The sequence below is a fragment of the Arachis hypogaea genome, chromosome 8, assembly GCF_003086295.3.
Source record: "Arachis hypogaea cultivar Tifrunner chromosome 8, arahy.Tifrunner.gnm2.J5K5, whole genome shotgun sequence".
NCBI classification, from domain to species: Eukaryota; Viridiplantae; Streptophyta; class Magnoliopsida; order Fabales; family Fabaceae; genus Arachis; species Arachis hypogaea.
Window position 1 is genome coordinate 8,032,691 of NC_092043.1, and position 140,218 is coordinate 8,172,908.

Sequence of the window (140,218 nt, forward strand, 5' to 3'; positions counted from 1 at the left end):
CTGTTTTTTATGGCAACTTCATACCACTACATTGCAAAAATTGATAACATTCAACATTATCATATTAGCCAACTTGAAAATAACACTGGCAAAAACTGATATTTAACATATCTATTGCATTCAAGTCAATTTCAATTCTACAATCAGGAACAATTTCACATGGTTTATTTTCTTACAACTAAGCCATAACCAATACACAAAACCACAATAAAAAACACAAGCAAACTTAAAACACAGTTCCATATTTTTAAATTCCTAACATCAACTTCCAAATCCCTAATTGTCCATCTTAAATTCATTTTCCAATGGTCAACATCTCTTGCAGAATCAACTCTACCAACAATGGTTTCATCCTCTTCATCTGCCCATACGAAAAGCCCGCACCATTTCTTTCCTGCGGTCTGCAACGAAACCAAGAAAATTTTTTTACATAAAATACAGTTAATAACGAGGTTCCAATAAGCTCCCAGGATTCAGCAACTCACATTGTAGTTTGGGCAACCAAAAAAAGGTCGCTTAGGATTGGCGTCCGTACCAGACCAACGAAGAACAGGGCGCATCCCGCATCCACACCATTGAGGAAGCTTCCCTGCTCTGATGCGATTGGTGGTCCTCGCCCAAGTTCCATGTGAACGTGACCTATTTGAGCTCCCTGAACCTTGACTGCTGCTCCCAATCATCCCTATGAAGACGATGATGAATTATCAGTTTAGGGGTTTTGAGCCATTGTTTAAGGATTTATTTCAATCGTAGGGGCCAAATTGAGGCATAAAATTCTATCTCCGGGTCATGTAACTGTTAGCAATCCCACTCAGCACTTAATAGGCCACGTGTAGTTCACTGTGTCATAACAATGTGCCACATCAGCTTTCCGGTGACGGAGATGACAGCAGGGGCAAGCCGGAGCCACAATTACAAAATTAGGGGTTCTAATTGAGGCTAATGAAATTTTAGGGGTCATTTTGAGTCTCGAGCCAAATTTCGGGGGCCAAATTGAGATTTAACTCGATGAAATGAAAGAAAAAGAAAGAAAGGGAAGGAATGGCGCCAACCTTGCGAATGGAATCCAGGGAATGAAAGTGGCGGGATTAGAACAGAACTAGAAATGCTGGGATTATAGCCTAGATGCTGCCAGTACATTCAACAGAACGATCCACTCCTCCATTGGTCATTTCTGCAATTATCTATTGAGCAATATTAACATCTTAGTCTTTTTTCCCTGAAAATATAAATAATTATGCAGAAAAACTTAGAATGAACCTTTTGTATAGGTTTGTTATAATCTTTTGGGTTCACAAATTCATTAACCCCAAACTTCTTAGCTATCAACAATAGTAAATGAGAAAATACCATCAATAAGTGAATACAATTTGTAGATTTAGGAATTTTCTCACATTAATACAGGCAGAGAATATTAATCAAGATTCAAGAGCACTTAAATATATAAAGATGAATATAAAATCTGAAAACTTCAATTCAATAGCAAAGTCAATACATTAAAATTGATATCGGCTCAAGCCAGGGAAACTTATTATCTTGCAATACAAAGGTACTCTTCAGCAAGTAGCAAACGAATATATACCATGACCATCCATTCTAATCTAAAGCCATATAACAAACACACCACCAAATGAATACATCTCTAATCTGAACTCACTCTATGGTTTGTTTTCAAGTTGTCTATTTGCTTCTTAAAGAGCTCAGTCCAAAAATCCTTACAGATGAACTTTATGGCTTTCAGATGATCACTGAATCGTGGTCGCTCCATGCTGTACCTGATTAGTCACCAGAGTATGTTTAAACACACCAACACTTTCCTCCAATTCATTAAAATTTCATGATCAAACCATTATAAATAGTCATTAAGTAAAACTATATAGAGAAGCAGAATCATGAATCATAGTTAAAAGACTTAATTTATTGGTGCATCTTAATTTGCAAGTTAACTTTCTAGATCGGTCCAACTTGTAAAATCCCTACAATACCCGTATTCCCTTTTTTTTCCAAACCAAACCCTAATCCTCTTCTAACACACTCACTCACCTCTTACTGCCGTACACACCCTCACTCCCCTCACACCCTCTTCCTCAAAGCACACACCCACGAGCTGAGGAAAGAAAGAAAAGAAAGATGGAGATCAAGAGAGTAAGGGAGAGGAGGAGAGAAGGAAGAAGAGGAGGGAGAGGGCTACCGCATCGGCACCGTGCCTCACCGTCGTCCAACTTGCCGTCGCGCCGCCACCGCACCCGTCTCGCCCAGCCGCATTCAGCTCGCTGTCGCCCCACCTTGCCGTCGTCGTTGCCAACGATGGACGAGAGAGAGAGGCGAACGCGAGGAGAGAGAGGGAAGTTGTTCGCGCGTGCTGGAGGATCGCCACCGTCGTCCTCATCGCGACCTGTCACCATCGCTGGAGCCAGCCACCTTCGTCGCCATTTCTCGCCATTTGTTCCTCCGCCGAAGCCTGGATCGTCGTCGTCTGGGTTGCGTGGAGGAAGGAGGAGCCGCTGGGTGTCGCCGCGCCTTGTCTGCGTCGCCGCTGAGCTTAACCGCCGCCATGCCAAGTTGTTGTCGCCATTGTTGAGAGAGAAGAGAGAGAGATTGAAGAGAGAGAAACAGGATGTGCGAGAGGAGCTGGTGAATAGAGGGTTGTTTCGTCACCGCTGTTGCGTCGCCGTTCGGGTGAACCTTGGTTGCTACTGGAGCTGTTGGTGCCGCTGGTGGAGCTGTACCGTTCCTGTCACTAATCCAAACTATGGCCAGCTCCACTTTGTTACTGCCCCAGTCCAAATTTTGTGCTCATTTGTTTCATTCTACTTCAATCCTCTTCACCTTGGATTCTGGCACTCCGAGTTCAGTATCTTCGATTTTTTGGGACCAAGTTGTGAGTAGACTTTACATTTATAATTATTTAATTTTGCATCTATAATTATTTTGACGTATATCTATTATGATCTTTGAATTATATTCACTATATTTGCGTTGAACAATTTTAAATTGATTAGAATAATTTATTTCTTAGAATTGAATAATTCGTGTTTGTGAAATTTATACTTTAGGAACTATACATGAGACATATAGTTTTGATGAAGTTTTATATTATTCCAAAATATTTAATTTTACTTGAATATCTGTTATTGAAGTATCGAAGTATTTGTTGGTATTTTTATACTTTAAAATTGTAAAATATGTTTGAAATTTTTTATTGAGAAAAAATATGATTGGAAAAGATTCTGATGAGAAAGTATAATATGATTTGATTTGATTCGATACCTTATATATTTGAAAGATCAAAGATTTGTTGTATTTGAAATTATATGTTTTGAATTGGTTTGGGAGGCTCTTATTAGAAAACCGTAGTTAACGGCGGTTATGACGTTAACTTAGATGCATCTAACTCAGATTCCAGCTAACAAGGGTGTTGCTAGCCTAACGTGTAGGCCACACGTTAGATCTGTTATTCTGTTAGGACACACGAGAGGAAAGGGCTACCCATTGAGGTGGAGCCGCCCAAGTGTGGACTTTTGATTTGATTTCTGTATGAGAACTCCCTTATTGATTCACTTATTATTATCAACTATTATTTTCTAATTAAAAATTACTTTGATGTTTATATGGTCTCATGTCGATTATAAATGTATTGACTAGTCACTGAGTTGCAAAACTCACCATGTTTTTCTAAAAATATTTTTCAAGAATAAATATTTGATCATGTGAACCTTTCTGTTCAAGAGTAATGATGTGCAAAGGCTACCTATTCTTTGTTGAGTTCTTAGACGTCATCTGTTCCATATGTCACAGGCAGGATCCAACCATTCTTAATTATTTTTATTTTTGTTAAAAATATATAACTATTTATTTTGGAACTTGTAAAATATTTGAAATTTTCTTATTCAGCTTATAAAATGAGTTTGTTAGGCTTGTTAGGGAATTATTTTCCCTGAGCGCCAGTCATGGCTCATTTTGAACCGTGACACAACTAGTATTAATGAATTTGGCGACAGATCTACATCCAGAATCAAAACACCTTATTCTTGATTGTATAATAAGGCTAGCACCTTATTTAAATAAAATAAATAATCAAAACACCTTATTCTTGTAGCAAAACAACACAAAATATCAACAATTTAGTCAAGTAGTTTCCAAACAAAATCAGCAGCAATGTTCAGCAATTCAGATTAACAATCTAAACATTTCTCAACTATTCAGAATCAAAACCTAATCTAATCAAAACCTAAAAATCCACTAATCAGAAAATAAATCTAACTAAACTAATTACTAAATCAAACTAACTAAACAAAATTAATTGAACTTAATACAAATTAAAAAAATTTTGAAACCAAAACCTGAAAGCATTGACCGGAAGAGATGATGGCTGCAGCGCTGAAAAGATATGTGAGCCAGAATTGAGGGGGGATAAAAGGAGAGAGAACAAGGGGCGGCGGTGGTGGGGATAGATGCTGCTACAGGTGGCGCCGGCGTGCTGGAGCTCACCCGAGACGAAGAGAACATGAGCTTGAGCTTGATTTGATCTGCGAACGAGAAAGAATGAGAGAGACAGGGGTTGTGTTCTACTGGTTTAGTGTTTAAAAGAGAGGAGAAGAATGAGAAGGTAGTTGCGGCGGTTAGGGTGGCCGACGGTGGCGCTGTGAGTGAAGAAAGGAGAAGAAGAAGCTCGTGCGACGGAGAGAAGAAGCAGCTCGTTGAAGGAGAGAGGATCAAGCTCGTTTGATTTGTGATTTTTGTGTGTGAAAGGAGCTCGATAGGGGGTGCAGGGTTGGTGCTTTTAGCAATAAAAATCGACGGTATATTTATCGATTTTAATTTTAAAAAAAAGGCAACGTCTTTAGTGTCTATTTTATACATTAAATCCACTCCATTTATTTGATTTTCAAAAGCAATCTGGACCATTTAAATTTATCGACGGAAAGCTTGTTGATATTTTAAATATAAAAATAGACGCTATGTTCGTCAATTTTAAAATAAAAGTATTTTCGACCCCATTTCGTCGACAATATAACGATAGTTAAAAGGGATTTAATGCATCATCAAAAAATCGACGATTAGACTGTCGGTTTTATTATTTTATTTTTAATTTTTTTAAATATCGAAAGCAAACCGACGAAAAATATCGACAGGAGAGATAGACGTTGATTTTTTGTGTCGATAAATACGCTTTTTCTTGTAGGGAGTGAGATGCATAAATCAATGGTTTCACCCATACCAAGAGAATCAGTCAGGTATCTATTTCACTCGAAGCATGTTGCGCGGCGGGATCAGTAGCGTGTTGTGCGACGGCAGAAGCGTGTTGCAATGGCAATGATAAGCGAATGAGAGATACAACAGAAGAAGAGGTTGAGAGAATGACAATGATTGAAGAGGAGGAAAAATCCTAGAAGAAGAGGTTGAGAGAATGACAATGATTGAAGAGGAGAAAAAATCCTAACAGACCAAATGCTTCTTTTCTCTGAATCTGAAATTAAAAGGAAAATGGAAAAAAATTTAAAAAGCAAAAATTAGATGGGTTAATTTCTAATATTAATTTTTTCAAAAAAAAGATGAGGATATATTTTGTAATTATTTTATTGATGATTAATCATACAAGTAAGAGTAAAAAATTCATGGCTAATTTTTATAAGTATTTTAACTTTCTAAAACTATAATCACCTACATATAATTTTTTGATAGTTGACATACAGCTATCTTAACTTCATATGAAAATAACTGCACGTAAATTTTTTATTTTTTAAATTTACCAAATTAAAAAAAGTACTTAAAAATTTAAGGTCAGTTTAATTTATATTTTTATTTTCAGTGTTTTTTAGTTTTTGAATTTTATAAAAAAAATAAAAAACACGATATAAAAATAAAAAATAAAATTTTATTTTTTTTATTTTTTTTACAAAATTAAAAAATAAAAATATTAAAAATAAAAAAATGAACCAAATTCACCCAATTATTTTTAAAAAGTATAAACACTTCTCTAAAAAAAACTATACGAACCCGTGGTGCCCACGCATTACCTGAAATCACCCGATATATTCCATGGTTTCTTAAATACATTTAAAATGTTAAAATTAAATACTACCTGCTTCAAGTCATCCTAATGAGCTCACTAAATTTATTATTTTAGTTTACAACTAAAAAGACAGCGACGTTCCAGTGAAGCCCTTCCCCAGAATATCATCCGCCTGAACAACATTTTTAATTGATTGGAATCCACTCTAACATATTGAGCCAGACTATAATGTTTGGGAGATGAAAGCCAAACAAATCTAAATTTATCCTATTTAGTATATATTAATTATTGTTAAATTAATAAATAATAAATAAAATAAATTTGAGCTATTTTTTTATCTTTATAATATTATTGTCTTTATTTCTAGACTTTTCTTATATTCATCATTTAAATTCTTTTGCATTTATTATTAATTTGTATTTATTATTTTAGAGTTAAGTATGATTTTGGTCTCCTAACGTAGAAGTTGAAAATTTATTTTATCCTCGACTTTTTTTTTTTGCTACAAAATGGTCTCGAAAATTTCAATTTGTTTTAAGATCGTCATTTTTATCAAATTTTTAATTTTTATTCTAAAAATACTTTTAACTAAAAAAACAAAAACAAAAACAAAAACAACGTTTGAATAAGGAAAAATGGGAAAGGGAGAAAGGGGGAAGGGATTCGCGGGGGAGGGGGTAAGGGGAAAGGATCTCGCCGCTGCTCCTTTGGACTCGGCGGAAGTGCTCGATGGTGGTGGGTTCTGGTTTGAGGCAAGAACAGAGAAAGGCTTCGGTGGTGAGCCGAGGGAGGAGAAGAGCTCATGCTATGACGGTGGCGCTAGGGTAGTGCGAAGAGAGAAGAAGAAAAGGGTTGCGGTGCTTTGATGGCAGATCGGCCCTTTGATGGATGTGATGGCGGTTTCGGGTGGCTTGCCGGCATCTGCTTCTGCTTCCATTCTTCTTTTGCTTCGACTTCCATTCTACTTTTGCTTCTATTATGTTATTGATTTTTTATTATTGTTGTTTCTGGTTGCTTCTGCTTCTAATTGATTATATTGTTTCATTGTTGTTGTTGTTCTGCTCCTGCTTTTGTTTTTGTTTGATTCCATTGTTGATACATTGGTGATTCATTGTTATTGTTGTTGTTGTTGCCCTGCTCTTGTTTCTACTTGATTACATTGTTGATTCATTGTTCATGTTACTTCTAGTTCTGTTTCTGCTTGTGCTTGTGCTTCTGCTTCTGCTGGTGTTTCTGCTGGTTGGTGCTTGTGCTTGATTTTGGAGAAGAAGAAGAAGGGACATTTTGGTCCGAATGACGGTTTTGAAACAAATTGAAATCTACGAGACCATTTTGTAACAAAAAAAAGCCAAAGACAAAATAAATTTTCCACATCTACATTAGAAATGAAAATCATACTTAACCTATTATTTTATTTATCACTTTGAACACATCTTAACTATGATGTCTATACATCTATTCACTATTCAGCTGCATGGATATAAATAATATTTCACATTTACATAATATCCACCACAGTTACCTCATCATATTTGATGGCAAAACAAAAGTTGCTTTCTGTGGTGCACCCCACTAATAGGTTCAATCATGCACCCATTTGCATTAAGGGAGGTGCATCCTACGGCTGAAACGCCACCACCCAAGTGCAGGTGCACCGAAGACAACACCCCCAAAGTAATAATACCGAAAGAAGCTAAGGTTAACCCAAACCCCAAAACCCAATTAACTCCAAACATGAACTTTCCCATAATCCTCCTCCTTCTTTTCTTCTTCTCCTTGAAGCCTCCTCAAAAACACGTTATTGTGTCATCAACCACACAAGACACATGCTTGGATGCTGTTTGCAATCTAAGGGAGCCAGTAATTCGATTCCCTTTCCAAATAGAACCAAACTCATCATCATCATCATGTGGGTACCCAGGTTTCACAGTAACATGCAACAACCGTGGCCAAACACTCCTCAACCTACCTCATTCAGGAGGAGAGTTCAGCATCAAAGGGATAGACTACGACACTCAACAAGTGTGGGTAAACGACCCTGACAATTGCCTTCCAAAACGCATACTCTCTCTCAACCTCTCTTCATCCCCATTCGAAGCCGTTTACAACCAAGAATTCACGTTCTTCAACTGTTCCATGAACTTGGAGTATCTCAAGCATAGGTACAACCCCATAGCTTGTCTCAGTGATCCAAAGCACATGCTTTTTGCAACGTCTTCGTCAACCGTTGTTGTTTACTTGTCGTCGATTTGTAACGTGGTTAAGAGGGTGAAAGTGCCGGTTGGGGTGCCGTTTTACGAACATGTTGTGTCGTCTAACCTCAGCGATGATTTGAGGTTATCGTGGGAATGGCCAGAGTGTGGGAGGTGTGAGTCACACGGTGGAAGATGTGGCTTTGAGAGCAACACCACTTCGCATGTTGTGTGTTTCAACGATTTCCCTTCAAAAGGTACCACACTGCCACACACACTCCACTAACTATTATGTTTGGTTTGAGTTTTTTTTTTTCTCCTTTCCAATTTTAGAATTTTATAAAAAAATTAAATCAATAACATTGTTACGTAAAAAAATATGGATTTTGTTAGACAATAACTTTTTGTAACGTGAATAATGAGTTTTAAAATTATCTCAATAAAGTAAAAAAATACTTCATTTTTAAATTATCTTCTAAACCTCAATATTAGAATAGTCATTTGCACATCTAATGTATTGAACATTCAGTCATTTTAAACTGTGCATGAGTAAATCGAATCAAAAGAAATAACCATCTAATTAAAAATAATGAATATAATCATCTGCATACATATTCAATTGAACATTCGACATATCTATTATTCACATTGTTTAGTATTTTCATTGTCTATCTATACTTCTCCAAAAAATATATACTAAATTAGACATCCGTATAATGTATGTATTAATTTATAAAATATATATTAAAAATAAATTATATAATATATATTTACATATAAATCATAATCATTAATTTAATGGTTGATTTTCTAATGTTAATATAGTATTTTTGTGAAATCAAATAGGCCCTTAGAATCCAACTCATTTCATGCAAGCTTCAACATTTTTATGCATTTATTGCCTATGCTTAATTACAATTTGATTTTCCTAGGTAAATTTTGAACTCCTTTCCTCTTCTAGGAGATCTATAATCTAATTCGAGAAAATATTAGTATTTGTGTTTAAATAATTCATGGTTGGAAAAAAACTTGTGGTGGTGGGTGATTGGGTTAGTGGTCACGTCAAAGGGGTTAGAATAGAAGTATAATTTCTTTTTTCTTTGTAATGTCCATGTTATGAAAATATTATTATTGTGGTCATTATCAACATTAAACAATGGAGACGTGGACATGTAAACAAAAACAGATTAAATAATGCAAATAGAACGGTTCCACTCAGCTTATAAAATGTAAAAGGATAATAATATCTATAAAATGAAACATAAAGTATAATTAAACATGAATATTTACAAAATTTGCCACGGATTTTTCTCTCGTATTTATATATTTATTTTTTTGACAGGGTTTTCTCGTTGTGCACGATATGCAATAGCTATAGGCTTAGGAGTACCAGCATTATTGTGCTTCATTGGGATACTGAGTTGCCTGTGCAGCAAGCTCAAAATCTTAGCACACCGTTGGGTCTGGGACCGTCAAACTGTACCAGATTTCGAGCCCCTTATTAGCCCACAACCAACTATCATTTTGGGCCTAGATGGGCCAACTATTGAGTCGTACCCAAAAATGGTTGTGGGGGAGAGCCCAAATATTCTTCCGAAGCCCAATGACAACACATGCCCAATATGCTTGTCGGAGTACAAGCCCAAAGAGACAGTGAAAAGAATACCTGAATGTCTTCATTGCTTTCACGCTCAATGTATTGATGAGTGGCTTCCATTGAATGCTTCTTGCCCAATTTGCCGAACTTCTCCCAACAAGTTACCTGCAGCAGCTTAATCCATCATTAGACTCTCATACTTAATAGTTAATACTAGTTTACCAGTAATTAATACTTCTACCACTTCAATTCTTTGTCTCTCTCTACTCCCTAGTTTTTTTTCTTCAAATTTGTAGCATGTGTAATACTTTCTTTTTTGCTTTAAATAAAATGTTGAAACTAACCAACCCCTGAACTACCTAAACTATTCTAGTGTTTGTAATCAGCTGGAGATTGGAGAGCAAATTAGTATGAACAGATTTTAGAACAGTTTGAAAAATTTTTACATGTACACAAAAGATTAGTCACTAATCAGTTACGATGTATCTACATTGATTTAAATATTTTATATTGAGTTACATATTTTTTCAAGTAAATAATTAATTATCGAAATAATTAAACCTAATATAAATATATAATAGAACACACATTTGCAGATCTTACTGCATGCAGGGGCCACGTGCAACGCGAGCCCAATATTACCATTTACTAATTATTTATATTTAATATTTATAATTGATTATCTTTCATTTACATTTTCTGAAACAAAGCAGAATGCAAGAGATCGATCGCATTAATGACTGTGTAGAAGATCACTGATCCGCACTCATAAATCATAATTGAGGCATTCCGAATTCCGCACTAACACGATGGCCGTGTAAGTTAATCCACCACTTCTTCCCAACTTACCAACTAAACTTGGCTTAATTAAGTTTGTTTATTCACTAATGACAGGGTTGCATCTGCACCTGGGAAGGTGTTAATCACCGGTGGTTACCTGATTTTGGAGAGACCCAACGCAGGTCTCGTGCTTAGTACGAATGCTCGCTTTTACACCATCGTTAAGCCTCTTCACAACGAAATCCAACCTGATAGCTGGGCTTGGGTGCGTTTTAATTCCTTAATTTTAATTAAATTACTTAATTAAGTTAATTAATTAACTAATTAATTGGTTCTTTCTTCGTTCAGGCTTGGGCAGACGTCAGATTAACGTCTCCGCAGCTCGGCAGAGAAGGACACTACAAGCTCGCGCTCAAGAATCTCACTGTCCAAAGTGTTTCTTCCTCAAGGCACGTTTTTTATTTTTTATTTTTGTTTCGCATTATTATATTTGTTTGATTAGTGGCTTCAGTGGAATAAGTAGTTAGGTGCTTAATTTGTTTTGTTTTTTCCAGTGAAGGGGGAAATCCTTTTGTGGAATATGCAGTTCAGTATTCTGTGGCTGCTGCTTATGCAACATTGGATAACAATAAAAAGGAAGTGTTGCACGAGCTTCTCTTACAAGGTAGTAACCAGTGCTGATTTTGTTAACTCTTTCAGTCAACTACTTCAGATTTCAATTTTTGTAACTGAATTGGTCTTGTAGGACTTGACATCACCATTTTGGGTTGCAATGATTTCTATTCATATAGAAATGAGGTAATTTACCCCTACCCAATTTTGTTTGTACGTAATTTCTACCATTAGATGTGTTTAACACTTGATTTAAGGATTGAATGATGTGTGCTAGCTTAGTGTACAAAGCAGAATGATCATGAGTGAAGTTTTGATGTTGCAAAACTTGTGCAGATTGAGAGACGTGGACTCCCTTTGACACCGGAGTCATTGGCGAGTATTCCTCCTTTTGCATCCATAACGTTCAATACTGATGATGGTAATGGTGGAGATTGCAAGCCTGAAGTAGCTAAGACTGGTTTGGGCTCATCTGCTGCTATGACAACTGCTGTAGTTGGTGCTTTACTTCATTACCTTGGTGTCATAAAGCTTTCCTCTTCTAAAGATCAACAGGATAGGAAGGATTACACAGATATTGATTTGTTGCATAAAATAGCTCAAACTGCTCATTGTATTGCCCAAGGAAAAGTTGGCAGTGGGTTTGATGTCAGTTCAGCTGTGTATGGCAGTCAACGTTATGTGCGGTTTTCACCGGAAGTGATTTCGTCCGTACAGGTATTCAGCACTTACCCTTTTAATGTGTCTTGTGTTTTAGGCAAAAAATGCTTTAATTATGTTGATTTCTGTTGCACACTTTTGTGTATATATATATATATATATATATATATATGCATTTCAACTGGTCATGCTGGTATTGTGAATATTTATCGACTAAATATGTAACTGGTATGAATGACTCTCCTGATTTGTTTGGCCTAAATATACTCAATTACAAGAACATTAGTTTTCCTTGATGTACAACAAAACTTGAGCTCTCTAATTCTTGCTACTAGCTCCATCATTTTAGTTTGCCATTCCAGTTGCTAAACATGTTAGGATCTTCTAATGGTTATCTCTTACAGTGACTAGACATTGTTTTGCTGACATTGCAGGTTGCAGCACAAGCATTGCCTGCACCAGAAGTTATCAGTGACATTCTGAATGGAAACTGGGACCATGAGAGGACTGAGTTCTCTTTACCACCTTTGATGACTCTGGTAAGCAATTTAAATCCCTTATACCCCCACATTTTCCTTTTATTTCAGGTTGAATGACTTTCTTATCAGAAGAATATGAAGTCTATTGGTTAATATTCTGACTATATATCGTTTTTTAGTTACTAGGAGAACCAGGAACTGGTGGTTCATCTACGCCATCAATGGTTGGTGCTGTAAAAAAATGGCAAAAGTCTGACCCTCAGAAATCCCTGGACACATGGAGAAGACTGTCAGAGGCGAATTCGCAGTTAGAAATTCAACTGAACTTTTTGAGTAAATTAGCAAAGGAACAATGGGATGCATATAAATCTGTGATTGATAGCTGCAGCAAGCTCAGATCAGAAAAGGTATTTCTTTCAAATCATTTGTGGTTGTTTAATTAATGGAAGTGACATCAAATTAGAATTTTTACTCCTGTGGATGTAGAGTAAACTGATTGATAATGCTCACTGTTAAATAACTAAAACATTTTGGCCTTATGGGTATGCCTTGCATTATATTAAATTTCTACATTCCTGTTTATTAGTTATTTTAATGAGATAGGACATCTTTACTATTAGACTTATACAATTAAGTTGACTTTTGATGGGTTTGAAAGAGATTATATATCCAACTTTACTGTTTGCTGATTTTCAGTTTCAAGTGGTGTGACTGAATTTCTAATGCACATATGTGATATCATGTTCTTGAGGCTACACTTCGGGCTCTCATGTTCTTGCTTTTCTTCTTGTGTTGATGTTGAAAATGCAATTCTCTCAGTGGATAGAGCAAGCTTCTGAACCCAACAAGGAAGCAGTTATTAAAGCATTGCTAGGTGCAAAAGAAGCTATGCTTGGGATTAGATATCATATGCGCCTAATGGGTGAGGCTGCAGGTGTTCCTGTAAGTTCCTTTCATTGATTTGGCACTTATTATTAGGCTTCTTCTGTTTGAATGATGTTGATTATAAATTATATCTGCTGGTAGAATATCACTACTCTTTCCTTGCAATTCATGCAGATTGAACCAGAATCACAAACAAAACTTTTAGATGCTACACTGAACTTGGAAGGAGTGTTGTTGGCTGGAGTTCCAGGAGCAGGAGGATTTGATGCTGTCTTTGCTGTTACTTTGGGAGATTCAAGCAGCAGTGTGACAAAAACATGGAGCTCACTCAATGTACTTGCCCTTCTGGTTAAAGAAGATCCTTGTGGCGTTTCTTTAGAAAGTGCCGACCCTAGAACAAATGAAATCACTTCAGCTGTATCTTCAATTCATATTGAATAATTTCATTTCCATCAATTAAATATTGTAAGTCACCATAAAATTATATCGTGTAATGTGTCTTATAGACTAGGCTTAGTTTCTTTTCAATTTCAGGCTGGGGAAAAAAAATTTAGTGGACGATTTAAAATAATAAGGCTGTGTGTATTATTTTTCTTTTGGTTTCAGTGTGCGCCACCAATTTGTCTGTATTACTGAGTAGGAAATATTTTAAGCTTAAAATTTTCTACAGCCAGAGTAAAATAAAAAGGATTATGAAGTCTCCGATTCATTGCTTATTAGAATGTTTCTATGTTTCTATATTGCTGGTTGAGAGCATATGTTAAATAACACTTTGTTCCTCGCTTTATTTGCAGATGAAATGGTTATTACATCTCCCAAGATACAGATTCCCGTTGGTACCCAGAGGCCAGAGGCCAGAGGATTTGTTTCATTTGATAAATTTACCTAAACCGTAAATTGAGTTATCATTTTTGACAAGTGTTATGTGATGTAGTTGGCATTATTAAATTTTATGTAAAACGTAACTTGGCACATTAGTGTTTGTTATATTTTAAGGGAGCCATGAAAAGCTTAAAAAGTATAGTATTTATTTACCATAAGTACTATGACAAAGGCTTTTCATTCCTGACAATTCAGAAGATATTATATTTGATAAATAACGATTCACCATTGTGTAATAGAACTATACAATTAAGTACGCAAACAATGCTCATTAATATACACACCCTAAACGTCTTGTAGGAGCTCAGCAAAGGTAAGAAGAAGAGTAACGGGAGCAGCTTTGCAAAGATGAAGCAGCCATCTAAAGTTCTATCTCGGAACTCATCAAAGAGAATAAAGTGACTGTAAAAAAATCCCTCACCATCAACTCATTCTGATAATTTAGTTGTCGTGAGTGTGGTACTTCTTTCATACTTGAGCTAGCATCTGATTCACACTGATTTTGGTGTTTTCTGCAAGGAACTGGACTCATGTTGGAAATGGCCGAGACCAAAACTGAGAATTGTGCTATCCACCCAGATTAGGATATTCATTGTCTATCCTAAAACTGACACACTCTGCCAGAGCTTTTGCATTCAGCTCCCTAGCATATCTCCAGACATAGTTCAGACCTACAAGAAGCTCAGTGATTGCTTCTTCTGTCTTCTCTTGATCCGCAAAGTAAAGGGTTTGTACGAGAAGCACGTTTGTCCGGGAAACAAAGCTCTGCTGTTCGAAACTTCTCTCGGACTGCCATCTTATCATATTATGAGCAAGTGGTGCCAGCCACTCCAATATGCTTGTCATTGCTTCATTCCATTCTTCAGCAAGACTTGTGTCATAGACCAATGATGACGCCGACATAATAGACTTGGTATACGGCTTTAACTTCGCTCTAAGTGCAGTTCTAACACGACCAGGGAGCATGCTGTATAGGTCATCTCTTGCATCAGGACCAATCAGGTTGGAAGAAGCTGCTAGCTTCTCAATCACAATGATAACATTTGCATAGTGCAACGCCAACGCAGCAGCACCAAGAGTTTCGGGTGGAGGCTTTAGTAGCTTGCATAAGGATTTGAAGACTGATTGACCATGATGAAATAGTCTTCCATGGAGAATATTTGAATGAGCCTCTTTGGGATTATTGGTTCCATAAAGAACACTCTTTGTGCTTGAGTGGCATTCGGAAACTGAACTGTCTGAAGCCATGCATCCTTTGAAAGGTCCTACTTGAGTCAGTCGACTTGGTCGTGAGTGACTTTCCTTCCCAGTTAAATCCGCCGACTGTCCATAAAACTTCCAAATCTTGCTCTTTTTAGTTTTTCCAGAAACTGGGGCTGATTGATTCAGATTCCTTCCAAGAGGACCTGAATAAAAATTAACACTTGGATGCTTTGCTGAAATTGGTCCTGATTTTGTTGACGAGTCACCAAGAGGACCGGAACGGAAAATGCTGGTTTTGTTTGTTCCACCAATTGGACCTGATCTACCAATAGGACCTGATCTAGCAGTAAGAGCATGGAGATTAAGGGGCCCTGAAGAAAATCTTGGAATGCTGTTCCGCGATGGGTTGCCTGTAGATTGCAACAATGTAGAAACTGATTGACTTCTATAAATAAAATCTGAATTCAAGACACCTGAATTGTTGGTTCCATCAGCTTCTACCGCCTCTTGAATTCCAAACACCTGGTTGATCCGATGGAATATCGTGAACAAGGATCTTGCTAAAAGATTTATGGTGTAGTCATATGTCCTGTTCCATAAAGAAACCTCCCGTAACTCCTTTAACTCCTGCCTCTTCCACCCAACCTTCTTTTGAAACTCGATTAAAGTTATGGCATCTGACTCACCGCTCGCCTTCATTCTTGCAAGAGTTTGCTCAAGATCAGCAAGCACTTCCATTTCTTGATACAAACTTGCATTAGCTGATATGAACTTCTCCATCCTTTTGATCTTTTTTTCCATCTTCTTGAAAGAGAATTCCCACCCATATGGATCGAAACTCATAACGATGAAGTCATAAAAGGCATTCTCAAAACCTTTAAGTCTCGGATCACTGCATTTCTTACCAAGTCTGGACACAGATTCAGCCACATGTGCCATGTTCTCGAGTATCTCTGCACAGATCAAACGTTCAATGAAATGATCATCCTCAGAAACTAGCTTTCTTATGCCAACCGAATTTGTGATCTCCTCTCTCAACTTAGCAATCTGTTTATCACTCAAAGTCTGCCATAGATTAACCAGCTTGGACATCAAGCTTGCCACTTCAAATGCTAATACTTCAACCACAACCTTCTCAGCATTAGCATCATGCTTCCGAGGAACCTTCCAGAGAGTGCGAAACCATGATTCTGCAACCATTGTTTACGAAAGAATGGTAAAACAATGCACTCTTATGAAAAATCCTTCGTCATAGCTCTGTATTACATGGAAAATAAAATACAAAATGAAGATTGTTAAAATAGGCATTAAATATGCAATACATTTATCAGATAAATTTCAACGAGTATCAAATAATTTCATATTCTCAGTGCAAAAATCTCAAGAAAAAGAATACTAAAGAAGCACTTGCCTGCTACTCCAAGTGTTTTAGTGGGAAATAGTTTCACAATATTATTTGTATTATTGAAAGACTTGCATGTTTCAGGTACAAAACTAGATGATCTATTAAATCAAAAGCATGTGTTTCCTAGTCTTTACCATTCTATTTCTATCTTTGCTTCCCCTTTTTTTATGTGGTTCATATTTATTCCCCATGTTATGCAAATAATGGATAGATGAAAAGAACAAAATATTTGAAGTTTGAAATGCATATATCACAGGGATTGATGAAGTGACAATTTATCAATTAGAATTTTTGTTTTAGGAATTAAACAGGATACAATGCACCAAAAGTTTTTTACTATGTGACATCAAATCTAAAGAAAGCTTAACTTTATAAATTAAAAAAATAAGGGAAAAAAAAGAAAAAGAGACAAAAGTTTCATGTTTAACTGAATTTGTCAAAGAATATAATTCCAACAGATGTATTAATTCCTTGAATCAAATCTTCAAAATCAAACAAGCATAAGCTGGGTCCAGTGCCTCTGAAAAAACTACATATGAAAAGTAAAAAAATAATGTTTATATTCCCCCTCCTTCTTACTCTCTTTGGGGCTTATCCTAGCTCCTCTAATTTTCTGATGGATTGAAATGCTTAGTTGAGAAGCTAGACAAAAAGAGAATATGAATTTTCTTTTATGGTACACATTGCTGAAGAATATATACTGAGGAGAAAGAAAGCTACATGACATAAAAACCTAAATCTGGATCCTATTCTCTACTTACTCATTCAATAAATCAAGAATCAATATCAAATTTCAAAGTTGAAAGAGACTCCAATTTTTTCCCTTTCCTTCTCTTGGGGTCAGCTTAAAACTTTAAAAATAGTTTCATATCAATTCACACAACTAAAAGGAAAACGACATTTTAAACCAAATCAATCCTGAGCAAAACCCAGATTCCAAAATTATTTATTTCCTTGAAAAACACACAAATTTACAATCTTTTTGGCAAAATGGCCACACTTAATATCACTTCACCAGCTTGTTTGCTTATTATATGGAGGAAAAAAAATGTTTTTGCAATCAAAACTCAAATCCTAGCAGCATAAAGTGATTGTATTTAGAAAAATGGCACACAAAAAATACAATCAATAAAATCAAAGGAGGAGCATGATGAAGTGAATAGAGTTGCATACAGGGAGGCCCAAGGAAACTCACCAATCACAGAAGGCAGAACTATCCCAAGAATCTTTGAGCTGGGAACAACACAATGGAGCAAGAAGATGGAGAGAGAGAGAGAGAGAGAGAGAGAGAGAGAGAGAGAGGTTAGATGGGAAGCTGCAGTGTAAGGAAATAAGGTGCACATGGAATGGAAACAAAGCATGAATTGGACAGACACATATGCAGAGAAAGCGAGTGAAAAACTAAGGACATCCTAAATAAATGTAACATAATTTTTAATTTTTTAACAAATTTTCATACCTCATTCTAAATAATATTGATATAAATATTTAATTTATATGTACTTTCTTGTGTAAAACAATTTAGACAGATTTTAATTATGAATTATTATAGCAGTATAAATATTTAACTCAAACATCTATTATAATTTATAATTGTAAAACAATTAAATTAAATAATAGTGTATAAATATGATTAAATAAGGGTGTTTTTATATAACTATTAGTAAACTCTTAATATAACAATAAATGTATCAACTCTTGTTTTTAAGTTGTTAACTTATTATTACTATATGTGGAAAACTTGGAAACCAATCCTGATTTGGATCCCCTAAGGATTTTAGTTAGTGAATACTAGAACTAGAAGATGGTCAATTGTTGTTGAAATTTGTCCTTTTAAGAACTAGGGAGTAAGAGTTGTTAGAATTGTAACTATTTTATGTTAATTATTTCTGAAGTTTTCAGTTCAATAGTGAATGGAATATCGGACTACTAAAGAAAATGAGTGTGTTTTCTTTTTTATTTTTTTCTGTTTCGGGTTATATGGTTGGTCTTTAATTTTTCATATTTTAACACATCTTTCTATGTGAAGGCTATGCAGCTTTAAATAAGAAAAATACAAACTGTATTATAGGATTTATAGGTACGTCAACCTAACATTTCCGTTGTATTTTCTAAAATCACTTTAATTATGCTGTTGCATTGATTCATCATTATATACATATTTATTTATGAAATTGTATAATTAAAAAGGAAGATGTTTAGCGTATGCATTTCAAGTTGTATAATTTAAAGCCATTTAATTCACATAAGGCTTTTGAAAGTTATTGTATTAAAAAAAATGACAAAAAGATGACATAGTTTCTTTTTTTTTCTTTTATGGAAACTGACATGTATTTTTTCCCCCTAAAATAATACACTAATGTAACGAAAAAATAAAAATTTAATTATTATATTGGTTTTTATAATTTTATCAAAATTAAATTTTTATATATATATATATTTAATTATTTTCTTATACTATTTTTAATTTTATAATTAAGTTATTTTTATGTTAAAAATATTAAAATTAATAGAATATTTCTTTCAAAATATATGCGTTTAAAAATCTAATTAGATTTTTTATTATGAATATTTTAAATTTGTGAATAAATATTCAATTAATTTTAATATTTTTTTATATTAAAAAAATTAATTATAAAATTAAAAATAATATAAAAATTTAATTTAAGAAAAATATAAAAATTTAATTATAAATTTAATAAAGCTACATAAAGAAACAAAATAATTAAATAATAAAAAAACAGTACTCTAATATAGTTCCGAAACATATCACCTGTCTATAACTTTCTATAGTAGCACATCATTTTCTTTTTCAGACTAACTTAGTGTTCTGGTAATCTTTCAAACGCCAAATTCAGAGTTTACTCTAAAAAAAGGTTTTCAACAAATATATTGCTAACGAGAATTCTTATTTTCTTATACTCATTTGTTTCCTTATTTATTATTATTTTTTAATAGGTTGGCCCTTCCACTAAAACAATTTACATCGGTTAATAAGTTGAATTTGATTATGAAGACGGTTCATAAGGCAAAATTATTCATCCCATTATTACATAATAAAGAAATTAAATACTTCTACTAAAATATGTTTTTAAGTTTTATCATTGACCTGCCTCGTTGAGTGAATTTGTATTTCTTGAGTTGGAAATATTTTTCATGGAATTAAGAAGAAATCCTTGATATATATACATATAAAAGAAAACAGATACTTGGAAGTGAGCTGGTTCCGCCTTTGTAAGAAACTTAGTTTTTAAGATTTTCATCCAACTATGATTTCAGAGAACACAATTTCCCTTCCTATTTGTCATTTTTTCCCCTTTCTTTTCTTTTTAGTGATATAATTTTCCTCCCCATTTTCATGGCTTTACCTATATGGCTTTATGATTTTTTATCCTTCGGAAAACATAAATAAGTAAGCAATGTTATCTATCATATTATATTTAGAATTTTAGTATATGTTTTAATTAAAAAAATTATTATAAAACAATGCATAAAATTTAATTTTAAAATTAATAATAAAAAATTATTTTTAAAAATATATAAAATATAATTTTTAATAAAATAATTATATATTTATTAAAATAAAAAATTTAATTTAAGATACATGTTAGCTAAATCTAATATATTACTCATATATTGTCAACATAAATGCGGTTGCAAAATTTAAATTATTTTTCTAATTATTTTTTAACTTTAAATAAAAACTTAAAATTTTTATTTTAAATATTTTTAAAAATAATATATATTTAACATTTTATTCTTTTAAATATTAAAAAAATAAATTAAAACTCTAAATCATCATTCTAATGATTTAACCAAAAAGGAGATCGGATTTGGTTGGAAGATTTTCTTCAATTTAAGGACACATTCACCGAAAAGCCTTAAAGGATATCACACAACAAATGACATGAATTTTAAGGGCAGCAATTTGGTTCCTCAGCAATGGAGAGAGTCCCATCACAATCATTAATGCCAACCACGCGCAATTGCCCTCATTTACCAATATACCCTTTGGTCTGCATTATTAACTCTGATCTAAAAACATTACAATAAAAATCTTCCAAAACGATTATACCCCACTACCCTCTAACACGGGCTTGGGAAGAAGAAAAAGGTTGAGTGATTGATTGTGAAATTGTTATTAATAAGTGTACTAAAATATTAACAAAGTTGAATGGATCAATTGACCTAATAATTAGTTTATTAATTCATTTAAATAAGTATAGGATTTAAATTTTGTCTCGTGCATCTAATAATTTATTGGTCAATAACAAATTTTTAAATAGAATTTCGATTTGCGACATCTTGATCAGTTGGACTGAAAAATACCGTGAAAAACAAAAAAATATACTAAAATATTTATTTTAAAATTATTTAAGATATAAAATTTTAGAAATAAATGTATCTTTTAACAATGTTTTTATGTTAATCCACTTATTAACTACGTTGTGTTTTTTTAAGTCTTCAACTAGCAAATTGGGTTGTTAGAGTAACATTGATCTATTTATTTTTATTGACTCAAGAATCAACCAGGAGTTTGGATATGTTGGTTGATTTCTCACCCATGCTAAATACCTATGTGTTTATGACACATTTCTTATTCTTTAGTCTTTTTTATTTTATAATTTTTTTTAACCAATGTTTGTAATGATTAGCGTACAGCTGTTTGATGACAAGAATTTCATTAGCTTTGACTAAATTAGGTGGGTGTTAAAGCAGTCTTGGCATTTGCTTTGGCAATTTCCTTTACCCAAGTAAATAATAAATAAAAAGAATAAACAAATTACATTGTGCAATTACTAACATAGTAATGAAAATTATATTTATACAGAGGTAAACATTTATCTAAAGAGTCTCCATGAGCTTATGCCATAAATAAGAGTCAAATTATTTTATAATCTATAAACATGATTCTTTTTCGTTCACTGTCTAATTCATTCAAACTCGTGCCTCATATTTCTAACACTTTTGGAGTCTGACACAATGGGGACAGAAAAACCCAACAAAAAGCTAACAAGCACAATATGCAAATTAACGATAAACTAAACCCCGGCATGATGATTACATAGTAAACAATGTTAGTAATGGAAACCTAACTGCAATTTCTACTTTAGCCAATACATAGTATGAATACTAAAAAACAAAGAAAGGCAAATAGGGTAAACCCCCCAGACCATAGGATTAGTCAAAGTGCCTCTGGAAAACGTAAATCAGGAGGGCCAGGGCCCAATATCCCTTTTTGTTCGCTAATCATGCCCAGCCCAAGAGTAGGAGGAGGAGGTGGTGGTGGAGGTGGTGGTGGTGGTGGTGGAGGTGGTGGCTCCATCTGTGCATTTATTTCATCATCTCTCCAACTTGTTCCCTGTAAAATAAAGGATGACTACCACTCTCCCTCCAAAGTATATTATTATTACAAATAAGAAAATGGATGCCAAATAATAATAATTTTTTAATTGCAAAATGAAATGAGTAATTTAATTAGAAGTCACATCTATGCAAATGAGAAGAAATTTCTTGTATGTCATTCTGAAAACGAAATAAGGTCAGTAGTTGCTTTCGGTGTGGAAAGTATTGGGATCATACATGAACATAGAATGTAGTTTAATAGCCTATGGGTCACAGCTTCAGTTGATTATTATTTATTTTATAATTTAGGTTGATGAAGTAATTACTTCTTAACTAATTTATCGCTCTTGGGAGGAGCTATGCCACTTATTATTACCGACTTTAAGACTTTATGCTTTCTTTAATTATGTATTTATGTTGAAGTCAAAATAGTGTGACACCCACCAGGCCACTGGAACTTTATTTTACGTTTTCATTTTTGACATTTTATTATAGTTTGATTTATATAAATTTTTTGAAAGTTTAATTAATTTTTTCATGTTTCTTTAAGTTATGTTCCCACTTTCCAGCATGTACGACACGCCACAAAACATGCAGAAGAGGATTCATTAAAAGCAAAGGAATAATTCATGCACTTTTTTAAAAATATCGGTGTTAAAAAAAGAGTGAATACCCCACTCGACCCTGACAATTATCTCGAAAGGACAACGAGACAAAAAAAAAACACATTTGGGACTGATTAGCCTCTGTGCCAAAAAAAAACATTGACTTTTTTTTGCACAGGGACTAATCAGTCCCACAAAAGTAAAGCTAGGGGCTGGGTTAGGTATTTTTTTTGTCAAGGACCTCGTTGTCTTTTGAAGTAATTGTCAGGAACAGTTTTGGATTTTTCTCTTAAAAAGATGGAAACTTTTTACTGATACAAAAAAGGTTTTAAACTATGACCACAAAACATGTTCATCATAGGCTTTTTCCTTTAACCAGAAACCCTTTTAAAAAGTGGGGTATGAACGAGTTAGAATAAGGGGCCCCAAAAAAAAAAAAGAATAATATCTAAAGTCAGTTCTCAAGAAATTTTTAACAAAACATTTTAATCCTCTATGACTTTTAATCACCAAATCAGTCTCCAATCTTTTATTTTGTTATACAAATCAATCTTTACATCAAATTTTGGTAAAAAGTTAAACAATTCAGTCCCTATCATTATTTCATTATTTTATAAAGACATATCAGTTCCTAAAAACTTCTAAAATTCTCAAATTAGTCCCTCAGTATAAACGAAAAACCTAATGTGAAGGCTGATTTGTCAAACGTAATAAAGTTTGAGACTAATTTGATAATTAAAATTTGTAAAGTGTCCGACTAAATATTTCCAGGGACTAATTTAGGGTATTACTCAAAATAATAAACAAAACCTGTGTGACATATGCTGAAAAATAATATTAAAAACTATTGATAATTACCTCATCAAGATTATAAATTGGTTCTTGGATTAATGGACTGGCAATTGGAGGTGCAATATCTGGATCAGGCTTTTGAAATATAAATGTTGTATAGAGACCTGCATTTGAATGGAAACTCAGTTCTCCATTTAACTACAGGTGAAAGTGACCAAGACACTTTGTACTAGATAATTCATGGTCAAGAGAAACAATTAATGCATTACCTAGAGCATCGTATGATCGAGGAAGAAGTCTTCCCCTAGGATCCAATAGGTTTGGAACAAAGTTCATTAGCAACCCTGCCAATTGTGCTCTTTGAGCAATTAGAAAAATGAAGAAGGAAGTTAAATAAACAAAACAGTCTTAACTACAAAATTGCAAATAACACACTATGTATACTACAGTTGAAGGATTTGGAAAAATCATTATTCCTACATACAAGAATGCAAAACCAACCTGTTGTCATCATAAAACTCGGTTAGGTTTTGTATTTCCACATACGCAAGACCAGCTTCTCTGGCCAACCTGAGTTTCATAAGAACACAAGTCGAATCAGTCTAAAAGTGGAAATTGATTATATGAATGTAACAAGTACAAAAAATACTGAAGTCAATGCTGTTCCTTCATGAAAACAGGCTTGGTAGTTAGTATTAGAGATTGACATCAATATGGTGCATTGGCAGCAATCAATGCAACAACTCACAGAGTATCAATGTTAGGTTATTAAGTAAGATGAAACCTGATGAAGCTTGGAAAATGAACCAAGCAATGGGTTTCAGCAGAGGCATCACTGGCAAATTTCAGCTGGTATTTCTTCCCAAATAAGGGAAACCTGGAAAGATCGGACAGGTTACATGGCGAAAGAGAAGAATTGGTAACATAAAGTTGAACAATTGTGGAGATATATACTTTTCTTCTTCAACCTCAAAAGTGATCATGTAATTCTCTGTCCGAATGCAATTGGGAACAATATTTGGCTTCATGCTGCTGCCTTTGTTGTGATATGCTTCAACATTCTTCTGGTACTTGGCCCTATATGGCTACAATGTTACCAGAATCCAGCATATTTTGGTATAAAGACCTCATGCAGACTTCAATCAACGCTCAGAAATGTCATGCATGGATGGAAGTATGGAAGCACCATAAGAAAATAGACGGAAGCAACTACAAGTAGAAGAAAACACAAATGTCTCATAAATAAGATCATTCATTGTCTAAATCTGGACCTCTTCTGTACACTTCTCCTGGACACTAGATGATTCTTCTCCTTTTCTATTGGGCAGAGGGTTTTCATCATATGTATAAAGGCATAATAACATTAGAAGGAAGCAGACATTTGAAAAATATATCCAAAGAATCCTGGCAGACTGTAAAGGGGCACACCCAGAAGTTGTTCATTAGTAAAACTAGTAATCTAAAGTCTAAACCATAGCTAAATCTGGAAATTAAGGTTGAAACTACTTGGAGCATTTATAAAGGCATAATAAAGAAGAAAGAAGGCTGAGATATCTAGGACATAATTGTCGCAACCAAAGACACGGTTTATAGACCTACTATTTATTGTCACTGATAAACAGGTACTCCAATGATGCTACTAGGAAAATCAGGCCAAACAATCTAGGCGCAATTGCGCAAACATTAAACCAAAGACAAGGAAATATTAGTGTTCTCAGTAACAATCTAAGAGCAGATATGTCGGTGAAAACTTCATAGGTGTTTTGGCTTCACTTAATAACTACTTAACACATCAAATCACCAATCCAGTTCTCATATTGTGTGAATTTCATTTGTACAGCAGACCAAATAAAAAAATACAAAACAAGAAAGAGAGCACATGCAATTACATTCAAGAATATTAGACCTTTGACAAATAAGTCTCATACCATATGGTAGATGAGTCAGGAGTAATACCAAGAAAATAACCCCCTGGCTTCAGTAGAGATGACACATTATGCAGGAGCCTCCGTGCTTTCTCTTCAGTTTCAAAACACAGCTGCATTAGAGATATTAATCAGAAGTGGAGCAGCAACTAAATTTTAGTGGAATAACTAAAATAGAAATAGTGTAAGGACAAATGTTAGAAAATAAGATATCATCCATCAAGATCCAATCAGCAACTATAACTCACATGTACATTTTTTTTTTGGAGAGAGAGAGAGAGAGAGAGAGAGAGAGAGATTATAATGCTTCAAACCATCATTTGGGAGTGAATATCAAACCTGCAAATGCTGCAAACAGCAGACAAAATCAGCCACAATGGTCTTCTCCAAATGCACTTCTAAATTCTCCTGTTAGAAAAGAAAATGCACAATATAAGATCAAAAAGACTAATGGATTTGGTTCATTTTTACTCCAACTTAAGGTGGTAAAATAAAGTATGAAACAACCTCAGGAAAAAGGCGTCGAAAAGCACATATCTCACACAATACAGATCTTAGCAACAATTAGCTTTTATTTGTCCTTTTAAATTCTGCCTAGTTTACACCCTTTAGAATCACAGTTGCCTCAGTGCACTCAACCACACTAGTTCAATTTTTTCCTTTGGCAATTTATCCCTGTGCTCTTCGCATAAAAGTTTGTAGTTTTGAACTCATATATCATACATACTAAAACAAAGTTCCATTCTGCTTATACATTGACAACATTATCCTATAGAACCACAAAATTACCCCTAAAAGGGAAATAGGAATACGCAACACAAAAAATCTACTCTATGCAACAAAACAAAGATGAAAATCAAATTCAACGAAGAAGGTAAGAATACATGTTCCCCCTGGCTTCTCAGCTGAAAAAGGTTACTACAAAATTACTATGAGAAAGGAATAAACAGTGACAATTCCGTGTGCCCTAAATTCATGTACCATGTAAACAGCTCAAATGAAAGCTATGCTAAATAAGCGAGAATAAGAAACATACAAACATAACTGTGTAGAAGAAGAAGAAAGAAAGCTCACTGTGCAAGGGTCAAGGTCAAAGAACTCGGCAGTGAAGGATTTGCGGTGAGAGTCCCAGGCTTCCCGCAAATTGTCGAGAGAAGAGGAAGAGGCATCGATTCCAATGTAGTGGCCAATTTGTGCCTCCATCCATTTCTCAGAGTCGCCGCCTCCGCCGCAGTACAAGTCACAGACCTTCAACGAAGAGAGCGAGTGAGTGATGAGAGAAAGAGAATGATGAGAGAGCGAGTGAGAGAATGCTAACCGTGGCGTAGGGGTGAGCGAAGATCTTGATAAGAGCCATCTTCGCAAAATCGTAGAGGCGTTGCAGCGTCGACTCGCTCCTCGAAGACGTCATTCTTCATCCAACATGCAAAAGGAACCACCACTCTCTCCCCCACCAGTCCACCACCCTCCACCGCCAAGCACTTTCCGGTTACCGGTGTGTTTTGTGGTTTGTAGTCAAACACCTTCAAATACATTTACTTATTGTTTAGCGAATATAGGTAAATAGGTAATATTGAATCAGGTATTAACGTAATTTCAAATATTTTATTATTTTAATCTATAAAAAAATTATTAATAAACATTTTAATACCAATAAAAATTAGAACGAAAAAACGAGATTCAAACTTGCATGCAAATAAGGTGGTAGATATTATGGTAAAAATGGTCATAAAATTACAACTTTTACATATGGAGTTTCTTTTATTCTAAGGAGAAATTTAAGAATAATCTTAAATGAGATTGTCTTTCTATGTAAGCAGTTTCTTGTTCAGTTTATTTTGTTTTTTTGTTTAATTTGTTTCGGTAAAAAAAAAAACTTGCACAATAAAAAATTCACTTTAAAAGTTTACCTCATGTTTTGACTTGACATCACCGTCGTAGTGAGACGTCCACGAAGCATATTATTTCCCAGAACAAAGCTAACAAAACTTCGAAATTTGATTGGCAACGAAGGAGGAGAAACCAGATGAGCTCGCACAAAGAAGAAACCTTAGTGGAAGCAGCGCTTCGAGTTCTGAACACTGCCGACCCTTTCGAGAAGGCTCGACTCGGCGACTCCGTCGCTTCACGGTGGCTCCACGGTGCCATCGCTCTTCCCTACCACCCTTCTCGAAACCTACCCGTCCCTGATCGCCCCGCAAGGCTATCCAATGTAAGGGTTCTCTCGTTCTTCTGTTTTTGGGGTCCCACTGCCATGTGTTTGATGAAATGCCTCACTCGTATTACGTCGCTGATTTTGTTTCTTTTGTTTGATTATTGTTGGCAGGTGAAGTTGGTGGCGCCGAGTCTGATGCCGAAGCTTGGCAAAGCCGGCAGCTTGCAGAGCAGGATAGCCATTGTGCATAGTCTTGCTCACACTGAAAGCTGGGCCATTGACCTCTCTTGGGTATTTTTCTCTAACTTCTTCCATTGCTTTACCTTTCTTTCATTTTAGAGTTTAATCTTGTTAACTTTCTATGTGGCAGAATATATATGTTCACGGTAGATAATATAAGTTATAAACTTCGTGACACTCAGTTTATGAATATTTTATATTTTACTAAAATGTGTTTCACCCTCCTTCCAAAGCATTTGTTATTGTGTTTTCTGGAAGACATTTGCTTTGAGTTTGCATGCAGCTGCGAAGAGAGATTGGTAAATATATATATATATATATATATATATATATATATATATATATATATGATTTTTTGCAGGATATAATAGCTCGATTTGGCAAACAAGAAGCTATGCCTAGAGAATTCTTCACAGATTTTGTGAAGGTCGCACAAGATGAAGGGCGACACTTCACCCTTCTTGCTGCAAGGCTTGAGGAGCTAGGTTCTTATTATGGAGCATTGCCAGCTCATGATGGCCTTTGGGATTCTGCTACTGCTACTTCCAAGGATTTACTATCACGATTAGCAGTTGAACATTGTGTCCATGAGGTGTGTCTCACATTGAGCTGTGGCTTTTTATGGATATGTTTTATATTTGATGCTTGGATTTGTCATTCTAGAAACCAAGATTGAGTCAATAGGTTGCTTATGAATAATTTTGTTGGCAGGGGAGTGATGGAGTGCATGAGGAATCATCAGATTTATTTTATTTTATTGTATTTTTATTTTATTTTTCTAATTTTAGCAGCTCTGAATATATATATATATATATATTTTAATTAAGTTGGCATTTCAAATAGTTTGTTAATGCCTATAGTGATATGTAGGTTTGTCCTACTTCCTTTATTTATATCTCCCTCTCCCTTTCTATCTAAAATATAGTACCTTTGTGAGTTTGAACACAGGCCAGAGGACTTGATGTGCTGCCTACAACAATATCTCGTTTCCGCAATGGTGGGGATGACACTACAGCAGAGCTACTAGAAAGAGTAGTTTACCCAGAAGAGATTACACATTGTGCTGCTGGAGTGAAGTGGTTCAAGTATCTATGCCAGAGGTCCAGAAAGCTGGCCCCAGACACAGAAGAGCAAGAAGTTTGTTCATTACAAAATGAAATGACCACAGAGGAGAATGAAGTGATTCCAAAGTTTCATGAAATAGTGAGGACATATTTCAGAGGACCTTTAAAACCACCTTTTAATGAGACAGCAAGAAAAGCTGCTGGATTTGGTCCAGAATGGTATGAACCGCTTGCTGTTAAAGAGGCCAACCAATCATTGTAACCATTTTCTTACTGTTTATATTTGGCACGTAACTATAAATCTATAACACATAAGGTCATTTATGTGCTTTTCTTTTTCTATTTTTTTTATTTTTTTTTAATTTTTATGTTGTGTTTTGAATTTGGGCTGATTGTGCCTTCTCTTTAACTTAAGTTTTTAATCCATAAAATTAGTTCGTGTGCTTCGCGATTGTGGAGTAGCTTCAAGAGTTTGGGTTAAACTCATACATCCATCATCTCCAGGATTTTTTCAGAGCTTCCCTCAATCTCTGGATAAGGTGGAATCTTTCATCTAATCTGGAAGCCCAAAAACAAGAATGCTGGCAATCCATCTTCGTCACAACCTGTTGGTGGCTGTGAAAATGGAGAAATCAAGAAATTTTTAACCCGCCTGGAAAAAGGCCTCTAGACCCAGCAAGTTTCATAAGAGAATATATAGAAAAGATGAAAGAAGCATTTCAGAATAGGGGAGGGAGGACTCTTACCCGAAACAAGAAAATGGAGGCACATATCACCTAGATCCCACCTCCGACTGGTTGGATTAAAGTCAATACAGATGGGGCAGCGATGGAAGGTGAAGGAGAAGCTGGCCGTGGAGGGGTGTGCAGAGACGAATTGGGCCAATGAGTAGCTGGTTTTCAAATGAATATCGGAAGATGCTCAGCATTCCAAGCTGAACTGTGGGGAGCTTTCCAGGGACTTCGAATTGCCTGGACTTTGGGGTTTAGAAAAGTGATTTTAGAAATGGATTCCCAATCAGCTTTGGAGGTACTTCACAAAGGAGAAGGGAGGAAAGAGCATCCTAATCCTTTGATCAGAAGTATTGAGGAGTTAATGAGAAGAGTTTGGCAGTTATGATGTACCCACACATATAGAGAAGGAAATAGAACTGCTGACTGGATGTGTAAACAGAATTTGAAGGCTGGCTTGGGATACAGTTTTGTTGATCAACCAGTTAGAGGATTAACTCAAATCTTGTATGATGATGCTAGAGGGTATCGTTTCCCCGCAGAGTAGTTGTGTAATTGTTTTTGTTTTTCCTTTTTAGCCCCGTATAAGTACCAAAAAAATAAAATTAAAGGTCAAAGGATAAGTAAAATGTCATATCGAAATAAGAGTCAAATCTTAAAGTGGTCCATGAATTTGCTATTAAATTTTGAGTTCATCCTTGAACTTAAAATCATCTCAAATTTATCTTTGAACTTAACACCAGTCATCTTTAAAGCACTTTCTGCATCGTTTCATCATTTGTCTCATATTTTTGTCGTCCTTTGTATTTAATAAAAAAGACCCTAATGGCCGTTGAGGCCCCCTCTTCAACCCTATTCTCTCACACTCACATCACTAACCCTATTCTCACACGAACATATTTGCATATGAGCTTAAAAGACATTAAGACAAGGATGCTTAATGGGACATACCTAGAACGAGTCCAAGTTATGTAGATGTCATGTACAAAAGAGTGATAATGTGTGATTAGATTAATTAAAGTAGTTTCTAGGAAATTTCTGCAGCTGGGAGGTCTCATCACTCGCATTACAAAGTCTGGTCAAAACATGTGTGGCGACTTGAGACTGAAAGTCAACACCTCCATGGAGCACATACGTTTCCGGAGACTTGATTGCAAGTCCTTGTGAATAAGTGGTGCTGCCATGTGAAGCAAGTGAATTCTTGTTATATGTGTTTTTAAATCTATATCTGTAGTCTCTTGTGATTGATGTGTATACCAAATTAAAGAAAATGTTATCCCTTTGTTCATTTTTGGTACCCCTTCTACTGCTGCTGGGGATCTCCTCATACGTTTTCAATAATATTTATGACTCCCGGTGGGATAGCGAGGTGGCAATTGATGCAAATAAAACAATGTGTTCATCCGGGTGGTGTGGGAGGCATGACATAAGGTACCCGTTCAGGCTGAATAATAGTAGTCCAAGCCACTGTGGTGAGCACAGGTACACCCTCTCTTGCGAGAATGATAACCAACTCTTTCTCTATCTCAAATCAATCAAGTTCCAAGTGCAGTCAATTAACTATAACAACTACACAATTCGACTAGTTGACGTCAATGTTCCCCTGCATACCCATAATCACTCTTCTCTCCCTAGTTATTCTTTGACCTCCTCCAACTTCACCAGAGATGATCCATATCAATATTGGTTCTATACACAGCATTTTAACGATGTTATTACATTAACAAAGCAGATGGTATATTTGATGAGGTACCCACCATATGGAGTAGAATCTTCTACTGCTGTTGCAAATTGCATGAATGGATCCTATGCACTTGGGAGTACATTCTATGTCAGTGATCTTGACAAGCGTCTCCAGGATTTGGCGTTCAGAGACTCATGTCATATAGATTGGATGTATTTGACTTCATGGCCTACTGAAATCAAGCAGATCAACATTTCATGCACAGACATCCATCGTTTGCTGCTCTACGGGTTTGAACTTTCTTGGATGAAAGGATATTGCTATAATGACACAGACTTTGCCATTCTCGGTGATCATAACAACATCGTTTGTTATAACAATCATTACGAAAGATCTCCATTTGATAATTGTAAGTGTGTACCTTACTAATTTAACTCGATATTACTTATTCTTATATGAGATTTGTTATTGTTTTCTTGTATCTTCTCTTTATGAAGGTACCTTTTAATTTAATCAATGTTTTAAAATTTGTTTTCAATTTTTTATAAAAAAAAAAATTGAACTAATTTTAGTTAATAAGACACCTGCCAATTTCACAATAACAGATTATCTGAATACTCATATTCTATAATCTTATAAAGTATCATAATAATTTCCTTTTTGTATAAGTTCTGTTTTGTGTTGTTGTTCAACATTGCCTTGTCTAATTTTCTTCTTCTACATTTCTAAGAAAATAAAAGACTTCCTATTCCTTAATGTACTAAACAGTTCACAAGTATGTTGATATAACGATGAAACGAAAGTGTAACTTTTGTTTTCGTATGTATTGTTTATTTATTGAAAAAGTAAACTAAAAAATATGAGAACAATGTGTTCCTTTTAAACTTAGTTTCTTAAACTAAATTATCCTTTTGACTCATAGCTAGATAATTTTAACTAACACGTGATAAGGTAGGTGTTTTTCATTAGAAAAATAATTAGCCATTAAATTAGTGTTATTATGTAATTGTATATATTCACACAACTTTTTTAACTAAACAATCACCTACTAAATTAAGTATATAGTAGTATACTAAAAATTTTGTATAAAATACCAAATTTATATATTTATATAATAGTTAATTGATGATTTTTTTTTATGTACATTTACCATGATTGTTTATCTTTACCCTTTTTATTTCTTGCAGATGTAGTTTCATGGATTGTTATATGTCTAGTGAATGGAACGAGTAAGCCTTGTCTTTCCCTTTACGGCTTGAACCTACATACTTATTTTGTTTTATTTTATGCATAGCTCTATGATGACATCGTGGAATTTATGAAGGGAACGCCATTAGAATTTAGCAGTAAAAATGAGAAACACTACCATAGTTTTAAAGGCTTACCTTTCTTAAAATAGCATATTAAGTTTAAAATTTTGCCATTCAAATCTAAAGATGTTAAACTGAGCGGTTTTATGATTTCTCAAACTATTTTTCCATCTTCTTTACAGTTTTATTTTTACTTGGCAAATTTGGACTTGGAGCTTTGTTCATCGTTATCTTCTGCATATGTAAATGGAGACGAAGACATTTATCCATATATGACAGTATTGAAGATTTTCTGCGAAGTGACAATAACATCATGCCAATTAGATACTCCTACAAAGAAATCAAGAACATAACTGGAAAGTTCAAGACTAAACTAGGAAATGGAGGCTATGGCTCTGTTTTCCAAGGAAAACTTCGAAGCGGTCGTCTTGTAGCTGTTAAGGTATTGAATAAGGCCAAATCCAATGGCCAGGAGTTCATCAATGAAGTTGCTACTATTGGAAGAATTCACCATGTTAATGTGGTGCAACTCATTGGTTTCTGTGTGGAGGGATCAAAGCGTTGTTTGGTGTATGAGTTAATGCAAAATGGCTCTTTAGAAAAATACATATTTTCACCTCAAGACAGTGCTTCCTTAAGTTGTGAAAAACTCTATACCATTTCCCTTGGAGTGGCACGTGGTATTGAATACTTGCATAATGGCTGTGATATGAAAATTCTGCACTTTGACATCAAGCCTCACAACATTCTTTTGGATGAAAACTTCAATCCAAAAGTCTCTGACTTTGGACTTGCAAGGCTATCTCCCACTGATAAAAGCATTGTGTCTATGACTGCAGCAAGAGGAACCATAGGGTACATGGCTCCTGAGCTCTTCTACAGAAATGTTGGCGCAATCTCGTACAAAGCTGATGTCTATAGCTTTGGGATGTTGTTAATGGAAATGGCTAGTAGAAGGAAGAATTTGAATGCACAGACTGAAAATTCTTGTCAGATATATTTTCCCTTTTGGGTTTATGATGAATTGCAGGATGGAAGGGAAATAACAATAGAAAATGACACAGCTGAAGAGATGAAGTTGGCAAAGAAAATGATGATTGTGGCATTGTGGTGTATACAGACAAAGCCTAATGATCGACCTTCAATGAAGAAAGTTGTGGAGATCTTGGAACAAGATGAAGACTTATTGGAAATGCCTCCTAAGCCTTACTTCTATCCACTTGATGAACCTGCAGACGAAGTCGGAGAAGAAAACAGTTCAAGGCTATCCTCTGTTATCTCATCAGTTACTGGTTCCAAAGAATAGAACTCTGCTATTTGGACTCTGATCTGATATAAATTTGCAAGATCTGCATCTAGCTTTTTTCCTTGGCTATGTCATATATGTGTGTATTTCTGAGGTATATGATAGAATTAATTGATTTGATTACTATATGTTGAATATGATAGAATCAATTGTTCAAGAGGTTTGTGTTTGTCTCATATTTGGTAACAAAAATGCACATTCTACTTATTAGAGATCAAGTATAAAATTAAATATTAAGATTCCCAATTTCTTCCAATATGTATTTTCTTTTGGATTCAATGCTACTAGGATTGGGATTTTTATTTTTTGCTAGCTAGGCTACCAGTAGAGTTAGTAGAAGAGGTAGTTTACAAAGAAGAAATTACAATTTTTGTTGTTGGATTAAAGTGGTTCAAGTATCTATTTCAAAGTTTCATGCAATAGCGAGAACATATGTCAGAGGACGTCTAAGACCACCTTTTAAGTACTTCCATATTGTTTCATCAAACTAGGATCAATTTTAAAGTACCAAACTCAATTTTATACAATTCAGTGTCTAACCCAAATAAATTTTAATACTTGAATGTACCAAAACAGAAAAGTAGCCAACCATAATAACAGACATATCTCTTGATGTAATATGTTTGTTTTTCAGCTCTTAGCCAGATCATCAATTATGGGTTATTTGGCAGGTAACTATAAATCTATAACACATGATGTCATTTATGTGCATTTTTTTTATTGCTTTTTATTCATATATTGTATTTTGAATTTGCTGCGATTCTGCCTTCTCTTTAACTAGTTTTTAATCCATAAAATTAAGAATGTTGCATTTTTATTTTGATTTCCTCCAAAATATGTTCTAAAAGCTAAAAGGTCAAAGGATAAGTAAAATACTAAAATGTCAGTATCAGAATGACAAACATATTTGCGTATGAGCTTGAAAGATAAGAATGCTTAATGGGACATACCTAGAATGAGTCCAAGTTATGTATATGTCATGTACAAAAGAGTGTGATATATATTGTGATTAGATTAATTAAAGTAGTTTCTAGGAAATTTCTGCAGCTGGAAGGTCTCATCAGTCACATTAAAAAATATGGTCAAAACAACATATGAATGATGACTTGTGAATGGAGTTGTGAGACAGTGATGGTCAACTCCTCTATGGAGCACATACGTTTCCCAGAGACTTCGTTGTAAGTCCTTGTGAATAAGTGGTGCTGCGCTGCAAAGCAAGTGAATTCTTGTTATATATGTTTCTAAATCTATATCTGTAGTCTCTTGTTATTGATGTCTAGACCCAATTAAATAAAATAAAATGTTATCCCTTTGTTCATTTTTGGTACCCCTTCTGCTGCTGCTGGGGATCTCCTTATACGTTTCCATTATTTATGACAACCGGTGGAATACCAAGGTGGCAACCGATTCAGACAAAAGAATGTGTTTATCTGGGTGGTGTGGGAGGCATGACATAAGGTATCCTTTCAGGCTGAATAATAGTAGTCCAAGCCACTGTGGTGAGCACAGGTACACCCTCTCCTGCGAGAATGATAACCAACTCTTTCTCTATCTCAAATCAATCAAGTTCCAAGTGCAATCAATTAACTACAACAACTACACAATTCGACTAGTAGATGCCAATGTTGCCCTACATAGCCATGATCACTCATACCTCCTTCCTTATTCTTTAGCCTCCTACAACTTCACCCGTGCCAAAAATGAACCATATGATTGGTTCTATAAACAGCATAATGATGTTATTATATTGACAAAGCAGATGTTATATTTGAAGTGCCCACCATATGGAGTAAAATCTTCTGCTACTGCTGCTGCAACAACCTGCATGAATGGATCTTATGCGCTTGGGAGTACATTCTATGTCAGTGATATTGACAAACCTCTCCAGGATTTGGCATTCGGAGACTTGTGTCAGGTAGAGTGGATGTATCTGACTTCATGGCCTACTGAAATCAAACACACAAATATTTCATGCGCAGACAACCATCATATGTTGCTCTACGGGTTTGAACTTTCTTGGTTGAAAGCATATTGCAAGAATGATGATCCAGGATATGCCATGCTCAGTGATCATAAAGTCATTTGTTATAAGCCTCCACTTATGCCGAAAATTTGTAAGTGTGTATCTATGAATTTAACTCGATATTTACCTATTCATATATGGGTTTGATGGTTTTAGTGGCTAAGAGAAGGGGAATTGAATCTTAGCCCCTTTTTTGCTTGCTTACACTTGCTGGACTTAGAGGAGACTTTTCTCTTTTTAGCTCGTCCCTAGCCACGAGACTTTTTCATTTAGTCTCGTCACTTGGCACGAGACATTTTTGGATTTTGTTCCTGTGCAGTAGAAACAGAAATGGAGTAGGAGAGAAGGAAGATTACACCCAGATATATCCTGGTTCAGCTGCTAAGTGCAGTGCAGCCTACATCCAGTCTCCATCACAACAATGATGGAATTTCACTATAATCAACTTTGATTACATACACCAATTCTCCCTAGGAACTACCCTTCCTATCTGGGACAAGTCCAGAATTCTAAACCCAATCCTGAACTTGACTTGGTCACTGCCAAGCTTTCAACTGTAAAGTGCTAACCCAACTTACAAGGGGATTCCCACAGAATTATGAAACACAACACAGATGTACAAAGGAACGCTAAGGACATCTATGGCTTTTTCTTTTAATTTTGCACTCTCTGCCTTTTTCCGCTCTATGGCTTTTTCATACAAACCTCACTGTTTGCCTTTTTCCATGAGACTCAAGACATAACAAAATTAAACAGAATACATTGAAGGAGAAGAGAAAATTGTTAGCTCAAGTAGCTCTGAGAACTCTGTGCCTTGCACTCTCAAATTTTCTCCTTGCTTCAAATAGTGATTGTTCACTCTTTTTATAGAAGAGGTAAGCCTCCACACTTAAAGCCAACACCCAAGCCTAACTTCTTTTCCTTCAAGAAACAGATCCGGTTCGGCCACACAGAGAGAGAAGAGATAACCATGCAAAACCCAACATACAATTACCTCTAGTCCTTCCTTGGTCATCACTCTTCATTAATCCGAGTACTCCATCCTTAGCTTCCTCTCCAAGATGGATTTCTGGCCCTTGATGCTTCATGATGATGATGACTTCATCTGCTTCAATCTCTGCCTCTTCCATCACTTCGCCACTCTAGCTACTTCCTGTGGTGGTTGAGCAGAATCAAAGACAAGCCATGCCTCCAAGAATCTCCTCCTTGCTGGCCGAATCTTCTTCTTCCTTTTTGAGCATGAAGAGCTCGAGATTACCTCACCAAATCTAACCATTCTTGGTGAAAATCTCAGCCACTACATACTTTATGTTTTCTTTTTCCTAACGCCATCATCATAATGGCCTCTTCTTTGCAATTAGCTTCTCTGTGATTTGTACTGATAGCTTGCTTTATCCCTCCTTTCCTGCTAGACAAGACCGAAAGAGAGAGAGGAGAGAGAACAGAGAAAACCTTGCAATGTAATTAAAGAAGAAAATGAAAATGAGTTAGGTTTATATTACTCATGCCTAGCCTCTGCTTCCTTCTTCAAATTACTTGCTTCTACTATCTTCTTCTCTGACAGTGAGGTGACCGTATGCAAAGATAAAGAAGAGAGAGTAGAAAGTAGAAAAGCAATGGAAGTAATGTGTGATATAAGATTATAATCAATTAAAATCAAATTCCCATGCTTTTGCCTTGTAACGTGCCCTACTCAATAAATGCCATCAAATCAGATTTTCTCTTTCCATATTTCAAGGCATTCATTAAATCCATTTAATTCAAAATTTGAATTCTAACCATGAAAGAAATTGGTGTCTGTGGGAAGCATTCATCTTTTGCTTTCTCTTTATTTTCAATTTTAGACCTAACCCTTGTTGGTCTTGCAAGAATTTTAATTGGACTTGCTTTTTAAATTTTTGGTCCAATTATCATTTTAATAAATCAGCCATTTATATTAATATTTTGTACAAAGGCTAATTATTTTTATCAATTAAATTGGACTTCATGCATTCTTTTGTGTCCATTGATAAAATCTGCATATAACAAAATTATTAATTAATAAGTATGGATTAAAAATTAAATAATAATTTTGTAATTAATTGTTTTAATAATGTTTGATCATTATCAAATTAATTTGGAGTTTTCAAACTCACAAGGTTTCATTATCGAAACCTTACGCCTTCTTAAGGTACCTGTACTTTAATTTAGTCAACGGTTTACGACTTTTTTTTCAATTTTCAATTTTTTATTTTTTTATTTTAGAAGCAATTAATTTTAGTTAATAAGGCGTCTGCCAATTTCTCAATAACACATTATGTGAATACTGGTATTCTATAATCTTATAAAATATCACAAGAATTCCCTCTTTCTTTAATCTTAATAATTTATAGAAAACTTAAGAATTTAGGTGTCATTAGCTTATACAATACTAATTTAATCTTTTCCCTGTTTGTTTTTTGCAGTCCTAGTTCCACTGATTGTTGGGTGTCTGGTGTATGGAACGAGTAAGCCTTGTCTTTCCTTTTGCGCTATGTACTTATTTTTTTCGGCATTGAAATCTAGGCATAGGTCTATGATGCCCTTATGGAGTTTACTAAGGAACACTACCATAGTTTAAAATTGGGTAAACAATGTAGGAAATAGTAATATTATGATGATGATGATGACATCATGGAATTTATGAAGGGAACACCATTAAAATTTAGCAGTAAAAATGAGAAACAACAACAATGAAACATAGCATAAATAAGTTTAAAAATTTTGTCATTCAACTCTAAAGTTGTTAAACTGAATAATTTTATGATTTCTCAACTATTTTCCCATCTTCTTTACAGTTTTATTTTTTCTTGGCAAATTTGGACTTGGAGTTCTATTCATCGTTATTTTCTGCATATGTAAATGGAGACGAAGACATTTATCCATATACGATAGTATTGAAGATTTTCTGCGAAGTGACAACAACATCATGCCAATTAGATACTCCTACAAAGAAATCAAGAACATAACTGGAAAGTTCAAGACTAAACTGGGAAATGGAGGCTATGGCTCTGTCTTCCAAGGAAAACTTCGAAGCGGTCGTCTTGTAGCTGTTAAGGTATTGAATAAGGCCAAATCCAATGGCCAGGAGTTCATAAATGAAGTTGCTACTATTGGAAGAATTCATCATGTTAATGTGGTGCAACTCATTGGTTTCTGTGTGGAGGGATCAAAGCGTTGTTTGGTGTATGAGTTAATGCAAAATGGCTCCTTAGAAAAATACATATTTTCACCTCAAGAGAGTGCTTCAAATTCCTTAAGTTGTGAAAAACTGTACAATATTTCTCTTGGAGTGGCACGTGGTATTGAGTATCTGCATAATGGTTGTGACATTAAAATTTTGCACTTTGACATTAAGCCTCATAACATTCTTTTGGATGAGAAATTCAATCCAAAAGTCTCTGATTTTGGACTTGCAAGGCTTTATCCCACTGATAAAAGCATTGTGTCTCTGACCGCAGCAAGAGGAACCATAGGGTACATGGCTCCTGAGCTCTTCTATAAAAACGTTGGCACAATCTCATACAAAGCAGATGTTTATAGCTTTGGGATGTTGTTGATGGAAATGGCTAGTAGAAGGAAGAATTTGAATGCTTTGACTGAAAATTCCAGCCAAATTTATTTTCCTTTCTGGGTTTATGATCAATTACAAGATGGAAGGGAAATAACAATAGAAAATGACACAGATGAAGAGATGAAGTTGGCAAAGAAAATGATGATTGTGGCATTGTGGTGTATACAAACAAAGCCGACTGATCGTCCTTCGATGAAGAGAGTTGTGGAGATGCTAGAACAAGATGAAGACTTACTAGAAATGCCTTCTAAGCCTTACTTCTATCCACTTGATGAACCTGAAGGCGAAGTTGGAAAAGATAGCAGTTCAAGGGTATCCTCTGATATGTCATCAGTTAGTGGTTCCAAAGAATAGAAGTGTTCTGTTTGGACTCTGATCTGATATAAATTTGCAAGATCTGCATCTAGCTTTTTTCCTTGGCTATGTCATATATATGTGTATTTCTGAGGTATATGATAGAGTCAATTGATTTGATTAATATATGTTGAATATGATAGAATCAATTGTTCAAGAGCTTTGTGTTTGTCTCAGATTCTTGTAACAAAAACACTCATTCTACTTACTAGAGATCAAGCACAAAATTCAATATTAAGATTCCCAGTTCCAATAAATGTATTTTCCTTTGGATTCAATGCTTCTAGATTAGGATTTTCTTTTTGGTTTTTGCTAGCTAGGCTACCAGCGGAGTTAGTAGAAGTGGTAGTTTACACAGAAGAAATTACAATTTTTGTTGTTGGATTAAAGTGGTTCAAGTATCCATTTCAAAGTTTCATGCAATTTCGATAACAAATTTCGGAGAACTTCTAAAACCCCTTTTTAATGAGGTAGCAAGAAAAGTTGCTGGATTTGGTTCAGAATGATAAGAAAACATGTCTTCATAAGAATTAAGATGGTGACTTGCTGCTAGTTTTGCTTTAACAAATATTCTATTGGAAAAATTACAAAAAGCACTGCTCGTGAACATATATATATATATATATATATAATCCCATTATTGAATAAAAAGAATTACAAATTTTATAGAGGAATATAACCCTCTAATATTTGCTAAGGGGAATACACAATTTTTTTAGAATTACTAACTGATGATACATCAGAGAATAGCATTGAAGTGCTAAAATCTCCAACATCTTGTGCAGGTATATCATGTGAATATATGTAAGGCTTAGGAGATATTTCCAATTCTTCATCATCTTGTTCAAGCATCTCCACAACTCTCTTCATTGAAGGACGATCACTAGGCTTTGTTTGTATACACCATAATGCCACAATCATCATCTTTTTGGCCAACTTCATCTCCTCATCTGTGTCATTTTCAATTACAATTTCACTTCCATCATGTAACTGATTATAAACCCAGAAAGGGAAATAAAGTTGGCTAGAATTTTTAGCCGATGTATTCAGATTCTTTTTCCTACTTGCCATCTCCATTAACAACATTCCAAAACTATAGACATCAGCTTTATCGGAAATTGTTCCAATGTTTCTGTAGAAAAGCTCAGGAGCCATGTATCCTATAGTTCCTCTTGCTGCAGTCAAAGACACTTTGCTATCACTAGTGGGACATAGCTTTGCAAGTCCGAAATCAGAGACTTTCGGATTGAAATTCTCATCAAGAAGAATGTTTTGAGGCTTGATATCAAAATGCAGAATCTTCATGTCACAACCATTATGCATGAACTCGATGCCACGTGCCACTCCAAGAGAAATTTTGTACAATTTTTCACAAGTTAAGAAAACACCTTTTTCATGTGAAAATATGTACTTTTCTAGAGACCCATTTTCCATTAACTCATATATAAGAGCACGTGTTAGTCCTTCCACACAGAAACCAATGAGTTGCACTACATTGACATGGTAAATTCTACCAATAGTAGCAACTTCACTGATAAATTCTTCTTCATTAGATCTGGTGTTAGTGTTATTCAAAACTTTGACAGCTACAAGACGACCACTTGGAAGTTTTCCTTGAAAGACAGAGCCATAGCCTCCATTTCCCAGTTTTGTTTTGAATCCTTTGGTTATGTTCTTGATGTCTTTATAAGAGTATCTAAATGGCAAGATTTCATTGTTATTTCGCAGAAAATCTTCAATGGTGTAATACGTGCCTAAATTCTTCTGTCGCCATTCGCAGAAGATGACGAATGCAATTCCAAGCATGAATTTGCCAACCAAGAAAACTAGAAATTAAAGGAAATGCAACAAGAGAAAACCAATCATAAGGAATTTAATTGTATTTGGAATTTAATTGACTGAGATGAAATAAAAGAAAAACTGGTTACATTTTAGATTTTAAAATCAAATCTAACAATAGGCTACACTCATTATAACTTTTTTGGTACGTATTAAACTTAAAATTAAGTAAGTTCGACACTAGTCATTTTGTCAAGATTGGAGGATAAGACACTTGAGAAAAAAAATTTTCATTTTCAAGGTTAGCTTCTTCTCTGTTCATGCATTTAGTATGAGTTGATTCTAGTATTTCAATGCACTCACAAATCCAAAGTTAAACAAACAATTAAAGATACATAAAAGAGAAAGACAAGGACTTACATATTATATAGTATATCCAGTCTCCAATTACTTCAACTGCAAGAAACATACAAGCAAGAAGAAAATTGTTAAATAATAACAGTAATGTATGCACACACATATGCGCATCCTATGGTATATATCCTAAAATTGATGTAATCATAGTAAGAGCATATATTGTGGTTGAAATTATACTAAGAGAAAGGTAAAAACTCGCATGCAATTATCTCCGTGTGAAATTGATAATTGAATATCGTTACATGACAATTTAGTCCAACACGCTAAATCATCTAACGATTTTTAACTATCTAAGTTCACTTAAAAATATCTGCATCTGAGTCTCTGCCTAAGAGCAAACCTAAAGGAGTGGGTGAGTGTTGACTTAAACAACGAAGGTTGTTATTTTGATCATCCAAGACAGCATGTTGGCAAAAACACAAGGCCCAGGGAATTTCAAACCCGTAAAGCAGCATTGTACGGAGATCTACGCAAGAGATGTTTCCACCGTCGATTTCACCCGGCCACGAACTTGGATACATCCACTCTACGCGACACGTGTCTTGCAGTCCCAACTCTTGCAAAGTCTTGTTACCATCATAGACATGGAAGCTGCTGCTTCCAGGCGCGTAAGAACCGTTGATGCAAGTTGCAGCAGGGTCATCAACTTCGGATCTCACCGCGTTTGGACACGTCACGTATAGAATCTGCTTGTGATGGTGTTGATATGATTTGTAAGAGTTGAAATTATAGGAGGCCAGAAAATAAGAAGAGTTGTTAATAATGGTGGAATCTACTAATCGGAGTGTGGAGTTGTTGTAATTAATAGACTGAACATAGAATTTTCGTGATTTGAAGTAAAGAAAGAGTTGGTTATGATTGTCGCAAGAGAGCGTGTTGTTGAAGGTGGGATCACCGCAGTTAGGTGGAGTGTTAGTTAGTGTGAATGGATAGCTTATGTTATGCGTTCCGCACCACTGACTGGAACACGTAACAGAATCCGTTACTCTGCTGTAACCGTTTCCACAAGATAGGAGTAAGGCCAACACCCACACCCACACCACCATGACAGGTTTCATTTCTTCCTTGGTTACAATAAACAATAGAGTAAGTGGAAGTGATGAAGATTGTTATGTAAGTTTCCCCACATATACTTATATATTACGCTAATTATTATTTCAAATAATGAAAAAATGTGCGAAACTGACTTTGAAAGTAGCCAGTCAAACATATAAAACATATGGACCACGGCGGCACTTGTAACAGTGAATGTATATCACGTTCTTCTTTAGTTTCTTTATCATGGAATCTCTCGTTCCCCGAAATAGACATTGCAACTTGCAGCACCATTGTCGAACTTTGAAGGATAGTGCGAGTTTGCTACATATCACCAATAAAATTATTATATATACAAAAAAAATAATTATCATATCAGTCATTTTATTTATTTATCTATTTATAATTTATTACTTAATTTTTAATATTATATATATATGTGTGAGTGAGAGAAACTGAGAAGAATCACGATTTAACGTGTAGTGGAGTCAACATCATGGTCATGAATCTTATTGGTTTTCTATGAATATGTACTATCCGACTGTCAAATTCATAAGTCAAAGTCAGCCACAGTCAGCTTCTTTATTTATTTAATTTTGATCATATACCAACTTCTTTATAACTTAGATCATGATGTTCTAAGAGAATTATTACAGAACTTCATTCTGAGAAGCTTCTTAATACAATTTTTCCACATTTTATAGCCATGACTAACGAATTTTGGACCCAAAAAGGCAAAACCAAACAAGAAAACGGAATCATAAATATTCTCACTCGGTCACACCTTTAATATTATATTGTTTATCACTTTATCCACGAAAATTCCGAATCAATCTTCAAACCTTTTTGAGCGACTCTTTTTATAGTTTGATTCTATCTTTTTTATTTGAAAAAAGTTTTACTCTCCTTTTTTGAAAAATATTAAAATAGTACTTCTCTTATTTTTATTTATAAAATATATATTTTTTTCTTTTATTTATTAGTGTATCTAAATTTTTAACTTGTGAAATAATTGAGTTCTCAATAAATTTATAAAAAGAATGATCAAACTTATTACTAAAAAAAAGTTTGAGAACAATAACTAATAAATATTATTATTTTTTATTAGTATTTGATCAGTAATAATTTATATATATATATATATATTTTATACATAAAAAATATATAATTTATATTTATATTTATTAGAATTTGTACAAATAAATTAATACAGTTTTTATTCATATTTTTTAAAATTTATACATATAAATTAATAAATTTTATTTATTAAAAATAATTTAATATTTATTCTGATTAAATAATAACAAAAAATATTATAAATTACTGACCTATATCCATGAGTTTTTAAGAGGTTAATATATATGTCTTATAATGTAAAAATTTTGGAACTAACAGCTAATCAACAAAAATTAGAGACTCATTCAGAGAAAAATTTGGGTGGGGACCAAATTATTGAAGTTTTATTCTTTATTAGTTTATTTTTAAATAGAAGCATGAAGAATTCTTTTTTTTTTTGTGTAATTAATCTCCTTTAACATTCTTTTGATTAATCTCACACGGTCACACCTATTATTTTTACAATATTATTTGTTCACACCCTGATTGTTAAACTATTTTAACAATTGAAAAAACCACCATCCTAGATTAATTAGTTATTACCATGCTATGACTGAGGCCTAGTTTGGGTAAATAACTTAAATAAGTTTTTTTGGAAAAGGAGTTTAAAGTATAAGAACTTTTATTAATAGTAGCTTATAAATAAGTTATTTTGTGTTTGGATTTTTAACTATAGAAGTACTTATTTTAAAGTTGTAGCGTTTGGATAAATAATTCAAAAAATACAATTTTTTTGACATAAGAGAATGGATATTAAATTTTTTTAAATTGTTTAGACTCATAATTTAAACCAGTCTCTTTCAAGAATTTTATTTTTAAATTTACCCAACCAACTTTGTTAAAATGTGTTCCAGGTCTATTTCGAGCCACCATCTCTTCTTTACATATTTTCATGAATATAACAGTATTTCGTTCATTTCAATCAGTTTTAAATTTTCTTCCGGACTTGCCACTTTCATGAATTTGTTGGGGAAGAACATAAAAAAAAAGAAAATTATAAAACTAATTATAAAAATAATAGCAAGTTGTATAAAAATAAAATCACATATAAAAAAATAAAATTAAAATCACATATAAAAAAATAAAATTAAAACTGAGATTTCATAGCATACAAAATATTCAATACAAATTTAATAATAAAAATAGAATAATAAAATGATAAAAAAAAAAAATACCTGCTGGTTCAGATGGAACAGAAGATGGTGGTGAAGGGTCAATACTTCCAGCAGATGAATCATTACGTGAAAATGGTGGTGGAAGGCCAACATTTCCAGTAGATGGAACATTACGTGTGAGAATGATGGTGGAATACCAGTGCTTCTAGAAGATGGAACCTTGCCTGAAAATAGTGGTGGAGGGCCAGTATTTCCAGCAGAAACAGGAAACATTTTTACACAGAATCAAGAACGAAAGTAAATTTTTTTGTTTTGAAATTAATTTTTTTTCATGGAAGTGATAAAATGACTTATCAAAAAGGAAAAAGTCATCTATTTTTACTTCTTTCAAAAGTTATGAATTAACTTTTCGAGAAGTTAATAATAAAGTAATTTCTGTGCGTTCCCAAACGGACTCCGAGTGAGAAATGGTCTTCATTTTATTAGTTTCTTGACCTCGACCTGAGTGACAATAATGTTTGCAGAAAAACAAAAGAAAACAAAAAATATGACCTTTTAACGCACATCTGTGAAAACATAATACAGTATTTGGGTTGCATATCAAACCCCAAATATGGTTTTTGAAAAATGATGAATAATTAACATTAGAAATAAATTTATTTTCCTCGTAAATAAAGTATTCTGAATATCCTTTTGGTTATTATTTTGCTGTTGAAAATAATTGTTAATGGGATAAAAAAATAAAAAAAATTATGGACCTAAAAAATATCTTTTTATTTATTAATTATTTTTAAATATAATAATATAAAAATATTTATTTATTTATTATATAAAAATATCTTTTTTTAAATAAAAAAATATAAATTATAATTTTTAAAATTTTTTTATTTTTCTAATATTTTTAATTTTTACATTTTACATTATAATGATGCAAAGGTAAGAATGCTTAACGGGGGGTTAATGTTCAAATTCGTCCCTCAAAGATTACGCGATCTTTATTTTCGTCCTCAAATGATTTTTTTTAATCTAATTAGTCCATAAAAGATAAATTGTTAGTCAAATTAGTCCTTCCGTCAATTGGATAATGACATGTCACGTTAAGTGTCATGTAACATGATGACGCGACACGCCACGTGGCAGGTCAGTGACATGTGGCATGCCATGTAGCACTTGACATGTAAAAAAATTTTTATTAGTCAAAATAGTCCTTGAAAGTCTAGAGCAAATCATTTTCTTCCCTCAAATTTTAAAAATTAGTCAAATTAGTCCTTATATAATTTTTTTATAATATTAAATTTATAATATTTTTTTATACTACTAATTTTAATATTATTTTTTAAACCTTAATAAACAAAATTCTCTTTACATAAAATAATAAAAATAATTAAATTTTTATAAAATTATTTTGTCATTTGTATTTTAAAATTTTACATTTTTAAATTATAATTTTTTATGTGAATTTTTTTATTTAAATGAGTTTATCAAATTATAGTTGATTATATATTTAAAAATTTAATATTTTAAATTTTACTAAATAATATAGTAATTATTTTAAATTTTAAATTATAATTTTTATTATTATTTAATTTATATAATAAAACTCAATAATTGAAAACTGGTTTATGGAATCACTTTTTGAATCTTAATATTCCAATATAATTTTTTAAATATTTCATTTAAAACAAAAATAATTTTATTTTAATACGAAACATATCTATTTAAATAATGTATTAGTGCGGAGTAGTTTATATTATGCATAGGTATAATGTTTTCTATTTCATTTTATCTCATTGATTTGTGAAATTAAAAGAAAAATTATATAATCTATCTCAAACATATGAAACACACAAAAATTTATTATTATGATCTTTGCACGTATTACGCTTAAGAAGCAATTTGTTTATAATAATAATAATAATAATAATAATAATAATAATAATAATAATTAAGCAACAAATGTTCAATATTTTGTAAAGTTTGGAATTGAAGCAAAATTTGTGGATCTTCTTGAATTTTGATTCTAAATATCACTACCATTACATCCTATAGGTAAGTAATACCGTAATGAAAAAAAAAGATGTAGTAAAAAAAAATAGTGGTATAAATTTGTTTAGGTTAACATACATAAATTTTGATTTTGAGCATATAACTTTGTTTAGGTTAATAAATACATACATTTCAATTTTGAATATATATATATATATATATATATATATATATATATATATATATATATATATATATATATATATATTCCAGCAAAATGCAATAATGTAAGAAAAAGGTTTTAGAATAGAAAAGAATAAGAGAGATTTTGAGAAGAATTAAAGGAAAGAGATAATTTTAATGAAAAAATTTTTTTAAAAAAAAAGATACAATTATTAATGTTTTGTTTGTCAATTACATTTCTATTAAAATTAGTAGTATCAAAAAATATTTCAAATATAATATTATGAAGAAAAATAAAAAAATTATATAAGGACTAGTTTGACTAATTTTTAAAATTTGAGGGATGAAAATGACTTACGTCTGAACTTTTAATGACTATTTTGACTAATAAAAAACTTTTTTATATGTCAAATGACTGCACGTGTCACTGACCTGCCATGTGGCGTGTCACGTCATTATGTCATGTGCCACTTAACGTGACACGTCATCATCCAATTAATGAAAGAACTAATTTGACTAATAATTTATCTTTCAAAAACTAATTTGATTAAAAAAATTATTTGAGAACGAAAATAAATATTGTGTAATTTTTAGAGACGAATTTAAATATTAACCCGCTTTAAGACATACCTTAATACCTAAATGAGTGTGAGTATTACTTGGGTATCTTGATGTGTATGTCAGTATGCGTGTGTATGTGATTCTCAAAAGAGTGATAACGTTGGGTGAACAAATTAATGGTGATGACTAGCGAATGGTCTTGTGTGATAGTGATAGTCAACCCCTCTTGTTATATGTGTTTATTTATTGGGTTACACTAGTGTAAAGATTCACTCTATACAGATTTTGTATAGATATATTTTATAATTAAAATTAGTGATATGTGTCCTTTTTTTCTATTAGACTAAATTCTAATGCAAATGCGAAGACTGTAATTATAGTAGTACAAATATTTGCAGATTATTAAATATTAACTACTAACTCCTTTTAAAAATAGTTGAGGCAGTTAAAATCGTTACTAGTTACACTTCTTTTTTCGTAATACAACGATTATGACTCTGTTTGGACTATCGACTCAAGTTTATTTTCTTTAATTTTTTTTTCCTAATGTAATAATGTACTAGTAGATAAAATAATTTATAGCTAATTAATGGCGGTAAAATAATATGTATATATAATTATTATAAAATATTTTTATTTTAGTAAACCAATTATTTTTTCATTTAGCTAGTATGTTGTTTAAAAAACGAAAAGATAATTTAAATAGTAATTTTAAAGGGAGTCACTCATATTAAGTTATAAAAAATAATTTTTTTAAAAGATAACTTATATCTACTAATTATCTATAGACACATAGCATAGTAATTAAATTTGATTTAATATAGTCCATTTTTTACCAAAATCAACAACCTGGGCTAGTTTATATAAACTGGACCGGATGATTCTTAATTTTTTTTAATTTGAAAACCCTGTTCCCTTCTTCTATTGTCTTTCTCTCATAGTCTCACTAAGCTCGAGCTCGTTCATCTCTCTCACAGGAATTTGGCTCATTAGCTCTAGCACTCGAGTGCTCTCCCGCTCTCGTCTTCGACCTCTTTCACTGCCTCCAGTCTCGCACTCAAGCTCGTCAACACTTTCTGGGTCTTCAGTTACCACCGTCTCGAACTCAATCGCGCTCGTCGTCGCCGGCGACAGAAGTAGTAGATCCCAAGACTGGTCGTTGTCGTCACTCCCTATCTCATCACCAAGAAATGACGAAGTTATGCTTATATGTGCTTCATGCAGGATTGTAATTTTTAAATCTCCAGCCGAAGGAGAGAATGGATCCTTGAATGGACTTAAGCAAAATTTAGCTCCGTTCCTTATTCACACAGACCAGTAAATGCGTGAGAGCGAGAAAATTCTATGATCGAATATTTCTTGTTGTATATATTTCATCACTGAAAAAAATGTCAGCATCGCAATCCCTCAGAGGTCCTTCACGGTGCGGTCGAGTGCTCGGTCCATCACTCGACAAGATCATAAAGAACGCTGAGTGGCCCAAGCATTCTCACCTTGTCGCAGCCTGCAAATCAACCCTTGACAAGCTCGAATCAGTGTCCGAGTCTGAATCCGAATCGCCCACTTCAGGCACCAACCAATCCCAATCTCCTCTTTCAGGTCTCCCCTCCACAGATGCCGAATATGTCCTTCAACCTCTCATTCTTGCGCTTGACTCTGCCTTCCCCAAGGTTGTGGACCTTGCTCTTGAATGCACCTTTAAGTTGTTCTTTCTCGCCCTCCTCCATGGTGAGATTGATAGTTCAACTGCTTCACAGTCCGGCATGGTCTTCAACATTATTGATGCCATCTGCAAGTTCGGCAACCTTGGTGAGGAGGCCATTGAGCTTGGGGTGCTCAGAGTCTTGCTTTCGGCCGTTCGATCCCCTTGCACTTTGATCTGGGCCGGTTGCCTAATTCAGATTGTGAGAACTTGCTATAACGTGTACCTCGAGGGTGTCAACAACACCAATCAGATTTGTGCTAAGTCAGTTCTTGCCCAGATCATGACCATTGTTTTTGCAAGATTCGAGGAAGACTGCATGGATATCCCCCTCAAAAAGGTATCTGTTAATGACTTGTTGGAATTTACTGATAAGAATCTGAACGAGGGCAACTCCATTCAATTTTGCCAAAATTTTATAACTGAGGTAATGGAGATTTTCTTCAATTATGATTGTGACGTGGATGCTTCAAATATATTTGAAAAATATTATGCTTATGTAATATTTTGCTGTTGTTAAACCTTAACAGTTGTCATTATTCAATTAAAGACATTTGCTAACGTGCTTAAGTATTTTGTTTGGATTTGGCTGTAGTAAATTGAGGCTAATTGAAATGACTTTTCTCCCCTTCGTTTGCTTACGTATTATATTCTTATTAAGAAGTTTGCTTACATGTTATATTTAGAGTACTCTCTTTCTTAAGCTAGAGCCTTTTTTGAAATCCACATTATGAATCTAGAAAACGTTCATGTATATTCTTGTGATTTCTGCATCTTTATTTAGTATTTAAACTCTTATAATTTAATTAGATATTTTTAGGATTGTCATAGGCCTTCTTAAAACTACATTGGGGCTACCCACAAGCTCAACCACACTTGGTCTGCAACTCAGGATATAACTTTTCGACATGAAACTGTGAAATGCTTGGTCAGCATAACTAAGTCAATGGGGGCGATGGACCAACAAACAAAGATAGGAGATTTATATCGACCAAAAATCTCTGATTGCAATGGTACACTAGAGCATCATCTACCACCAAATGGTGAAGAAGCTAATGCTTTTGACCATGAGCTACATCCTGATGTAAATTCTGAATTTTCAGATGCTGCTGTGCTAGAGCAATGCCGGGCATATAAAATTGAACTTCAAGTTGGCTCATAGGATGACAAGTACTCTTGAAAAAATTTAGTGGTTATAATTGAATAGTGTTAAGTGCTCCATGCTTGATTTGATACGACAATGTCCGGTTTTTGAAAGGTGACCAAAGTGTTGCTGTGAAGTCTGTTTTTGAAAGGCAACGAAGATTGTATGGTTTTATTCCTAGGGCGAACTCGCATTCTCTGTGGATCGACCAATTTCCGATTTCCGATCTTGCAGATCGTGTATCCCAATATCCTGGAGATATGGGTCTCACACGTCGGACTGGAGTTGAGGGGATGGGCAATTTATTCAGGTTGGATTTTCTCTTTATTCCTTTTTTCGTCCCTGTAGAGTGTTTTGATCGATTATGTTGTTGTCTCTGCAGATTGTTGCTTCTCGATTATTGTGTGTTAGTCGTGCTATTGAGGTGTTAGGTTCGGAGCAACAGGTAGTGGTTGAGAAGGTGTCATCTCTTGAGCGTTTGCTGAAGGAAAGGGAAAAGGTTATTGTTGACGTGACCGCAAAGATGAAGGAGAAAGAGGATAAAGTTGGCCGCCTCCAAGAACAAATTAGATTGCTGCAAGCTGAAGTAAAGGAGAATGATAAAACCAAAGGTGAAATGACTGCTCATCTTAACGAGCTTGAGGAGGAAACGATGGATATGTTCATAGCTGGGTTTGATCGTGCCGTCAGCCAAGTGTCATTATTTTTCCCGAACTTTGATGTGAGGAGACTCAATGTGGCGAAAATTATTGTTAATGGTGAGCTTGCTGATGATGAGGTTGGTGAGAAGCAGGCTGAGAGCCTTCCTCCTCCTTCTTGAAAGATGTTTGTATTTTTAGTTTTGTAGTTTTCCAATTTAATCGGAATATTTTGGACTTGTGTTGCCCGACTATTTTGGTGTTGGTTTTGACTGCTTATAATGCTTTATAAAAAGCTCTTTTGTGTATGGATGTTGATTCTAGCCTTTATGTGCTAGTTAGATAATAGATGTTGATTTTGGTAATAGCTTTGGATGGGTTTTTATCTTTTTTTGATGATATTCTGAGTTGGCGTTTCCGACTTATGTGGTCGGTTCGATTTGTTAGATGGTCTTGATTTCCAACGCTGACTTGTCAGTTTGATTGATATGCATTTAATGTTGTTTGAAGCATAGATATTTGAGCTAAATGTGATATTTATTGATATACGAATGAGACGTTTAAGGAAGGTATGAAGTGGTCGGCCTAGTTAAAACCTGTCCGAGTAAAACTCTCCTTAGGGATAAAACCTCATGATCAGGAAAAAGAGTACCTGGCCATTTCATACTTACATAAGAATTCAACTGCAATAAATTTTTAAAGATGAGATGTTCCAGGTGTTAGGAAGAGGTGTTCCTTCTAGTGTTTCGAGGGAGTATGCTCCTTTTCCGATGACTTTAGAGACGCAGAAAGGGCCTTCCCAGTTGGCAGCTAGCTTCCCGTGTCTTGGTGGTTTTCGGACTTCTTCCATTTGTCGTAGGACTAAGTCTCCCTCTTGTAATGTTCTTGGTATTAGCTTTTTGTTGTACTACTTTCGTATTGTTGCTTGCATGGCTTGCTGCCTTAGTTCAGTGAGGCTTCGTTCTTCATTTATCAGATTAAGCTCTATTGACCTAGCTTTCGAGTTTTCTTGCTCATCAAAGTATTCGGTCCAGGTGGACCCTTGGCTAATCTCTATGGGTATCATGCAGTCTGCACCATGTACTAGTCGGAATGAGCTTTCATTTGTTGTTGTGTGGAGTGTTCTGTTATAACTCCACAACACTTCTGGTATAAGCTCGGCTAATCGTCCCTTAGCATTTGTTAATTTCTTTTTTAAGGCCTGCAAGATAACTTTGTTAGCTGCCTCCGCGAGCCCATTGGTTTGTGGGTGTTCGACGGAGGAAAAACGGTGCTTAATATGTAGGTCGGTCAGATATGATGCGATCTTTTTATCCGTAAACTGTCTGCCATTATTGAATATAATTTCTCTAGGTAAACCGAATCTACATATAATTGATTTCCAAATGAAATTTTGTACCTTTTCGACTGTAATTTTTGCAAGAGGCTGTGCTTCTATCCATTTTGTGAAATAATTGACAACTACCAGAAGGAATTTTACCTGTCCTATTGAGATTGGAAATGGTCCGAGTATGTCCATCCCCCATTTGTGGAATGGCCAGCTGACATCTGAGGTATGTAAAAGCTCGGCTGGGTTGTGGATGAGCGGTGTGCATCTTTAACATGCATCGCAGTTTTGTACCTTATATCTGCAATCTTTCCTCAATATCGGCCAGAAGTATCCTACTCAGAATATTCTCGTAGCTAGGCTCCTACTTCGAATGTGGTGTCCGCAGATTCCATCATGTAGTTCATTCATGGTGGTTTCTGCTTTTATTCAACCGAGGCATTTCAGAAGAGGTCGGGAAATACCGTGCCTGTATAGGTTGGCCCCTGATAGGGTATACTGGTTTGCTTTGTATCTGAATATCCTTGGGTTTTCACCTTCTGGTATTTCTCCGCTTTTTAAGTAGCAAATGAATGTGCTTCGCCAATCTTCTTCCTGTGACACGCTTAAAACAGATTTTGTATCTAAACTTGATTCTGTTAGTGTAAGGTGATGCAGTTTGTCTGTTTGATCGGCTATCCTATATGTAGCTAATTTGGATAAAATGTCGGCCTTAAAGTTTTGTTCTCTAGGTATATGTAGTATTTCAAAACTTTGAAAAAATTTTATTAGGGCTTTGACCGAGTTCAGATATTTTTCTAAAAGTGGATCTCGTACCTGAAAGTAGCCGTTTACCTGTTGTACCATGAGGAGTGATTCACAGTGTACTTTTAAGTTGGAGATCTCTACTTCCTTGGCTAACTTTAGGCCTACTAGTAGAGCTTCATATTCGGCATGGTTGTTGGTTGTTTTAAAATGAAACTTATTTGACTGTTCGTCTTGGACTCCACTATTGTCTTTCAGGAGAATTCCTGCTCCACATTCATTTTCATTTGATACTCCGTCCACATATAATTCCCATGTTTTGATGTGTTCTTCTTTATCCGTGAACTCTGAAATGAAGTCGGCTAATGTCTGTGCTTTAGGCGATCCTCGTGATTGATATGATATGTCGAATTCAGAGAGCTCGATTGTCCATTTCATCAACCGTCCTGCTAAGTCCGGCTTCGATAGTATTTGTCGTAGAGGATGACCTGTCTGAACTATAATTGGGTGTGTTTGAAAATAGTGCCTCAAACGCCGAGCAGTGATGACTAGACCGAATGCCAATTTTTCTATCATTGGGTACCTTGTCTCGACATTTTGTAAGACTTTACTTACAAAATACACCAGGTGTTGTTCTTTTCTTGTTTCTGTTACAAGTACAGAGCTAATATTGTTAGTGGAAATTGAAAGAAATAAAAAGAGTGGTTTACCTTGCTCCAGTTTCTTGAGTATAGGTGGTAACCCCAGGACATGTTTGAATTCAGAAAATGCTTTTCGCAATCTTCTGTCCAAACGAATTTATCCGACTTCTTCATGGTTTTGAAGAAATGATAGGATCTAGTTGCTGCGGGTAGCAAGAATCTGGATAGGGCTGCTAGGTAGCCTGTGAGTCGCTGCACTACTTTAATCATTTTTGATGATTGCATGTTTAGGACCGCTTGAAATTTGTCAGGGTTTGCTTCTATACCTCGGTTTGTTAATAAAAACCCCTAGGAATTTTCCTTTCTGTATGCCAAATGCGCACTTTTCTGGGTTTAGTCTCATATTGTAAGCTCGGAGTTGTTGGAAGATCTCCTGAAGGTCGGCTTGGTGTTGTTTCTCTGAGCTGGATTTGACGACCATGTCATCAACGTATATTTCAATATTTTGTCTGATTTGATTTTTAAATATTTTGTCCATCAGTCTTTGATAAGTCGCTCCTGCATTTTTTAGGCCAAAAGACATTACCTTATAGCAAAAATTACCTTGGTCGGTTACAAATGCTGTCTTATCTTCTTCATCTGGGTGCATTTGTATCTAGTTCTATCCAGAGTAGGAATCCATGAAACTTAGTACTTGGTATCCAAAGGTGTCGTCCACTAGTCTGTCAATGTTCGGCAACTGGTAGGAGTCCTTTGGACAAGCCTTGTTTAGATCTGTGAAGTCTACACACATCCTCCATTTTTCCGAGCTTTTTCTAACCATAACCACATTTGCTAGCCATGAGAAAAAGCGAATTTCTCGGATGAAACATGCATCAAGTAGTTTCTGTATTTCTGCTGCTGCTGCAATTCTTCTTTCTGTGCCCAGGTTATGTTTCTTTTGTCTTATAGGTCGGGCATTGGGGTTGACCGCTAATTTGTGGCATATAAAGTTCGGGTCGATCCCTGGCATGTCAACAGGAGTCCAGGCGAACAGGTTGGCATTGGCCTTTAATATGCCTTCCAAGTGTTGTTTCGTTTCTGCAGAAAAAGCTGAACCGATGTTAGTATATTGATTTTTTTCACCCAATTGTACCTTTTCCAGGTCGTCCGTTAGGAAGGGATGGTTGTTGTTGTCCCTGGGGTCCATTTCGTTTAGGCTGGGAATGCTTTCCAAGTTGTATACGGAATAGACTCTCAGAATGCCCTCCCATGTGATTTTCTTCAAACTCACGTTGTAGCATTGTCTAGCTTCTTTATGGTCGGCATGGACCTTTGCCACTGTGTTATACTGCAAAGAAAACTTGACACATAGATAAATGGTAGAGACAATAACTCCAAAAGAGTTAAGGGACGGACGTCCTAAAATGATATTGTAAAGGCTAACACAATTGACTACCAGGAACTGGATGTCTAGTGTTTTGGAATTTGGAGGTTCTCCCAGTGTTGTTCTTAACCATACATAACCTGATAGAGGGACTCTTTCACCTGAGAAACCTGCCAATTCTCCTCCTAATGGTTGCAACGCCTTGTCGCTTACCTGCACCTTTTTTAATGTGGAGTAAAATAGGACATTGGCGCTGCTTCCTAGATCGAGCAGGACCTTCTTTATGGTTAGTTCTCCCATGTGCACCGAGATCACCACTAGGTCGTCTAAATTTGGCGTCTGTGATTTAAAGTCATCAGTATTGAAACTGATGTGGATGGCTGAGGTCGGGACTGGTGGGTTTTGGTGAGACCCTTCCATTGTCAACATAGTCTGATAACTTCATTTCCTGGCTGTGCTAGTGATGCCTCCTCTGGCAAAACCACCTGATATGTAGTTTATGACTCCTTTGGAACCAGGGGTCTCTACCGGGCCATGCCATGTTTCTTTTTCTTAGTGATCCGAGGCATACTTCAGCTTGTTCATATCCTCGGTTGGCTCTTTCCGACTCCTGGAGCTAACGTATTTGTCCAGTAGTCCCTGTCTTGCTAGCCTCTCCAGTAGGTCTTTAGCTACTACGCATTTATCAGTGGTGCGACCGAATTTTTGGTGGAATGCGCAATGTTTGCTTTTGTCCACGTATTTCTGATCCTGGTATGTTCTTGCCTTGATTAGTGGTTTTATGAGTCTGTTGTGTAGTATCTCTTTAATGATGTCTTCTTTTCTGGTATTAAACCTGGTATACGAATCAAATTCGGAGTTAGTTTAAAAGGTTTTTTGAAATACTTGTTATGGGACCTATTCGACTTGTCTTCTTCCTTTCGTGATGGTGGTCTCTCATTCCTTCGTGTTTCACGCAATTCCTCTATTTCGATTTGTCCAGTGGCTTTGTCTCGAAACACCTCTAATGTTTTTGGTTTTGCCACAGCTATAGCTTCCTGGAATTTCCCAAGTCGGAGGCCACTTTTGATGGCGTGCAACTGTACTTCTGGATTAAGGTCGGAGATTTCCATGACTGCCGTTGTGGAGCGTGTCATGTAATCCTTTAGGCTTTCGTATTGCCCTTGTTTGATTGTGCTGAGGTAGTCTGAATCCCTCACATAGATTTTAGACGCTGCGAAATGATTGACGAACATCTTGGCAAACTCGTCAAAGCTGGTTATGAATCCTACAGGAAAATTAGAAAACCATAATAAAGCAGTTTCATCTAAAAAAGTGGGAAAGGATCGGCACAGGATGGGATCGGAGTCGCTATTGAGAAACATTATAGATTCGAATTTCGTGACATGAACTTTAGGATCTCCAATCCCCATATATGGTGTTAGGGTCATAGGGAGTGTAAAGTTCTTAGGCATTTTGAAATTCATTATCTCCTCAAAAAACGGGTTGATTTGTCGCCTTCCGGTTTTGGGGGGTGTTTCCCCTATTTTTCCGTTGGACTCTAAATGATGCTCTTCGTGTTGATCATCATTTGTTTTTTTTGCTATCGACTTTTCGATCTTCGTTATTTTGCATTGCTGCTAATAGTTCGGCCATCCGCTGATTTTCTGCTAGGAGAGCGGCGTTAGCGGCCATGAGATCAACATTGGTTTGAGGAGGTTGCTAGGCCTCCGAGTGGCCAGTCATGTTTCCCTTTCTGCAAAGAAAAAAGGGGTACAAAGCAGATATGGACGGGTTATAAAATTTAAAATATCGGGGTGGGGTGAAGTTAAACTTTCGAGCCCCACGGTGGGCGCCAAATGTTCTTGCAAGGATACTCTTTCCGAATTATATGTCGGCTCTCTGTTGACCTTGGTGTGCCTGATAGCTTTAGCTGGATCGGTGATATCCTCATGAACTCGGACCCGAACGTGGTACCTGTAAAAAGTACTCCGACGCCCAAGTCAGTAGAGAAATAAACTAAGCAAAGAGTGTGTATATGATTGCGGATACCGTTCCGTAGTGTATTGTTTTAGAGACGAATTATTTTTGCGTGTGTGTTATCATTGATGCCACTCCCGGTTTTATAGCTTGGTGTGGAGTTCAGTTTCGTTCGAGATTCTGGTGACTAATCTCCTTCCGAGATTATGGGGAGCATTCTGTTAGGATAGAACCGTTGTGTCGAGATATGAGTCGGTTTTATCTGAAATCTTAGGAGTACAGTACAATATTAAAGAATTATTATGACAACTATGATATTTTCTATGAAGAACGGTTAAAACCAACAAAATAAAAAATTATTATATTTACTGAAAATTTTAAATTTTTTTTATATTATGTACGTATATGTAATTTCAGATTTAACTCAATAAGATAGAACTCAAAGAATGTATGCTCGTCCCAATGCGCGTAATTTACAAATGATTGTTATTGCAATTTAAACTTTGTATATATCTATGAAATTATTATTAAATTTTAAATATAAAAATACTTATTATTATAAAACTTATATAGGAGTCTTAATTAATTTAAATCTAGATTTTTTAAATTTAATTTAATTATCTTTAATAAAATAATTTTTAAAAATAAAATTAATTTTTATGCACACAATCTTGTTAAAATTATGCATAAATTGTTACTGTCTTCATATAAAGAGTACTAAATTATTAATAATTAATAAGATCAAAAGTTATTTATATATATGATTTACAATTTTAAAATGATAGTATCAATAAAAAAACACTTATTATTTAAATAATAACTTTTGAGTTTGTATTTTAATAACATCGTAAGATTTTTGTTGATGTAGTGCTTTAAATTTGGATGACATTTTAAGATTTATATTTAACTATAATTATATTTTAGTATATTTATTTATATTTTATTTATTATATAATTATACAACAGTTATTTCAGTTGAACCATAATTGAACCAATTAGACTAATAAACTAATAAATCAATAATTAATATAGTTTAATGACCGGTCTAATTTTTAAAACCTTGCTTTTAATACTAGTTAATATAATAGGTTAGTTGGTTAGTTAGAGTGTTAAAAACTTAAAATCCAATTTAATTCAATATAATCTAATTTAAATTTAATTATAAAATATATCAAAATTAAAAATAATTTGTATTGGACTTAAATTAAATTTTAGGTTTAACTTTTAAAATTTATCTAATTTAATTTAAATAAATTATTTTTTTGTTTTTATAATTAAATTTATATCTCACTTATAATATATTCTTATTTTATAAAGTAATCTTATTAAATTTTAAAAAATTAAAAAATATAAGAATAAAAGATAAATAAATATTATTTAAAAATAATATTTTTTTATAAATTATATATATCCTGAATACAGTGTTAGAAATTTTGTTATAATTATATTTTAAGTATAACACACTCGATTTATACACAAACTTTTAAACTGTATCTTGATTGTAGCATTTTAATAGTTGACTATTTTTGTTGTTTATATTTTTTATCCGTAATATTGAATATTCAAAATAAATATTTTCCATTAATATTATAAAATTTGAGAGCCTTAGTGTATTTTACGTCATAGTTCACATTAGTTATAAATTTTCTTACTAAAAACAATAGCTATTGCTTATGGGTATGATATTAAAATTTAAATTCAACTTGGAAAAAAAATATAAAGTATAAACTAAAGAAAGGTCAACAAACAATGATAGTACAATTCTGTTATCTGTTTAGTGTAATTGTCTTTTACTTCTACCTTAATAAAATAACAAACCCGTTATACATACTGCAAAAAAAGTTAATCAACATTTTCTTTTTCTTATATCATTCTCTTAACAAACACAACATAACACTCTGTTAATAATTTTGTGACTCAAATGGAATATCTGTATATTTGAATCTATACAGTATAATTCATCATATTTATTATAAAAGTGACTATATAGATAGATGTTATTTTTTATATTATAATAAAATAAATTTAATATTGATATAATATATTTATGTGTTTAAAAACTTAGCTGCTGTCATTAATTCATTATAACATTAATTTGATATCTTTTATATAATTTCATAAAATGAAGTTTGCTCAAACTTTAATATGACCTAATATCTTCTATAATATAGCTTTCTATATAAGTGAAGAATTTAATATGAGAAATTAACATTGGCAAAGACCGTTACCATAAAAAAATGACACCCACGACCCTGTCTAAAATATCGAACAAATTCTAACAATCAGTAAATCATCTATATAAACGAGAATTTCAACTTGGCAAAGGCATGTTTTACAAGCTTTTGTTTTGAATGCTTTTTAATATTTTTGTAAATATTTCTTCTTATTTAAGTATCAAAGTATTTTTTGCAGGTATTTTCGCTGCGAAATTCAAATCAGGCCGACCTATAGCTCTTCAAATCAAGTAACACATTGCTCGAAAGGAATCACTGTAATTTGGCAGTTTCACACAGAACGGAACACATACGAATTTAAAATTCTTATAACACATGAAGACACGACATATATATAAAATATAACGTATTTTTTTAGATAAATTATAATGATATTTTGGTATTTTGTTGATATTAAAACATAAATTAATTTTTAATTATTTTCATATTTTTTAATTATATAAAGTATTTAAAATATTTTTTGTTTTAATAATTAATAATATATATTATTACTAAACTCATTTTAAGAATACACGTTAAGAATTAGACTAGACACACTGACACATGATTGTATTTAAATGTGTTCGGAGAAGAATTTTTTATTTTTTATTAAGACACAGTTGGACACAAAAGATACGCGTATTGAACGAGTGTTACTGAATGTTGTGTCTAAAATATATTCGACACGTGACACCACAAATAAAAAGAGTGCGTGTTTCATAGATTTTAACAATTGAAAAAACCACGATCCTAAATTAAGGTGATTGCTATGGTACCTACAAATGTTTGCCTAACTTTTTAAAAGGGTTAAAAATCAATATTTAATTTTAAAAATATAAAAATAAATAATTATTAAATATTCAAAACTTACTATAACAAATAAATTAGGCACATACTATAGGTAACATAGAATTCATGCTTTGTATTTTTAATATGGGATAATAGTGGTGTTTTTTAATAAGGTAAAAGGTTTGTGTGTTTGATTTGTATGGATACCATAAATCTAAAGGTCAGATTTACGGTATTTTAATTTTTTTTATTGATACTATAAATCTGAGAGTTAGATTTGTGGTTTTTAATTTTTTTAAATATAAATATGAGGATTAGATTTGAGTTTTTTTTTTATTTTAACTTTTTTTTGAATATATTAATTTGACCCTCAAATTTGTAACACTATAAAATTTGACCTTTAAATTTTTTTATTTCTCCAAATGTGAGGGTTCAATTTGTTATTTAAAATTAAAAAAAATTCATCCATATAAAAAAAACATACCAATTATCCATAATGAGAAATTACACGCTATCTTTTTTCATATAACAAAAAATTAGCCTGGAATTCACCTCTAAATTAATTATTAACATGGTATGACTGAGTGAGAAATGGTCTTCATCTTATTAATTTCTTGACCTCGACCTCTTTTTTTGTTTTCTTAACTTCAACAAAACAAAAAAAAAAGTATAAGAAAACAAAAAACATGACCTTTCAACGCGCCTGTGTAAAAATAATAAATGTACAGTATTACTTGGCGATCTTGATGTGTGTGTATGTGAATCACAAAAGAGTGATAATGTTGCGGGAACAAATTAATTAAGAGTGGTTTGTAGGAAATTTCTGCAGCTGGCAGGTCTGATCAGTCACATTTCACATATTAATGCTGGTGACTACTAGTGAGTTGACTACTGGACTTGTGTGATAGTGATAGTCAACTCCTCCTTATGGAAAATTATTGATGCTGCTGCCCTGTGAAGCAAGTGAATTCTTGTTATATCTGTAGTCTCTTGTTATTGACGTGTAGACCAAATCAAAGAAAATGTTAAACCTTTGTACATTTTTTATACACCTTCTACCGCTGCTGTGGATCTCCTTACAAGTTTTCGATTTTTATGCCACCCGGTGGAATACCAAGGTGGCAAAGGATTCAGACAAAAGAATGTGTTCATCTGAATGGTGTGGGAGGCATGACATAAGGCATCCTTTCAGGCTGAATAATAGTAGTCCAACCTATTGTGGTGAGCACAGGTACACCCTCTCTTGCGAGAATGATAACCAACTCTTTCTCTATCTCAAATCAATCAAGTTCCAAGTGCAGTCAATTAATTACAACAACTACACAATTCGACTAGTAGATGCCAATGTTTCCCTGCATAGCCATGATCTCTCTTACCCCCTTCCTTATTCTTTAACCCCCTCCAACTTCACCGGAGCCCAAGATGAACCATATGATGATTGGTTCTTTAAACAGCATCATTTAGTTGATGTTATTAGATTGACAAAGCAGATGGTATATTTGATGAGGTGCCCACCATATGGAGTAGAATCTTCTTCTGCTGCTGCAACTTGCATGAATGGATCTTATGCGCTTGGGAGTACATTCTATGTCAGTGATATTCATAAAAGTCTCCAGGATTTGGGGTTCGAAGACTCGTGTCATATAGAGTGGATATATGTGACTTCATGGCCTGCTGAAATCAAACACAGAAATAATTCATGCACAGACATCCATCATATGCTGCTCTACGGGTTTGAACTTTCTTGGTTGAAAGTATATTGCAAGTATAAGGCCATGCTCACTGATCATAACAAAGTCATTTGTTATAAGCCTTCACTTATACCTAAAAGTTGTAAGTGTAATCTGCTAATTTAACTACCTATTCATATATCGTACCCCATGTGTCTTCTTAGGGTACCTTTACTTTAATTTATGACTATTATTTAAGACTTGTTTTCAATTTTTATTTTAATTTTAAAAGTAGGTAAAAACTCAAATACAGTTAATTTTATATGAGGTTGATAAATGAAAATCGTTAGATATCAATTTAGTCAAATTTGTTAAATTATTTAAAAACTCTCATCTATCAATTTTCACATAAAGTTAACTACATCTGAATTTTCACTTTTAATTAATAAGGCATCTGACAATTTCTCAATAACACATTATGTGGATACTATATTGATATTCTATAATCTTATGAAGTACATAGACTACATACCATAAAAATTCCCTTTTTGTATAAGTTTTCTTTTTTGTGTCGTTCAACATTTCCTTGTTTAATTTTCTTCTACATTTCTAAGAAACAAAACTATTTTACTATTCCTTAATGTAATAAACTGTTAACAATTATGTTGATATAGTGATGATGAAAGAAAGTGAAACTTCGTATTTGTATTTATTGTTTATTAATATGAGAGCAATGTGTTCTTTTTAAACCTAATTTTCCTTTTGAATCCTAGCTGGATAATTTTGACAGCTAACATGTGAGAACATATTACATATGCGTTTTTAACGTAATTAAATTAATGCTTAGTTTGGTAAAATTTAAAAAAAAAGTGGTTATGTTTTTCTAAAAAACAAACGTCTTGTTATTAAGATCTTTTAAATGAATACAATATTTTTCTCATTTGAATTATGTAATCACTATTATTTTCTTGTATATTACATGACCATATATTGCAAATTAGAATTAGAATTATATCTATTAAAATTAGAAAAAGATTATTCATTCTTGATATGATTATATACGACTTTTATAGAATTGAAATTTTATGAGATTAGCATTATGACAGTTAGTTTATGTGTTATTCTCTATAATATTATAAAGGTGACTATATTGATAGATGTCATTTTTTATATTATAATAAAATAAATTTAATATTGATATAATATATTTATGTATTTAAAAACTTAGCTGTCATTAATTCATTATAACACTCATTTTATATCTTTTATATGATTTTCATAAAATGAAGTTTGCTCAACCTTTGATATGAACTAATATCTTCTATAATATAGCTTTCTATATAAGTGAGGAATTTAATATGAGAAATTAACATTGAAGAATTTAATGTGAAAAATTATAAAATTGATGCTAGATTTATTATATAGATATTATTTTATATAATATTATAAATATAGTTATATAGATAGATGTTTTCCTCTATGCTGATATAAACTAGATTTAGTATTGACATATTTATAGAATACTTAAGAATTTAGGTCTCATTAACTTACTATCATACTAATTTAATATTTTCCCTGTTTGTTTTTTGCAGTCCTAGACTCAATGTATGTTGAGGTTCTAATGGCTGGAACGGGTAAGCCTCGTCATTTCCTTTGCGCTACGTACTTATTTTATTTCGGATTGAAATCTATGGATAGGTCTATGATGATGACATTATGGAATTTATGAAGGGAACACCGTTAGAATTTAGCAGTAAAAAGAAGAACAACAACAAAAAGACATAGCATAAATAAGTTTTAAAATTTTGTCATTCAAATCTAAAGGTGCTATGCTAAACTGAGTGACTTTTATGATTTCTCTACTCTTTGCATCTCCTTTACAGTTTTATTTGTTCTTGCCAAATTTGCACTTGGAGCTCCATGCATCATTATCTTCTGCATATATAAATGGAGACGGAGGCATTTATCCATATATGATAGTATCGAAGATTTTCTGCGAAGCGACAATAACATTATGCCAATTAGATACTCCTACAAAGAAATCAAGAACATAACTGAAAAGTTCAAGACTAAATTAGGAAATGGAGGCTATGGCTCTGTTTTCCAAGGAAAACTTCGAAGCGGTCGTCTTGTAGCTGTTAAGGTATTGAATGAGGCCAAGTCCAATGGTCAGGAGTTCATCAATGAAGTTGCTACTATTGGAAGAATTCACCATGTTAATGTGGTGCAACTCATTGGTTTTTGTGTGGAGGGATCAAAGCGTTGTTTGGTATATGAGTTAATGCAGAATGGCTCTTTAGAAAAATACATATTTTCACCTCAAGGGAGTGCTTCCTTAAGTTGTGAAAAACTCTACACCATTTCCCTTGGAGTGGCACGTGGTGAATACTTGCATAATGGCTGTGACATGAAAATTCTGCACTTTGACATCAAACCTCACAACATTCTTTTGGATGAGAACTTCAATCCGAAAGTCTCTGACTTTGGACTTGCAAGGCTATCTCCCACTGATAAAAGCATTGTGTCTCTGACTGCAGCAAGAGGAACCATAGGGTACATGGCTCCTGAGCTCTTCTACAGAAATGTTGGCGCAATCTCGTACAAAGCTGATGTCTATAGCTTTGGGATGTTGTTAATGGAAATGGCTAGTAGAAGGAAGAATTTGAATGCACAGACTGAAAATTCCAGCCAGATATATTTTCCCTTTTGGGTTTATGATGAATTGCAGGATGGAAGGGAAATAACAATAGAAAATGATTCAGATGAAGAGATGAAGTTGGCAAAAAGGATGATGATTGTGGCATTGTGGTGTATACAAACAAAGCCTAATGATCGACCTTCAATGAAGAGAGTTGTGGAGATGCTTGAACAAGACGATGACTTAGAAATGCCTCTAAAACCATACTTCTACCCACTTGATGCACCCACAGAAGAGAATGGTGAAGATAATACAACTCACAACAGTTCAAAATTATCCTCTGATGACATCTCTTCAGTCAGTGATTCAAAGGAATAGAAATGATCTATTTGAACTCTATTTTGATATAATGTTGCATGCTCTGTATCTAACTAGCTTGTGTCTTTGGCTATGTCGTCTATATTAGTATTTCTGATGTATATGATGACAATAAATTCGTTCCTATGTCCTCTAGATTATATTATTATCTTCACATTTTAATCAGTGTCTCTTTAATTAGTTGAGATATCCATCAAAAGTATATAAAATAAAATAAACAACTAAAACTATAAAAACCTGTCCGAAAAAAGGTAAACATCACAATTTAATGAAACTATTACAGCTTATAGGTTAAGCGCGAAGAATGTGCAAAGAACATTATTGTATAAAAGATTCCCATAAATTAGGCTGGAGACTTTACCCATGAAAGCAAAACACTTGTTCTTCATGGAACCTGGTTGGCATTGTAACTCTTTATCTATCTCTCTGAAGTTGACATTGCAAGTTGCAGCACGACCTTTCAAAGTCTTTGATTTTTGTTTTATCGGTCAGGCACAACACAGGTCAACTCCTTAACAGAGTGAATAGATTAAGAGTCACATTTCATTTATACAGTGACTGGTGAATGTGAACCTTTCACAGCCAAAATAATCTATCTTAAAACACTAAGAACTTCTATAACTTATTTAGTGCAAAAATGTATGATGTGATTTGGTGTGCAGACTTTATACAGTCGTTTCTGTTACATACAGACATTTGACACTCACATAAAAGTGTAATAACACCATACTTGTTGCAAAAACAGAAAACTAATTATTGGAACAGAGTTTAAAACAAAAAGAGACAGAGAAGGAGTTCTGAAGAAGACCTCACCATCTGCTAGAAAATATGAGGGCAAACTCGAAACTAGGCTAACATAACAGTACATACAATTTACCCCATGTAGCTAACTATAATACAAGCCAAATAGCCTAATATATTTGGATGATATCAAGTGAGTTTTATTTGACTAGTTAAAGAAAATACAAACTTTTCATCCCACTCCAAGTTAAAAGTCAATCTAATTCTTGGATCACTTCTAAATCTTGGGTAATTTGTCTTGCAGCCACACCAATTTTAGCATATTTTCTTGAAGGCCCTGTGGAAGCAAAAGGATTAGGAGGTATTGCTAATGTGTCTTGGTCTCCTTCCAACATTTGAAGCACTGTCTGCATTGATGGTCGATCCACTGCATGCCATTGGATGCACCAAAGTCCCACTGTTGCTAGTTTCTTAGCAATTTTAGCATCTCCTTCATCTTCAATATGAATTCTCATTTCATAAGTCTCTTCTAAAATACTATGCATCCATTCTGGATAGTAAACATGGCTACTGTTTTCTTCTATATCCTCTGTGATCTTCTTCCCTCCAATTGTTTCTAGCAGCATCATTCCATAACTGTAAACATCAGACTTGTAAGATACATTTCCAAAGTTTCTTGAGAAAACTTCAGGCGCAATGTACCCCAAAGTTCCTCTAGCTGCTGTCATTGACACTACACTTTGATCCTTGGAACATAATTTAGCTAGACCAAAATCACAAATTTTTGGAGTGAAGTTGTGATCTAGCAACACATTTTGAGGTTTGATATCAAAATGGAGAATGCGTTGATCACAACCTTGGTGAAGATACTCAATTCCTTTAGCTACACCTAGAGCAATCTCTTGCAACTTCTTCCAGCCCAAAAAGTTTTGCTTGTTGTCGGGCAAATTTATGAACTTCTGCAGCGAAGAATTCGGCAAGAATTCATAGACAAGAGCTCTTCTGAACCCATCAGCACAGAAACCAACCAACCGGACAATATTGACATGGTGGATTCTACCAATTATACCAACTTCATTAACAAACTCCTCCCCATTTCCCTGGGAATTATTCAGCATTTTCACCGCAATAGGAAATTCTTTTGAGATGCTTCCTTTGAAGACAGTTCCATAGGCGCCCTCTCCTAACTTGTACCCAAAGTTGTTGGTGATTCTCTTGATTTCAGTATAAGAATATCTGGTTGGCTTTTGGGCTCTGTAATCTTCAAGAAATTTTTCAATAATTGCTTGTTTTTCCTTTTGCATTATGCAAGTGTCATAGATGTAATAAATCGCTCCGGTCAAGAGGACAAGGAAAAATGATCCAAGTACTGATCCTGCATTCATCAAAACTACATCTTCAGAAAATTATCACCTTCCAAACGCAGTTTATATAAGCATAAAAAGAACTGAGAGCTAACCTATTGTGGTTACTAGAGCTGTTGATGAATCTGCAAACAATACAGGCAAAACTTAGTGATCAATTGCATTGGAATTAGACATAACATTTCCACGTGTTTCAACAACAATTAATTAATGTCATATTAGTCAAGTAAAAGCTGGATAAACCTCCAGGATTTTAATTTGAGCTTAAGAATTCAGTTGAAGAAAGAATGGAAGTATGAAAAGCATGGGTACCCTTGTGGATGACATTAACAAGACAATCGGGTTGATTCTTGGTGCTGTTGTTCCAGCTGCACCTTTTCCCCTCCGATTCACATCGTTGACAGCTTGGTTCAGACCAAAACAAAACAAGAGTATCTTTCAGAGCTGGAACAAGTGCATCTGGGAGGGATGAAATATTGAACATTTTGGTGCAAGGAAACAGGATTGTCAGGTCATGGATAGAATGCCAAGATGAAATGGCATATACTTGACTGGTTGAGCTGCTTAGGCATGGAATCATGATGTCATTGTTTATATATGTGTCCATTGCCACTGGTGAACAGTTGAAGAAGTGATAGTCATCACCCTTCTCAACTAGCATGCGCTGGAAAGGGAAAACTAAGACAGAGATATTAGTGAGGCTATGGAGCTGCTTTGGAAGGCAGGTAGATGGAGGGGTTAATTCAATTGTTTGTTTTGTATAGTCAATGTGTATGACATTGAATGATTCAGGGAGCTCAAGAAACAGTTCTTCATCATCACTAGTACCTGAGCAAACCAAATCAAAGCCCGGATAGCCACAGCTTTGTGACTGACGACGGCCTTTGATTCTAAAAGGAAACCGAATTTCTTGATTTCCGCACAAGAAATCCGGACAGGTAGTATCAGTATTAGAGCCATGCACAACATGAACTACACCAAAGCAAGCAAGGAGGAAAGTGGAGACTAAGATCAAATAACTATCCATGTGATTAAACTCTAATCACTATGCGGATTCAGAGGTGTCTCAAGTTTAAAAGGATCTGAAAAATTGACTGAGTCCACAACTTCAATTAGCATTAAGTAGCTTAAAATTAAGTATTGAGTTTGATGAGTTTGGAAAACTCAAATTTATTTGAATGATGAACAAACATTATTGAAACAGTTAAATACAAAATTATTAATTTGATTTTCATTGAACATATATTAATTAATAATTTTGTGTTGCAGGTTTTTAATATGGGTCGAAAATAAAAGGAAAATTGCAAGCCCAAGTGTTTTATAAATACATTCAGCATTGATGCAAAAATATTTTGTTTGTTATGGCTGAATTATTGTTCTTGTTATTGGGCCAGAATTCAAACATTATCATAAGCCCAATTCATCTTGCATGCTTGGTCCGAAATCATAAGAAAATGGGCACAATGCACTTCTTTAACTAAAACCCATTCCTTTAAACATGTTACAAGCTTCCAACGGATTTCATTTCTCACTTTGGGATGGATTTCAAATTTAATTTAAGCATTGGAAACATAAGTGAGAGAGAGAAATTGATTTGATGGCTTTAATGATTCTATACGCCTCTCAGTAAAGGGAAGTAGGAAACTTGAGTGCACTTTTATTCCTTCTCTTTGCTACATTAATTATTTGATCAAATTCATTGAATATCTTCTTTCTTCTCTCTCTAATCCTTCTTTCTTCTTCCTTTGGTCATGTCACAGCAACCATGGAAGCTACATTAAGCTACCAAAAGGAAAAAGAAGAAGCTGCATGCATCAAGACCATCAAGTTAATGATGGCAAGAAAAAGAAAACCAAAAGTATGTTGTGGCTGAGATAATCACCAAATGTAGTAAGATTTGGTAAGGTAATCTCGGATCCTTCATACTCAAAAAGAAAGAAGAAGATTCGGCCAGCAAGGAAGAGATTCTTGGAGGCATGGCTTGTCTCTGATTCTGTTCAACCACCACAGAAAGTAGCTAGAGTGGCGAAGTGATGGAAGAGGCAGAGATTAGAGCAGATGAAGCCATCATCATCATGAAGCATCAAAGGCCAGAAATCCATCTTGGAGAGGAAGCCAAGGATGGAGCGCTCAGATTGATGAAGAGTAATGACCAAGGAAGGACTAGAGGTATTTGCATGTTGGTTTTTGCATGAGTTTCCTCTTCTCTCTCTGTGGCCGAACCGGTTTGCTTTGAAGGAAAAAAAGCTAAGCTCGGTTTTGTGTTTCAACTGTGAAGACTTCACTTCTCTATAAAAGGGATGAACAGTCATGGTCTAATTCAAGGAAAGAAAGTGAGAGTGCAAGGCACAGAAGTCTCATAGCTACCTAAGCTTAATGATTTTCTTCTCCTTCAATGTTTTCTATTTTGTAATTTTTCTGTTTAATTTTGTCATGTCTTGAGTCTCATGGAAAAAGGCAAACAAGTGAGGTTTGTATGAAAAAGTCATAGAGCGGAAAAAGGCAGAGAGTGCAAAATTAAAAGAAAAAGCCATAGATGTCTTAGAGTTCCTTTGTACGTCTATGTTGTGTTTCATGATTCTATGGGAATCCCCTTGTAAGTTGGGTTTTAGCATTTTACAATTTGTAATCAAGTTGATTATAGTGAAATTCCATCATTGTTGTGATGGAGACTGGATGTAGGCTGCACCGCACTTAGCAGCTGAACCAGGATATATTTGGGTGTAATCTTCTTTTCCTCCTACTTCATTTCTGTTTCTACTGTTCAGGAGCAAATTCCAAAAATGTCTCGTGCCAAGTGACGAGACAAAATGAAAATGTCTCGTGACTAGGAACGAGCTAAAAACAGAAAAATCTCATCTAAGTCCAGCAAGTGTTAGCAAGCTGATGAGCGGATAATTTGTACGCTTTTTGGCATTGTTTTTAGTATGTTTTTGGTATGATCTAGTTAATTTTTAGTATATTTTTATTAGTTTTTAGTTAAAATTCACTTTTCTGGACTTTACTATGAGTTTGTGTGTTTTTCTGTGATTTCAGGTATTTTCTGGCTGAAATTGAGGGACCTGAGCAAAAATCTGATTCAGAGACTAAAAAGGACTGCAGATGCTGTTGGATTCTGACCTCCCTGCACTCGAAGTGGATTTTCTGGAGCTACAGAAGCCCAATTGGCGCGCTCTCAACGGCGTTGGAAAGTAGACGTCCTGGGCTTTCCAGCAATATATGATAGTCCATACTTTGCCCAAGATTTGATGGCCCAAACTGGCGTTCAAAGTCACCCTCAGGAATTCCAGCGTTAAACGCCGGAACTGGCATAAAAGCTGGCGTTTAACTCCAAGAGGAGTCTCTACACGAAAATGCTTCATTGCTCAGCCCAAGCACACACCAAGTGGGCCCGGAAGTGGATTTTTATGTCTTTTACTCATCTCTGTACACCCTAGGCTACTAGTTTTCTATAAGTAGGACCTTTTACTATTGTATTTTCATCTTTGGATCATTTTAGATCTTTTGATCATCTTTGGACACCTAGTTCTTAGATCATTGGAGGCTGGCCTCACGGCCATGCCTAGACCTTGTTCTTATGTATTTTCAACGGTGGAGTTTCTACACACCATAGATTAAGGTGTGGAGCTCTGCTGTACCTCGAGTATTAATGCAATTACTATTGTTCTTCCATTCAATTCCGCTTGTTCTTGTTCTAAGATATCACTTGTTCTTCAACTTGATGAATGTGATGATTCGTGACACTCATCATCATTCTCACCTATGAACGTGTGACTGACAACCACCTCCGTTCTACCTTCGATTGGGTGAATATCTCTTGGATTCCTGATTGCACGATGCATGGTTGATCGCCTGACAACCGAGTGCTCGCCTGACAACCGAGCCAACCATTCCGTGAGATCAGAGTCTTCGTGGTATAGGTTAGAACTGATGGCGGCATTCAAGAGAATCCGGAAGGTCTAACCTTGTCTGTGGTATTCTGAGTAGGATTCAATGATTGAATGACTGTGACGTGCTTCAAACTCCTGAGGGCGGGGCGTTAGTGACAGACGCAAAAGAATCACTGGTTTCTATTCCGGCCTGATTGAGAACCGACAGATGATTATCCATGCTGTGACAGAGCATAGGAACATTTTCACTGAGAGGATGGGAGGTAGCCACTGACAACGGTGAAACCCTTGCATAAGCTTGCCATGGAAAGGAGGAAGAAGGATTGGATGAAGACAGTAGGAAAGCAGAGAGACGGAAGGGAAGGCATCTTCATACGCTTATCTGAAGTTCCTACCAATGAATTCCATAAGTATCTTTATCTTTATCTTTGTGTTTTAAGCTTTCATCACCCATATCCATTTGATTCTGCCTGACTAAGATTTACAAGATGACCATAGCTTGCTTCATACTAACAATCTCCGTGGGATCGACCCTTACTCGCGTAAGGTTTATTACTTGGACGACCCAGTGCACTTGCTGGTTAGTTGTGCGAAGTTGTGTTAATGCCATGGTTTTGAACACCAAGTTTTTGGGGTTCTTTACCGGGGATTATGAGAGTTGTGAAAAGTATTGTTCACAATTTCGCGCACCACAAGCAAAAAAGGGGCTAAGATTCAACCCCCCCTTCTCTTAGCCACTGAAACCATCAATTGGTATCAGAGCTTGGTCTCAAAGAGATCAAGCTTTGCAACTTGGAGAAAAGATCCTCATGGCAGAAAGCAGTGGCTCAAATCTGGTGTCTACAATCTCACAGAAGGACAGTCAAGTAACAGACCGCCTCTTTTCAATGGGAAAAACTATACCTATTGTAAGGAGAGAATGAAGATCTTTGTGCAAGCAGTAGACTACAGGCTTTGGAAGATCATCCTGGAAGGACCACAGTTTCCTACTAACACAAGTGCTGAAGGAGTAGTCACTCTTAAACCAGAAGCAAGCTGGACCAAGGAAGATAGGAAGAAAGTGGAGCTAAATGCCAAGGCCATAAATCTACTCAACTGTGCTATCAGCTTCGAGGAGTACCGACGGGTATCACGATGCACAACAGCAAAGAAAATCTGGGATAAATTACAAATCACTCATGAAGGAACCACCATTGTTAAGAAGACTCAGATAGACATGTTAAACAGGGAATATGAAATGTTTACAATGAAGGAAGGAGAATCTATCGATGAACTGTTCGAACGGTTCAATACCATCACTGTTGGTTTGGATGCTATGGGAGTAACACATTCTGATTCTGTGCTTGTGAGAAGAGTGCTGAGATGTCTCACTAAAGAGTGGGAAACAAAAGCTTTAATTATTTCTGAGAGCAGTAATCTTGATTCCATGACACTTGATGATTTGAGAGAAAATCTTCTTGCTTTTGAAAACACTTATTTGAAAAAAGAGTCAAAAAAGAAAGGAATTGCATTTTCTTCTGTTACTAACCCTCTGGATGATGAATCCAGTGATAACTCATCTGAAAATGAATTTGTGTTGTTTGCCAAAAAATTCAGGAAAATGATGAAGTTTAAAGGCAAAGGCAGCAGCTCAACGAAAATGAAGAAAGACCTTAGCAAAGTAACTTGTTTCAACTGCAAGGAAATTGGGCATTACAAATCTGATTGTCCCAAGTTAAAAAGGGAGGAGAAGAAAAAAGAAGGAAAGAAGAAAGGTCTGATGGCATCATGGGAAGACTTAGAAAATGACTCGGACAGTGATGAAGAATCTGAGACTAAGTCACAGCCTTGTCTCATGGCAAATCATGTAGATCAGGTATGTTTTCAAAACCCTGACACCGAAGACCTTCATCTCATGATAGATCACCTCTCTGAAAAAATAAGATATTTTCTGACTGATAATCAAGATCTTGAACAACAAATTTTCATTCTTAAAGCTGAAAATGATTTTCTCAAAGAAAAACTAAGGGAGGCCGAAACTGCTTGTGATCTTGTGGAAGAAAATAAGCAGTTGAAAGCCCAACTTAGAAGCTGTGAAAGTGATCACTCGGTAGTGGCGTATGTAAACTGTTTTAAGGAAAATGAAGAGTTGCTTGAAAAGGTTAAAAATCTTGAAAATGACTTAGCCAAATTTACTCTCAGTTCTGAAAATCTAAATCAAATATTGGCTAGTCAAAAACTACTTTTTGATAAAGCTGGATTGAGATTTTATAAATCTGATGAGAAACCCTCTTTTAAAGATAAACCTTCTTCATCCAATGACACAAGGTTTCAAGATCCCACTTACTTTAACAAAATAGCAACTCCAAGATTTTGTAGATTGTGTAACCGAAGTGGTCATTTTCCAGTTCAATGTTTCTTTGGTGAAAGAATGATTGGTGATAAAGTTTACAAAGTTGTTTTTGATTACAATGATTTGGGACATAGGAGATGGTTTAACGTGAAAGGATCCAAGAAAATTTGGATACCTAAGGTCACTTGAGCTTATTTTGTAGGTATGCCTAGCATCCAAGAAGAAAGAAAATATGTGGTACATGGATAGCGGATGCTCTAGGCATATGACCGGAAAGACAACCTTCTTCATAAAGCTTGATGAATATGATGGAGGATTTGTCGCTTTCGGTGATGATGCAAAAGGAAAAATAGTGGCAGTTGGGAAAGTGGGTAAATATCTCTCATCTTGTATAAATGATGTCCTCCTTGTACATGGCTTGAAACATAATTTACTTAGTGTTAGTCAATTATGTGATTTGGGTTTTGAAGTTATTTTTAAGAAGTTTGTTTGCTTAGTTGTTTGTGAGAAAACTAGGGATGTTCTATTTGAAGCTAAAAGATGCAACAATGTGTATGGATTAACTCTTGAGGATTTAAAGGAACAAAATGTAACATGCTTTACCTCTCTTGAATCTGAAAAATGGCTTTGGCATAGAAAGTTGGGTCATGCTAGCATGTCCCAAATTTCTAAGCTAGTCAAAAAGAATTTGGTTAGAGGAATTCCAAACATCAAGTTTGATAAGGATCTTACTTGTGATGCTTGCCAATTGGGCAAACAAGTGAAATCCTCTTTTAAATTAAAAGATGGAATCTCAACCAAAAGGTCATTGGAGATGTTACATATTGATCTTTTTGGTCCTACTAGAACTCAAAGTTTAGGAGGTAAACACTATGGTCTTGTGGTGGTAGATGATTACTCTAGATTTGGTTGGGTACTTTTCCTTGCTCATAAGAATGATGCATGTTATGCCTTCTCCACGCTTTGCAAGAAAATTCAAAATGAAAAGGATTTGAAAATTGCCCATTTGAGAAGTGATCACGGAAGAGAATTTGAAAATCAAGACTTTGAAAAATTCTGTGATGACTTAGGGATTTCTCATAATTTTTCATGCCCTAGAACCCCCCAACAAAATGGGGTGGTTGAAAGAAGGAATCGAAGCCTTCAAGAAATAACTAGGGCTATGCTATGTGAGAATGAGATTCCTAAATTTTTATGGGCTGAAGCTGTGAACACAGCATGTTATGTTTTGAATAGAACAATCATTAGAAAATGGTTAAAGAAAACCCCTTATGAGCTATGGAAAGGAACCCCTCCAAATCTTAAGTACTTCCATGTTTTTGGATGCAAATGCTTTGTTCTTAATAATAAGGAAAACCTTGGAAAATTTGATCCAAAATCCTATGAAGGAATGTTTGTTGGATATTCCACCACAAGCAAGGCCTATAGAGTTTATCTCAAAGAATATAGAACCATAGAGGAATCCATACATGTTACTTTTGTGATTCTAACTTAATTCCCAGTACTGTAAAGGATAATGATTCAGATTGTGAAAAAGATGGAACAAGTAAAGAAATTCCCAAATCTGTGCAAAATGAAGAATCTGTCAGCCCAGTTTTGTCTCGTCAGATTGGAAGAGACATTTCCATTTTGTCTCCTGAGCAGGCACGAGCAACTGAAACAGTGAGACCACCAGAAGTTCATCAAAGCTCTACACCTGTCCAAAAGCCTAGGGAATAGAAGTCTATGAGGGGTTATCCTCATGACTTCATCATTGGTGATCCCTCTCAAGGTATAACAACAAGATTCTCCACCAAAAGGCAAACCGAACCTAGCAACTTTGCTCTTTTGTCACAAATGGAGCCCAACAATGTCAAACAAGCTCTTGAAGATCCATCATGGGTCAAGGCCATGCAAGAGGAGCTTGCTCAATTTGACAAGAATGAGGTTTGGACATTAGTACCTCATCCGGATGGTAAGAAGGTAACGGGTACTAAGTGGGTATTCAAAAATAAACTTGGTGAGGATGGACAAGTTGTTCGTAACAAGGCTAGATTAGTGGCCCAAGGTTACGATCAAGAAGAGGGAATAGATTTTGATGAGTCTTTTGCTCCGGTAGCTAGAATGGAAGCAATTAGGTTACTTCTTGCCTATGCTGCCCATAAAGGTTTCAAAATGTTTCAAATGGATGTCAAATGTGCTTTCCTTAATGGCTTTATTGATAGAGAAGTATATGTGGCTCAACTCCCCGATTTTGAACATAAAGATTTTTCAAATCATGTTTTTAAACTCTCAAAGGCCCTTTATGGCCTTAGGCAAGCTCCAAGAGCTTGGTATGAAAGGCTTAGTGCCTTCCTATTAGAAAATCATTTTCAAAGGGGAACCACCGACACTACTTTGTTCATTAAAGTTTCTAATGATGATATTCTTCTTGTTCAAGTTTATGTGGATGATATTGTGTTTGGATCCGCCAATGAGTCCTTGTGTGAAGAGTTTGGAAAACTCATGACTAGTGAGTTTGAAATGAGTTTAATGGGAGAGCTAACTTTCTTTCTTGGCCTCCAAATTAAACAAACTCCTAGTGGTACCTTTATTCACCAAGGCAAGTATGCAAAAGAATTGATAAAGAAATTTGGCTTAGAAAATTTCAAACTAATGGGAACACCAATGCATCCAAACAATAAACTTGAAAAAGATGATAATGGCAAAGATGTGGATGAAACACGGTATAGGAGAATGATTGGTTCATTAATGTATCTTACCTCCTCTAGACCGGATATAGTGCAAAGTGTGGGTGTATGTTCAAGATTTCAATCTCACCCAAAAGAATCCCATCTATCGGCCGTTAAACGCATCATTAGATATATTAAGGGAACATGTGATTATGGCTTATGGTATCCAAAATCTGATGATTTTTGTGCAGTAGGGTTTTGTGACGCAGATTATGTGGGAGATAGAGTGGATAGAAGGAGCACCTCCGGTATGTGTTGCTTCCTTGGAAGCTCACTCAACATGTGGTCAAGCAAGAAACAAGCCACAGTGGCTCTATCCACAGCTGAAGCTGAATATATATCCGCATCTGCTTGTTGTTCACAATTAATTTGGTTAAAAACTCAATTGGAAGATTACAAATTAAAGATCAATAGTATACCCTTATTTTGTGATAACATGAGTGCAATAAATATTTCAAAAAGTCCTGTTCTGTACTCAAGAACAAAGCACATGGAAATTAAATATCATTTTATTAGAGAACATGTGCAAAAGGGTACTATTGATATTCAATTTGTAAAATCTGAAGAACAACTTGCTGATATTTTTACAAAACCCCTCTGTGAAGATAGATTCTGTTTGTTGAGGAAAAACTTGGGAATGTTTGATTTAAGCCATGTTGAAAATTTGTGAATGTCTGATTCTGTCCAGTTTTATCTCGTAGGAATGGACAAGATAAAATTAAGGCGTGCTGGAGGAGCTATGATTAAGGGGGAGGCTGCGCAGACTCTGCTTCTCATGGGCCCCACAAAATCTTATTTGACCCCACCTTGATTTTTTTATTGATCCCTCATTTTATGATAATCAAAATCTTTTTGGTTGTCATTTCAAATCTTATTGGAAGTGGTTATTGTCAAATCAAATCCCTCTCTCCATCTAATCCCATGATTCTAGGAAACCACATTTTTCAAAACCATTTGGTTAATAACCGCGCCATTATAGTTATTAACTTCCCCATCATCTCTCTCCAATCTACATTTATTGCACCACTAACCTCCTTTCCTCCTCACTCTCTTTTCGGCACTCTCACCCCTTCATATTCAACTTCTCCATTCATCCTACCATGAAAAAGAAAACGGCACAAAACAGAAGTGGCCGAACCCCCATTCCAAAAAGCCCACCTTTTTCATCACCTCAAACTCATACACATATCCATCTTCATTCTACCTCCTCTTCTACTCATTCACCTCCTTTCAAAAGGACCGAAACCATGCGCCACAAGGTTATCGCTCACAAATCCTCAGGGAGAGAAAAGACTGGAAAGAACAAGCAATCCAGTGTTCAAGAAGATGAAGAGGAATCACATACCTCGCCACCTTCATCACCGCCGAAAAGAACTACTCCACATACAAAAAGATCTCAGAAAAAGCAGAAAAGCTTTGTATTGCATGATACAAGAGAACCTGTAAATTTGGAGTCACTAGAGTTCAAGAACAAATTTCACAAAAATCACTCCCACTTTGATCCCTCTCGGTTCTACTCATGTGCTTTCTATGAATTTCACAAAGAGGTTTTGCTGAAACGTCCTCTCTGCCTTTCTTACTTGGTAAATCTTGAAAAACTGGCCACCAAAGGAATCAACTTTACTTCCATGTTTGATGCTCTGAAGTGGACTCCGCTGATTCACATTCAGAAATTTGTTTACCCAGGGCTGGTCCGGGAGTTCTATGCAAACATGCGCTTGATTGATGGCTCAATCCACTCTTACGTCAAGCGTGTTTACATGACCCTCAATCCTCAAACCATAGGCGCTGCCCTTGGGTATGAAGATGAAGGGCCGAAAGTTTACATGGTTGATAAGTGGGATGATCAAGTTGGCATTGCACAGCAAACAGTCTTGCAACACATCTGTGCAAATCTCTCTGGTTTGGATGGACTAATCCCAACTCATCGAGCACTCGGCTCTGAGAACTCACTGTTGCACCGTATCATCACTCACATCCTCACTCCACAAGACGGTTCTCACCATAGAGTAATAGTTTCTGATTCAATTATCTTATTTGCTCTCATTACTTCTTCCCAAATTTCATTTGCTTACATTATGATACGTCATATGTGGGAAGCAGTGAAAAGTACTAAAAAGGCTAATCTTCCATATGGCATGTTCCTCACATGTATATTTGAGTATTTTAAGGTTGATTTGACTAATGAATCTGTTGAGAACAAGGTTTCAATGATTAAAGGAGGAGGAGTTTCAGGCAAGAAAGGAAAGCGGTCTGCTCACTCTGAACCATCTCTCAGCGATCTGGAGAGCCGTCCTGAAACCTCAAATGTCACTGCATCAATCCGGGAAGTTCTCAACGAGTTCCGCAACATGTCCAAGTTGATGTTCAAATCCCACAAGACTGCCCGAAAATTGGAATATGAACAGGAAAGGGTTTGGAAGAAATGTCACGAAAGGGTTGGCTTCATGATTAAGAGCTTTGATGATGAAATGGGAACAGGGGACTGCGAAGATGATTCCGGTTCAGAGTTCAATCTTTCTGATGATTAATGACTGTTTCTTTACCTTTATTTGATATTGGCTCCATTAGGCTCAATCTGTTTTTTTGTATAAGCATGACTTGATACTCACTGCTCTATGATACTTTGATACACTCTTGTTACTTTATTATGGATATTTTGTTGTGTTTTTCATATTTTGTGCAGGTACCCCTTGATGACAAAAGGGGGAGAAAAATTAGTTTCCAAAATTGAAATTGAAACTAATGAAACATGAGAGGATCTGCTGAAACAGGGGATGAAATTTTCAATTGAAAATTTATGATCACTCTTGTTTAAAGAATGCATGTTGATAGTGCATTTGGCATTTGGTAGCTTATGATGTTGTTTGACAAATAATACTATTAGGATTACATAAATGCCTGGATGTTGATTTATCTTGATGAACATGCTTTTATTGAAATAGGAATATTCTTACTCATCTTGGTAAACATGTTGGTTTGAAAACTTATTTTTGGCAGTTCCTTTAAACTGTGATATCTAACAGCTGCCATGTTTTGATCATGTGTGATTCAAAAATATTTTCCTTACTTGAATGATATGGCTCTGATATTTTGACTGGAAAATAATTGAATTTTTTGAACAACATTGTTTTGTGCTCAGTTGATGTGTGTAAAGTATTGAGCAGAAAATCAGGTTATTGATAACAAATGAGTTTTGTATATCATTCAAATCTGCTCATAAATCAAGCATTTAGCATCATGAATAAATATGCTAAATAACATTGTTATTTTGAGGCTTGATTAAAATGTTACAGGTTTATACCTCCCTTGGTAAAATAGCATATATTAAGGGGGAGTCATGTGATAATTAGAAAGGGAGAGAAATTCAAATTCAAAGGAAGTATTTTTTACTCTAATCTTTAATTTCTTTCCATTTCAATTTTAATAATGTTTGTCATCAAGGGGGAGATTGATGAGTTTGAAAACTCAAATTTATTTTAATGATGAACAAACATTATTGAAATAGTTAAATACAAAATTATTAATTTGATTTTCATTGAACATATATTAATTAATAATTTTGTGTTGCAGGTTTTTAATATGGGTCGAAAATAAAAGGAAAATTGCAAGCCCAAGTGTTTTATAAATACATTCAGCATTGATGCAAAAATATTTTGTTTGTTATGGCTGAATTATTGTTCTTGTTATTGGGCCAGAATTCAAACATTATCATAAGCCCAATTCATCTTGCATGCTTGGTCCGAAATCATAAGAAAATGGGCACAATGCACTTCTTTAACTAAAACCCATTCCTTTAAACATGTTACAAGCTTCCAACGGATTCCATTTCTCACTTTGGGATGGATTTCAAATTTAATTTAAGAATTGGAAACATAAGTGAGAGAGAGAAATTGATTTGATGACTTTAATGATTCTACACGCCTCTCAGTAAAAGGAAGTAGGAAACTTGAGTGCACTTTTATTCCTTCTCTTTGCTACATTAATTATTTGATCAAATCCATTGAATATCTTCTTTCTTCTCTCTCTAATCCTTCTTTCTTCTTCCTTCGGTCATGTCACAGCAACCATGGAAGCTACATTAAGCTACCAAAAGGAAAAAGAAGAAGCTGCATGCATCAAGACCATCAAGTTAATGATGGCAAGAAAAAGAAAACCAAAAGTATGTTGTGGCTGAGATAATCACCAAATGTAGTAAGATTTGGTGAGGTAATCTCGGATCCTTCATACTCAAAAAGAAAGAAGAAGATTCGGCCAGCAAGGAAGAGATTCTTGGAGGCATGGCTTGTCTCTGATTCTGTTCAACTACCACAGGAAGTAGCTAGAGTGGCGAAGTGATGGAAGAGGCAGAGATTAGAGCAGATGAAACCATCATCATCATGAAGCATCAAGGGCCAGAAATCCATCTTGGAGAGGAAGCCAAGGATGGAGCGCTCGGATTGATGAAGAGTGATTACCAAGGAAGGACTAGAGGTATTTGCATGTTGGTTTTTGCATGAGTTTCCTCTTCTCTCTCTGTGGCCGAACCGGTTTGCTTTGAAGGAAAATAAGCTAAGCTCGGTTTTGTGTTTCAACTGTGAAGGCTTCACTTCTCTATAAAATGGGTGAACAGTCATGGTCTGATTTAAGGAAAGAAAGTGAGAGTGCAAGGCACAGAAGTCTCATAGCTACCTAAGCTTACTGATTTTCTTCTCCTTCAATGTTTTCTATTTTGTAATTTTTCTGTTTAATTTTGTCATGTCTTGAGTCTCATGGAAAAAGGCAAACAAGTGAGGTTTGTATGAAAAAGCCATAGAGCGGAAAAAGGTAGAGAGTGCAAAATTAAAAGAAAAAGCCATAGATGTCTTAGAGTTCCTTTGTACGTCTATGTTGTGTTTCATGATTCTGTGGAAATCCCCTTGTAAGTTGAGTTAGCACTTTACAGTTTGTAATCAAGTTGATTATAGTGAAATTTCATCATTGTTGTGATGGAGACTGGATGTAGGCTGCACTGCACTTAGCAGCTGAACCAGGATATATCTGGGTGTAATCTTCTTTCCCTCCTACTTCATTTCTGTTTCTACTGTTCAGGAGCAAATTCCAAAAATGTCTCGTGCCAAGTGACGAGACAAAATGAAAATGTCTCGTAACTAGGAACGAGCTAAAAACAGAAAAATCTCATCTAAGTCCAGCAAGTGTTAGCAAGTGAAAAAAGGGCTAAGATTCAAACCCTCCTTCTCTTAGCCACTGAAACCATCAGAGTTGACTGGGTGAACCGTGATAGAGATAGTCAACAGCAGTTGATTTGGATGAAGGAGCATGTAAGTTTCCACGGTGTTAGTCGTCCTTTATCAAGTGAGATTAGTCACAGCCACCTGCTCTGCTCTACTGATGACCAAAGAAATGTCATCCGTTGTTGTGTTGTTGTTATCGTGCCTGTGCTTGTTCATCACCACCGCCACCACCGCCGGCGCAGCACATAATAAGTGTCTATCTCAATGGTGCGGGAAGCATAACATAAGCCATCCTTTCAGGCTAGAAGACAGTCCAACCCAATGTGGTGACCAAAGGTACACCCTCTCTTGCGAGGAGGATCACCAGTTGGTCCTGTATTGGAGATCAAGAAAGTTCAATGTTCAGTCAATTAATTACAACAACTACACGATCCGACTCCTGGATGCGAATATTAGCCAGGATTACACTTCTCGCCCTCCTTATTATTCCTTACGCTACGATTATCATGAATTGACGACTCTCGTGGTGGTATATTTGAGGTGTCCAAATGACGTCATCGCAACTGATAATGCTACTTGTATGACTAATGATTCCGATGCACTTGGGACTGCTTTCTACCTCGTCAGTGTTTTTCACAAACGCCTCCGGGATTTCGCGGTTGCAGACTCGTGCCGCATAGAGTGGATGTATCCCTCATCGTGGCCTGCTGAACGTGAAAGCAACTCATGCACTATCGTCCGTACTCTGCTGCTTTATGGCTTTGAACTTTCTTGGTTTCCAGCATTCTATGAAGAATGGAGTTACATCTTTCGTCTCTCTGCTAATTTAATTTGCTTATTTTGAGCATCTATGTTTGCCTTTTCTAATTTACCTTTTTCGATGTCAAAATGATACATGTTTATTTAAATTAACATGAGATCATGTGTTTTTAACATAATGCGAACCTAATGTCAGGCAGTAATAATTTCTCTTTCCCGGTATGTTCCTGGCAGGTATAATAGAATCGATTGGACTTTTTCTGTTCTATGCAGCAAGTAAGTCCTTCTCTTCCTCTACAAGTACCTCATGGGATAATGAACATCACCAGAATTTAGCAGCAGAATTGAGAAACAGGAAGAACATACTATCATAGTTCAAAATTTGCTAAACAGTGCAGGAGGAACATTATTCTATTTCCCAAAAAAAAAATTAGAGAAGAAACACTAATTTACGAATTAAATTACAAAAAATTTAAGAGTGCCGAACTGAGACACCTTATGATTTATTTGCTCTTTTTCTATCTTCCTTGCAGCTGTTGCAGCTCTGTATGTTCTTGCGAAATTTGTACTACTTGGAGTTCCATTCGTCATTCTTTTATGCATATATAAATGGCGACGGAGGCATCTATCTGTGTATCCAACAATTGAAGATTTTCTTCGAAGCGACAATAGTATTATGCCAATTAGATATTCCTACAGGGATATCAAGAACATAACAGGCGTGTTCAAGACAAAACTGGGAAACGGAGGCTACGGTTCTGTCTTTCACGGAAAACTTCGAAGTGGCCGCTTTGTAGCCGTTAAGTTGTTGAATAAGGCTAAATCCAATGGCCAAGAATTCATCAATGAAGTTGCTACTATTGGTAGAATTCACCATGTCAACATAGTGCAACTTATTGGTTTCTGCGTAGAGGGATCAAAGCGTGCTCTCATATATGAGCTCATGGAAAATGGATCATTAGAAAAATACATATTTTCCCCTCAGAAGAATGATTCCTTAAGTTGTGAAAAGCTCTACACCATTTCCCTTGGAGTAGCACGTGGTATTGAATACTTGCATAATGGCTGTGACATGAAAATTCTGCACTTTGACATCAAGCCTCACAATATTCTTTTGGATGAAAACTTCAACCCAAAAGTCTCTGATTTTGGACTTGCAAGGCTGTCTCCCATTGATAAAAGCATTGTGTCTATGACTGCAGCAAGAGGAACCATAGGGTACATGGCTCCTGAGCTTTTCTACAGAAATGTTGGCGCAATCTCATACAAAGCCGATGTCTATAGCTTTGGAATGTTGTTAATGGAGATGGCTAGTAGAAGGAAGAATCTGAATGCACACACTGAAAATTCCAGCCAAATATATTTTCCCTTCTGGGTTTATGATGAATTGCAGGATGGAAGGGAAATAACAATAGAAAATGACACAGATGAAGAGATGAAGTTGGCAAAAAGAATGATGATTGTGGCACTGTGGTGTATACAAACAAAGCCTAATGATCGACCTTCAATGAAGAGAGTTGTGGAGATGCTAGAACAAGACGATGACTTAGAAATGCCTCCAAAACCATACTTCTACCCACTTGATGCACCCACAGAGGAGAATGTTGAAGATACTACAACTCATAACAGTTCAAAGTTATCCTGTGATGACGTCTGTTCAGTCAGTGATTCAAAGGAATAGAAATAATGTGTTTGGACTCTACTTTGATATAATGTTGCATGCTCTGTAGCTAGCTAGCTTGTGTCTTTGGCTATGTCATCTATATTAGTATTTCTGATGTATATGATGACAAGATATTGGTTCCTATGTCCTCTTCTATATATACTTTCTCATCAACTTAGATAGTTCTATATATATAATTTTTGTTTTTTCAAGATTATATACTTTCTTATCTTATTACTTAAATGAGTTGTTCGGATAGAAATGTCGTCTTTAACTTATAATCCAACCCAAATGCATACAGCCCTACTATTTTCCCAATCAAAATTAAATTCTACAAAACAATTATGTGAATAGTGACACTATAAAAAATGAGAATGACATTATCATTTTCCCAATAATTATGGTGAATTCTCTTATCTACTACTGGTATAAAAAACTGGTTTTACACTCTTAAGTCCACAACTTGATTAACTAATTTAACAATCAAAAACCACCATCAAGAATTGATTACTATGCTAAATGAATGAGGGAGAAATGGTCTTCATCTTCTTAGGTTCTTCATTATCACGACTTGAATAGCTATGTTTAGCTGAAAAACAAAAAGCATCACGTCTAAGCAAAGGGGGAAAGAAAAGAAGAAGAAAACAAAAAGTTACGCGCATTACTTGTGGAAAATTAGTGAATGGACAGTGTTTGATTTGCACATCAATCTTTTGTGCTTGGAGCACATCATATACGAGTATATTGAAAGAAATTTTTCGTATAAGACAAAGGTAAACATTACAATTTAATGAAAGTATTATAAGTTAAGTGCCTAGAATGGGCAAAGAACATTATTGTTTAAGGAAATTACCATGAATTAGACGTGTAGTGAAACGAATATTTGACGAATCCATTGCAAAGAGAGTGAGTGGAGGACTTGGGAGAGTGATGGTCAAAATAAACGAACAATAGAGAGTGAGTTCAAACGAATATATATCACATTTTTTCTTTTAATTTTTCTGAGGACCATCACCATTACTTATATCGCAATTTTCTTTTTTTTTTCATGAAATTTGGTTGACGTAGTAGTTAAAATTTCAATTTAACTTTTAAAATTACTCGATATTACGATTTTGAATGAGTCAATCGATTTTACAAAATTTACATTAGGTCTAACAATTTTACTATTTAAATCTTATTAAAATTTTAACGGTACTTAATTTACCTTTTTTATTTTATATAAAATCTCGATTTTTTCTGCATAATTGGCGTTGTCACTCTTTATCTATCTCTCCGAAATTGACGTTGCAACTTGCAAGTTGCAGCACGACTTTGTCAAAGTCTGATTTTTGTTTTATGGGCGACTGGTGAGTGAATTTTGTGACACTGAATTCTTGTTACACTTTCAACCTTCAAGCTAAGTTTTTATTTTTAAAAATAGTTTATTACAATTAATTTTTAAAAAATAACTGACAACTCCTGCAATGTGAACCTTTCACAGCCAAAATAATCTATTTTAAGGCACTAAAAACTTTTGTAACTTATATAGTGCAAATATATATGGTGTGATTCGATGGGAAAACTGAAGTCTGGATATACAGTTGTTTACATATAGATATTTGACACTTCCATAAAGGTGTAAGAACACCATACTTGCATAAAGAGAAAATTAATTGTTGGAACAGAGTTTAAAAAAGAGAGATAGATGGAGAATGAGTTCTAAAAAAAGGCCTCACTAGCGGCTGGAAAATATGATGGCAAACTACCAAACTAAGCTAACATAACACTACATACAATTTACTCCATGTAGCTAACTGTAATACAAGCCAATTAGCATTTATATTTAGATGATATCATCAAGTGATTTTTATTTGACAAGTTAAAGAAAATACAAACATTTCACACCACTCCACTTAAAAATCAATCCAATTCTTGAATCACTCCTAAATCTTGGGTAATCTTGTTTAGAAGATATTTTAGATTATTTTGATTTAATTAATTAGTTATGTTAAAATATTTTAATTTAGTTAGTTAAAAAATATCGTAAAATATTAATATTTTGGATTAATTTAATTTAATTAATTAGTTGTCATATTAGAATATTTTGATTTAGGTAGTTAAAAAATGTGTTAGAATATTAATATTTGAGATTATTTTAATTTAATTAACTAATTGTTATATTAAAATATTTTGATTTAATTAATTAAAAAATATCTTAGAATATTAATATTTTAGTTTATTTTAATTTAATTAATTAGTTGTTGTTTCTAGTATCCCACTCCATTGTTTATTACTAGAAGAGAAAATAGTATTGTAATACGAAAAATTTAATGGGCGTAAAAAGTGTATTAGCAAGATACATTGATTTTTAATGTATTAATTTTCAGAAAGTGGATAGTTATTTCAAAATGAAATATGTATCAACAAAAACATACATAATTCATGTTTCTAGTATCCCACTCCATTATTGTTTATTATTAGAAGAGAAAAAAGTATTGTAATACATATAGTAGTGATGAATCGTTAAAATACTAGGAAAACCATTGGAACTAATCCTTCTTGAAACCTTTCCAAAAAATAAAATAATAAAAAGGTCAATGCTATTATTAGGCCTAGGATTTCTTTGATTTGCTTGCTTCTATGCTACATTTCACACTATAATGATGCAAAGGTAAGAATGCTTAATGGGACATACCTAAATGAGTGTGAGTATTACTTGGCTATCTTGATGTGTATGTGTGTGTATGTGATTCACAAAAGAGTGATAATGTTGCTTGAACAAATTAATGGTGATGACTAGTGAGTGGACTTGTGTGATAGTGATAGTCAACTCCTCTTGTTATATCTGTAGTCTTTTGTTATCGATGTGTAGACCAAATCAAAGAAAATGTTATCCCTTTGTTCATTTTTTATACCACTTCTACTGCTGCTGCTGCTGGGGATCTTCTTCTCAAACATGTTTTTTGCTATTCCTGACATAAGGTGGAATACCAATAAGGTGACAATTGATTCAGGCAAAAGAATGTGTTCATCTGGGTGGTGTGGGAGGCATGACATAAGGTATCCTTTCAGGCTGAATAATAGTACTCCAAGCCTCTGTGGTGATCACAGGTACACCCTCTCTTGCGAGAATGATAACCAACTCTTTCTCTATCTCAAATCAATCAAGTTCCAAGTGCAATCAATTAACTACAACAACTACACAATTCGACTAGTAGATGCTAATGTTGCTCTGCATAGTCATGATCTCTCTTACCCCCTTCCTTATTCTTTAACCCCCTCCAACTTCACCGGAGCCCAAGATGAACCATATCATGATTGGTTCTATAAACAGCATTTTTATGATGTTATTAGACTGTCAAAGCAGATGGTATATTTGATGAGGTGCCCACCATATGGAGTTGAATCTTCTTCTGCTGCTGCAACCTGCATGAATGGATCTTATGCGCTTGGGAGTACATTCTAAGTCAGTGATATTCATAAAACTCTCCAGGATTTGACGTTTGGAGACTCGTGTCATATAGAGTGGTTGTACGTGACTTCATGGCCTGCTGAAATCAAACACAGAAATATTTCATGCACAGACATCCATCATATGCTGCTCTACGGGTTTGAACTTTCTTGGTTGAAAGTATATTGCAAGTATGATGATGCCATGCTCAGTGATCATAACAAAGTCCTTTGTTATACTCATAACCCTTCACTTATATGTAAGTGTATATTTGCAAGTTATTATTTTTTGCCATCAATTAATTATTAATATTTAAAAGTATATGTTAAAATATACTGTTAAATTATTAAACTAAAAGAATTAATTTATTGACTAAAAATAATGACAAAAAATAATAAATTCTGATAATCTTCTAATATTTTTCTATAATCTATATGAAAAGATAAATTAATTATATTATATAATATATTTTAATATTGTTTAAAAATTGATTAGATAATATGCATACTAATATTAAATTTGAAATATTTTATATTAAAAATATTTTGTAAAATATTCATTTAATAATTTGTATATAATTCCAATAATTATTCAACAAAAATATAATACAAATTGGATTATAAATTATTATTTTTAGGAATTTAAATTTATTTATTTTTAAAAAAGGATATAAGTTTTTTATATTAAAGTCGTACAAATTTACATTTTTGTTGTTTTCATTATTTGCAAATAATTAAAAAAATTAAGAAAAAATAAATTCGAATGAAAATATCAAAAATATAATATAAAATTATGAATTAATTGTATAATTATGATATATTTAAATGTATATAATAAAAAAATGTTGTGTCAAATTTAAACTTATTTGAAGTGATTTTCAATCATTTGTATCAAAGTTTAAGAAATGAAATAATAATAATAGTAATAAGAGTTTTATGTAACATGATTTGTAAATAGGCAAAACAATATAATATTAAGAGTTTTATACAATATGTACAAACTAAATAATGTGAAATTTTAATATTTGTAACATTAACTTTTTATAATTATAAGTATTATGACTTTTATTTATATGTATTTATTATATTTAATTAGTAATTTATGTTTTAGTTAAATAATAGAGTAAATTATCGTTTTTGTCCCTAACGTTTGGAGTAAGTCTCGAAGTTGTCCCTATTGTTTCAATCGTCCTTTTAAGTCCTTAATGTTTCAAAATTGACTCAATGTTATCCCGCTATTGGGGATCCATTAACAGAATTGACGGCGGGACAAAATTGAGACGATTTTGAAACGTTAGGGACTTAAATAGGACGAAAACGTTAGGGACAAAAACGATACATATCAACTTTTTACTATACATAATATTCAATTATTTTTTAATCACAAATTACACTTAATCACATTATTTTCATTCTAAATAAATTTATTTTTTTATAATTTTACACTTATAGATAGATGTCATTTTTTATATTGTAATAAAATAAATTTAACATTGATATAATATATTATGTATTTAAAAACTTAGCTGTCATTAATTCATTATAACACTAATTTGATATCTTTTATATAATTTTCATAAAATGAAGTTTGCTCAATTCTTGATATGAGAAATTAATATTGAAAAATTTAATGTGAAAAATTATAAAATTGATACTAGATTAGATTTGTTATATAAATGTTATTTTCTATCATATTATAAATTTAGTTATATAGATAGATGTTTTCTCTGTGCTGATATAAACTAAATTTAGTATTGACATATTTATAGAAAACTTAAGAATTCTAGTGTCATTAGCTTACTATAATACTAATTTAATCTTTTCCCTGTTTGTCTCTTGTAGACATATGGATATCACTTCGGATTCTAATGACCGGAATGAGTAAGCCTTGTCTTTCCCTTTGCGCCACGTACTTATTTTATTTTGGATTGAAATCTATGGATAGGTCTATGATGATGACATCATAAAATTTATGAAGGGAACACCGTTAGAATTTAGCAGTAAAAAGAAGAAACAACAACAAAAAACATAGCATAAATAAGTTTTAAAATTTTGTCATTCAAAACTAAAGGTGCTATGCTAAACTGAGTGACTTTTATGATTTCTCTACTCTTCTCATCTCCTTTACAGTTTTATTTGTTCTTGCCAAATTTGCACTTGGAGCTCCATGCATCATTATCTTCTGCATATATAAATGGAGACGAAGGCATTTATCCATATATGACAGTATTGAAGATTTTCTGCGAAGTGACAACAACATCATGCCAATTAGATACTCCTACAAAGAAATCAAGGACATAACTGAAAAGTTCAAGACTAAACTAGGAAATGGAGGCTATGGCTCTGTCTTCCAAGGAAAACTTCGAAGCGGTCGTCTAGCAGCTGTTAAGGTATTGAATGAGACCAAATCCAATGGCCAAGAATTCATCAATGAAGTTGCTACTATTGGAAGAATTCACCATGTTAATGTGGTGCAACTCATTGGATTTTGTGTGGAAGGATCAAAAAGTTGTTTGGTATATGAGTTAATGCAGAATGGCTCTTTAGAAAAATACATATTTTTACCTCAAGACAGTGCTTCCTTAAGTTGTGAAAAACTCTATACCATTTCCCTTGGAGTGGCACGTGGAATTGAATACTTGCATAATGGATGTGACATGAAAATTCTGCACTTTGACATCAAGCCTCACAACATTCTTTTGGATGAAAACTTCAATCCAAAAGTCTCTGACTTTGGACTTGCAAGGCTATCTCCCACTGATAAAAGCATTGTGTCTATGACTGCAGCAAGAGGAACCATAGGGTACATGGCTCCTGAGCTCTTCTACAGAAATGTTGGTGCAATCTCATACAAAGCTGATGTCTATAGCTTTGGGATGTTGTTAATGGAGATGGCTAGTAGAAGGAAGAATTTGAATGCACAGACTGAAAATTCTAGTCAGATATATTTTCCCTTTTGGGTTTATGATGAATTGCAGGATGGAAGGGAAATAACAATAGAAAATGACACAGATGAAGAGATGAAGTTGGCAAAGAAAATGATGATTGTGGCATTGTGGTGTATACAGACAAAGCCTAATGATCGACCTTCAATGAAGAGAGTTGTGGAGATGCTAGAAGAAGATGATGACTTAGAAATACCTCCAAAACCATACTTCTACCCACTTGATGCACCCACAGAAGACAATGTTGAACATACCACAACTCATAGCAGTTCATTGCTTTCCTCTGACATCTCTTCAGTCAGAGATTCAAAGGAATAGAAATAAACGGTTTGGACTCTACTTTGATATAATGTTGCATGCTCTGTATCTAACTAGCTTATGTCTTTGGCTATGTTGTGTATATTAGTATTTCTGATGTATATGATGACAAATAAATTCGTTCCTATGTGGTCTATATATACGTTTTTATCAACTTAGATAATATATATGTGAACAATAATATTATTATAAAAAATAAGAGTATCATTATCATTTTTCTAATAATTACGATGAATTTTCTCTTATCTACTAATGTATAAAAAATTGGTTTTACACTCACAACTTGATTAAACTAATTAACTTAGCTGGACGAATGCTGAAGCAAGAAAAGGTGAGAGGAGGAGGTGGGTGATTGACTTCTTTGCTGTTATCTGGACAGTTTGGCTAGAATGAAATGATAGAATCTTTAGGAATCAAAGTTCACGTGTGGTGAATATTATTAGTAGATCATTCTTGCTCTCCGATAAGTGGAGTGGTGATGAACGTTATGATTGTTGATGGCAATACCGAAGATAACTAGGGGTTGTCATGACTAGAGTTGTTAGGTTGTTCTTCATTATTTTATATGCTCCACCTTATTGTGTTGAGCTTTTTCCTTAAAAAAAAACAATCAAAAGCCACCATCTAAAAATTGATTACTATGCCAAATGAACGAGTGAAAAATGGTCTTCATCTTCTGAGTTTCTTGATGATCATGACTTGAATGGCTGTGTTTAGCTGAAAAACAAAAGCATCTCACCTAAGCAAAGGAGAAAAGAAATACAAGAAAACAAAAAAACAAAAAGCTACGCGCATTATTTGTGGAAAATTAATAAATGGACAGTGCTTGATTTGCATATCAATCTTTTGTGCTTGAAGCACATCATATGAACAAATTGAAAGAAAATATCCCTATAGTAGTTTAGTCTCTTCCCAGGTTTATAAGAAGACAAATTATCTCAATGCACGATCCAATAAAAGTGAAGAATATAATTTTAAAAAGAATTTTATAAGACTCACCATATGAGAGAGTTTTTATAGAAATGATTCTCCCAAAAAGTGTTGTCCTTGTTACAGCAGCCTTCTTTTTATTTATTTATTTTATATATAAATGAGTTCAGCGTTAAGATTATAATTTGTATAATTATAAATACATTAACAAGAGATATAATTTATTTTTTATTTTTTATTTTTATTTAATTTTTATTATTATATTTTTTAATTTTTAAATAAAAATATTAATTTTTATATTTTTAATTTTTGTGTAGTGCTCTGTTTTCAAAAACAAATGCATGAAGACGAGCTGATTTAACGCCCAGGGAGGGTGATACAAATATCCACGAGACTTGGTCAAAATTCTTCGGAAGAAAAGTCAAGAAACTCTTAGATTTTGGAAACAATTGAATTAAATTAGGAAATGATGTAAACTTTGATATTTTGTAAATCTCTCTCGAAGAAATGTCATCCCTGCTGTTGGTGATGTTGTTGCTGCTATGCTGCGTAAGCATGAGAACAAGTGATGCAAAAAACTGTTCATCACTATGGTGCGGGAAACATAACATAAAGCACCCTTTCAGGCTTCAAAACAGTTCAGTTCACTGCGGTGACCACAGGTACACCCTCTCTTGCGAGGATCATCACCAACTTTTCCTGTATTGGAAATCAGCCAAGTTCAGTGTTCAATCAATTAACTACAACAACTACACTATCCGATTAGTGGATGCAAATTTTGCCTTACTAGATATGCATCATCATCATCATCATCATCACTACTATTCTAACTCTTCCCTCCTCCTTAATTATTCCTTGGCCTCCTACAATTTCAGTGATTCTGAAACTGAGCCGTATCAGTATTTGTTATACAAAGTGAATGGAGATAGGCTTATGGTCATGAAGCAGATGATATATGTGAGGTGCATTAACGACACTTTCTATGTGAATTTTGATGGCAAGTCTCTGTGGGAATTGGGACTGAGAGACTCGTGTTATGTAGAGTGGATGTATCCAACATCTTTGCCTCACGATGAAGAATGCAAAATCAAGAACATTTCATGTAGAGACAACCGCAACATGCTGCTCTATGGTTTTGAACTTTCTTGGGCAGTTAGTTCTTGCAATCGTTACTTTCGGGACCAAGTAGAGATCGATGATCATAACAACGTTTTATGTTATCCCGTTTTTGTGCCACTATTTGCAGGTTTGATTGCTCAATGTTCATTCTTAAAGTAGTGTATATTACTTTCTTAAGTTATTTTCTATAATGATTCTTAAGATACTTGGAATTATCCAATTTGGTATTGCAGTTTTAATTTCACTATAATGGAATTATCCCATTTTTCGGCGATGACTCAGCTGTTTCAGTGTGCTATCTTGTGTCACATTGAAGTATTCAACAGTTAGTTTAGTTGGCCAAATTGCAATTTAGACCCAATTTAATCCCTTATTCTCTTTTAACCCTAATATTTTTTGGTCCCTTTCAAATCTTCTGAACGTTATCTTCTGGTGCTTCTTCCTCCTGTTCTTCTCATTCTTCTTCTTTATATTGATGGGGATGCATGGAAGGAGGTAAAGGAGTCGTATTGACTTTTTGCTGCTAAGCTAAACTTTTGTTTTTGGAAGTTGGGTCTTGGTGGTTGTTAATAATTGAAATTTTGAAAGAAAATTTTGAGTTTTTTGTAGTGGTAGAAGAATGGATGTTGATCTAAAACCTGGGCGAGATGCTTGATTTGGAGTGTTGAATATGATGGTTATGTGAAGAAAGATTGAAAATTACTTATGAGTGTTGTTGAATTTTTTAAGATAGTGATGAGAGTGTTATAGTAACATAGCACATTTTTGTTGCTGACTTGTGTTGTTGAGGGTAGATTCATAGAAGCTATGGCTTCAACCTCTCTCCAAATGCATCACCTTCTACAATCTCTCGAGAATCTTCTGCTAATCCAACACCATCATCCCAATCATCTCTATCTTCTTCTTCTAAGACAAATCAAACCTCTGATACCCCTCCTTCTCCTTCAGTTCCTGTAACCTTTCCTCCAACTCCATCCCTTCTTTCACCACCAGATTCTCCACCAATCTCAACACCCTCATCATCAACTCTTCTACCACCAAGAAAAGCTCAAAATTTCTTCAAAAATCTCAATTTCTAACAACCACTAAGACTCAACTCCTAAAAACTAAAGCTTAGCTTAGTAGCAAAAAGTCAATACACCTCTTTTACCTTCTTCCACGCATCCCCATTGATATGAAAAACAATGAGAAAAACACGAGGAAGAAGTACCTAAAGATAATATTCGGAAGATTTGGGAGGGACCAAGGGTAAAATAGAGAGAAAGAAACAAATTAGATCCAAATTGCAATCTGATCAGTAGTTAAGTTAGTCACTGCACATCTATAAGATAGTCAAATCAGTATTAAAATAGCCGAGTCATTATTAAAAAATGTCTAGGAGTATGATATTTGGATTTTTTAGAATTTATTAGAATTTTATAACATTCAATTTTTTAAATTTTTCTAAAATTTTTTAGGATTTTCTAAAATATTCTAAGATTATTTAGAGCGTTCAATCTAAAAAATTATTAAAGTAAAATTAGAATCTCGATGACCAAATTAAATAATTTTGTGAATTTTAGTGAGTATTATAAAAATTTAAATATATTTTCTCTCTATTTTATTTATTTATTTATTTATTTTTCAGTAAATCATGTGTCATAACATAAATCCTAACTATTTCCTTTTTCCCCCTTTATGCATGTTTCTTGTCCGCCCAATTCTGCTGATTGCAGGTATGCTAATTGGAGAAATAAGTAAGTCCTTGTATTTCCCACTATAGTATTTTTATCATTTGGGTTTGAAACTGAGAATTTTAAAAGTTTATGCATTGGACTGTGATTACCTCATGGAATTAATTAATTATAACCTGTGGAATTCTGCAGCAACCAGACGAACGGAAACATTACGAATACCTTGATTTAAAGTTGACTAAGCAAATTGCATAAATATTATCATTAATAGAAAATATTTTCAAAACTAAACTTCAAATTTGTATGATTTATCCGACTATTGAAGATTTTCTTCAAAGTGACAATAGTATTATGCTTATTAGATATTCCTACAAGGATATCAAGAACATAACAGGCGTGTTCAAGACAAAACTGGGAAACGGAGGCTACGGTTCTGTCTTTCACGGAAAACTTCGAAGTGGCCGCTTTGTAGCCGTTAAGTTGTTGAATAAGGCTAAATCCAATGGCCAAGAATTCATCAATGAAGTTGCTACTATTGGTAGAATTCACCATGTCAACATAGTGCAACTTATTGGTTTCTGCGTAGAGGGATCAAAGCGTGCTCTCATATATGAGCTCATGGAAAATGGATCATTAGAAAAATACATATTTTCCCCTCAGAAGAATGATTCCTTAAGTTGTGAAAAGCTCTACACCATTTCCCTTGGAGTAGCACGTGGTATTGAATACTTGCATAATGGCTGTGACATGAAAATTCTGCACTTTGACATCAAGCCTCACAATATTCTTTTGGATGAAAACTTCAACCCAAAAGTCTCTGATTTTGGACTTGCAAGGCTGTCTCCCATTGATAAAAGCATTGTGTCTATGACTGCAGCAAGAGGAACCATAGGGTACATGGCTCCTGAGCTTTTCTACAGAAATGTTGGCGCAATCTCATACAAAGCCGATGTCTATAGCTTTGGAATGTTGTTAATGGAGATGGCTAGTAGAAGGAAGAATCTGAATGCACACACTGAAAATTCCAGCCAAATATATTTTCCCTTCTGGGTTTATGATGAATTGCAGGATGGAAGGGAAATAACAATAGAAAATGACACAGATGAAGAGATGAAGTTGGCAAAAAGAATGATGATTGTGGCACTGTGGTGTATACAAACAAAGCCTAATGATCGACCTTCAATGAAGAGAGTTGTGGAGATGCTAGAACAAGACGATGACTTAGAAATGCCTCCAAAACCATACTTCTACCCACTTGATGCACCCACAGAGGAGAATGTTGAAGATACTACAACTCATAACAGTTCAAAGTTATCCTGTGATGACGTCTGTTCAGTCAGTGATTCAAAGGAATAGAAATAATGTGTTTGGACTCTACTTTGATATAATGTTGCATGCTCTGTAGCTAGCTAGCTTGTGTCTTTGGCTATGTCATCTATATTAGTATTTCTGATGTATATGATGACAAGATATTGGTTCCTATGTCCTCTTCTATATATACTTTCTCATCAACTTAGATAGTTCTATATATATAATTTTTGTTTTTTCAAGATTATATACTTTCTTATCTTATTACTTAAATGAGTTGTTCGGATAGAAATGTCGTCTTTAACTTATAATCCAACCCAAATGCATACAGCCCTACTATTTTCCCAATCAAAATTAAATTCTACAAAACAATTATGTGAATAGTGACACTATAAAAAATGAGAATGACATTATCATTTTCCCAATAATTATGGTGAATTCTCTTATCTACTACTGGTATAAAAAACTGGTTTTACACTCTTAAGTCCACAACTTGATTAACTAATTTAACAATCAAAAACCACCATCAAGAATTGATTACTATGCTAAATGAATGAGGGAGAAATGGTCTTCATCTTCTTAGGTTCTTCATTATCACGACTTGAATAGCTATGTTTAGCTGAAAAACAAAAAGCATCACGTCTAAGCAAAGGGGGAAAGAAAAGAAGAAGAAAACAAAAAGTTACGCGCATTACTTGTGGAAAATTAGTGAATGGACAGTGTTTGATTTGCACATCAATCTTTTGTGCTTGGAGCACATCATATACGAGTATATTGAAAGAAATTTTTCGTATAAGACAAAGGTAAACATTACAATTTAACGAAAGTATTATAAGTTAAGTGCCTAGAATGGGCAAAGAACATTATTGTTTAAGGAAATTCCCATGAATTAGACGTGTAGTGAAACGAATATTTGATGAATCCATTGCAAAGAGAGTGAGTGGACTTGGGAGAGTGATGGTCAAAATAAACGAACAATAGAGAGTGAGTGCAAATGAATATATATCACATTTTTTCTTTAATTTTTTTTTTTTAAATTTGTTTTTAGGACCACCATCACTTGGATCGCAATCTTTTTTCTTCCTCTTCATGGAACCTGGTTGGCGTTGTCACTTTTTAGTCTTTATCTATCTCTGAAATTGACATTGCAAGTTGCAGCACGACCTTGTCAAAGTCTTCAGGCACAAGACAAGTCAGCACCTTTGTTGAGTGAATAGATTAAGAGTAGTTTGTTTGAAATTGATTAAGAGTACTTTATAATTATATAGTGCAAAAATATATGGTGTGATTCGATGAGTAAACTGAAGTGTAAGAACAGCATACTTGCAAAAAGAGAAAATTAATTGTTGGAAGAGAGTTCAAAAAAGAGAGATGGAGATTAAGTTATAAAGAATGTAAAATTAGTATAAAGTTATTTTGGTAAAAAACTAAATAAAATAAAAAAAACAGAGAAAAATTATTTATCTCTAATTGATGGATGATTTACATCAAAGAAGTGCATCAAATTCTTTTCTTTGAGAGGTTTTTTCTAAGAAAGGTGTATTCTCCTTTTGTCAAGAGAGAATCTTATTGTAATCTCTTTATGATAGAGAGAAATTGTAATTCTCAAAAAAAATTATTTTATACAAATTTCTAATTTTTCATCTCTCTGTTTTGATGCGTCATTTGTTTGGTATCTAACAAGGAAGACTTCACCATCTGCTAGAACATATGATGGCAAACGACCAAACTAAGCTAACATAACAGTACATACAATTTACTCCATGTAGCTAACTATATAATACAGGCCAAATATATTTGGATTATATCAAGTGATTTTTATTCGGCAACTTAAAAAGAAAATACAAACTTTTCAGACAACTCCAAGTAAGAAATCAGTCTAATTCTTGGATCACTTCTAAATCTTGGATAATCTGTCTTGCAGGCACACCAATTTTAGAATATTTTCTTGAAGGCCCTGTGGAAGCAAAAGGATTAGGAGGTATTGGTAATGTGTCTTGGTCTCCCTCCAACATTTGAACCACTGTCTGCATTGATGGTCGATCCACTGCATGCCATTGGATGCACCAAAGCCCCACTGTTGCTAGCTGCTTAGCAATCTTAGCATCCCCTTCATCTTCAATATGAATTCTCATTTCTTCCTTCTCTTCCAAAAGATTATGAATCCATTCAGGGTAGTAAATATGGCTGCTATTTTCTTCTACATCCTCTGTGATCTTCTTCCCTCCAATTGTTTCAAGCAGCATCATTCCGTAGCTATAAACATCAGACTTGTAAGATACATTTCCAAAGTTTCTTGAGAAAACTTCGGGCGCAATGTATCCCAAAGTTCCTCTAGCTGCTGTCATTGACACTACACTTTGATCCTTGGAACATAATTTAGCTAAACCAAAATCACAAATTTTAGGAGTAAAATTGTGGTCTAGCAACACATTTTGAGGCTTGATATCAAAATGGAGAATACGTTGATCACAACCTTGGTGAAGATACTCAATACCTTTAGCTACACCTAAAGCAATTTCTTGCAACTTCTTCCAGCCTAAAAAGTTTTGCTTGTTGTCCGGCGAATTTATGAACTTCTGCAGCGAAGAATTCGGCAAGAACTCATAGATAAGAGCTCTTCTGAACCCATCAGCACAAAAACCAACCAACCGGACAATATTGACATGGTGGATTTTACCAATTATACCAACTTCATTGACAAACTCTTCCCCATTTCCCTGGGAATTATTCAGCATTTTCACAGCAACAGTAAATTCTTTTGAGATGCTTCCTTTGAAGACAGTTCCATAGGCTCCCTCTCCTAACTTGTCGCTGAAGTTATTGGTAATTCTCTTGATTTCAGCATAAGAGTACCTGGTTGGCTTTTGAGCTCTGTAGTCTTCAAGAAATTTTTCAATAATTGCTTCTTTTTCTTTTTGTATTATGCAAGTATCATAGATGTAGTAAATCGCACCGGTTAGCAGGATAAGGAAAAATGATCCCAGTACTGATCCTGCATTCATCAAAACTCCATCTTTAGAAAATTTTCACATTTACTTGCTTTCAGGCTAATTAATAATGATACCAAGAAAAGCATTAAAAAAAAGAGAAGGCATAATGAAGTTGAAAACTAACCTGTTGTTACCAGAGCTGTTGATGGTCCTGCAACAACACCAGTAAACTTAGATCATGCAATCACTTGAAAAAGCAATAACCCTGAATTTGTTTAACAAGTTAAAAGGCACATAAAGCTAGTCGGAATCATGGACTGATTCATTGATTTGGATGTTTAATGTTTTCATGAAATTCATCTACTTGCTTCAATTATTTGTTAATATAACATCTAAGAAAGAATCTACTCCAAAACAATAAGAGTCAAGCTTAATTAAATTGGCTATTAGTCATGTCAAATGCAACAAAATGAAAAAATAAAATAAAAAAATAAGCTACCTTTATGGTTGTCTAAACAACTGAATTCATTCTTTGTCCTATTCCAACTACACCTGTTCCCTTTTGATTCACAATGTCCACAGTCTGGTTCAGACCATTTCAGATGAAGATGAGCATCCTCAATAACGAATATTCTCGGGACTGATGAAACATTGAACATTTTGGTGCAGAATGAGAGAGGCAAGTACTCGATTTTTGAACTAGATGGAATTGCATATATGCTACTAGCCGAGGTGCTTAGGCATTGAATGAAGTAACCTTCCATGTAATCTCTTTCAAGTGCTGAACAGTTAAAGAAATAATAGTCACCATAGTAATCATCAGCTTTCATGTTGAAGTTGAAAGGTGAAGCTGAAAGTTTGAGGCTATGAAGAAGCCTAGGAAAGCAACCGTTATGAGGATATGATAACTCAATTGTTTGCTTTCTATAGTCAATCTTGTTGACACTGAAATTCAGTGAATCATGGAGCTCAATGAGAGTCTCATTACTGTCTGTGCAAACCAGATCAAAGCCCGGGTAGCCACAGTTTTGCGGCTGCCGGCCTTTGATTCTGAAAGGGAACCGGATTTCTTGATTTCCACATGACAAAACTTGACATGTATCAGAGGCTAGTGCTAACTCTACATTGAAGCAGAACATGAACAAAACTCCAATCAAAGAAAAATCCATGTTAGAGTGTAGTATAGATTCTTGTGTGGTTTATTAGCACATGAAATGAAAGCACTAAGATTCTAAGTTCTAACCCCTTATTTGGGTTTAATAGAATTTTCAATCACTCCATAGCTTCCCAGTCTTTTCCACTTCTAAAGTTTGTGGTGCTTATGCTTTCGGGATAGAAAGAAATATTGCAACGTCTTTTATGGTTTTGGGTGTTTCTCCGAAGTTGAGTGTATTGTGTCAAAGTAATTAAAACAATAATTATCCTCTTGTGAGTAAACACAAATACAAGTTGACTTTTGACTGAAGGCACACGTTTTCCACGAGACTTTTCTCTAGTCCTTGCATAAAGCTATAGCTAATTTTATGTAACTTACCTAAACAAGAAGAGCATGGATTTTACACCTAAGGTAGAACGAAAGAAATGTTATCAGAAAACAGTGATTCCATGAAAGAATAAAAAATGTGATCCACTGAGGTAGCTTAGGATCGGGATATTGAACCCGACGTGAATCGAACACGCAACCTTCTGATCTGGAGTCAGACGCGCTACCATTGCGCCACGGATCCTATGCTGTTAAATTGCTGCATGCTTTTTATAATTTACGTTTTCTTGGTCCAACAGTTTCTTTTTTTCGACTGAATTGATTCGACGGTTTAGAACTCTACATGGGCCTTTCCGCAACATGGAACAAATCGTTTCGGGCTTTTCTCATATAAAGATTTTGTTTTTTGAATTTGGGGGAAAAAAATAAAAGATAAAAATAGAAAATAAACTTTATTGTTTTCACTATTTTCTCCTTTTTTTTCTACAAAATCTAGAAAATATAAAAAATAAAAATACAAACTAAATGCTTCTTATATTTCTTTTAGATTGATTAGATAGCTCTATCTACTATTTGGTTTTGTCAAGCTTCAAATCTAAATGCAGTATATTAAGAGAAACATAATTTTTAGTTAAACTAAGTCCCAGCTAAAAAAATATATAATTATTTCAATATCTCACCGAAAGAAAAATTCATAGTGAACATTGAACAACATAACACATTTAGATGAAGTTTGTAATATTTAGTTACATGTTATTAAGGTAGCGTTTGGAAAAAAAAAATTAAAATTGAGAGACAGCTAAGACATAGAAATTCAAAATCAGAAATTGAAATAAATTTTAATATTGTGTTGTGTAAAGTATGTAAGACTATGTTATATCTTAGTATTATGTTTGGTTTGAAATAAATATAGAAACAGAAATAAAATATCCTCTTTTTCCTTTCTCTCTTTCTTTTTTTCCATTTTCTTTTTCGAACAGCGCAGGAACGAGCAGCAACAAAGACATAAAGACGAACAACGACAAAAGTGCAAGGATGCGAGAGTAGAGCTTCTAAGACAAAGAAGAGAGTTGGATGAACGTGTACCATGCAAAAAAAGGAAAAGGCCAACAAAGTAGAGTTGGATTTTCAACTTTAAAATAAAGAGTATTTTGAATAAAAAATTATTATTTAAATTTCAGCTTTCGTTTAAAAAAATTTTAGCTTTCTGTGTTTCCAAATTTTGAAGGTATTGAAATTTTGGAATCGGAGATTAAAATTTAATCTCTAATTATCAAATACAATACTAAATCTCAGTCTCTAATTTTAGTTTTAATATCCTTACCAAATATTACCTTACATTCTATATATACATGAGTGCGCATCAATAGATAATAACATTTCTATTATTTAAAAATTTTATAATATAATAATAAATATGAAGTTAACTAAAATAATAAATATTTTAATACGGTAACTAAGAATTTTTTTGGTTCAATTTTTTAAAATAGTAAAATATATTTTTTTACAAGTTATATATAGTGAATAATGATTCTATATTATATATAAATTCTTCTCCTATCTGTCACTAAAAATTTAAAAACTTCTCCTATCTCCTTTATATGTGGTATTATTATTATTATTATTATTATTATCCAAATAATAAAAAGTTAAAATAATGTTTTTCAAAGCAAGTAAGAAGTTTCTATTCCAGGGAATAATAATAATAAAAAAGAAATATTTGTCATCCAAAGTTAGCATCTTGGAATGAGCAATGTATGTGGCCACCACCCACGAAGCTGGTATCAGGTGCCATCATAAACGTGGAAAACAAATCATATTAATTAATTAATTAACAATTCCCCGTACATTTGAATAATGATATTTTTTCTTTCGATAAATTAACAACGTTTCAAACTTAAGTTCTAATAATTTTTTAAAGAGCATAAAGTTTCTCATGGGAATTCAAAAACTGTTGTTTATAGCAAGTTATAAAATAAAATCTCCTCTCAAAATGCATGCATGAAAAATGAAAATAAGAATTCTTAGAAGTTAGAACCAGTCTATATTTTAGTACATCCGATCTGTACAAGATGCTTAAGAACTTCGACGTTAAAATTTTCCAAGTAAAATAAAAGAAAAAGATGAGCACGTGACACGTGTGCTTTCGTCAATCATAAACTTGTCTCTCCAAAAGTGGTATCTAGTCTCTTGGCAGATTCTGCAGTTAGTGGTGCTAAGACCATCTCCAGTAGGGAACTCATCCCAGTTCCTGTTTATGGCCCACCTGTCATAAAAAGTAACTCCACATCAGCTTTTGCGTCATAAACAGTAAATAGGAACTCAAAGCATCTCTCTCTTCTCCATTAGGAGGAACTAACTTTAGTCCCTGTTGTGGTCCCACTTAATTAATTAATTAAAAAACTTGTAATTAATGTAATTAATTTTTTTAATAATAAAATTTAAATATTTAAATTTAAAAATAATTCACTATTAAAATATATTAATATTAAATAGATTCATATATAACAATAATACACAATAGATGAATTCGGGGTTACACTAATTTGTAAAATTACTTAATACAAAGAAAAACATAATTAAACTCTATAGTTGACGACAAGCATTGTGAAATTGTCATATGTGTTCAATCAAGTCCTCCTTCAATTGTCTATGCTGCTGCCTATTTCGAAGTTGGGCATTTCTTTGGAGAAATTGATGGTATGGTGCAAAATCTTCCTCTCCCAGCTGAGGTTGTGATAAGCCATTTTCAACATCATCATACTCTAAGCCTTGAGCAAAATTTCCTGCATAGCTGTCTCTTTCATCCTCAACAATCATATTATGCAATATAATACAAGCTCTCATTATGTTGGCAAGCTTTTTCTTTTCCCAAAAACGAGCTGGACCACGTATAATTGCAAAGCGTGCTTGCAACACTCCGAATGCTCGTTCCACATCTTTTCTTTGCCCTTCTTGGTATTGTGCAAATAACTTGCGTTTCTCACCTTGTGGCTTTGAGATTGATTTGACAAATGTGGCCCATTCAGGATAAATACCATCTGCTAAATAGTATCCCATTGTATAATTATTACCATTAATTGTATAATTTACCTCCGGAGCACGGTCATTTAGAATATCATCAAACACTGGAGAACGATCTAACACGTTGATATCATTATTTGAACCAGAAACTCCAAAGAATGCATGCCATATCCAAAGGTCTGAAGATGCTACAACCTCAAGTACTATGGTTGCAACCCCACGATAACCACTCATGTACATACCTTTCCATGCCTTTGGACAATTTTTCCATTGCCAATGCATGCAGTCAATGCTACCCAACATGCCAGGGAAGCCACGACCTTCCGCCATTTGTAGCAGGCGTTGTACGTCATTTGGATTAGGTTTTCGCAAGTATTCATCCTGGAACACGGAAATGACACCTTCAACAAATTTTTCCAAGCATTCGATTGTAGTGCTCTCGCCTATGCGCACATAATCATCAACAGCATCAGCTGCAACGCCATATGCTAACATCCGTATCGCAGCGGTACATTTCTGAAGTGGCGACAAGCCTCTTCTTCCAGTTGCATCAACCCTCTGTTGGAAATACGGATAGACGTTTGAGAGAGCGTCTACTATCCGAAGGAACACATCCCTTCTCATTCGAAATCTCCGTCGAAAAATGTCAGCATTATACACCGGTTCATCTGCAAAGTAATCTTGGAAAAGGCGATCATGTCCTGCTTCTCGATCTCTGTTGATCCATCTACGAGGAATTGGGATAGGGCTTCTATCGATATCTTCTTCTTCTGAATCTTCGAGTAAATACTCATCGATCCAATTATCTATGAGTGTGTTGTCTTGCCGTCTTCTTTTGCCATACAAAGCCTCATTGAACATATCATCAAAATTTCTAGCCATATGGAGAAATGTAATTTTTAGTTCTTTGTCGATGTGAGAAACAAGAGTTGAAGTGGAGTTGTGGAGTCATTGATAGTTGATATTTATAAGTGTGTCTGTAATAAGTACCTTAACGGCTAGTTTTGCAACGGCTAGTTTTGCAACGGCTAGTTTTGCAACGGCTAGTTTTGCAACGGCTAGTTTTACAACGGCTAGTTTTTCTTAACGGCTACTTAACGGCTAGTTTTGCAACGGTCACTTTAATGAACAACAACGACACAATAATATTGACTAATTTCAAATCTTACATCAGAAATAAATAAAACAAACTACATCACATACAAGTAATACGCAATAAATAAATAAGAACATACTACATAACTCTACGAATACAAGGAACCATTAAGTAAACCACTTGGCCATTATTTTCTCACATGCAATCTCATGAAGAGCTCGTCGTTTCTCACTCATTGTAGACGTGTCAGCATTAAGTATTTGCATATCCATTTCCCTTTCTTTTGCTTTTATCTCCATTTCTTTAATATACCTCTGAGTTTGTAATTCTTGTTCTTTCATTGCCGCTTGAATTTGTATCTCCTTCTCTTTGATTGCCATCATCTTTGCTCTATGTTCCTTCTCCTCTTCTCTTTCTTTTTCCCTTTCCATTAGTTCCTTTTCTCTAACATTCTTAATATCTTCCATGAGAGATAATTTTTTGACAACCGATGATTTTCTTTCGCTAAAATCTTCAGACATCTGGGCTTTTCCCTTACCTCTTCGCTTGCTCTTCTTTGATCCTTGTGGGCGAACGGGAGAGTCCACACCGGGTTCGTCAGCCAACGGTGTTTCTGGGTTTGATGAGGATGAGTATGCTCCAGTTGCACTAACCTTGGTTCTCTTTGAGCCGCCACTCTGTGTTGGTAGTTGGCTTCTCCATTTTTGCTCCAATCGAAGCATGTTCCAATGCCTCTCAAAAGTGAACTTTTGACCATAATTTGTAGAATAAAGTTTATAAGCCAACTCCTTTATATCATCAGCGTTCGAACCACTCCTTATGTTTCGACTAGCTTGATCGTAGCAACCAGCAAATTGTGCAACAGCCTTGTTGATCTTATACCATCGTTTCTTACATGCAACTACCCCCCTTGTCATGTCGGTGCAAAATTCTACACAGTAGCTATGAATTCGACTCCAAAATGTTTCCCCCTTTTGATCGGTACCAACTACAGGGTCAGTTGAAACATTTAACCATGCACTGATCAACATCTCATCCTCTTTCCAATGCCAGTGTTGAATACTATCTTGCCTCCGATCTTCAATATCATCATTGAGGTCGATAGCATCTAATCCATGAGGGTTGGCAAAATCTGAATATTGCGAATTTGGACTAGATTGTATAGGAGTATGAGAGGATGGGTTAGAAGAGCCACCAACACCAGATGAGTTATGTCTTGATGCACTAAATTGAGTTGGAAACGGCAAGGAAGTTGGAGTAACATTTCCGATAGAAGGGTTAAATATGGATGAAAATGGTAAATGGGGTGTTTGTGAATTTTGATTTTGTGGTTGGAATATAGGAAATTGATTATTATAAGGAGTTTGAAAATTGAAATTAGAGAGATTTTGTGGATTTGGATTTTGAAATGTATTTGGTAGTATGAAGTTTTGATTCGGAACTTGAGAGTTTGAGGTTTGAGATTGTTGGGTATTTGGAATTTGAGGAAAGTTTTGTAAGTAATTGAAGAAAGAGTTGAGTTGGTTTGGATCCATTTTTTCGAACAAAAAATAATAGTAGCAGAATTTTGATTTTGTAAACTTAGAAGAAGATGAAGAAGAGTTGTAGAGAGTGTGAGAATACAAGTGTATCTAAGTGGTATATATAGAGTAACAAAATATTAATTTATTAATAATAACGGTAACATAGTAACGACTAGTTTCTAACGGCTATTTTTACAACGGCTAAATTAATATAATAATATAAATATAAATAATATTTAATATTAATTATGATATAAATAATTAATATAAATTATTAATTAAATAAATATTTAATTATTTAATTATTATAATTATTAATAAATTAATTATAATTTAATTACTTAATTAATTATTAGTTAATTAATTAATATAAATTATTAATTAAATAAAATTATCAATATTTAATTTAATTAGTTATTATAATTATTATTAAATTAATTATTATTTAATTATTTAATATAATTATTTAATTAATTAATATTTTATATGATTATTTATTTTTTATTTTAATTGCCAAGTGGCAATTGTTTATTGCTTTATGGGAGTCCCCATTCAGAGGGACTCCCTCGCTTCGAATGGCGTGCAGGAACTCATTTGAGTTCCTCTCCAATGCCCATCTCTCCATTCTCTCTGACACGCACAGTGGGAGGGCTCCCCGTTGGAGATGCTCTAAATGTTTGGCTCAATTTATGGCTTTTAAGTTTTTTTAATTCTTTTTCAATAGAGGGGTCTAAGCTTTAATTAGAGAGAAGTTTGTTTTAGATTTTCAAGGACGACAATGTTACCTATACAAATATTTTTGTTAATGAAGTTTAATTAAATTGATATAAATTAAATAATAAAATATTTATACATAAATTTTTAAATATAGTGTAAAAATGTTTATACGTAACAAAAAAATTTATTTGATATAACATAGAATTTTTATGTGTTGTACACTAATTTTTTCATACTATACATTAAATTTTTAGTACTTAATATTTTTGCAAGTAGATTACTATTTGTATCCACAAAAGTTAAAAACACTGATATGTCTATTCATAGAAAAAAAAAATTACCATTTGTTCCCATAAAACATAAATTTTTGCTAACAAAACTATTCAAATCCAAAAAAATTATTTGAAATTCTCAAATTATCTTACCACCACCACTTACTCCACACCATTATTTTTCCAATTCCAAATCTTACCACCATGAAACCCTTCCTCACCACCATCCTAAACCCTATTACCACCATCATTCAAAATGCCTCCTGTACCTCCGACGAATATTTCAGAAACAACGATTATTTCAACCAAACACAGAACAAGTACAAACTTCAACCATGTCTTATTGTAACTCCAAGAAAAGAAAAAGACGCACTTAGATTTAGAGTAGAATCCTTCCATTGAAGGGGTAACAGGTGTGACGGTCATAGGATACAGATCCCAATCCGTTTTCACATTTTGGAACAAACCCAATAACTTCGAATACGCATCACACTTCTTCGCCACCCCAACCAACCAAACCTTCCCTCCACCTCCACTACCACCACCACCGAGTCAAGATTACAGAGGAAGATAGGGAGCAGATAGCGCGTTCTTGAGAAGATTTTAGAAAGTGGAGCGTTAGTAGGCTGAAAATTGAAAGAACGAAGTGTTTGAGCTCAACTTTCAGAAACGATGCCATTCCTTGATTGAACTGAGGGTTTTGATGATTGTAGATTTGCATCAAGTGGAAGGTATCCGGGTGGCGCCGTTGGTTCTCCTGGGAGCATTTTATGGCCGCCATGAGGGAGTTCAACACCGGAGGTCCATCGTCATCGGCGGTGGAGGAGGTCGATGAGGGTTTGGAGGAAGGGAGGCGGTCGAGGGATACGCCAACAGAGAGTTCTAAAGCGTGCAACTGGAGGCGCGGGGAGACGGTTACGGCTGCGGCTACGGCGGTGACGGCAGTGCACGATTGGGTGATTGTGTCGCAGAGGGAGGAGGAAGGGAAGGCCAAGAGAGCGGAGACTGCGTGGCGGAAAGTCGTCTGGGAAGCTTGCAGATTTTGGATGGCGGCAGTGATGGTGGTAGTTGGGGATGAGAGTGGTGGTGAAGAAGAGTTTGCGTGGTGGTGGGATTTGAAATTAAAAAGTGGTGGTAAAGATAAAGATAATTTAGAAATTTTAGGTTATTTTTTAGTGTTTGGATAATTTTGTTGTGCGGAATCTATATTTCATGAGTACAAATGATAATTTCCTTTTTTTATAGATAGATATATCAACGTTTTCAACTTTCGTAGATAGAAATAATAATTTACTATATCTTTGCTAAATATATATAAAAGAAGAATAAACAGACAACAATAATAATAATGATATTGAAGGAGAATCAAGAGGATAATAAAAGAAAAAAAAAGTACGTGATAACTAAATTGGAGACTTAATTTTAAAAACGCTTAAACACATAAATTTATTGTTCTAAATATGAGTAATCTTTAACCTAATTTGTATGGAAAAAGTTTTTATAATTACTCAGTACGTATTTATTAGATCATATTTTTTATATTTTTAGCTATTAATATAATTTATTATCAAAAGAATAAAATTATATATAACATAATAAATACAAAATAATAGTTCTGTAATTGAAGAATAAATAAAGAATATAATACATAAAAAATGATTTTTCAAAATAGTTATATAAAACCATTCAATTATATATATATATATCAATCCACCTTTTTTATAAACTAAGAATATATAATAATAACAAATATAGTGTTAGTTAAATTGGTAAATATCTAATATTTTAGTTAAACTTTTTAGATTGGAATCTTCGAAATAAAATGTATAGGTGGGAGAGATAAGTCTAAAGACACATCTCCAAAACTGTTTGTGAATTACTAAATTCTATTTTGGAAAATAATTCTAACTTGAGCTGAACTAACTCTAATGGCTGAGGATTTTTTTTTTTTTTTTTTTTTGAGAGGGAATGAGAATAATATGGGGAACTACCAAATATATTGGTAGAATAGAGTGAAAATAAGAACCAGGTCAAGAACATACACTTTACAATGTTTGGTCTTTGGTGCAACATTATTGTTCCTCAGCATGTGGAACTATTGGCATGTTTTGTTGCGGCTATTAACCTAAACACAATAGATGGTCTTGTTATATATATTTTTTCTATCACCGTATTTTACAGGTCGATGTGGATTGAAATTTCTGTTAAAAATTTGTGAATCAATGTGTTATTATATGTATAAAATAATATTTGTTTAAATAGATAAATAAATTAACCAACGAAAAAAAATTAGAATCTGCAAATCATTTATTTATAAATTTTTTTTAAATAAATAAAAAATATTTTATTTATTGAGTTAAATAATTTTAAAAATAATTACGAAAATATGTAGCACGTCTTATTTTATTTATAGTGTAAACGAGATAAATTTATACTGTAAACGAGATAAGATAGAATGAGTGACACATATATATCTCATTTACAGTGTAAACTTATCTCGTTTACACTATAAACGAAATAAGACTGGGCGGACCTATATATACATGTCATTGACAGCAACGTTCCAGGCTCCATTTTCAACTTTTCGGCCACTTTTTTTTCTCTTTTCTATTATTTTCTAACCATATTGTTGAGTAACTCTAAGAAGGCGCGCGCAAATGCACGTGATCCGGACATCAATCGACTGAATGCAACGTGACATGTCGCTGGGACAGCCGACTTCGCGGTTAGTTTTGTTATCTTCAGGTTTATGTTACCGCATATATGTATAGTCATGGTTAAAATACTTGCCAAGAACTAGTATATAGTTTATGATTTAAGTGGCTAAATGTATCGTTAGCAACAAGTCACTGATAAGGTATGATGTTAGGAATGTGGTTATGATTTTTTCATAATTAAGTTATTAAGTACACAATTATTAATTTAGATATTAAATGTTATGTGGTAGATGTTTTTCTTGAAGTTAATTTATTAATTATATATTTTTTAATTTATTAATTTAGTTATTAACTATCAAAGTAGAAGTTATTTTTTAAGTAAACAATTATGTAATTCTGTATTTACCTAAATTAAATTATTAAGTAAAAGTTTGTTAATTAGATTATTTATTTTCTAATTGTGATCATTTATTTTTTGTCAGAGACATCGCCTACTTCTTTCTCGGCGAGGAAGTCACACACTTGTACCATCGGATGCTATCGTCCTATATTTGAGGGAGGTTAGCTTCGGCGACACAGTGCCTCTCAGGGACTTCGTCTTTGACAACTCACTGATCACGACATTTGTGGAGCATTCGCGTCCAGAGACCCACATGTTCCACCTGCCATGGGGTGAGTGCATCATCATCTTACAGGACGTTGTATACTACCTCAGGTTACATGTGCATGGGGAACCAATGCGGGGGTGCTTCCATGATTTCTACAGATGGTACGACACGAAAATCTGAGAGTTAGTGGAGTGACTACTTGGTTCTAGGCCTCCAGTAGTTCAGCAGCAGGGAGCGCAGAGAAAGGAGTCTTTGTCCTTGAAGCTGACATGGCTCTAGGAGCGAGTCTGACATATGCTCGAGACCACTGATCCAGACACCCTCCGGTAGTATGCGAGGTGTTACATCATGTCACTGATTGGAGATTACCTGATGACGGACAAGTCGAACAATCTAGTCCATCTCCGGTATTGGAAAATAGAGATTTCTCATGCATCGCGTCTAGATCTAATGCATGATAGTGACTTGGTACATTTGATAGTACAAGAATTGAGTGGGAGGGAGGCAAAATATAGTGCACCACTGCCTTGGCCGGCATCTCTAGTATAAACTCCTTCTCTTCATCATGTTCAGAATAACCACTATCGTTGCTATCTGCAACATACTCCTCATCAGAGTCTTCATCATCCACGTACATGTCTTCTACTGGACTAGCAACATGAATCGGAAGTGGTGTGAAAAGTGGGTCATCCTGCACAAAGGTTGAGTGGACGGATCCATCGCCACCAAACATCACTAACCTCCGCAAAAAGCTCCATCACTTGTTCCGCCATAATTTTCTCATGGATGTGTAAGGGTTTTGAGTTTGGTTTTCATTTCTTTTGATATTTTGAGAACCTTTATCATCACTGCATGTTGTTACAACCGCAGTCGCCGAAGTTTTGACTGCCGCTGTTGCTTAGGATGACTGCTACCAAACCGGTTTAGAGATCGTTGCTATTTTGTTTTCTTATTACAGTAAGTGTTTATGTTTCAAAAACCCCTGTGTTAGTATTCTGTTATGCTTGGTTATAAACTTTGAAATCCTGGTAACGTAGGGTCGTACTTTGAATGTTGTATATCGCTTAATGTTGTTGTGGTTGCTGCGATAATGGTTTGAGCTGAGGTTGCGGTTTCCGCTGATCGCGGACTGAGAGAAAAGATCTTTCTTTGATGCGTTTGGGTTAAGGGATTGACTTATCAAGGTAGGAGCTTTTTCTAAAAATTTATTTTTGTAATTGGAATTGCTATCATTTGATATGGACGTGCGAAATGCATTTTTAGTGATTATGTAAGTCTTATGAATTGTGTGGTTTGTCTTGGATGAATATGGTTGTTTATTGATTGAATTATTAAATGATTTTGTTAAAATGGAGGTTGCTGAAATTGGTTTGATTTGAAATGATTTTAATATTTGAAAGTCTGAATTTTGTTTTATTGGAAACTGATTTGGTTTTGAACTCGTTGGAAAGGGGTGAGAATTGGTTTGGTTGGGACCCGAAAAAGATGGCAAAGTCCAAGTTTTAGGGGAGATTCTGCTGAAATTTTTATAAAATTCAAGACTTTGTTTGAAACGTTATTTTGAAAATAATGAATTATGCTTTGAATTGAATTATTGATAAATGAATTAGGATTGAACTTATTTTATTAAGAAAATTATTATATTTTGAATGTAATTTCATTTAAGAAAAGAATTATATTTTAAAGTCGATTTAAAGATAAAAATATTTATGTTTTTCAATTTGATTAAATAAGTAGAATTGGAGGAGTTTTGGTGGATTTAAAAGAAACTTGAATTTTGATTGACTAATTTCACTTTACGACGTTTTAGGAAAAGTTTGAAGTATTCTTTGAAATTTTGATTTAGCAAAACCAAAATAATTTTCGAGCCTTTGGAAACGCTTCAGATTTATGAATGAAATTGAAATTGGTTTTCGGTTTAAATGATTTGGTTTTAGTTTAAATAAGCTGGTTTTGAAATTAGTTCAGAATATTTAGATACATGACTTGGTTTTGGTTTAAATTCTATTTTATTTATTCAAATCAAGAAGCTAAGGTTTTAGAGGTTTTCAATGAATTTAAGGAAATGAGTTAGGTTATTCTCTTCTAAAGTTTTGAGACTCTGCTGAAGAATTTTATGACCAAATCCTGATTTAGAATGAATAATTTTGAGTCTTTCAGAAGAGATTTTGATTTTGGTATGGTTTTGAAGTCGTTTGGGAGTTTTAGAAAGATGTTGCGGAAAGTGGCTCTGTTTTGAAAGAAAATTGATTTTAGAATAAGTGGTTCTTGAATACATTTATTATTTGAAAGTAAAGGGGCGAAGAATGATTTTTTAAATAAGATTTTGAGCCTAATTGATTGTGGATATTACTGAGATTGTTGATAAGTCGCTTGCGCCTGGCAAGGACGGTTGGTTAATCCCGCTTGTCAAAATTACGGCGCCGGCGTAAGGACAGTTGGTTAATCCTGCTTACGTGTAGACGTAAGGTCGGAGGCAGAGTATCCCACTCACATCCTTTCAAATCATAAGAGTGTCCCCAGCACTATATACGTGGGTATGTCTGGCACTATATCCGTGGAGGGATCCCATTTATATTTGTGACCGGAAGGCGACATTCCCATGAAAATGCATCAGGTTGGCATTTGAACCGACAATGTGATATCACAGGCAATAGGGCAGACATTCATCATATGCATCTATGTGACATTATTTGGGTGTGCATGTTGTAATTGGTTTACCTATGTGAATAATTATGTTTAATTGCTAATTGCTATACTTGATGTAATTGCTTTGATTGTGTTTGTGACTGAAATTGTTTGGATTGTGGTGATTGGATGTTGATTGAGTTGTTTGGGTTTGAGGCCGTATTTGATTACGTGATGGGTTTGAGGTCGTGGCTGGTATGTGTTTGAGGTTTAGTTATGTATAAAGTATTTGATTGTTTCAGCATAGACTTAATGAACATATACTTGAAACAATATGATCATTTATATAGCTTAGGTAACTTCCTTTATGTTTATGGTCTAGTAAGGATGAAAAATTAAACTGGTTTAACATAGACTTAATCAACTTATACTTGGAACAGGTTGGTCATTCATACTGTCTAGAAAAACTTTTAAGATTTTACAAAAAAGGAAAAAGTTTTTGATTTTGAGGAATTAACCAAGTTAGAAAGGAAAAAGGTTTTGAATTTTGAAGAATTAACTAAGTTCTCTTTAAAAACGATTTTTGGATTTTTGAATGTGAACCTTTGGTTTTGAAAAGACACATAAGACGAGAAATGATCACTGTACTTTAAAAGCAATTATTTTACATATCTTATTATAGTCATTCTATAAACCTATAGTGAGAACTAGCAAAGACGATGTTCTCACTCTCCTACAAGTTTTTTCTTTTCAAGATATGGGAGAGGAAGTTTTAGAAGAGTTTATTTTCATTTTATGTTTATTCGATATTTTATATTATCTTAGTTATTATTATTTTCCCTCGCCTTACCAATTTTGTAAGAGGGATATAAATTTGTGATATGTATGTTTGTATGTTATTGTTATGTATATATATAATTTTAAAGTATTGTATCTGGTCTGTATGTATATATATGTTTTCAACGAAAAAGTTCTTTTGAAAGGTTATGCAGTTTTAAGTTTTAAACAGGCTCCTATTTTAGTATTAAATATAATTAGAGTCGTCGTAATATCCAGGCTATCATAGTGGCACAGCCAGAAGCATGACATTCTGATAGTGAGGGTGTTACATTTGTGGTATCAGAGCAGTCTTTCCTATAGAGCTTGAGGAATGGACTGACTATGCTTCAATTGCATACTCTAAGCGTCTGTCATGTAGTAGTCTTATTCAAATAACGAGAGTTAGAGCTTTATGCAGATGACGGTCTAGTGATTAACATCGTTAGCCTTGCATTACATACTTCCTGGTATTAAGTTTGGCTGGCTTAAAACTAGTAGATTATGTATATGGAAACACTAATGGTTGTCATAGACGATATACAAGTTATAGGTAACGCGAGTCGTGGGTTTTGGGAACGTTAGAAACTATTTCTTGAAGTTACTCAGTTACGTGTTTTGAATTCTGTTGGAGTCATGTGACTTGTTCATTCCTAGCCTATCTTGAAGTTCTTATTGCCTATTCTTTTGGAAAGTAGTTTGGTTTTTCCAACCCTATTCCTCTATTCATATACATTCTTGTTTGATCCTAATTGCATATGTCTGTTTGAATCTCTTGGTGTATCTGTCTTTCTCTATTTAAACCCTTCTTTTGGATTGATATATTTTTTTATATGACTTTGAACTTGTCTTGATGCAGTGTGCCTTTTTAAGTTCTTATTCCAAGTCTTTTTTTTAAGAGATTGTGATTCAGTTTTTCTCTTATTTGACTGCATTTACAACCATTTTTCAAATTTTTATAAAATCGCTTTTGATTCAGTATACACTTCTCTATATAAAACTTTGAAAATTTCTTATACATTTTAAAAATTATTTATTTCTAATACATTGCATGTTCTTTTACTAGTTTATAGAAATATACTTACTTTAAATACAACTTGACTTTTCTAATAACTTTACTATAGTTCTTATGCATATCTTTACTTGCTTATTTACTTAGGTATTTTTCAAAAATTCTTGAAAGAGAGGATTTTCGCCTTTATTCCCGTTGCTCTTTGTTAGGTACTAGACAAATGACACAGCAAAATATAGAGATAAAAAATAAAAAATTTGTATAAAATATAGAAACAATTGAATAACTTTCTTTGAGAATTACAACTTCTCTCTATCATAAGGAGACTACAATAACACTCTCTCTTGACAAAAAGAGAACATACTTCTCTCTACATATATAGGAGAAAACTACTCAAAGAAATATTATGTTATTATATCTGGATGACTTGATTGAAATGAATTAAAGAAAAACTCAATTTATAAGTGAGTCTCTTCAATATGAACCGTCCATCAATTAGAGGTATATAATTCTTCTCTTTTTCAACCATTAAAATTCTAAGGTTATAAAATAGGATTGTTTATTACCTTTCATTTTATTTAGTTATTATTTATTTATTTATTTTTTAAAATTAGCTTTACTAATTTCACAATCTTCCACTTAAAGCTAATTTTGATAAATTTTCAAAATTCATGTTACTCATGTATTCGATAGGCCATGTGAGGATCTACACCATTCAAACTTTTCTGTGTTGATTGGTTTTGTCATGGCATCTGGTAGGTTATCTTTCGTGTGAATCTTCTGTATATCAACACTTCCTTCTTCTACTACTTTTCGAACAAAGTGATATTGTACTTCAATGTATTTTTTTCTTGAATGAAAGGTAGGATCCTTGCAATGTGCAAGGCACTCTAACTGTCACAATATACAAGAATCTTTTGTTGTTTATGCCCAAGTTCCTCCATCAACCTTTGGATCCAAACAACTTTCTTGCATGCTTGTGTAGCTGCCATATATTTAGCTTCTGTAGTAGATAAAGCTACAACAGTCTGTAATTTAGATAGCTAGCTCACAGCTCCTCCTGCAAGCATGAACACATATCTTGTAGTAGATTTTTGTTTATCAAGATCACCTGCAAAGTCTGAATCGACATATCCATTGTCAATGAATTTCGATCCTCTAAAACATAATGTAACATTCGAGGTCTCTTTGATGCATCTCAGGATCCTCTTCACAGTATTCCAATGCTCTTTACCCGGATCTGTCATAAATCAACTTACCACTGCAACTGCTTGAGCAATATCTGGCCTTGTACAGATCATGGCACTCCTAAGGCTTCCCACCGCTGATACATACAATACTCGAGACATTTCCATCCTCTCTGCTTCACTACTAGGGCACATACTTGAGGATAATTTGAAATTTATATGAAGTGGGGTTGAAATTGGCTTACGTTATTGCATATTGAAACGTTGCAAGATCTTCTTCAAATAATTCTTTTGCGATAGCCAAATCTTCCTATCCCTTTTGTCTCGGTGGATTTGCATCCCTAAAATCTTGTTTGCTGGTCTCGAGTCTTTCATATCAAACTCCCTAGCCAACTATGCCTTCAATTTTTTGATTTGATCTTTGTTGGGACCTACCACCAACATGTCATCCATATACAACAGCAGAATGATGAAATCATTATCACCAAACCTCTTGTAATAGGTACAATTATTTGAACTAAGTCTGTTGTATCCAAGACTAATAATGAAAGAATCAAATCTCTTGTATCAATACCTTGGCACCTGCTTTAGACCGTATAGAGATTTAGTTAACCTGCAAACCAAGTTTTCTTTTTCTTGTTCTTCAAAATATTCTGGTTGGAGCATATATATCTCTTCTTCAAGTTTTCCATGAAGAAAAGCAGTCTTTATATCTAATTACTCTAGATATAAATCAAATACAGCACACATAACCAAAACTACTCTAATAGTAGTTAGTCTCACCACTAGAGAAAATATTTCACTGAAGTCAACACTTTCTTTCTAAGCATATCCCTTGATAACCAACCTTGCACGATATCGTTCCGCCTGATCATTACTATCTCGTTTGATCTTGTAAACCCATTTGTTACCAATGGCTTTTCGACTTGCTGAAAGTTCAACAAGTTTCCAGGTATGGTTCCTATGTAATGCCTCAATTTCTTCTTGCATTGTTGTCATCTACATAGAAGCGTCTGAATTGCGCATAGCCTCCATAAAAGTTGTTGGCTCTCCATCTTCTGTCAGAAGACAATATGCATCATGATTTGTCAAAACATAATTTGACTGCCATGATGGTGTTCTTCTTTGTCGAGTGGATCGACAAACTTCTATGTCATGGGCCTCTGCTTCTTGTTCTTCGTGCTGTGGTTCTGCTTCAGAAAGATCACCTTCTCTGTATTTTTTATCTATTTGAACAGTGGTTATCTCTTTAACAGTGCTGTCATTTTCTTGTTCTTTTTGCAATTCATATTCTGGAAATATCACATCTTTACTGGCAAATACCTTGTGGGCAGCGGGATCTCACAAACGATACCCCTTAACTCCGTCAGCATAACCCAAGAATATACATTTTCTAGACTTTGGGCCCAGCTTTGCTCTTTCCTGGAAATTGTACATCACGTACACAGGACAACCAAATATATGTAAAGAAGAATAATTAGGTGGCTTACCTTGCCACATCTCCATTGATGTCTTCAACCTAATTGTAGTTGATGGTGACCAATTTATCACATAACAGGTAATTTTAACAGCTTCTTCCCAAAAGACTTGGCTAAACCTGCAGTTTGCAACATAGCTCGTGCTCTTTCTAGGAGACTCCTATTCATTCGCTCTACTACACCATTTTGTTGAGGCGTATATGCAACTGTGAATTGCCATTGAATACTTGCTTGCTTGCAAAATGTTAGAAAATCACCATCACATATTCTCCTCCATTATCTGTCCTTAAACACTTGATCTTCTTTTTGGATTCAAGTTCTAACTTTGCTTTGAACTCTTTAAACATCGTAAACACGTCTGACTTTTTCTTGATCGAATACACCTCCTAGAGTAATCATCAATAAATGATACAATATATTTTGCTCCTCCTAGAGACATCTCCGGTAATTCCTACACATCAGAATGAATCAAATCCAATATGTGTTTGCTCTGAGCATTTGATCTATCAAACTTCAATCTATGTTGCTTGCTTGTAACGCAGTGCTTACAAAATGGTAAGTTTACCGATTTAAGCCTGAGAATGAGATTACGTTCTACAAGAATCTTCAAGCCTCATTATGACATGTGACCCAGTTTGCAATGCGATATCATCATAATTTCTTCTTGGCTTGCTGAAGTAACTGATGCATCTGCCTCTTGCAAAGTATCTCCCACAAGCATGTATAGATTTGCTGCAATCTTTTCTGCTTTTAATACTACAAGAGCTTTTTTAACAACTTTCAAGATCTCACCTCAATATGGGTCTTGCAACCAAGTTCATCCAATTGCCCAATCGACAGCAAATTCTTCTTCAAGCATTTCATGTGTCTTACCCCTTGAAGTGAACGAATAGAACCATCAAACATTTTTATTTTGACAATACCCATTCCAACAATTTCTAAGACATGATCGTTTCCCATAAACACCGATCCTTCCAAGACAGGTTCATATGTACAAAATCAATCACAATGAGGAGTCATGTGCCATGTTGCTCCTGAATCAACAATCCAAATATCAGTGACCTGTTTGCTGTCTTTAGAACTAATCGTTGCTTCACCATACAAGATTTCTCCATCATTAGAGGTGTTCGCAACACATCCTTGAGAACATGATCCTTCTGGAGCCTTCTCTATACTCTTCTTATTCCAGCAATCTTTCTTGAAGTGTCCTCTCTTACCATAATTGTAGCATTTGACCTGCTTCTTACTTTGTGACTTTGGTCTACTTTGATTCCCACTGGACCCACGCTCTACTCATCTCCCTCTTGTCATCAATAAAGCATCTGCTTGTTTTGAGTTCTCTAATCTATCTTTCTTATTCTTGCACCTAGATTCTTCTTCAAGAACCGCAGCAGCCATGAAATCAAAAGAAAGATAATCAGTCAAAACATTATTAGTTAAGTTAATGAAAAGCTGATCGTATGAATCTAGTAGACTTTGAAGTAAGAGATTTGCACGTTCCTTTTTTGCTATAGTATATTCCAACGATGAGAGTTGGGAAAATAGCATATTTAGATTGTTGATGTGATTCGTTGCCAATGTGGACTCACTCATTCGAAGAGTATAAAGTATTCTCTTCAAGAATATCTTGTTATAAAATCACTTGACTTCATATAATTTGGTAAGAGCATCCTAAATTTTCTTTGCTATCTTTTTCTCTGCTACACTTGATAAAACTGAGTCAGCTAGTGTCAAGTGTAAGTTTGCAACAGCATTGTTGTCCATCTCCTTCCATTTTTCATCTGTAATTCCAGCGGGTCTACCTTCAATTGTTGTCGCACAATTATTTTTTCTCATAATGGCTTTTATCTTCAATTTTCATACGGAAAAATTACTCCCACTGAATTTTGAAATTTCATACTTTGCTGCTATTTTTTTTTTTAGACGGTAACTCGCAGAAAAAAATAAATTAATCAGCAACCTTTGGTTCTAATACCACTGTTAGGTACCAGACAAATGACACAGCAAAATATAGAGATGAAAAATTAAAAATTTGTATAAAATATGGAAACAATTGAATAACTTTCTTTGATAATTATAACTTCTCTCTATCACAAGGAGGCTACAATAACACTCTCTCTTGACAAAAGGAGAACACACTTCTCTCTACATATATAGGAGAAAACTACTCAAAGAAATATTATATTATTCTATCTCAATGACCTGATTAAAATGAATTGAAGAAAAACTCAATTTATAGGTGAGTCTTTTCAATATGAACCATCCGTCAATTAGGGGTATATAATTCTTCTCTTTTTCAATTAAAATTCTAAGGTTATAAACTAGGATTATTTATTACCATTTATTTTATTTAGTTATTATTTATTTATTTATTTTTTAAAATTAACTTTACTAATTTCACAATCTTCGTTTGACAAACTTGACCTAATTCATTTTAAATTGAATTTGATTTAGCATAACAGATTATTTATGCATTTGTTGTTCTTTTAAAAATATTGACCTCATATATTTTCTTTTTAGGATGGATTAATTCCTTTAAGTTTTTGTTTCTATGGATGTCATACTTGATTCTGTTTTTAGTTATTTTTTTATATCTTGTGAGCATTACCATTCATTTCAATTTTTCTTCTCTTGTGAATCTCATTCTCATCTTAGTCAACTTGATTTATTTCAATTTAGTGCATCGTTTATCCTTTCATTGTTTTTACGAGAGTTCTTTAGTCAAAGATTCTTTCTTGAGAATTTGTTATTGATGAGTTGATTTCCTTTTAGCACGTCTTAATCTTCTTGAATTTTCTTGTGAGATGGTTATTTCAATTATACTCTCGGAGTTTTGTTTTGAACCTTTTTAAAAAAGTTTTGAATTCTCTTTGAAGAAATTTTAAATTAAATTTTTGTTACTCGTTCTATCTTATCTCATTTACAGTATAAACAAAATATGTGTAGATTTATCTTGTTTATACTGTAAACGAAATAAGATATGTTACGTATTTTTATAATTATTTTTCAAATTATTTATTTTAATAAATAAAATATTTTTTATTTATTTAAAAAATCCTTTATTTATACATTGCTCTTTTGAACAATAAAATTAGTTGGTGTTTTATTTTGTTTTTGTCTTGATAGCATTGTCAAAGACTCAAAGGATAAAGATGCCCTAAAATATTGATTAATAGTAATGACATCTCTTTATTTGGATCTAGTTGTAACACATTTTTTCGAAAAAAAAAATCAAATGTTGAAATGAAAATAGGTTCTTCATTCATTTTAAGCTATGGTTAATTGGATCCTCTAACCTTTTTCGTCCTTTTGATTTTTACATTAACCGGAAAAAACTAAAGTAAATTACAAATGAGAGAAGATATAGTAATCTAAAGACTTATGAAAGCTTTTATTAGATGCTTTTTCAGTCTTTTGTGAGTTAAATAATTGTGTAAGATAGTGATCCCATGTTGAATTTGGTAACATGAACGAACCAGACGAAAAGAAATAAAGGAGTTGGGTTAATGGGGTTCCGAAATACGACACGTGCTATTTGTTTAGTTCTTATAATGTGACACTCCACCACACATACTTAAACGTTATTCCTTCTTTTGATATTATTATTAGAATTTAACTTTTTCTTTTGATATTATTATTAGAATTTAATTTTTAACGTATTTGTATTTTTTTTTAAATTCTCAATGAGATTCGAATTTAAGATTTTTAAGTAAAAGTAAAAAATTATATCATTTAAATTATAATTTGTTGATAATTTTAATGTATTGTTAATATAAAGTAATTTTATATTTGTATTTAATTATATAATTTTACATTTATCAATATAATATTATATTCGATGGTTCTAAAATGTTTAGATCATTAAATGGTCCCATAACAAAACATATTTTTAAATTTTTTTTAACAATTGCTACATAGTCCTTTAACTAATTTTAATTACAAATTAACTTCATATATTTTATTTAATTATAAAAACTATTTTTTATTTTATAAATTATTATTTTATCAATCATCTATTATATTTATTAACAATAAAAAAATAATAACGAATTATATCTTCCATTGATCGTAATAAAGCTTTTGGCCATTCCAATGGATTAAAAGTTTATATTTGATCTGTGACGTTCGTCCCGGACTGCGAAATCGTATTTCCTTGAAAACCAATCGATTGGATTACAGTGTATCACAAAATAATCGATTGAAAATTGCAAGGAATCATGGTTTTCGCATGAATCAATCGATTGGTCATATGACCCAATCGATTGAACAATGAATAAAAAGTGGATTTTTGTAATTCAGTCGATTGTTTATACTCTCCAATCGATTGAATGCTTGAAAACAACCTGAGGTCTCAAAATTCAATCGATTGTTTTTGTTACTCAATCGATTGAATGCACCAAAACAATATGGATTGACCAAATTCAATCAATTGGTTGTGTACGTGAATTCCAATTCAATCGATTGGTATGAGAATTCAATCGATTGGAAAGCAATGTAAATGATTTTTTTTCTGAATTCAATCGATTGGTAATATAATCCAATCGATTGAAATTCGAAATGTGCTATCTATTAAACCAGAAAACCATGCGTATTCACACCCACTCTCTCCCCGTTTTGAAACGTAAGAACACAATTTCGGTTCCTCTCTCCTCTCTCTAAAATCCAAAAAGCTTCTCACTTCTTCTTCTCCAATCTCACCAACATTCACTCCAAACTACATACATAATATAAACCGTCATCCAAATCCTTACCAAACCCACCAAACCAATATTCCCATAATGGCCAGAACTAAGAACGCCAAAAGAGCTAGGGTTGAGGGAGAAAGCTCTGCCTTCGCCAGACTAATTGCTTCATCCCATTACATGGCAAGGTGGCTGCCGTCTCCGAGGACATTGAACAACTATGTGGAGAAGTTCGAGTCAAGGACAATTGTTCCTCCCAGGTATATAACAGCCGAGTTCATTCATAATAGACATTATAATTTGGTGTGGAATGCTTTGCAAACACAGCACTTAACTGATTTTGTACAAACTAAGGATGATTATTACCCGCACTTGGTTCGGGCTGTTTATAGTACTTTAAATTATGTTGTTCCTGAACCTGATGAAGAGGGTGAGGTAATACCGCTGATTGAGTTTGATTTAGGGTCACAGCATTATAGAGTTACTTAGGAACAATTAGTTGAACAATGAAATTTAGTAGAGGTATTGCGGCAGATGAGGAATGGGGTGACTATAATAGATTGGTTGGTTTGCAGAGTCTACAGTATGAGAATCCACATATGGATGCTAGAGGTAATATAAGTTACAGTAGGTTGGGTAATGAGCAGCGTATATTGATGTATTTGTTTTCATACATGTTGATTCCAAGAAAACATAACCATGGAATCTTGTTTAACGAAGATATTCTAGTGCTTTAGGCTATGGTAACTGGAAATGAGATAAGCTGGCCTTATTTTATGGTTCATCATATGCTTGAAATGAAGAAAGGAAAATCAAGTGTTGGTTTAGGATATGCTTACCATTGGACCAAGATTTTCACCTGGCTTGGAATTGACTTGGATGAAGAGAAAAGTGTCTCCTTGAGTAATGTTGCCAAGATTGATGACAGCACTCTAAGACATATGGGAAGAGATCTGGATGCCCAAAAACCTCAGATCCAAGGATAACCACAAGACCCTGAGGTGCAAGCACAATCACAGGAACCCCATCACCACCCCCTCCTTCGCCATCAATGTGAGATTTGATGGATGAATTGCGAAGCATGAGAGTATATATGGAGGAGCAATTTGTTGATATGAGGCAGCGTCAAGACAGGCAAACTGAAGCTATCAATCGTCAAGGAGAAGCAATTGATCTTCTATACACTAATCTAGGCATCACAAACCCAAGGGGCATCATTCCAAGGCCTGGACCATGAAGAATTTATGTCGAAGAATGAAGAGATTCTTTTAAATCAAGGTTGCGAGAACCAGACCGGTTAATAAACCGGTAAGGTAACTGGTTCACTAGTTTAATGATTCGACCGAAATTTAACCAGGGTTCAATCGGTTTAATTAAATATTAAATAAAATTATTAAAAATTTAATATATAATTTTAAATATTTAAATTTCAATAAAATTTAACCTAATAAAATTTAAAATTTAAAATTTCAATCTATAACCTAATAATAAAAAATAACAAACAATTGAAATAAATCACTAATAACCACTAACCATTGAATTTGCAAACATAATCATAATTTAAATTTTGAACAAACATCATCATAATTTGGACAAACAAACAGAATTACAAAAATATTATGAAATCAAACAAACAGATTACAAAATCAAATTGCAGTAACAAATTAACAACAGAACAAAAACAGAATCAAAAAAACTTGATTAATTCATTTTATTAACAAAATTACAAGCTAAAAAGCAAAAGACAGTAGCAATCAACAGAAATTAAATGCAGAAGACAGCAATGAAAAACAACAATTAACCCAGACAAACAAGCAACAACCAACATGATCAAATCCAAAAAAATAGCAATTAACTCCCAAAAATGAAAACTGAAACAGGGTAGGGATCTGCTTACAAACTCAGAAATTCATAAACTCAAGCCAAGAAGAAATTAGTAAACTTAGAATCAGAAATCAGAAACCAAATAAAAGTAACAAGCAAAATTAAATTGAAGACCAGCGGTGAAGGAGGAATCCAAGTGACGGCGATGGAAGAGGGGAAGTGAACTCGGGCACAGAGGGGATTGAAGACAGGCTTGACGCGCAAGAGAGGGGGATCGATGATGAGGACGGACCGACGGAGACACGATTTCAGGGTGGCCAGCGACAACGAAGACAGAGAAAGGGCTCGACAGTAACACAGAGAGACGACGGCGAGGGGAAGACAAACGATGACAGCGACGACTATACCTTCACCTTCCACAGGCGACGATTCTTGATGCCACCATGGTCAGTTCCACCCGACGGCGACAGCACCCTCTATCCGTTCGGCGATGAGACCTAGCGACGCGAGGAGATGGGATCCAGAAGAAGAGGATCGGCGACGACGAGGCTGGACGCTGGCTGAAGAGACGAGTTCGTCGGCGACATCGGCGTTGGGCATTGGGCGGTGGCTCCTGCTGCTGTTGGCTGGGAGAGAGAAAGAAAAGGGGGCTAGGGTTCTAGAGTGGAGAGAGAGAGAGAGGGGGGATGGGTTTTGTGCAGTACGTGAGTGAGAGAGAGAAAATGGAGGAGGGTTTATATATCTTTTTTTCATTTTTTTAATTGAAAATCGGAAAAAATCGTTCGGTTCAAACAGTTCACCGATTAATCGCCAGTTCGATCGGTTTTTTACCGGTTTTCTGTCAAACGGTTTTGCACCTTAATCGAACTGGCTAGATGACCGATTCCCGGTTAATCCAGTTGAACTAGCCGGTCCAGTTTGCATAACAATGTTTTAAACATGTATGAATGTGTCATTGTGTGTATGATATTGGGGTTGCTTGTGTTTGAGACTTATGTTTGGAAATTTAATGAATTTGACTTATTAAAATCATTGAATGAAGGATCTAAATTTACTATATTTTTTTGTTGACATTCTAAATTGGGCAATAGATCAGTTAATTCATGCTAAGTTCTGCAACTTGTTGAATTGGGTTTGATATTTGAGGAAACCTTGAGGAATTTACTTCTTATGTTGCATTCATGTTATTGCCTTTCTTTTGTAGTATCTTTTAAAAAGAAGCTTTTGGATTTTATCAGTTATTTTTTGTTAATGACTTTGCTGGATTGAATTTAGTTATTTATATTTATTAATGGCCCAATTTTTTTATATTTTTAGCTTTTGGATATTCTTTTTTGTTTGATGGTGAAATTGAATCGAATCAATTCCTAATGTAAAGTGGTTACTGCAAATGTCTCAATTCTTGATATCAATTGAGATGCATTCAATCGATTTCATTAGAAAACCAATCGATTGAAGAATGCTTGCAATCAGGTATTTGTATGGATACAATCGATTGTTTTGGTTGTGCAATCGATTGAGTATACTCAATTGCTAATTCAATCGATTGTGTTTTTAAAAAAATCGATTGAAGTACACTTAATTACTGTTTCAATCGATTGGTTTGTTAGTGCAATCGATTGAATTATCCTCAATTAATGATTCAATTGATTGTATTGTTATTGTAATCGATTGAAGTACACTTAATTACTGTTTCATTCGATTGTTTTGTTAGTGCCTATCAACTAGTATTGAAACTGTTTTTATTTAATTATTAACGATCCATCTAATCTTATTATTATTATTATTTGAGTATTTATCTAATTAAAAATAATTATAGATAAGATATAATCATATGAATTAATAAAATTTACTTTGTTAAATTGTAAATAAAAATCAAGATAAGATTTTATTCTTATTTGATTTTAACCAAAAGATAAGATAACATAGAAATTTCATTCTTATTTGATTTAAATAAGATATAATTAATTAATTTGATTATCTTTTTTCGGTGTATATATATGTGCTCAATCCAACTAATTTTTTATACGTTGATAAATTATTTTAAGTAATTGCCTTTCAACCAAATCTACTCATACAGTATTCTTTTGTTGATAATAATCATGGATATTCCTTTTAATGAAGATATAGTCCCCAATGATGCATGTAATACATAGAATATGTCATTGGCTATAGACTGTGATCTTATCACAGTTGATCTTGGTGATCAAATTGGAACTACAATTCCTAGTGCTTATGAGTAATTTAATCTTTTATGTCTTTTTTTCTACAGGATGACCAAGTTATCAACGACGATGTTATTCAAAACAAGGATCTAAATAAAATACAAGAATTGTCTAGTGGAAGAGGTCCTCCGTGGCATGGAGATAATTTAATTTGACAACCAGTAATTAGTATATATTATGTAATACAATTTATATATTATAAACCTTTTTTACCACTCTTTTTGTATTTTTACATTTATATGAAATTATTTAACCTAAAATGCTTGCAGTCAGTGAGAGTTATAAACATGGCTCGGGACAAAACAATTGATAAAATTCTTGAATCTGTAAGCCGCATTAAGACAATGATATCAAAACTTAGTCTGAACAATGATTTCGAGACTCCGACCAAGCTTTCTGTACAAAAGACACGTCCATTCTCAAATAGATTGAAGGATAAGAGTTCGGAGATTGATATTCATACTACTATAATGAGGATGATCTTACTGTAGTGGACAAGATGTCTTTCACTCACGATGATCCATTCAACATCAAGATCAATATGGACAAACCAGTATCCTCAACTATAAGATCTGCAACAAAAAAGAAAAATATATCAAAGGTATATGCATGTGTAGTAAAATTCAATAACGCATATTTTTTACTAATATATTCCTAACATGATAATAAGAAATTACCGAACCTTTTTTTTTTTTCTTAGGGTAAGACCATTATGGGAACACAGAAAAATTACCCTTCACTCCCCCAGGCAGAATTAGAAAGCCAAAGATTGAACCCGAATCATTCAATAAATCTAAGGCGTCTTATGCATTAAGCCAACCCACAAAAGACTATAGAAGACCTGTTTATTTCTTTTCCAACGTAATTACCACTTAGACACCAATCTTAAATTATCTAGTTTCTTATGAGCACTGCTAATTATTTATCTAGTGATAAATTGCTAATACTTTTGTGTTAAAATTTGTAGTCAATGCAGTGTAAATTTATGCCAATTCCAACCATGCGTCTTTTGGAAGATCAGATAAAGGCCTGTGCATATGCATTTTCAGCCTTGCTAGATCTATTATAAGTTAATTTGATATTATCTGTGTTGTCGATGAATGAGGACCAATCTAATATATTTTGGTTTTTAATTGATACAGTGAAGAACTTATCGTAACAGATACAATCAGAACAACTAGATCAGACTTTGAACATTTCATACCTGACAGACCCATTACTAATAAGGTACACAAGTAATCTATTAGTTAATCTACGTTCGATTCTAGGCAGAATCTAGTAATATATTTGGATTGTAGTTCAGATTCTTGAATTAGCGGCATTGAGATGCACTGATGAACAATATGATGTAAGTTTCAAGACAACGTGACAACTTTCACCAAGATTTGTGGTATGTTATATTACCCCTAATAAGATAAATTTACTGATTATAAGTTACAAATGTAAGGCTGATATAGAACATTGCTTTATCATGTACTAACAACTATATTGGTTTGCATTAATGAGTTAGGTGGATGTCTTCAGCAAGACAGATTTAAAGAAGAAGATGGAACACTATATTTATAAATTTATGCAACCTACTGCTGATTTAAAATTTGTAAGAATTATTTTTGGATATTCATTGTTGGATATAGTTTTTCATCATTAGCATACATAACTCACGGAAAAATTTTATGGTCTAGATATATGTTCCTATTCAAGAGGGTGACCATTGGTATCTAATGGTAATCTCGGTTTGCAATCGAACAATCTATCACTTGGACACCCATTTTAATGATGATAGAATTCACTATCATGAATGTGTTATCAAGACACTAGTAAGGTCGTGAAAAAAATTTAGTAAGCTTATTAGATCTTATTTGGTTTTTATTATTTAACTAGTTAAATGAAATCAGGCACACGTACTGGAGCAAGTCATCATGTCAAACTTTTACAAGAATGATGGCATTCAAGAGTATAATAAACAATTTCATGACTACAAAATTAATAGGCCAGAAGATATACATCAATGTTCCTCAAGCTTAAACTCTGCAACTTAGGTGATCAAGTGGATGGATATGACTTTTGAGTTCAATCCAAATGGTAACAATAAGGTGAGCATTCATAAAACAACTCTCTAATATTTAATTCCTATTTTTTTGTACTAATTTATAATAAATAAATTGTAGCTTGAGGATCACGATATTCGCATGATAACCGCTGTGTATTTACTTCGAAGTCGAATCAACCATAAGAAGTCACGTATTATAGCGTCGGCCAATAAGTTTTGGAATATGCACAGTTCTTATGAAATGTAAAGATAATAGTAGTAATCTAGATAAATTATAATACTTTAGTTATTGCCTATTTATTTGTTATGTTTGGTGGATGTACTTCTTTAGAATTTTTCTCAATGACTTCTTAGATAGATAATGTATTGCTTCGTTGCTTTTATAATTTTGCTCTATTTCTATGCACTATAGAAAGATTTAGTTTAAAAACTCATATTTTTATAATGAAGTAATATCATTTATATTTATTATTTTAGCAACAATGCCATACAAATATTATGTCTTGTGAATTATATTTTATTTTATATAATTAATTTATGTAAAAAAATTCCAGAAATGTGATTTTTTTATTGCATTCTATTTTGTTCTTCTCATTCGTTCAAGATTTGACCTCTCTATTGAATATTGACTAGAAAAAAAAGACTATGCAATATATATCAAAGCATTTTAATAATCTGTTCATATATTACTAAGACATATATGAAGTATATATGTTACAAATATAACATCAATTCTTCCTGGACTAAAAATGGAGCCCCCTTTCCAATCCTCCGTTAGAGCGATAAGACATTTAGACTTATTATCTACAAATATTACAGTTTTCTCAAGAGCCACGCGATCCATTAATTTCTCATTGTAAAGCTATAAGAACGTTACTTTCAAGTTGTGCTCTGCATTCTGAGCCTCCAATATATAAATTAAAATATAGTGTGGGGTCCTTAACATCATAGATTCTAGCAAGCTTCTCTTAAACTCATCCTTCATATTGCAAACAGAACAAAATATTATCAGTAACAATACAATTGGAACAATGATCAACTTATAAATCACTAACAAGTAACAAATTAGCAAAAGCACAACAAATTAAAATAATTAACAATTTTGTTTCAAAAACAGCAGAAACAGATAGAACAATAATCAACCTGAACTGAATCAATAAAATCAAGAAATACAACCAAATTAATTCCAAAAATTTTGTAAATATGGTGCACCAATTCCAAATAGAATCAAAAAATAGAACCAAACTAAGTAAAAAATATAACCAAACTAATTCCAAAAATGTTCATGTGGTGCACCAATTCCACAAATTTTTCGTCTTTCACTTAAGCTGTACATATCCGCCTGCACCACAAGTAAACCCAAGAATTACATGAAATGGTTTCAAACAAATTATATGCAACAGAGGTTATGAAAAAGTATAAAATAAATGGAGCGAATCATATAATGGTGAATCTTTTACACCTTCTTTAGAATCTTAGGCCATCCTTGTTCAATTTCAGGAGCTTCTCATCAATCATATAATGGTGAACAGCTTCGTAAAATTCAGCCCCATTTTTAACTACTTTGAACAAAACAAAACAGAAACCGTCATCACATCATCAACATACATCCGATCCAAATTTGAATTTTTTAATGTTAAAAAAATAAAATACGCAGATGAAATGGATCATCATAACACCAATTGCAATTGACGAATGCAATTCCAAAATTGGTCGATAAATATAGTCTATTACAATCACTGTCAGTAGAAGTAATCATATTCAAGGCAGGGTCAAGAAAGGCACAATAATATTAGAAATGATCGATATAGTCTCTTAGAGTGATGTTCTTAGACATACCAACTGTCCATCGCCTGCTGAACTAATTCATGGTTCCCACATTAGCTATATACCTTAGCTCTTCAAAAGTCTTCCTCTGAACTAAAAAGTTCAGAATCAACCCTAAACTAGAATTTCCCTAAATCAAAACAGAACAAAAATTTTAAAGTTAAAAAACTAATAGAATCAGAACAAAAAAAATAAGATCAATAAGAAGACTAAATCAGACTTCATAAAAATAGATTCAGAACAAAAAAATACAACCAAAGACTTAGGCTCCATTGCAGAGGACGACAGAGGTGCAGGATGGTGAGACAGCGGCAGCGACGAACCAATGACCAGAGAGACTGGACAGATCAATGGCGAACAAGACAGTGGTAGTGGCTCCACGAGCCGGGCTAGACAGAAGTTACGCCGAAAACTCGAGGTGGAGACCGGAGACGTGAGAGCTGAGTGCGACGAGTGAGGGTGGACTGTGGATGCTCGACCTGAGAGGTGTGAGTGGATCTGTTTGAGACTAGGGTTCATTCCCATTTCTTCAGCATGCAAAACGTATCATAAAGCTAGCCAATTTTGAAAACCTGCTGGGTAACAGTTTGGTTAGACCGACCGATTCTTGGCCAGTTCGGCGGTTCAACTCCGGGTTTTAAATTTTTCGGTTTTGCTGTTTGTCCAAACCATTTTTATTAACAATTCACGGTTCGACCGGTCAGTCCTGTCGGTTCGAACCAGTTTTCTTAAGATTGCTTTTATTTATCCAGCCCATTAAATGACGACGTTGGAGGAGCAGTTTAAATCGGAAAACCACTAAAAAACCGTCCGATTTTTTATTGGTTTACCAGTTAAACGGCGATTTGACCTTTTTTTTATCCTTTCTGGCTAACCGATATTTATTTGATAATTATTTCATCTAAAAAGCATAAGCACGACTATTGGAAGAATACATAAAATTTCATTAATATAGTGAAAAAATAAATGCAAATGTGGAACTGATTCTCTACCCAAAAGTATTAAGTTTATGGAGGTTGCTAATTATCACTATCTAACTCAGCCGTCGCTTCGGTATACATGTCGCCATCATCCGAACCATTAGCTTCATCTTCTATAACATTGTTGTCAATGTCCCTTTGCCAAGGACATGTTGTCTTCTTATGTCCTTCCATTTGACAAACACTACAACGTTGCCGCTTCTTCTTAGATGATTGTCCTGAGCCTCCAGTGGTTTGATGCACGTACGGATTGCTACTTTTAGCTACACCTGACTGAGGTTAATTAGTGCCTTCGTCTGCAACCTTGTAAGATGAGTATAATCCCATAATTATATCATGTGTCTCTTCATATCACTCTGGTACTTTAGCAGCAACAGCAGCCAATTGTTTAGAAAATTCCATCAAGGCACTTTGACGACTAATAACAACAAAATCCCTGGTGAACCCACTTGGATCATTGAGTGCTGATTTCACCTTTTTTGTCCATCTATCCAATACCAATGACGGGAGAATCTCACAAATGTCTCTTTCAACCAGAACTTTCATAATATGTTCGCAGGGAATTCCAAATGACTCCATCCTTAAACAGGTACACATGAAGATCATTTCATCTTGACGAAATTCAATGGTCCACATAAAATCGGGCCTCCTATGCTTACACACAATGTACTTTATGCAATCATCGTTATTCTCTATGTTTAGCACCCGCATTGATCCAGCTCTAGAGAGAAATGGCCGAAACAATAGAAATATCTCACGAGTGTATAACTCAGCAACAAATCTCTCTAGCAGCTCTATACAAGTCTGCATAATGGGCACCCCACGTGTAGATTCATAATCAACTTTAAATTCTTTAAAGCGCAAGTGTGCAACACGCTTTTGAAAATGCTCTATAAAACTTGTCAAATCATACCGCGACCCCACATACCTTGCCACAATTGAGTGTAAACCTTCACATCTTGAGGTAGTTCTAAAGCCAGCAAAGAATTTTCCTCTTATATATGTAGTAGCCCACATATGCTTCTCTTCATACATGTTGTTCACCCACGGCTTATCCTCAAAGCCAAATTCTTTAATAAGCTGAACCCACTTACGCTTAAACACTGGAATCTCATAGTCTCCTAACATGATTTTTCTGAATTTAGATGTAAACGATGGATTTTCAACATTGCTAGTTGCATTTCGAAGAAGGTGCCAAGCGCATAATCTATGTCTGACTTCGGGAAATACATCTCTTACTGCATTCCTAATCGCCATGGCCCCATCAGTTATTATTGAAGTCGGGGTCTTACCCTTTATTGCAAACATGAGCTGATGCAGGAGCCAAATATATGTATCAGTAGTTTCATCCACAATTAACATAGCAGCAAAAATAATTGTTTGGTTGTGGTGGTTAACCCCGCTGAATATGACTAATGGATAACTATACTTCTTCTTCTTGTACGTAGCATCAAAAGCAATAACATCCCCAAAGAGTAGGTAGTCTAGTTGGCTAATCCCATTAGACCAGAACAAGTTATGCAACAAACCTTTTGAATCATGACATGCCTTGAAATATAATTGTGGATCCTTCAACCGCATATCCTCCAACTTCTTCAACACTCGTGCTGCATCACCAGGAATTTGACGCCTTTGCCGAGCAATCTCATTGTACATATCTCTGGGACCATAGCCAACAAATTCATACCCGTCTACTTGACTAACTAGAAGACCAAATATCTGTGAGGTGCTAATCCCGGACTTTAGCATGTTCATCATTTGCATAATATCTGTCTCTGATATTTTTCTGTGGGCAGGCAACATAGCACTGAATTGTGTATCCAATAGATCATGGTTGTGTTCGTTAGAGAAATAAAAGAGGTGCCATCTTCCAGTTTCTGGTACAAATTTAACATACATTCGTGCTTCACACCCAGTTCTTGTTTCCAATCTAGGCTCATTCTTCCTTTTTTCCATCGTGTAATATTTCTCCTCCCTGAATCCTTGCCTATGACATACAAACTTTTGTTTGTAAATCTCGCCAATACTATTCTTGAAGGTCTTACTCTTCCTTTCACTAAAGCCCTTCGACTTTGAGTACTTCAGATAAAAATCAAATGCAAGCTGCAAAGTAGAAAAGTGATATTTACCAATTTTCTCTGCACAATTTTCAGTGAAATTCAAAGTTGTAATATCTTGCACGGAGTCAACCGTAAAAGCAGCTTCAAGGATATCTTCTGACTGACCAGATTCAGAAAAATACGCTCCCTCAGTAAATTCATCTCCGAAATCTTGTTCGAATTCATTCTGTTCATCCATCATATCTTGGTCACAAACTTGCTATTCTTGTTGGTTACTGTCATCGTCCTCCTGGTATTGCTCATTCATCTCAGTGTTTATAAATATACCTGACATCTTAAAAATGTCCAATGAAAAAAAAATTCAGTACACTCCGTCTTATAACATTAAAAAAAATAAATAGATTCTAATGTTGCGAGTAGGGACGGATCCAGAGAATTAATATGGAAGGTCCAAATTTTAAATAATTTTTTTTATTCTATAAAAATAATTAACATATAGTTATTTGAATTAGTTTTTTAAAAGATTTATTAATATATATATATATATATAATTATAATTATTTGTCACGATTTTATTTTTAATGTGATGATTACATAAAGAAAATATAACAATATCAATAGTACATTATAAAATTATAAAATACCAATAATTTATAATGTGTTTAGTTTAAAATTATCACATATCTTATTAATTAAAATTAATTCTTTCAAAAATTTTAAAAAATTTGATAATAAATTATAAATTATTAATTATTTGAAAAACACAGTATCCTTATAGAATACAAGATATAAGATATCTTCATAAAATTTTTCTTTTAACAAGTAAATTTAGAAGAAAATTTTATATTTTCTACAAGAAAATAGTATCTAAAGTACATAAGGTGACTACCAAAACATAACTACGTAAATTTTTATTAATATAAAAATATGAATGTTAAATATATTAATATAAAAGAACAAATGATATTTTTTAAAATAAATATAGAAATTATTACATAAAAACTAATTTAAAAGGTATAAAGACTTGAGGGTATGATATTAAATTAGTTAGATAAAAAAAATTTAGTGAATTAAATAATTAAGACGTAATTCCATTACATAATGAAAAATAATACATATAAAACTATTAAATTACAGAATATTTTTTTTATTTTTTAAACACAAATCTTATATATAAGTATAGTTTCTTAAAATTTGGGGGTTCAGGCCAGTACTCGCCCCCTCTGGGTCCGTCCCTGATTGCTAGCTAATTAATATTAAAAAATATTAAAATTTATTTACTTTTTAGTATTTCTCAATGTCTATGAATTGATAAAAGATAAAAAAAATACTTTTTCATTACACAATCAATTTTATGAATAAAGTATCGAAACGAAGAATTGCAAAATTAGAGATTCTATTCACTGACCTCGATTTTGTAATCAAAACGATGGATTGTTTTCTGAACACTATAATGAAAAAATTGATTGAACCTTTGCTGATACTGTGATTATCAATTAATGATGAACAAATATTGGATATTAAATAGACGGATAAAAAATAAGAAAAATTGAAAATTAAGTAGATAGATATCCGAAAGAAAAACAACGAAATTTTTTATAATCAAAGAGATTGATACACGATTCCAATGGTGAGATTGAATAATTCATGATAGATCATTCATCAATTTATAATGTTAATATTAAGGAAAAGATAAAATTAGAGTATCTAAATCAAAATAAAACCTTATAAATTGAAGATAGAATTTTAAAGATAAAATAGATGAATAATAAGATAATAATTTTTTTAACGATAAGAAAGTTTAAAACGGCGTAGTACACAATTCAATCGATTGGGTAGCACAATCAATCGATTGAATTTGGTCAATCCATATTGTTTTGTTGAATTCAATCGATTGAGTAACAAAAACAATCGATTGAATTTTGAGACCTCAGGTTGTTTTCAAGCATTTAATTGATTGGAGAATATAAACAATCGACTGAATTACAAAAATTCACTTTTTATTCATCGTTCAATCGATGTCATATGACCAATCGATTGGGTCATATGACCAATCGATTGATTTATGCGAAAACCATGCTGCCTTGCAATTTCCAATCGATTGTTTTGTGATACACTATAATCTAATTGATTGGTTTTCAAGGAAACACGATTTCGCAGCCCGGGACGAACGTCACGGATCAAATATAAATTTTTAATCCATTGGAATAGCCAAAAATTTTATTACGATCAATGAAAGATATAATTTGTTATTGTTTTTGCTTTTAATTGTTAATAAACATAATAGATGATTGATAAAATATTAATTTATAAATAAAAAATAATTTTTATAATTAAATAAAATATATAGAATTAATTTATAATTAAAATTAGTTAAAAAATTATATAGTAATTATTAAAAAAAAATTTTTAAAATATATTCTATTATAAGACCATTGTTATGGACTATCGAATCCTGTGCCGTAATTTAAGACAAGACTTATGAAAGCTTTTATTAGATGCTTTTCCACCCTCTTTCAGTCTTTTGTGAGTTAAATAATTGTGTAAGATAGTGATCCCAACGAACCAGACGAAAAGAAATAAAGGAGTTGGGTTAATGGGGTTCCGAAATACGACACGTGCTATTTGTTTAGTTCTTATGATGTGACACTCCACCACACATAAACGTTATTCCTTCTTTTGATATTATTATTAGAATTTAATTTTAAGGTATTTATATTTTTCTTTAAAGTTCTGAATGAAATTTGAATTTAAGATTTTTAAGTAAAAACATTTAAATTATAATTTGTTAATAATTTTAATATATTATTAATATAAAGTAATTTTATATTTATATTTAATTATATAATATTATATTAATAAAAATAAGAATTAAGTATAATTTTGGTCTTTAAATTATAAACTAAATTTTTTTTTCAATTTTTTTATATACAAAATTATTCTTAAGGTTTAAAATTAAATTTTAAAATCATCTTTTTTATTTAAATTTTAAATTTTTAGACCAAATTACTCATAATAAAAAAAATTATAAAAAAATAAGAAAAGAAGAGTGTTTCTACTCCTGCGAACAGAGAAGAGAATAAGAAGAAGGAGGAGGAAAGGAAGAAGAAGCAGCTGTCCACGATCTACCTCTACTGCCAAAAATTTAAAACCAAGTTAAATCTTGTGGATGATTTTAAAACCAAGTTAAAGCTTAAAGACCATTTTGTATGAAAAAAGATTGGGGACGAAAAAAATTTTCGACCTATATTTTAAAGACCAAAATCATATTTAATCCTAAAATAACTATCTTTTATACTAATTACATGAATAATCATCTAAAAAATTAAATATAGATATAATTGTACGATTGTTCAAAAATTTTATACTGTTACCAATACATCAAAATTAAACTATTATTAATATTAATATTAGTATTAATATTATTATTATTATTATTATTATTATTATTATTATTATTTTTATTATTATTATTTTGTTAACAACTAACTATTTTTTCTTGAATAATTAATCACGAGGTACCTATATATAATATCCTTTTGCACTTATTTATTCAAAATAAGTAGTTATTGTTTTTTTTTTTTCCTTTTGGGAGTTATTGTCACACTATTTAGTATTTAATTTAGGTTTAATTATTCTGTTAATTTCTATAATTTTGTAAAAATTTTAATTAGGTTTCTGTACTTTTTTTTAATTGAGTCCTTGCACTAATTTTTTTTTAATTGGATTCCTATACTTTTTTTCCTTTTATTTGGATCCTTGCATTATTTTTTTTAGTTGGGTCCTTATAAAATTAAGCCAATTACTAACAAGAGGACCTAATTTAAAAAGAAAATTTGGTGCAGAGACCCAACTAAAAAGAAAAAATATAAAGACCTAATTAAAATTTTACAAAATTATAGAGACCAACCGAATAATTAAACCTTTAATCTATTATGACACTATTTTACACTATATTTAATGGCTTTTTTTTTGTGGCTAATGACTTTTTGTTTGATTGTTCCAAAATGTCGGAAATTATTTATTATATTAATTAAAAAAATTAAAAAATTATGAAAATTTATTATTTATTTTTTATTTAATTACTAACTCAATTTTTTTAATTTAACTTCTTTAATTAATTATTCAACAATATATTTTATTTTATATTTTTAAATATTAATAATTAATTAATAATTAAAAAAATAATAAATTTTGATAATTTTCAAATATTTTTTATTAGTTTATTGTTAGTAATATACATGTGAATAGCGCAACAGAATATTGAATCTGGATATGATGATCTGTGCTTTTCACAGTTTACGAATTGCTTACACTATTTTGCGTCTCTAATGAGATACTGGAGAAACAACACACTTAGACGAAGCAGCTACATGTTTTGCTCCTCATATTTTATGCATGAAGAAAACTGTCTCCCACCTCCTAACCATCTATAAATTCATCTCCTTCTTTTTTGTTGTTTTTGAACATACTAAAAGTGAACTTTGTAATAATAGCAATGCAATGAGATGTGAAAATAAAAATGTGTGCTGGGAGAGTGAAAATAAAAATAATAAAAACAGAACAATATATATTTTATTTGTGCTAATATTAAAAGTGTGATTATTATTTATTAGTGTATAAAATGTGTTTTAAATAAAAAATAATACAAAATTTAACTTTATCAAAAGAGATATTGTTATACATCTAAACTATTTTTTATATGTAAATTATTATCTTGTCAAATTATTTATATAAATATATTTATTAAATACATAATTAAAATTTTTTTGGTTGTATGTAACTAGTGTTTTTTCATTTTTTTTCTATTGCTAATTATTATCTATACTAATATTATCATGTGTAATAATCTAAAAATTATATATTATTATTAACTTAAAAAATATATCATTAGTATTATTTTAATGGCTGAATGTTAATGTATATGTCAAATTAATATTATATATTATAATATTCATATTTCTAATTGTAATAAATTATTACCTACTATAAAAGTCATTATACGTATTAGCATTAAAGTATTTTATATTCATGTTAAGAAAATATATTTATATTAATATGTTTATGCTTGTTAAATAAAATATGCAAACATACATATATATTATTAATAAGTATAGTATTATAATAATATATATGATTAATATTAGGGTAAAGTATATTTTTTATTTTTAAAATTTGACAAAAATTTTAAAAATATCCTTAAATTTTATTTTGTTTTAATTTTGTTCCAAAAGTTTTCGATTTGCATCAAATATACCATTGATGGCTAAATTTTCAAAAAATTAAAGAACGATTCAACAACAATTTCATAATAACAACCCCTCAATACAAGTAAATCAAACATAATTTTCATGCATTATTGTTAGATTGATCTTAAGTTTTTTAAAAATTTAGCCGTTAAGGATATATTTAATGCAAATTGAAAACTTGTGAGGACAAAATTAAAACAAAATAAAATTTAAGAGTATTTTTAAAACTTTTGCCAAACTTTAAGAATAAAAAATATACTTTACCCTTAATATTAAAATATATATTAATAATGTATATACTATATATGTTATATATAAACAATATATATGTTATTAAAAGTATATTTATTACTATATATGCTAATTTTAATTATGAATATAATTTGTGTATTTTTTTTGTATATTAGTCTAAATTTTTTTATCTTTATTTATTTTTTATTTTTCGCAGTATCTTTCAATTTGACAGACAGACTAAGAACTTGTCACAGTTTAAAATGAGCCATTATTGACACTTAGAAAAATAGTTCCCTAACAAGCCTAATAAATTTAAATATGAGATAAATAAAAATGTTACAAATATTTTTTTAATAAATTTATAAGTTCTAGAATGAAGAATTATATATTTTTAATAAAAAGATAAAATAAATAATATGGATAAATTTTGTCTGTGATATATAGAGCATATAATATTTAGAAATTCGACAAAGATTAGGTACTTATTTCATATCATTATTCCTGAATATAAAGTCTCATATTCGAGTATTTGTTTTTGAAAAATATTTTTTTTGAAAACGGAGTGAATTTTGCAACTCATTGACTAGACAATACATTTATAATCCATATGAGATCATATTATCCAAAATATGTTTAAGTTAGAAAATAGTAATTTATACAAATTTTTTGGGCTTTCAAACATATGAGGTATCAAATCAAATTAAATAATACTTTCTCATCAAAATCCTTTTCAATCATATTTTCTCATTCTTAAGGCATTTCAAACATATTTTACAATTTCAAAATAAGTAAGTAAATGCTTCAAAAATATATATTCAAGTAAAATCAAATATTTTAAAATAATATAAAACTTTGTCAAACATGTATATATATAGTCTGGTAAAAACATATAGTTTCATGTGCATATTAAAATGAACTTAACAAGGATAAATATTTAGTTTTAATAAATTGGTTATTCAAACTAATTTAAAATCCTTTAATAATAATCTTTGTAAGTATAATTATAAGTTCAAAGTACCGTATATCAAAACAATTATAAATATAAAGCCTACTCATAACTTAGCCTCAAAGGACCGAAGACACCAAATCCGGAGTGCAAAGTAAAAGGGTGAGGAGGGTCGATGTAGAATGGAATAAAATGACACAAAATTTAGACCGGCACAGCAAAAAGTTGTGGCTGCAACAACAACAGCTTTATACCTACTAATATGCACAAGAATCAACGGAGCAATGATAACATTATCAATAACAATGATAAAATAGTAGCGGAAATAAAACAGAACAAGCAATCACTAATTAGACCAGAATGGTAGTGAAACGAAACTCACTGTGGCATCGAAGCAACTCATGTGACATTTTGAAAGGACAAAGACAGTGGCTCTAGCAACCTCAACGGAGAGCTCCAGTGACGACGACGACAACATCCACCACCGTTGTTTCATCTCTTCCTTACGACGAGCTCTGTCGCGTTCTCCTTTCCCTTTCTCGAAGTCTCTCTCATTTTGGACTCCTTGGCAGCGGCAGTGATGGAAGAATCGGCGGCGACGACGAGGAACAACTTGGTGGTGGCAGAGACGGTGCCTTCTCCTCTTCTTCGTTGTGGTCTCCCTCTTTGGTCTTTTCTTCTCTCGCGCGTCGCTCTTTCTCTCTCCCTCTTGCTTCCTTCTTTGCACCGACGCCGTGCTCTCTTTTTTCCCCTCTTTTCTTCTTCTCCTTCTCCTTCTCCCTTTCGCAACTCTCCTTTTTTTATTTTCTTTTCTTCCATTCCTACTCCCTCTTTCTTTGAAATGTGTGTGGGTGAGGGAAAGGGTGTGAGTTTAATTTGGGAATTAGGGTTAGTGTTTGATAAAATGGATAAGGATAGAATAGGTATTTGAGTTAATAGTCAAAATCGTCCCTGAAAGATACTTCGATCTTCATTTTGGTCTTCGAAAGACAAAATTAATCAAAATCATTCCCGAAAGATACACGACTTGATCACGTTAGTCCTTCCATCAGTTGGATGATAACGTGTCA

At 33.6% G+C, this 140,218-nt stretch overlaps 20 protein-coding genes, 1 long non-coding RNA gene and 1 other non-coding gene across 25 annotated transcripts; 10 read left to right on the top strand and 12 right to left on the bottom strand.

Annotated features, from left to right (window-relative positions):
- Positions 1 to 7,095: 7,095 nt before the first annotated feature.
- On the top strand, positions 7,096 to 10,244 carry LOC112705926 (putative RING-H2 finger protein ATL21B). Its single transcript, XM_025756959.3, has 2 exons — positions 7,096 to 8,465; positions 9,551 to 10,244. The coding sequence occupies exons 1-2, from the start codon at positions 7,604 to 7,606 to the stop codon at positions 9,982 to 9,984; spliced, it is 1,296 nt and encodes a 431-aa protein (XP_025612744.1). The 5' UTR covers positions 7,096 to 7,603; the 3' UTR covers positions 9,985 to 10,244.
- Positions 10,245 to 10,512: 268 nt separating this feature from the next.
- Positions 10,513 to 14,384, top strand: LOC112705925 (phosphomevalonate kinase, peroxisomal). Of its 2 annotated transcripts, XM_025756958.3 has the most exons (11): positions 10,513 to 10,622; positions 10,700 to 10,850; positions 10,934 to 11,034; positions 11,140 to 11,249; positions 11,331 to 11,383; positions 11,534 to 11,914; positions 12,292 to 12,396; positions 12,516 to 12,743; positions 13,156 to 13,278; positions 13,396 to 13,686; positions 14,016 to 14,384. In XM_025756958.3, exons 1-10 carry the CDS (start codon positions 10,615 to 10,617, stop codon positions 13,660 to 13,662), a joined length of 1,527 nt encoding a protein of 508 aa, XP_025612743.1. In that variant the 5' UTR covers positions 10,513 to 10,614; the 3' UTR covers positions 13,663 to 13,686; positions 14,016 to 14,384. The 2 variants fall into 2 exon arrangements, with proteins under 2 accessions (XP_025612743.1, XP_025612741.1); XM_025756956.3 differs by lacking the exon at positions 14,016 to 14,384 and having other exon boundaries at positions 13,396 to 13,937.
- LOC112705924 (uncharacterized) lies at positions 14,278 to 16,506 on the bottom strand. The gene has a single exon (XM_025756955.3). It carries the CDS (start codon positions 16,504 to 16,506, stop codon positions 14,671 to 14,673), a length of 1,836 nt encoding a protein of 611 aa, XP_025612740.2. The 3' UTR covers positions 14,278 to 14,670.
- A 5,069-nt stretch (positions 16,507 to 21,575) lies between these two features.
- Positions 21,576 to 27,426, bottom strand: LOC112705927 (mRNA cap guanine-N(7) methyltransferase 2). Its single transcript, XM_025756960.2, has 11 exons — positions 27,290 to 27,426; positions 26,698 to 26,902; positions 26,454 to 26,627; positions 25,719 to 25,787; positions 25,383 to 25,492; positions 24,409 to 24,531; positions 24,239 to 24,331; positions 23,956 to 24,024; positions 23,724 to 23,812; positions 23,521 to 23,618; positions 21,576 to 22,073 (listed from the first exon to the last, which is right to left on the bottom strand). The coding sequence occupies exons 2-11, from the start codon at positions 26,788 to 26,790 to the stop codon at positions 21,897 to 21,899; spliced, it is 1,095 nt and encodes a 364-aa protein (XP_025612745.1). The 5' UTR covers positions 26,791 to 26,902; positions 27,290 to 27,426; the 3' UTR covers positions 21,576 to 21,896.
- On the top strand, positions 27,356 to 29,269 carry LOC112705928 (uncharacterized). The gene is made up of 4 exons (XM_025756962.3): positions 27,356 to 27,591; positions 27,706 to 27,825; positions 28,136 to 28,366; positions 28,723 to 29,269. The coding sequence occupies exons 1-4, from the start codon at positions 27,406 to 27,408 to the stop codon at positions 29,098 to 29,100; spliced, it is 915 nt and encodes a 304-aa protein (XP_025612747.1). The 5' UTR covers positions 27,356 to 27,405; the 3' UTR covers positions 29,101 to 29,269.
- LOC140174794 (uncharacterized) lies at positions 28,934 to 30,122 on the bottom strand. Its single transcript, XR_011864514.1, has 2 exons — positions 29,585 to 30,122; positions 28,934 to 29,453 (listed from the first exon to the last, which is right to left on the bottom strand). It is a non-coding gene; the product is annotated as an uncharacterized lncRNA (long non-coding RNA).
- A 159-nt stretch (positions 30,123 to 30,281) lies between these two features.
- On the top strand, positions 30,282 to 34,115 carry LOC114924303 (rust resistance kinase Lr10). The gene is made up of 3 exons (XM_029288280.2): positions 30,282 to 31,662; positions 32,441 to 32,482; positions 32,746 to 34,115. The coding sequence occupies exons 1-3, from the start codon at positions 30,840 to 30,842 to the stop codon at positions 33,867 to 33,869; spliced, it is 1,989 nt and encodes a 662-aa protein (XP_029144113.1). The 5' UTR covers positions 30,282 to 30,839; the 3' UTR covers positions 33,870 to 34,115.
- A 909-nt stretch (positions 34,116 to 35,024) lies between these two features.
- On the top strand, positions 35,025 to 40,095 carry LOC112704947 (LEAF RUST 10 DISEASE-RESISTANCE LOCUS RECEPTOR-LIKE PROTEIN KINASE-like 2.7). The gene is made up of 3 exons (XM_029288282.2): positions 35,025 to 35,983; positions 38,337 to 38,378; positions 38,709 to 40,095. The coding sequence occupies exons 1-3, from the start codon at positions 35,170 to 35,172 to the stop codon at positions 39,836 to 39,838; spliced, it is 1,986 nt and encodes a 661-aa protein (XP_029144115.1). The 5' UTR covers positions 35,025 to 35,169; the 3' UTR covers positions 39,839 to 40,095.
- A 267-nt stretch (positions 40,096 to 40,362) lies between these two features.
- On the bottom strand, positions 40,363 to 43,443 carry LOC112705930 (rust resistance kinase Lr10). The gene is made up of 3 exons (XM_025756964.3): positions 42,375 to 43,443; positions 42,038 to 42,073; positions 40,363 to 41,664 (listed from the first exon to the last, which is right to left on the bottom strand). Exons 1-3 carry the CDS (start codon positions 43,090 to 43,092, stop codon positions 40,532 to 40,534), a joined length of 1,887 nt encoding a protein of 628 aa, XP_025612749.1. The 5' UTR covers positions 43,093 to 43,443; the 3' UTR covers positions 40,363 to 40,531.
- Positions 43,444 to 54,887: 11,444 nt separating this feature from the next.
- Positions 54,888 to 56,012, bottom strand: LOC112704950 (uncharacterized). Its single transcript, XM_025755812.1, has one exon. It carries the CDS (start codon positions 56,010 to 56,012, stop codon positions 54,888 to 54,890), a length of 1,125 nt encoding a protein of 374 aa, XP_025611597.1.
- A 132-nt stretch (positions 56,013 to 56,144) lies between these two features.
- On the bottom strand, positions 56,145 to 57,004 carry LOC112704951 (uncharacterized). Its single transcript, XM_025755813.1, has 2 exons — positions 56,478 to 57,004; positions 56,145 to 56,427 (listed from the first exon to the last, which is right to left on the bottom strand). Exons 1-2 carry the CDS (start codon positions 57,002 to 57,004, stop codon positions 56,145 to 56,147), a joined length of 810 nt encoding a protein of 269 aa, XP_025611598.1.
- A 4,346-nt stretch (positions 57,005 to 61,350) lies between these two features.
- Positions 61,351 to 65,401, top strand: LOC112705929 (LEAF RUST 10 DISEASE-RESISTANCE LOCUS RECEPTOR-LIKE PROTEIN KINASE-like 2.1). The gene is made up of 3 exons (XM_029288283.2): positions 61,351 to 62,386; positions 63,816 to 63,857; positions 64,107 to 65,401. Exons 1-3 carry the CDS (start codon positions 61,576 to 61,578, stop codon positions 65,237 to 65,239), a joined length of 1,986 nt encoding a protein of 661 aa, XP_029144116.2. The 5' UTR covers positions 61,351 to 61,575; the 3' UTR covers positions 65,240 to 65,401.
- A 768-nt stretch (positions 65,402 to 66,169) lies between these two features.
- Positions 66,170 to 67,380, bottom strand: LOC140174573 (rust resistance kinase Lr10-like). Its single transcript, XM_072200081.1, has one exon. It carries the CDS (start codon positions 67,363 to 67,365, stop codon positions 66,235 to 66,237), a length of 1,131 nt encoding a protein of 376 aa, XP_072056182.1. The 5' UTR covers positions 67,366 to 67,380; the 3' UTR covers positions 66,170 to 66,234.
- A 54-nt stretch (positions 67,381 to 67,434) lies between these two features.
- LOC112704952 (RING-H2 finger protein ATL22-like) lies at positions 67,435 to 68,371 on the bottom strand. The gene is made up of 2 exons (XM_029288697.2): positions 67,657 to 68,371; positions 67,435 to 67,469 (listed from the first exon to the last, which is right to left on the bottom strand). The coding sequence occupies exons 1-2, from the start codon at positions 68,369 to 68,371 to the stop codon at positions 67,435 to 67,437; spliced, it is 750 nt and encodes a 249-aa protein (XP_029144530.2).
- Positions 68,372 to 81,594: 13,223 nt separating this feature from the next.
- LOC112705932 (rust resistance kinase Lr10-like) lies at positions 81,595 to 84,129 on the top strand. Its single transcript, XM_025756966.3, has 3 exons — positions 81,595 to 82,290; positions 82,484 to 82,525; positions 82,783 to 84,129. Exons 1-3 carry the CDS (start codon positions 81,648 to 81,650, stop codon positions 83,928 to 83,930), a joined length of 1,833 nt encoding a protein of 610 aa, XP_025612751.2. The 5' UTR covers positions 81,595 to 81,647; the 3' UTR covers positions 83,931 to 84,129.
- A 2,631-nt stretch (positions 84,130 to 86,760) lies between these two features.
- LOC140173132 (rust resistance kinase Lr10-like) lies at positions 86,761 to 90,770 on the top strand. The gene is made up of 3 exons (XM_072200533.1): positions 86,761 to 87,604; positions 89,187 to 89,225; positions 89,475 to 90,770. The coding sequence occupies exons 1-3, from the start codon at positions 87,490 to 87,492 to the stop codon at positions 90,605 to 90,607; spliced, it is 1,287 nt and encodes a 428-aa protein (XP_072056634.1). The 5' UTR covers positions 86,761 to 87,489; the 3' UTR covers positions 90,608 to 90,770.
- On the top strand, positions 86,851 to 87,360 carry LOC114924339 (uncharacterized). Its single transcript, XM_029288698.2, has one exon. It carries the CDS (start codon positions 86,851 to 86,853, stop codon positions 87,358 to 87,360), a length of 510 nt encoding a protein of 169 aa, XP_029144531.2.
- A 1,838-nt stretch (positions 90,771 to 92,608) lies between the features above and the next one.
- LOC112704953 (rust resistance kinase Lr10-like) lies at positions 92,609 to 95,884 on the top strand. 3 transcript variants are annotated; one of them, XM_072200535.1, is made up of 3 exons: positions 92,609 to 92,783; positions 94,372 to 94,392; positions 94,692 to 95,884. In XM_072200535.1, the coding sequence occupies exons 1-3, from the start codon at positions 92,752 to 92,754 to the stop codon at positions 95,683 to 95,685; spliced, it is 1,047 nt and encodes a 348-aa protein (XP_072056636.1). In that variant the 5' UTR covers positions 92,609 to 92,751; the 3' UTR covers positions 95,686 to 95,884. The 3 variants fall into 3 exon arrangements, with proteins under 3 accessions (XP_072056636.1, XP_072056637.1, XP_072056635.1); XM_072200536.1 differs by lacking the exon at positions 94,372 to 94,392; XM_072200534.1 differs by lacking the exon at positions 92,609 to 92,783 and having other exon boundaries at positions 92,790 to 94,392.
- Positions 95,885 to 97,433: 1,549 nt separating this feature from the next.
- Positions 97,434 to 99,983, bottom strand: LOC112705934 (rust resistance kinase Lr10). Its single transcript, XM_025756968.3, has 3 exons — positions 99,070 to 99,983; positions 98,755 to 98,781; positions 97,434 to 98,632 (listed from the first exon to the last, which is right to left on the bottom strand). Exons 1-3 carry the CDS (start codon positions 99,737 to 99,739, stop codon positions 97,512 to 97,514), a joined length of 1,818 nt encoding a protein of 605 aa, XP_025612753.1. The 5' UTR covers positions 99,740 to 99,983; the 3' UTR covers positions 97,434 to 97,511.
- A 121-nt stretch (positions 99,984 to 100,104) lies between these two features.
- On the bottom strand, positions 100,105 to 103,972 carry LOC140174645 (uncharacterized). The gene is made up of 2 exons (XM_072200128.1): positions 102,818 to 103,972; positions 100,105 to 100,132 (listed from the first exon to the last, which is right to left on the bottom strand). The coding sequence occupies exons 1-2, from the start codon at positions 103,957 to 103,959 to the stop codon at positions 100,105 to 100,107; spliced, it is 1,170 nt and encodes a 389-aa protein (XP_072056229.1). The 5' UTR covers positions 103,960 to 103,972.
- TRNAW-CCA (transfer RNA tryptophan (anticodon CCA)) lies at positions 100,226 to 100,297 on the bottom strand. The gene has a single exon. It is a non-coding gene; the product is annotated as a tRNA-Trp (tRNA).
- Positions 103,973 to 131,010: 27,038 nt separating the features above from the next.
- On the bottom strand, positions 131,011 to 132,957 carry LOC112704955 (protein FAR1-RELATED SEQUENCE 5-like). The gene has a single exon (XM_025755818.1). The coding sequence runs from the start codon at positions 132,955 to 132,957 to the stop codon at positions 131,011 to 131,013; it is 1,947 nt and encodes a 648-aa protein (XP_025611603.1).
- Between the last annotated feature and the right edge of the window lie 7,261 nt (positions 132,958 to 140,218).

What these genes read in the sequence shown, in the direction of transcription:
- LOC112705926 (XM_025756959.3), top strand. Translation starts at nt 7,604, where the DNA reads ATGCACCCATTTGCATTAAGGGAGGTGCATCCTACGGCTGAAACGCCA. An exon ending in CAACGATTTCCCTTCAAAAG is followed by an intron (nt 8,466 to 9,550) that starts GTACCACACTGC and finishes TTTTTTTGACAG; the next exon opens with GGTTTTCTCGTTGTGCACGA.
- LOC112705925 (XM_025756958.3), top strand. An exon ending in AAGTGATTTCGTCCGTACAG is followed by an intron (nt 11,915 to 12,291) that starts GTATTCAGCACT and finishes CTGACATTGCAG; the next exon opens with GTTGCAGCACAAGCATTGCC. An exon ending in GTGAGGCTGCAGGTGTTCCT is followed by an intron (nt 13,279 to 13,395) that starts GTAAGTTCCTTT and finishes CAATTCATGCAG; the next exon opens with ATTGAACCAGAATCACAAAC.
- LOC112705924 (XM_025756955.3), bottom strand. Translation starts at nt 16,506, where the DNA reads ATGGTTGCAGAATCATGGTTTCGCACTCTCTGGAAGGTTCCTCGGAAG.
- LOC112705927 (XM_025756960.2), bottom strand. Translation starts at nt 26,790, where the DNA reads ATGACGTCTTCGAGGAGCGAGTCGACGCTGCAACGCCTCTACGATTTT. An exon ending in TCGCTCACCCCTACGCCACG is followed by an intron (nt 26,628 to 26,697) that starts GTTAGCATTCTC and finishes TCTTCGTTGAAG; the next exon opens with GTCTGTGACTTGTACTGCGG. An exon ending in TTTGAGGTTGAAGAAGAAAA is followed by an intron (nt 24,332 to 24,408) that starts GTATATATCTCC and finishes CGATCTTTCCAG; the next exon opens with GTTTCCCTTATTTGGGAAGA.
- LOC112705928 (XM_025756962.3), top strand. Translation starts at nt 27,406, where the DNA reads ATGAGCTCGCACAAAGAAGAAACCTTAGTGGAAGCAGCGCTTCGAGTT. An exon ending in GCCCCGCAAGGCTATCCAAT is followed by an intron (nt 27,592 to 27,705) that starts GTAAGGGTTCTC and finishes TATTGTTGGCAG; the next exon opens with GTGAAGTTGGTGGCGCCGAG. An exon ending in GGGCCATTGACCTCTCTTGG is followed by an intron (nt 27,826 to 28,135) that starts GTATTTTTCTCT and finishes GATTTTTTGCAG; the next exon opens with GATATAATAGCTCGATTTGG.
- LOC114924303 (XM_029288280.2), top strand. Translation starts at nt 30,840, where the DNA reads ATGTTATCCCTTTGTTCATTTTTGGTACCCCTTCTACTGCTGCTGGGG. An exon ending in AAGATCTCCATTTGATAATT is followed by an intron (nt 31,663 to 32,440) that starts GTAAGTGTGTAC and finishes TATTTCTTGCAG; the next exon opens with ATGTAGTTTCATGGATTGTT. An exon ending in ATGTCTAGTGAATGGAACGA is followed by an intron (nt 32,483 to 32,745) that starts GTAAGCCTTGTC and finishes TCTTCTTTACAG; the next exon opens with TTTTATTTTTACTTGGCAAA.
- LOC112704947 (XM_029288282.2), top strand. Translation starts at nt 35,170, where the DNA reads ATGTTATCCCTTTGTTCATTTTTGGTACCCCTTCTGCTGCTGCTGGGG. An exon ending in TCCACTTATGCCGAAAATTT is followed by an intron (nt 35,984 to 38,336) that starts GTAAGTGTGTAT and finishes TGTTTTTTGCAG; the next exon opens with TCCTAGTTCCACTGATTGTT. An exon ending in GTGTCTGGTGTATGGAACGA is followed by an intron (nt 38,379 to 38,708) that starts GTAAGCCTTGTC and finishes TCTTCTTTACAG; the next exon opens with TTTTATTTTTTCTTGGCAAA.
- LOC112705930 (XM_025756964.3), bottom strand. Translation starts at nt 43,092, where the DNA reads ATGAAACCTGTCATGGTGGTGTGGGTGTGGGTGTTGGCCTTACTCCTA. An exon ending in ACACTCACCCACTCCTTTAG is followed by an intron (nt 42,074 to 42,374) that starts GTTTGCTCTTAG and finishes TGTTTCTTGCAG; the next exon opens with TTGAAGTAATTGGAGACTGG. An exon ending in CTGGATATACTATATAATAT is followed by an intron (nt 41,665 to 42,037) that starts GTAAGTCCTTGT and finishes TTTAATTTCTAG; the next exon opens with TTTTCTTGGTTGGCAAATTC.
- LOC112704950 (XM_025755812.1), bottom strand. Translation starts at nt 56,012, where the DNA reads ATGGAAGGGTCTCACCAAAACCCACCAGTCCCGACCTCAGCCATCCAC.
- LOC112704951 (XM_025755813.1), bottom strand. Translation starts at nt 57,004, where the DNA reads ATGGGGATTGGAGATCCTAAAGTTCATGTCACGAAATTCGAATCTATA. An exon ending in TCGAATAGGTCCCATAACAA is followed by an intron (nt 56,428 to 56,477) that starts GTATTTCAAAAA and finishes TTCGTATACCAG; the next exon opens with GTTTAATACCAGAAAAGAAG.
- LOC112705929 (XM_029288283.2), top strand. Translation starts at nt 61,576, where the DNA reads ATGTTAAACCTTTGTACATTTTTTATACACCTTCTACCGCTGCTGTGG. An exon ending in TTCACTTATACCTAAAAGTT is followed by an intron (nt 62,387 to 63,815) that starts GTAAGTGTAATC and finishes TGTTTTTTGCAG; the next exon opens with TCCTAGACTCAATGTATGTT. An exon ending in GGTTCTAATGGCTGGAACGG is followed by an intron (nt 63,858 to 64,106) that starts GTAAGCCTCGTC and finishes TCTCCTTTACAG; the next exon opens with TTTTATTTGTTCTTGCCAAA.
- LOC140174573 (XM_072200081.1), bottom strand. Translation starts at nt 67,365, where the DNA reads ATGAATGCAGGATCAGTACTTGGATCATTTTTCCTTGTCCTCTTGACC.
- LOC112704952 (XM_029288697.2), bottom strand. Translation starts at nt 68,371, where the DNA reads ATGGATAGTTATTTGATCTTAGTCTCCACTTTCCTCCTTGCTTGCTTT. An exon ending in TGTTAATGTCATCCACAAGG is followed by an intron (nt 67,470 to 67,656) that starts GTACCCATGCTT and finishes TATTGTTTGCAG; the next exon opens with ATTCATCAACAGCTCTAGTA.
- LOC112705932 (XM_025756966.3), top strand. Translation starts at nt 81,648, where the DNA reads ATGACCAAAGAAATGTCATCCGTTGTTGTGTTGTTGTTATCGTGCCTG. An exon ending in AGCATTCTATGAAGAATGGA is followed by an intron (nt 82,291 to 82,483) that starts GTTACATCTTTC and finishes TGTTCCTGGCAG; the next exon opens with GTATAATAGAATCGATTGGA. An exon ending in TTTTCTGTTCTATGCAGCAA is followed by an intron (nt 82,526 to 82,782) that starts GTAAGTCCTTCT and finishes TCTTCCTTGCAG; the next exon opens with CTGTTGCAGCTCTGTATGTT.
- LOC114924339 (XM_029288698.2), top strand. Translation starts at nt 86,851, where the DNA reads ATGTTTTTTGCTATTCCTGACATAAGGTGGAATACCAATAAGGTGACA.
- LOC140173132 (XM_072200533.1), top strand. Translation starts at nt 87,490, where the DNA reads ATGCTGCTCTACGGGTTTGAACTTTCTTGGTTGAAAGTATATTGCAAG. An exon ending in TCATAACCCTTCACTTATAT is followed by an intron (nt 87,605 to 89,186) that starts GTAAGTGTATAT and finishes TGTCTCTTGTAG; the next exon opens with ACATATGGATATCACTTCGG. An exon ending in GATTCTAATGACCGGAATGA is followed by an intron (nt 89,226 to 89,474) that starts GTAAGCCTTGTC and finishes TCTCCTTTACAG; the next exon opens with TTTTATTTGTTCTTGCCAAA.
- LOC112704953 (XM_072200534.1), top strand. Translation starts at nt 94,334, where the DNA reads ATGCATGTTTCTTGTCCGCCCAATTCTGCTGATTGCAGGTATGCTAAT. An exon ending in TATGCTAATTGGAGAAATAA is followed by an intron (nt 94,393 to 94,691) that starts GTAAGTCCTTGT and finishes TATGCTTATTAG; the next exon opens with ATATTCCTACAAGGATATCA.
- LOC112705934 (XM_025756968.3), bottom strand. Translation starts at nt 99,739, where the DNA reads ATGGATTTTTCTTTGATTGGAGTTTTGTTCATGTTCTGCTTCAATGTA. An exon ending in TTGTTTAGACAACCATAAAG is followed by an intron (nt 98,782 to 99,069) that starts GTAGCTTATTTT and finishes GTGTTGTTGCAG; the next exon opens with GACCATCAACAGCTCTGGTA. An exon ending in AACAGCTCTGGTAACAACAG is followed by an intron (nt 98,633 to 98,754) that starts GTTAGTTTTCAA and finishes TGATGAATGCAG; the next exon opens with GATCAGTACTGGGATCATTT.
- LOC140174645 (XM_072200128.1), bottom strand. Translation starts at nt 103,959, where the DNA reads ATGGCTAGAAATTTTGATGATATGTTCAATGAGGCTTTGTATGGCAAA. An exon ending in AATTTTGCTCAAGGCTTAGA is followed by an intron (nt 100,133 to 102,817) that starts GTATGATGATGT and finishes GTTCTACCTTAG; the next exon opens with GTGTAAAATCCATGCTCTTC.
- LOC112704955 (XM_025755818.1), bottom strand. Translation starts at nt 132,957, where the DNA reads ATGGATGAACAGAATGAATTCGAACAAGATTTCGGAGATGAATTTACT.